Below are 127421 nucleotides of genomic sequence, written 5' to 3'. Positions count from 1 at the left end.
TTCCCAGTTGGTGGTCTGACAGTTTTATTAAGTCCACGCAGATCCGACAAATGGGCAAAAATGATGATGATAATGATGAGTTGCTGAAGTCAGCAGGGTGCGTGATGGAAACAGTTAGGCCTGCTGCTAACCATTGTAAAAAGGGGAAGCAATGAGCATGCTCTTGTATGCTTTTACTGCCATTAGGCGGTGTTATCAGTGAGGAGCAGATGTTGTGTCAGTCCCTCTGTGTGCATATGCTTTTACACACATGGAAATGTCCATGTGTGTGCCTGGACAGCATGCAAGCAGGCAAGCGCAGTAATATCAACCTGAGTTGTATAACAAATCAGAATAGAGTGTTCACATCTGATCATATCTTCTCCCTGCCTCTCCTTTCACTTTTCACCGCTCTTGTTGAGATGTTACTATGGTAACAGCAGGGAGCTCTCAGTATAGCGGCGTCCATTTCTTTTTCCATTGAACTATGGTTTTGCTGCCGAAATTGCCAATCAGCCTCTCAGATCCTGCTGGAGAAGAGGAGGACATTGTGTGAATATATTTAGATTAACAAAAATGGAAGAGCACTTTGGAGGGAGATGAAAGGGGGGGGGGGGGGGGGGGGGGGGGGTTAGTAAGTGAAAAGACTAAAGAAGAACATGTTTCACCAGACTGACGGCATACTGCCATTTTTTTCTTTTGTGTTTAAGTCTTAAAAGCACATTATTGTATACAAACAATAGGTCTCTAAATGAGCCCAGCAAGACTGGCTGTCTTTCGTGTTCCTGTCAACGATATTTAAAAATGTTTCATGTTTTTTCTCCCTTATTAAATCCCATTTGATTTTTATATGCATTGTTCTTATACGACCTTACCACATTGTGGCATTGTCAGTGAGAGTGGATATTTTGGATCCGCAGGACTATGATGCAACCATAAGGTAATTCTGATCGTAATATTCTGATCGATGGGTTAAACATTTATTTAGTTATTTGTTTGTTTTTGTCTACCACAAAGAAAAGAATTAGGAGATCATTTATCCTGGAGGAAAAAGAAAAGAGCGGAAAAATCCAGAGCATTGGTGATTTATATGGCCAAACTAAGTTCAGGAAACCTGTGGAGTTTTTCTCTTTTCATTTTGCCGTTTTTTTAAAGATGAATAAATAGGTTTATGTCCTAAATGCTTTCTGGCCTCAGTAAAAAATGGCGTTGTCCAAGGTTCTAAAAAACATTATGATTGTTTTCGGTCTTTTTTTGTATTATGTGAAATAATTGGTCAAACTCACAAATCAGACACTGGTGGAAAGCTGTCATGGTTTAGGTGGTATACCATAAAATCACAAAATAAACATGTTATCATAAGATATCACACACAGAGCTGACTTTTTGAAGCTTTAAGCATAAACACAACCATCGGGTATTCAGTCAGTGAAACTTAAATATGAACAATGCATGACTGACGAACTGTTTTGTATGTGTTTAAACTTGGGATGTGCTGTAAAATGTAAACAAAAGTAACATACAGTTATCTTTAAATCTCTAAAACCAAAATTTTACTCACAAGAATGCAGCTTAAAGGTGTGACACATGACTATAAAAAAATATTAGCTTAACTTGAATTTGCCAACATCACATCTAAATAAATAAGCAGGACAGGACCATGTTTACCACTGTGTAGCATCCCCTCTTCTCGAAAGAACAGTTGCTGGGCCTTTGGGATAATTGTGTCCCATTCTTGTCTGAAACAGGATTCTAGCTGCTCGACAGTCCTGAGACTTCTTTGTTTGTGTTTTGTTTCATGATGTTTCAAATGTATTCAGTTGGCGAAAGGTCTGGATTCCAGGAAGGCCAGTCCAGCGCCCGTCTGCATATAGCATCTACGACCAGCTCAATAACAGATGCAGTATGGGGTTTATTGCTGATTTGCTAAAATATGCAAGGCATTCCCTGAAATGTATGTCATCTGTAAGGGAGCATTCGATGCTCTGAAACCTCTACATACCTAGCAGCTTTTACGTCACCTTTACAGATGAGAAAGTTGCCAGAACAGTTTTCCACTTTGCCTCTGTCCATTTTCGATTAGCTTTGGCCCAAAGATGGCAGTGTTTCTGTGCTGTGTTCATATTTGGCTTCTTCTTTGAAAGATAGAGTTTTGTGGTCGGCACATTTGTGGACTGCATGGTGAACTGTGCTCACAGACAACGATTTCTGGAAGTGTTCCTCCTTTATGTGTTATTAATGTAGTGCCTCCTGAGAGCCTGAAGGTCCAGAATCCAGTACTGACTTTACTAACTTTGGTGTCCCTTGCAGACAGAGATGTCTCCAGATTCTTTGAATCTTGTACTGTGTTATGTGCAGTAGATGATGGTATATTTAAAGTCTTCCCAATTTTACAATGAGGACAATCATTCTGGAATTGCTCTACAATTTGTAGATACAGTTTTTTGCAGATTGCCGAACCTCTGCTAATCCTTACTTCTGAGAGTTTCTGGCTCTCTTAGGTACTCTTTCTTTCTGACCAATAATGTAACTGGCTTTTTGTCACTAACATAATTAGTTGCAACATCTTTCAATAACTGCCCTTTTGTTGATTAAACTTACAGAAAGTAAACACAATCCTTGCTGTTATTTCCACCTCAAATAGCTAAAGTAAGACTTAAATGCAAATGTATTAGTAATCACAAGCCGACAGGGGAAAAAACTTAAGTGATATCTATTGCAGGTGAAGAACATTCTGGGCATTCTTCGCTGATTTTTACATTACGTGAAGTGTTTTTTATTTCAATTATACACCTGTTTATGAATCATTCATCCAGTTTTTCACCATTCAATCTAAACAGCGCCTGTACATAATACAATTCAAAGACAGGACAACAAATTGATGTACATTTCCACAACTGTCACATTCTATCTTTCACATTTTAGATCCTCAGCTGTGTTTTCATATTCAATTGACTTGTCAAAGTCTAAAACTGTGAATATAAGCACCCACTACTGTAAATCCCATGTAGCTACATACACTGCATGCAACAGTGGTGTTCCTTTGCCTTATACATAGCAGCCAGGTGGCAGTAGAGTATTAAGGCATGAAAGAAAATCTCTGTACTGCCAGGCTTTAATGTACCTTTACAGACCGTAGGGGTCTCTGTGTCTCCACATAGAGGAACCACAAAGAGATTAGTGGTGTTCAGAAGGGGAAAGAGACAGAGAACATTTAAGCTTTGATTGGTTCTGACCAAATTCAGAACAGGACATTCCACAATTTTCATAACTCTACCCCCCTATGCCCCTCTTTGAACAGGAAAGGACTAAAGAGAGGAAAGAAGACAAGAGATTAATGCTCAAACTCAAGCAGAGCTATTCATATTCCAATTCAAATAGCATGTTATCTATTTTCTTACTGGCATTCATTTTTCTATTCTTGCAGAGAGGCATTCGAATCAAAGCAGGATTCCATGGGAATCAAATAGGACTTTCAAGGAACCGAACAATGGCAACAACATTTAGTACAACGGATAGCATTTCAACCTTGCACAGAATCCAGAGGAACAAACTGCACAATCACTCTCACATCAACTCCTCAATAACCATGTCAAATATGTACAGAGGGATGGGCCGAGGCTGCCGCTGAATCCTGTGTCATTGGAAAGTCATTCATCCGAGCTTAATCAATCTAGGTTGTTTGATTCAATTCAAACTGCCTCCCAGGCAGAAGAGGAGAGGAAAAGCAAAGCAGAAAATGAGGAGACTTGAGCTGATTCTTTCTAACTTTGACAAGGCCTCTCACCATCTTTTGTCCCTTTCAACCCCCCTTTTTTTCACTTTTTCTCTCATCCTGCTCCTAGAGGCAGGAATTATAGCTGCTCATTTCATGCTAAGGCATTGCTTGATTTTTTTTTTTCAGTCACCAGTATTTTTCAAAAAATTGTTATTACTGCTGTATGTCTTAAAGACCAGGTTAGGGTTATTAAATATGCCAAAGCGGATGGCATTTTCGCTCAAGTAAGCTCCTTGGAAATATTCCATCAGGGCACCCTTTTATTCTTTCCAAATGTAGTTATGAATTTTAAAGTAGACTTGTATTACTGGAGGAAAGAGGTGTGTGATCAGAATACTGAGCAAAGCCCGGATTGGACTTCCTTGTTCTTGGAGCATTGAAAAGAGACTGTGGCTGTCAACGGGAGAGGCTAAAAAAGAGGGAATGGAGTTTATGTTGGCTGACAAAAAGGACACTTACGCTTTTTTCCCCCATACAATTTACAACGATAAGATTTGGTTATATTGCCTTTGGAATGGAACACGATATCTGATAATGTGGCTACAGTAGCATGTTTGTTTTTTAACGCAACAACACATTTTTTCTAACATTAAAACACATTCACAGCGACATATATATCCACAATCAGAATCAACACCACCAGCCCTACACCCCACCATGCCTTCTTTTTATTTTTTGGTATTCATGAGCATATGTTCCTGTGTGAAGTCCCCTGTCAATAAATATGCAAAGTCTTAATTGTCTCCATCATAATTAGACTACTGTTCTGTTCTTTTTGGCTCAGGTGTGTGTTTAAGCTCTTTCTTTTGTCTGCGGTTTGGCACCTCTGATGATTTCCATGACAATCATTTGGGCGAGCAAGGGAGCGAGAAAGGGGGAAAGAGACAGAGAGAGGGACACAGAGACAGAGAGGAGGTGAGAAACAGTCGTTGGAATAAAGCCCTTTCTCAATCTGAATAGCTTATTAATAGAGCTGGTCCCTGGCAAACAGATGTCAGCTGCCAAAAACAAACACAGAAATCATAGAAATGAAAACCCTAATTCAATTAGGTGGGAAGTATTTCTCACTGCAGCAGTTATTGAGCAGTTTCCATTCATTTGATAATCCATTTTTCAGAAGAAATGTATGAAAAAGTACATTTTCCTGTAGGCTTTACTCTGTATGTCATCTGATGATGACAAACAGAGAAAGAGGAGGCCGCAAGCTGCATCTATGTGGTTGTGAGAAGAAAACATGATTTAAGTCATTACATGGCTCGTGGTTAACAAATGCAATTAAAGTTATTAATGAGGGATTAAATTGTAGTGTTTCTAATATGAATGAATGGTTTATATTAACACATTCCACCAGATTAGTGAGTTAAATCCTGGGCTGTTAACATGGTGCCATATAAATATTTTCATAGCTAAAACAGTAGAGGGCTATGAGAGAAAGAAGATAAAAATCAACGTGTTCTCGTTGGTGATGTCTGATGCTTATCAATCTCCTTAAATAACTATTGATGCGCTTATCATTTTTTCACACTAATGACAAAAGAAATGGCACTGGACTGTTACTCAGAGACTGTTACTCAGAGACTGTCCTCCCAGATACGCTTCCATGGGGTGTTTTTTCATGCAGACCAAACCATCTACAGTATAATCACCCACAAAAATTGGCCCCCATAAAGTTAACTGTTGTTAACTGGTATTTTAAAGCTCACCATGATATTTTCCGACCCTAACTATGCACTTTTGATTTGTAACCATAACCAAATGAAGTTAGTGCTTAAACCCAACCAAGAAGGCACAAAGTGGGTTGACCAATGCAAAGCTCCAAAAGCTTGAACAGTTTAGATACAAGCCAAACGAGCAAAAATTCCAACAATAAAGCTAATCTATATGAGTTGTGGCAGCAGAAGCCTTGTCTGTATGATGTGTCCTCCAACTTAGACCATGACCGTGCCAAGAAAGACACAGCATGAAAACAAACAGCGGAGGAATTTCAATCTCTGAGATAAGTGAAATGGTAAACCAGTGAACATATCAGTGGGTTCTACTTTACCACAGAGTGCAGTGGGTCTGCTCATAAAACCTAGTTTAAGGGAGATAAAAGCCCATTTTTTAAACAAACAGATACATTTTAAAAAACCCTGACAAACTGTTTCTCAAATAATTACCCCTTTGTGTCTGAAGTTCATGCACTAGTTGTCGGAACTAATCCCTCTTCGTGGCTCCACAGTCCAGTGTTGAACTTGACCATGTTGGTAAAACAGTTGCTGCCCATACACAGTCTATTGCTAATTCTTGTTGACGCATTGCCCTCGGATATAATCCATCCAGTGGGCTCTGATACCCTCCAAGGCTGTGAGTAGATGTTGGATTCCTGCTCCCCAGTGGAACTAACATAAAAAAGATTCCACATGAAGCAGGTTGAAAGTTAGCAGATGGGGCTCAGAGGTCCAGGCTTAACAGAGGAGGTGGAGTGAACTTGGTGAGTGATGTAGGTCTACACTGCAAATCTGAACAGCTCATAGAGTGAGATATTTCCAAACCTACGGGGTCCCAAAATAAAATGCCAGGGTTGTGTTTTTACATCCAGCATGATGTTTTAGCCAAGTTCATTAGTTGCTTGTTTCACAGCGTAGTTTTGTAGTGAACCTATAAAATGGCTAAAATTGCAGTGTGTTGTGTGTTGTGGCCTTTAACTGAACTAAAAGATGGGATGTTGTGCATGTCTGCAGGAATGTTGTGTGACAATTCCACCAGGACACACTTGGTGATTTGTTCATTCAAGAAGAAGGAGCCATAAAAGATTAACTTTGCTCGGAATTTTCCAGTGATTGTGGAAACAAATTTGCAGTTTTTCAAAAACCTGTCATCCTTATTATTGATGCAAATGGCCACAAAACCTGTATATTACTCAGGTGGTGCACTGCAGCTTCAATAGCTGGTGCCCACGTTGGCACGTTGATTTATGTATATTAAAACATTTTTAAATAAACTCTGTTTCAGCTTCACCAAAATTGAAAGCTCAGAATAAAAGTGTAATAGTTTAACAGTTTTAATATGTTCAACAGAGAACGTTTATTTGTAAAAATTTGACAGTTATCGGAAGCTTCATGAAGGTTTGTGTGGAGGCACTTGCAGCTCTCTGTGAATGATTTAACCCGGGATGATTTTTTTTTAACCAAATCCCGAGTTAGAATTCAAACCACATTTTTCACCCGCTCCGAGCCCTTGAAGTCAATTTCTTTAAAACCAGGGAGACTGATTGAAAACACTTTAGAATGATAGAAAGTATCATTACTTGGAAGAGACACAGAGAGGAATAAAACTAAAGCAAAGACAGGGAAAACACTCTTCTGTATTTGATTCTAATGAATGCAGAGGCATCTGACGAAAATAAACGTCCCTAGAGAGGGAAAAAGAAGTTTATCAGACAGACATAAATAGAAAGTGAGAGGGTTTAAAGATGGAGCAATTTATTGGATTTGAAATATGAAAATTACTATCATGCACAAAGCATTCAGGACTCAGGTACATAAACACTGTAATTGGTAAGAGAGGAAAACTATTTGAGCCTGACATCCTATGTGTCAGACGCAATGGAGCTTACAATGACTAAAAAGACAATCTAGTTTGTCTTCACTTTAACTCACTGTGAGCTCATGCTCAAATCAACAATGACAACATTTAAATGTGGCATGTGTTTCCAAGAATTGGAACAATTTTCTGAAATATGTCAAAGAAAATTTGATTCATGTTGATTAGACTTGTCTTGTTGGCTGTGTTATATAGTTCATTCTGCCTATTAGAGGGTGTAAAATCCTCTGTAGTAGAGCCATTTTCCATACCTTTGAGGTTACTGTATATAGAAAGTGATTTCCTACTGACTCATTTGGATAATTGAATGTACGGAGAGGTCAAGTGTTTAATACTGAGGGACAAATCTGGGAAGATTGTTGTCATCAACCAAGTTAAAAAGAAAAATGAAGCATTCAACATTGGCCAGCATCACAACAGCAGCTCAGTTTCACAGATATTTGCTCCAACCTCATGATTTAATTGACATTAAAGTCTAAAAAAAAGAAGTTATTGCTGTGTGTTTCATTTCTTTATGAATCCTGAGAGTATCTGCTCTGCTACAGAGTAGTTTTTGAAATTCTTGGAGATATATCATCAGCCATAAACTGTTTGTAGCCCTCACGTCTCCATCCCAACTCGTCCTCAGACTTATAGACAAGTTTGATTGCCAGTGACTGAAGAACAACACATGTGAGTGATGGCATCTTTGAAGTAGCATAAATAGTGACAGGGTTTTGGACATGTACAATGTGTTTGAATGTATGCAATGGGAAATGTATAGTTTTCTGCACACATGTTGTAAAAGCTCATCTTAGTCCTCGTTAAAAATCTTAGAGCATGTGGTCTTGAGTACAGTTTATAGAAAGCTTTCAACTAACAATTCAATGTTTTTTTTTCCCCAAAATATTTGTGAATTAATATAGCAGCACTGTTGTAAAGGGCGTCAACGAAATGTTTTGTGATGCTATGTTTTCTGTACATTGGCAAAAGTTTGTTCCACAGCTTGGTTGCTATGGTGCCGATTTTAAGAACAAGGACCTTTTTTTGCCAGCCAAATGTTATGACTGTCTATGCAACAACATGCCAACATGTTGAAATATACCCAGTTGAATCCTTTCCATATCTCATCTTCAGGCCTATTCAAACAGTCACATGCCATATGTAGGACAGTCCTGAATACCTGACTTCCCAAGTTAGTACATTCATCTCCTTATTCTCTCGCTAAATTCCCAGACACCTGGACCAGAAACTTATTACAATAACGTGACCGTTTCATTTCTAATACTCTCTCTAACACGCAGTTATCCGAGGATCTGAGGTGCAGCATGTGTGGGCGATATTGCTCAAACGGAGCAGCTGCGGTGTTTAACAAACATCTAAAATGACTGCGTGTGACTGTCCGTGTTTCTGTGGCTCCAGTGTGAGGTGATCCAGGGCACAAAGAGACCTGCTTTCACAGACAACTGCCGGGGTGATGAGAAAATGGTTATATGTGTGGTTTTCAATCTGACTCATTGCCACTTCAAGTCAAGACTTAAGAACTGCTGAGATGTGAGAAATGTGTGGCTTTATTATTTTACCTCTTAGTCAGTGAGCACTGTGGGCTCTCTGTAGCAATGAGGACTCCTGTTCCATACAGCCTCCAGACAAATGAGAGGGCTAAGGTGCGGAGGGGGGGCTTTACTTCTCATCAGCCAAGTCTATCTTCCTGCCACCACTGACTTAATGCTCTGAACCACAAATTTCACAGATCAATGAATATCAAAAGTACCTGTTTTTGCATAACTTTCTCCTCTCGACAGACAAGGGACTCAGTTGGACATGAACAACTTCTGAGAAATGCTTTACTGTTTCAGGCTACGGCTACACGAAAACGAAACGAGGTTTTTTTTGAAAACGGGTACGAAAATTCTTGCGACCACACGGAAACGCGCTGCTGTCCAAACGAGAACGGATGAAAACGATGAAACGATGCAATACACATGCCGCTGTGTCACGCCACGCTGTGAGACAATAGAGAAGTGTTAAAATTGGCTCACAGCGTCAACGTGTGACTGACGCAAAAACGTTTTCGCTGTAACAATGGAAACGAAACGAGGCCGTTTTCAAACTTTCCCACTCTGGAACCCGTTTTCAAAAACTATCGTTTTGGGGTAGTGGGAACGCCGGCTCCGTGTGGCCGCGACAGCGAAACGATAAGAAAAAGTATCGTTTACAGTGAAAAACGTTTCCGTGTAGCCGCAGCCTCAGTCAGAAATAGCTAAGCCTACAAAAGCTGTGCACTGTGCACGGCAAAGCAACATTAGCATAATCCGATGTCTTGATTTTACGCTTAAGCTGTCCACATGCCCAAAACATAGTAGTGACCCGAACAATAGTTAAAAATTGTGATGTGGTAACATATTACTGGGCTATTGCTTTGTAGAGTAGCGTAAACATTACATAATGAATATGTAAACCCATAAGTATTGAAATGCGTTACTTTGTGTTCTTTTCTCACCTTAACCGTGCATTTCTAATATCTAAACCTAGCCAGGTAAATTATTTCAGGGTCACAAAAGAGAGTGAAGTAGAGAATTAAGGAATAGTGAGTCACAAATCATGAATGCACAGTCTCTTGTATAAGAGTTAAGGCTGAGTTATACTTCTTTTAACTGCCCTTGCGCTTGCGTCTTGCGCATATGTTAATGGCTCGAGACGTTTATACTTCATTTTGCTTTGTCGGCGGTTGCGTGTGCTGCGTGGCGATTCACCGCCAGGACAGTAGGTGGAGTAGCGGGTTTTTTCAATGACAAGGCTACTACGATGAAAGGAAATTCACCGCCAGGAGCTCTTTGGCAAGTCTCTCTTCCATAGATTCATGCTTCTTCTTCTTCTTGTAAATAGCCGGTATTTTGTCAGATTTTCAACACCTTGGGGGTCTAAAGCCTGATTCTTACTCGGCGCAACCTCGCTTTGACCCATTCTTACTAGCTGGTCGCAAATGGCGCAAACGGTCACGTGACCCAAAATTCCGCCACGCCCCCCGTCGCAAGCTAAAAAATCCTTGCGCGTCGCAAGGGCGCGCACACAACTTTTTTTCTGACTTCGCCAGAGCTCAACCGGAAACAGCTGACCAAGAGAAAGGAAACATGAACACTGCAGAGACCGCGGTGACCGAGAGGGTGCGCCTCTACAAACATCTGTACGACACGTCTATGAAGTTACACTGAGACAACGTTGTCCCAAAGGACAACGTTTAACAAAGTTCGTCTTGTTGCAAAGGACGAACATTCCACCTTCTCTTCTGTTTTTGCCGCAGCCGCTTAGCTCTGAGATACATATACAGTTCTACACCCAGAGTAAATTCATTCCGCATCAGATGTGCCAGCCTCTGCTGACGTGACACCACAGGTGGCATTGTGTATGCTTTCTTCGTATGCTTTTCAGCTTGTTTCCTCAACAGTGACGCCCGCTGGTCTGGAGAGAACTGCAAATGTGACGCATACTCGGCGCAAACTGCGCTTATGAGCTGAAGGAACTGTGAAGGGGCTGGCGCTTTCGATGACGTCATTAATGGTTCTCGAGCCAGAACAGTTGCGCGGTTGCGCCGAGTAAGAATCAGGCTTAAACGACTACTTTCTCGCCTGAAAATGTTTCAAATGTTGCTAAAGTAATATATTTACAGAGTTTATAGCTTAAGGGAAATCAGCTTTTCAGGCCGGCTGATTTCGGCTCGGGCAGGAGTGAAGTGCACTGTGTGTAAACGCTCTGCATACTGTCAGATCGATCAAGTAGTAGGCGGTTTCGACCACGCTAGTGGCTTGCGCTTGCGTCTTGCGTGAAGTTTAGAAAATTGAGGTGACACACACAAGCACGCAAGGGGGGGCTTGCAACCGCGCAAGGGCTTGAGTTGCGTCTTGCGTTGCGTCTTGCGTCTTGCGTTGCGTCTTGCGTTACCGACTATAAACCAGGCTTAAAGCCTTAGTGTTGTCATGCCATCCACCGTCAGCTTATCAGGAGCGTAAGTGTGTGCACTTTCATGCAGCAAGACGTTCTAGGTTAAAGATGTTATCCTATCATCATTTGCACAAATGTAGGTAGACTTTAAAGATATATGTCATGATGTAAGCTGCTTGTCTGTGTAGATAAAGGGAAGTGTTGTCATGGTACAATTTTTGAGACATTTTTGTGAAACTACAACGTTTTACACTGTGAACAAATGTAGTTATTAAACATCCTGTCATGAAATGAGGTGGATGGCGCGGACTGCCAAGAAAGCTGGTATTCTGAACTGGAACAGTTACATTGCAGCTGAACAACAAAAGCAAGTAGCTGAAATGCACTTTAAAGCTCGGAAGAGGGAATGGTAAGTTAGTCTCTTTGGGTTTGTCATGAGATCTGTGAAAAAACACTCGCTTTGTTAAAATACAAATGAGAAAATAAGAAATCACGGCCAGGAAATTGTTATCTTGTTTAAGAATAGGATCACATGAATATTACAGTTTTCTAAATGGTCTCAAGAGGTGCAAGGCATGGTTGCCAAATTGATATTGAAACATTTAAATTTGGTTCAAGCTAGTCATAGAGAGAAATTCTCCTCCACCTGATGTTTCACAACAAGTCTGAGGGGAATTCTTAAGTAAAAAAAAAAGTAAGCCATGACTCTTTATAAGACACAGAAAACCATTTAAAGCATTCCATGACTTGTACCATCATAAAAACAGGAAATGGATCAAATTTAGCCACCACCAGCAGTAACTAATGATTGCCAAAGGTGACATAGCATATAGGACGGATTACGTAAATATCTCCAGGTGTGAAACCACAAGTGTGCTGTGTGCCTCATGCCGTACCCTATGTGACATATTTTTGCATCCTCTGTTTGCTTTGGGGTTTTTCTGCATGGATACGTAAACTGCAAAAGCCATATTAAACAATTCAAGTTTGATCCAAAATAGCCATATTCTCAACAAAACGTGCCTGTAATAAAACTTCAAGTAATTCATCAATCTTAAAAAGCAAATCCAATAACTAAAAACAAATTAAAGTAACAAATAGAAAAAACATTCAGTGTTGACTCTTACAGTGGAGAAATCTGCTGACAATTTTCGCTGTTCTGAATAAATTGATATCTCATGTGCACAACAGTCAGCATAAAAAGAAACCTTAACTGATTCTGAACACAAAGCAAAACTCATTTCTTGTCAAAACCACCCACATTTCCTGCCGTTTGTTTCTTCACCGCAGCACCAAAGTTGCAACTGAAAGGTTTTGGCTGAATGCTACAGCGGCTGGTCTTTGAGAGTTCACTGCATGTAGACGTCTTCAGTTTAACCATATGAGCACGGACCGTCTCACCTGTGTCAAACTGAAACTCAAAATCAAGTTCACTGCTTGTGGTCACTTTTGTTCATATTCAAACTCACATGAAAACCAGAGACAGTAAACTCTTAAACTGTAGACAAAGTATACACAAATCAACGCAAAATACACGCAGTACACATGTTTTTCCCCTCATGGTTGGCCATTGTTTGTCTAAGGTAGGGCCGTCACAATATGTGATATTCACTTCACAATTGTCACGGCCAAAAGAATTCATGATAACAATATAATTGCAACATAAATAGAAATTTAGAAAAAACATACTATCGCCCCGAGACAAATGGAGCTCTATCTTTTAGGGGTTATTTTTTGTCTCCCTTTTTTGGCAACTAAATTCTACTGTCAATAAACTTTAAAAAAATGTACCAGATTCAGTCCGCTTCCAGTAATGTTATGTTTTATCAAGTGAGAACACACGATACTATCTTATGTCAACACTCAATCAATATTCAATTATTTTACAATCACAATTATCGTCAGTACAATATATTGTGACACCCCTGATCTACAAATATACTGAACCTGTCATTTTGATAATTGCTTACATAACTGATGTGATAACTAATAACGATGAAGGATAGGCAGATCCAACACTGAAAAAAAATTTGCAAAGCCTAATATTTTTATTTATTTATTTTTTAACCCCTTGTCCTGTCCAGCATTATGGCAGCAGAATTGTAATCTGAATACCATTTAAGCCAAACACATTTGCTATGCCAAGGGAAGCTTTATGAATGTAAAGCTCCCCTTGATGCCCATCAACTCCTTATTTTTATTAATTTATTTTTGTTACAATACTTAACATGATGTGATAATGTGATAGTACCGAACCAGACCGGGGGACAGAGAGAGAGGGAGAGCGAAGAAAAAAGCCTAATATTTCTAACTTAGCATTTACTTAAACTGTGGAAGTTTTTGGAAGCTTGATACTTGCATCAGGATTTGAATGAACTAGATATCTGTATAATAATTAATTGATTAAATAATTGAAAAAGATTTGACTGTTTTTGTTGTTTCTTTCTAATCTTTGTTTAATCCACAAAACCTAACATGAACATTGCATGCACCTCTTCTCGGTGGCATCCTTCACCGTAAGTTGTTGCCTCTGACTCCAGTTGGCCTCCTGATTTTCTCTCTGGGTTGAAGGATGGGATTAAAGGCACTGACAGAACTGTCACAGTGATGGTGTCCCTTGCAGTATTTACTACAGTAATACTACGTACATTGGCTGTGGACGACAGAGTGAATATGTAGTAGTTTCTTTTTTTCTCTCTCTCTAAAGTGAGACAGACTTCATTGCTATCGAACTGCTTTTATATGCCTACAGGCAGGGAGGACCCAAAACAACACCCAAGCACAAAAATTCATAAGCAGGTATTCCTTCAAACGCGACTGCATGTACACAGAAGGCACACCGGCAAATCTGTGTGACTGCACCCAAACTCTCTTTCATCTGACACTGCATTAAGAATGTATGACTGTGATTTTCATATAATGTGTGTCATATCACAAAGTGGCAGGTTTTCCAATTGTCCAATAATGATCTATTTGCCAATTCAATACCACTGAAGAAGAGACGGCAGGCAGGCGTAAAATGAATAAAACATTGAATGAAGGGATTGTGACAGTTCCATTTCAATCTATCTTTCCTTCTCTCATGAAGTCTCTTAGAAGACTTTGTGTGCAATTGGGGTAAAATCAGCCCTTGGACGGTTGCCTGAGTTTGTATGCACATCTCATTTCTCTGTTCTCTTTATCTCACACTAGACGCCTACGATGCACTACTTTCACAAGCAAAGCTAACGTCTTCTCGCATCTGCTCTCCTGTTTGCTGAGATAGTTTACTGGCAATATCCATGCTGGCTGGTGCGCACTCTATCTATCCAGGCTTAATTAGCCGATGCCATCGGGGATAAATATAAATATAGGATACAAATGTGACCCTCTTAAGTGCAAATATAAAGTGCAGGAGATGGAGTTGAGGGTGTTTATGTATCTTTAAAATAACTATTATCATGTCTTTAATAAAAGGTGTGATCCTGTAATTAGAGTAGAGGACAGAAAGAGACAAGATGACTGCAGGGAAATGAAGAGACATTCGGCGAGTTCACTTTTAAACTTTTTTACTTTATTATGCAGGTTTGAAATTAAAGAAGCATTGTGACACAAACAGATGCTGCTGGAAAGGAAACAAAGAGGCAGCACCCAAAATATAAAAAAAAAAATACAGAAAAAAAAAAAATCATGTTGTGGTTGTCATCATTTTTATCAAACCAAAGCAAAGAAATATTAAAATAAGAATAAAAATACACCTCCATTGTAAGAAGCAAAAATGATCTCATCTCTTTCATAAATAAGACAGCCTGTCAAACAGCTGATGGGCAACTAGCAGAAAACAATGTATAACCATTTAAAATATTTATCATTACTGGCTTTACAAATAAAATTACTACACTTGGCAGTTTTTTTTTTTTTTTTTTTTTACACAACTTTCAATGTAATTGTCTTGCAGCAACTAAAACTGAAATTCTGCTACACGTAAGAGATAAAAACAAGATGTCTCTGTTAGCAAAATGCATTTCTGTTAATCACACAAAAGTTAAAAAACTGAGATCAACACAACCAAACACCAAGCAGAAACTTATAAAAATCACTGTAACGTGGATGCCATGTCTCGGTTCACATATTGCAGTTCTTCACCTCTGCATGTTGAGGAGACAACATTGACATGATGGTTGGACAAATGAAAAAAATAAGAAAAAACAAAAACAAAAGGGAAGGGCAGGCATTTTTAGGCAATATCTTCTTTTTTTTCTCTCTACCTGTGACATTACATCTCATTTTATCTCACAGCGTCTGTGTTTTTCTGTCTCTATGCTCTCTATCTCTCACCTGGCTCTTTCCATTTAATGATCTGCAGGACACATATTGTGTATTCAGTTTTAGATTGAACTTTATTGGAAAAAAACACACCAGTGAGCACAGATTTAATGCAAGAATGAAAGTGTGAAATACTCCTCTGAAATCCAGCTGCACAAGGCTGTTAAAATTCACGAGAAAGACTCAAACACTGAGGCACTCGCACACGCAAGTGTGTGCACGTGCACATACACACCTACATACATACTCAACTGCTCACGTCATGAATGTGGTACATTCTAACGTCCAGACATACTCACGCACACACATATACAGACACACAACAAGATACATGTAATATTAAAGAAGAAACAAATCAATCTGGACTTCTGATTTCCAATTTGATCCAATAAAAGTGATATTTACAATCACACTGTGACAGCTCGGTAGACCTCAACAGGTCTTTAATATTAAAAAAAGATTATTTTTGTTTTCTTTCTCTTCACCACCCAAGCTTTTTGTATTAATTTGCAGGCCCTTAAGCAAAGCTACCATAACACGAAGGCCTGTGCAGAACCTACTAGAAGTTAATATTTCTCTACAGTACAGGGCCCATCGCTTATTTGCAAAAAAAAAAGAAAAAAGAAATAAAAGAGGAACAATTTTGCAAGCCAGAAATAAATAAGACAGCAGCAGCAACAACAAAAAGGAAAATAAAGAAAAACAAAGTGATTAAAGAGGAGGAAGCGTATGTTTTATTTTTCTTCTCGTTCTAATTAAAGCTGGATGGGGTCCCTGAGGGGGACTTTGACGGTGACACACAAGAGGAGTGCTCCACAGCCCGACCTGCATCACAGAGGGCTTAGACACACCACTTAGGGCATGGAGGTTGGGGGCGCAGGGAGGAGGAAAGGGAGGCTTTATAAGTGCTTGGCAAATTCAAACAGCAAAAGGACTGCTAATACAATAAGTGGTACAGACAGTAGTCATCTAGTCAAAAAACTCTGGTCACAAATTCTAGAAACTGAGAGAAATAATAATTACACTGACAAAAAAAGGTGGTGGTGATGGTGTTTGAGAAGCTGAATGTGCATGTGTGTTCGTGTATGCGTGTAACTGTATGTTAAGTGTGTACTGGATGTAAATGTGTGCATCAGAAGGAAGGGGGGAGCAGGACGGGGGTGGGGTGGAGGGTGGGGAGGGGTGGGGTGGGGTGGGGTAGGGTGAGAGTAGACTCCTTGGTGTCATATTTGTCAGCAGAGTATGATCTTCAGTTTCAGGTGAGGTAGAGTGGCTTGTCCCTGCCAATCATGCTGCCACTGCAAAAAAAACAACAACAAAAACAGAGCCATAGATTAGACACAACAGAGGATACGACTGTAAAGAAAAAAATAGAACTAAAAAACAAGATCACAACAGGAGGTTTTTTTCCCTCTTGAACGCTGGTTATCACGATCTCATTTTACTTTCTCTCTTTGTTGCTCATATAATCTGAACAGGAACAGCACTGTAGGGTGAATATGTTCAGGACTTGCAGGACTGCACACACTGCGAAGGCATTTAGTATAATAAAACGGAAAACTTGTGTTAGGCACATCTGTTCTTTTTACTGCTGTCTGACTAACACATGACGGACCCTGTTATCTCAACATTACCTCTCCAGCTGTCTGCCTGTCTCTCTGGAATGGAACTGACAATTTTCAACGCTTACACTGTGAAAGCAGTGGTGGAAATATGTCATTACTATCTATTGTATAGTCATTTCAAATGGAGTTCTGGTCTAAGCCTGAAGCTGGACTGCATCTATCTGATTCCTGAAGGCTGGAAACCTTAGAGGAAAGAGATGAGTTGACTGAGTCAACACGTCAAGTGGCACAATGCGCCCATTTGGTTGAGCTGGATCAGTCTCTTTTCTAAATGCCACTACATGGTTTGACGAATCTGTACTACACTGACCTGCAGTGGTTGCCACACTCCCGATTGCAGTATTCACTGTCCCAGTCATGGGTCTGAGCCACTCCAGGGCCTGGACCAGGGCCAGGGGCTCCTGGAGACTGGGAACCCCCCATGCTCTTCTGGTACTCTGACTGGAGGTGGGAAAACCCCTAAAGGAAGAACACAAAGAAAGTTAGGCCAACATCTTCAGGTGTAAATAATTTCACATTAGTAAGTGTGTCTCAGTTAGTTTCTGTACCTGCTGCCCTGGGGGTGGGGAGTGAAGAGAGGGCTGAAGCCCCATCTGGTGAGAGATGATTGGCTGGGACTGAACCTGCTGCATGCGGATTGGCTGGTTGAGGAGCGAGCTCTGGTGCAGGGAGAGCTGCTGGTGGGGGTGAAGTGGTGGGCTGATCTGGAAGGAGGAAGGGGGAGAGGCACTAATGCTGGGCAGCATCTGTGATTGGCTGAGCGTCTGTGACAGAGTGTGGCGAGGGGCATGTCCTGCATAGCTCTGCAGGTCAGTGAGAGGGAAGGCCCCGGGCCCCAGGTATGGCGATGACGGCTGGGGGGGAGGGGGCACACTGTACAGGGGCGGGTTGGCTGGCATCATATGTGGAGAAGCCTGGCTCGTTTGGGCATTTTTTGTGTCCACAGGGTCATTATATGTCTAGAAGAAAGAGAAAACACATTAAAGGAGTTCTAATTAAACTGTAACACTCATTCTAACAACATCTTCCCCCTTTACAGTTTATAATATTTAACATACCGAAAATCCTTTTTTTCACGAACACATATTCTAGTTTTGTAATGGATTTTCATACAATTCAAATTGATTTGAAGTCCTGAAAAGTGATTTATATCTGCATAGTTTACAACCTGTCTGATTGAATAACCATTACTATTTCTTGCCCTGTCAGACTATTGGTTTACAATTCTCCCAGATCGCAGCAAGTTGAGTACAATACAGTTTTATCAAAACCACCAGAAATAACAGTGAAGGTTATAAAAGTAAGATTTACAGTGTAATAAATATAATTTATCTTTTAGAGCTCAGGTAGGTAGTCATTTTCTTGGTGTCACTGAGCAAATTTGAATTCAAACTGCCAGAGGGAAACACAGACTTGTGCATCCCCTCTTGTCTCTTTTCTCAGGTCTAAGATAACTTAGCCTGTGATGGACCTTGCTCAATCCCAGGTCTATATTTAAGGAGAGGACATCTCTCTTGGCTGTATTATAAAGAAATTAGCTTCAGAGGTTTTGCAGTACTCTTTCTATTATATATAGTACTCTCGCATGAAAACATAGTTTGTGCAGTTTTAGGATAAAAATATGGTTTGATACTGACATGAAAATGCATTATGGCATAGGAAAACACGCAATCTGTGATATACCACTGCTGAATACTGCAATGGCGATATGATTTACAATATATTTAAACATTCTCCTGCTAGTTTGTTGAAGGACATGCACAGAAGCACAACTCCCTCTAAATGAAATGCCGCAGTAAGTAACACTTCTACTTTCAAGTTAAAATGTATTTGTGATATTGATAATGTGCATGTTGATGTTGCGCTACATTTTCGATATATTGTGCAACCCGCATGCAACAGAGGATAAAGCCGACGGTCACTGCAGGATCCCGTCATTTCTGGCACCTCCTTATTCACACAGACACAACCAACAATAACCAGTCAATGAAAGAAAAGAAACAAAAAAGAAACAGCAGATATTTCGGGATCCTCATGAAATACATAAAAGGCAACAAAACTCCTTGTCTATGAATTTTATATTTGATGTATAAATGTGGCACACGTTCCATTCTACACGCTCAGTTGTACACTTATTCTGTAAAATAAATACACAAAATCAAATGTTTATAGCATGTTAGGCCATGGTGGGTTATTCTATTCAGGGTCACTGTTTTATTCCTTGTTATTAATTCACTCTTTATTAATTTTATAATGCCCCATCCAACTCCTGTACACTCTCGTGCACACATAAACATCTATTCTGCAGCTCTTTCTGTCTCTCTTCCACAGGGGAGAGTGTATGTGTATGTATGAAATACATCGAGTGTTTCTCATTAACTGTCAAACTGGTGGAGTGATGTGTGGCGGTCTGCTATTTAGTAATGACTCACATCCATCCAAGTAAATCCCTGAAATAATCAATGGAATGGCATGAAGGGATGGATAAAGCAGAGGGACAGAACATTTGCAGGGTCAAGTGGAAAATGAAATACTGAAGAAATGAGTTGAATGGAGAGGGGGAGAGAGACGATAGGCTTGATTTGTTGAAGCTTATTTTTACTTTAAGTGGATATTCAAAGATGGTGTTTCACAGTAGAGAGGGTTTGTATTTTCATATTTGTATCTATACTTAAAGACCATGGAATCATTTGAATTTATGACATACTTTTTCCTTTTAAACTTTTTAATCATATTTTGCACGCTGAGTTTTTGGATTCATGTAAACGCAAGATAAGGACATATAGCGGTTTGCATAGGAACTTCTGTTTTTTTTTTTCTTTCGCCTCTTTAACAAACTAACATGTGTCACATCACAAAAAACCAACAGGTGCAAACTGAGGATGTAAATCCTTAAAAAGATCCTCCAATTACCTCCAATTCCACCCACCCCAATTCATTCTGAAAAGACTCCTTTATTGGTAATTTAGAAAAAAAGAAAGTCATGGTAAATGATGAGATTCAGTCCTGCTTTCAGACTAGCTGTTCGTGAATGAGTGAAGAAGGTTTGCAGGTTTATTTTTGTCAGTTAGATTTTTGACTGGCAATCTACCAGCATATGGCATCAATCAGGCCTCTGTGTAGGGGCTTTGCCATCAATGTCTAATCGCACCAAAGACAAGAGATGAGAATAGTCTTTTTAGTTGAAAGTATGCTGCACTGAAGAGGCTGATGAATTAACTATTCATGCCTTAATCAAGGTGCTTGTTTTCGGCCCATGAGCATGAGAGGAAGTGTGGTGCTCTGCTCAGTGGAGGGGGGAGGGAGAGCGAGGAGGAGGAGCTTGGTATATGCTAATGCAATTTAGAGTTGAATTTGAAGAACAATGCAGGGAGACAGAAATGAAATGCAGCGGGCCGACAGATTGAAACAGCCCTGCAATGTTGTAACTAGTGTGGAAACCTTGCAGATGTGAGACATTTACAAAGAGGGCTTCTTTCTTTTTCCCTTTTCCTTTTTCTCTCTTTTCTTTTTTTTTTTACACAAACATGGAAAGAAATATGTTAATATTCTGGGCTAAACATCAAAGAGAGAACAGTGGGTGTGAGCAAACCTTAGCCAATACATTAGTAGCCCACCAGGGAGAACAGAAACTCCAGGAGGACAGCAAATGACAGGTAATGTCCACTCCTACTCTTCTATGTGCACACTGATGAGCACACACATACAGATGTGTGCTATTACTTTCCATTTCTCCCCAGGTTACAAATCGGGTGTGTTTGAGGCCTAATTTTCACTGTTCTCTTCAGAGCACACACACAGCCTTTCACTTTAAACACACACACATAAACACAAATATATATATGCACAAGCATACTAACCCTCGGTGCAGCTAGGGGACCGTTTGCTTGAAATGAGAGTGAGAGGAATTCTGTCTAATTTATCATCCCTTATATCGCTGCTGACCCATGTATATCAAAGATGTGACCCCCGCTGTTACCTTGGAAACCAGACTGGCTCTGTAGGCGGCCAGGGCTTTCAGGTACTCCTTCTTAGCAGCCTCTGTTTTCCTCTTGTAGCTCTGCAGGAGCAAACACAACAACAACAATGTTTGATTACAAGGCAAAGCCAAAGGCTAAAATGACCCTGTGTTCCACACTGACTGATGTGGAGGAAATTTTGGGCATCTTGATTGTGATGAAAAACATTTCAAATGCATCCGCTGCACAATTATCAGGTCAATGAGATTTGGCCATCTGCATGATGTTGATGCATTTGATTCATTTGTTTCTTGAAAACATCCAAAAATGAAATGTCTAGGAAGATTGTGCACAATAACATGAAAATAGAAATGCAGCTAAATGAGAAGAGCAATGCTGTTTGTCAATTTGTGTGCTGCTTTTTTTTCCAGTCTCCTCCTCTATTACTGCTGCTGCTTATCTCTTAATCAGAGCTGATGTCCCAGCAAATCATTCAGACGAGGAGGAAAAAAAGCAAAAAAACTCAAAACAACATTAGCAAAGAGGCAATCTGAAGCCTTCTGAATGAACCTCAAATGATGCGTTGAGACAGGGAATTCAAGCTAATGTCATCACATGTCACTCACAGGCTCTTTATAGCTGCCATTGCCTTTTTGATGCAGCTAAAGCAAGTCGCACAAAGTCCACCCTTAAATCGATGAAGAAGTCTCAGATCTCGGCTCGTCTCTGATGCATTTTAATATGATGGAAAGTGCGTGTTTGTGCGTGAATGAATGCAATGGGTAATTACTGATCCTCTGTTAGAGGCTGTCTGTGGCTACACATACAGGGTCATTTCTTTGAAAGAGGTTGGGTAGAATAACCATTAAGCATTCATGTGTTGCCAGATGCTCATAGGCTCTCAGCCACTAACATGCACAGTCAATAAACAAACAGACAAACACGTAGAAGAGCAAACAAACTGGGATGAAGGCGGATACAATCTCTTGCTCAAACAGCTGATGTTTATCCTCTCACTCATCCTTGTTTAATATATTATCATTATTTTCCTTTCCACGATATATGCTCAGATATATTGGATATAAGACAAGAATGAGGAACCAGGAACTCGAAAATACCAAAAGAAAAGTGAAGATTTCCACTATAAAAATTATTTGGAAAAAAAACCCCAAACAAACAAAAAGTAGCTCCACACCTCTCAGACAGTAACAGACTCATGTCTACTTGTACCCAAACTACTCCCGGCAGCTTTAATTCCAAATTAATTTAACACAGCTAATGATTTGCACAATGACAGATACTTTTAAATAAATTACCATGCCTAAGGATGTCTAATTATTCCAAAGTGAGTGGATTCATTAGCAATTTAAGCCGTCAAAGGCTGCAGGTCAGTATGAATTAAAAATAACAAAGCTGCAATGAGAGAGCATATGCCTCTATCGTAATCTCGACACAGAGGAGTCCCGCCTGAATTAGCCCCTAATTGTACCTTAATGAATTGTTCTTGTTTGATAACCACTTAATTACAGGAGACAATAACCCTGCACCCTTCTGACACTGAAGGGAGTGATTACCCTACAACCCAAAGACTGAGCAATTGGTGAGAGGAGAGGCAGGAGGAGGGTGAGGAGAGGAAACAAATGGGAAGTAGAGATGGAAGAGAAATGGGAATGAGTATTAAAAACAAACAAAAAATCCAAAATGAAGGACAAAAAAATAGATGATTATAGCTGAACTGGTGCTAAGACTAACCTTACATGAGGAGTTTTAATATCAAAAGACGCTGTTTAAAAATGAGTGATCTTTTCCTTCCATCTCTGACCTTTCACCAGTACACAAATCCAAAACACAGACTCAATTAAATAAAGCTAAGGTCTCTCCTCCCTCCTCCCCCAAAATCCATCATCACTGTTCCTCCCCACTGCTGTAAAAACTGAAAATTGATCTTAATCTCAAATAACAAAAAACAAGAGAAAAATGTTGTTCTGTGTTTCTGGGGTAGCTTTAACATGTAGTCACCTTGAGGAATAACAAAACCCAAATAAAGCATTGATCTCAAACTATAAAGCAAAGGCCTTTGGGAGTTAAAAAAAAAAAAGAAGCTGTATAGCTCAGAGAACATTCTAATAAAAAAAGAAAATATGAACATAAACATGAGTCTAAAAAACTACTTTGTTCTGGCAAGCTCAAGGACAGAGCAGAAGAAGACAGAAAAACAAACAAAACAGGGAAAAAGCACAATGAAGCTCGACAAAAGGAATGACACGAAGAACAGAAAACACAACAGTGAAGCTTTGGACCGTGTCTTCGCAAAAATGGAGAAAAGAAACAGTGCCTTCACGGCATTTATGTGAATTTTACTGCATGGTATGCTTGAGGAGTGCTATAGGTAATTGGAAACAGGAGCCATGATCTAGTTAAAACAAAGCTGTGTGTAGGGGAAGGGTTGTGTTTACATTCTGGTGCTCCAGTGAGGCTCCACAAGGTCTGACTGTAACATTATGGAACACACCTCATCGGCCCTGTAGAGATGACGCGACAGCCGATGTTGGAAGAAAAAGCACAACTGTGCGTATATAAACAGATCAAGAGGAGCTTGAAGTTTAGAGTTAAAGCCTTATATTGAAGATTTTAAAGGAATGAGAACTTGGCATGGAAAGTTTTCATAACAAAAGCATTTCACTCCAACATTACTGGTCGGTATATGTGCACAATAATGAGTTCATGGTATCGTGAAAAGCAATGACAGAAACATTAATGATTTTACTGACTATTAACATGCACTAACTGAATTGGTTCTGTTCTGTAAATACACTGTTATCAAGTTTATTCATTGGCTGCGCTGTAATAAATGACAGTGCTATTCTGTGAGAATAATTAGAGCAATCACAGGGTTATTGCCCAGACAGGGTGCTACATTTCATTCCATAATGACATCATTACCTCAAGTTAATTATGTGTCCTGCGAGGTGACACGTTTGATTAAACACATGAATGCACAAACAAATCAAAAAATTAGCTGCGAGTGCCACACTAAATGGAAGGATTTTTAATGGTAGAGCTGCTGTTTTGCTAGTTTCGCCTCTGTTCCCTGGTTCAACTGTGAAGGACAAATGCATTTACGACGAGAGATAGAGGGACGGTAACAGAATATCTAAGGTGAAAAAGAAGCCAGGACACGAAGGGGTTAAGAAGCCCAAACAATAACATTTCTGGAGCAGATGTCCTTGAGGCAAAACCAAGGACAAGGCAATTGCTAATCTTGTATTCCCAGCATGATCAAATCACCAGGCAACAGATATAAATAAAAAGACAGGAAATGAGGAATTCGCATTCAAGGGTGTCAGTGGCGAAATGAAGATTCATGGTGAAGAGCCCCGGTGAAGGCGGCAAAAATTAACTGCAAATAAAAGGGACAGACGGCCTCCAAAGTCCAGCTTATAAAGTAGGTTTGGTGGGAGAGAAAGACACACATGCCGGATAGGGTCTAGTAGATGTTGGCTGGGATGACGGCGAATGGGCTGCACTTTGTCATGGAGACAGGTGCTTTTATTTGACATCCAATAGGCTGCGCCCTGACTGGATATTCTAAAAATATGAGTCTGCGCATGATCATCAGACTGTCTCGTTTTCCGTTCATTTCACACCATCATTTGTTACCACAAACATACAGAAACCTCCTTGACTTTGTCTGTGGGCCTGAAATGTTCAAAATAAATTGAAACTGTGCTGCATGGGGGATGCTATAAACTGCAGTAAGTGTTAATGCAGTTTTATATGCAGAGGTCAGGTAATAATAAAACTGAATTGGGTAAATCAACGATGCTGATGGTGAAAAACAACTTTTCACTTCTCATGTCTCACGACAGAAAACTCTTCAGTTGATTATGTTCAGTTTGTGCAATCTAATCCATACAGGGACATATAAATATAAACATATAAATAAGTTGTAATTATATAACTGATTTTTTAAAATAGGTGTTATATGTCACATGCAAGGTGTAATCATGCAAAGTGGATAACAGCTATTTAGACACTGTTGCTGCTTTATTCCGCTTAATAAACATTTAGTATAGTTATTTGCTACTTGTTTTGTTTGTTTAGCTTAGGGGGCAGTACTTGGTGACTGTAATTCAGGAAAATTACACTTTGAAGTAATTTGTTATCACAGTGTCAATTTTAAAGCGAGCCATCATGTTTTCCTAACCTTCATCAAAAAACGGCTTATTTCTTCCTATGCAGTAATAATACAGTACGGCTTTGAGGGTAAAGATCAATTAAAACTGAACTCTTGATACACTGAGTGCAAAGCACAACATTAATGTACCTGTTTCTGCTCCTCTCCCAGTCCATCCCACATGGAGGCAACTATTTTGGATACGTCCCCAAAAGTGGCGTTGGGATTCTGTCCTTTGATGGCTGCCTGGGTGTCTCTGAAGAACAAGGCGTAGGCCGACACAGGCTTTGTAGGCTCATTGGGGTCCTTCTTCTTCTTCTTTTTTTGTGGTTTGGGCTTGGGCTTCATCATCTCTGAGGATGGTCGCTTCTCACCCGTTATCTGGAAGACCATCAGTGCACACAAAACAACAAAACAGCTTATTGACACTGAAACTGAGCCGACCAATTCCACATGTGCAGAGTGAATAATTGCACCTCTAATGAATGCTTATAACCCTGGGTCCAGGTGAAGCGTGCAAACTTCATTAGCTCCATTATTCGATTCCTCTGTTCAATAACCACTGTTTGAGTATTGCAGCAATGTTTCACCGGCAGTAACACAGCTTTTTTAGACTGCAGCTTTTTTTGCCTTACTTTGTCAAAAATAACATGCGCTAGTAGAATTTATCAAACCTTTTCAAATCTTTATTTTGCAGTTGCTCAGCAAGTCATAAATTCAGACTTTTCATGCTCGGGGTGAAAGGAATTTTAAATCGCCTGATGTATCTGCTCTGGCTTTGATGTGGTCTCAGAATGAATTGGAGAGAGCAAATGGAATTACTTACTGATAGGAAAGATGGTAATCATTTTTATTCACATACGCAGTGCGAAGCACAGCAGAGATGTATAGGCAGGGAAATGTATTTTTTTTAACTAAAGGACCCCACTCTTGTTATACTGTATCACTGTGAGCTAGCAGCTAAATACACAGATGAATCTGAAACACAGAGGAAGTGGCAGATTTAATTATACACTCATTTACATTCCCCTGATAGAAATGAGGCAAATCCATGGAGACATTGGGTTGTGGGCAATTTATGAAAGCGGTTATACAGATTTACATAAAACTAAACTAAACTAAACAAGAATCTGTCTCTCCTCATTTTAACAAATGAGTGATATAAATGAAGGAGTGGTAGCTCGAGAGCCAGACTGTCACTGAGTACACGGTGAAGCAGTGACAGACATGGGCAGGACTGGCAAGAAAATGAAATCAACCCTTTTAAAACATTTTTTGACATTTGTGAATAAGCTGAGGTTTGTTCAGAAAGAAAAAAGAAAAAGGTTTCATGTCAGTTTCTGTGTATTTAAGAGTTAGTCAACAAACATGCCATGAGGGGAATGGACTGCCAGCTATTCATGAATGTGTAAATGGAAAAGAAATTTGTCTGAAGGTAAAATTATCTTGCACAAAGAGAAGATTGTGTTCTTTATAAGCATGTAACAGAGGTTTAATTCCCTCTATATGTTGCTTTGTTGCTCTGAATAAAGAAAAGAGAAAAATAATAATGTATATGTTAAAAATCAAGCTGTTTTCTACTCTCCCATTAGAATAAAACTCAATATCTAAGACTTACTTCACATGTGACACCATGCTCTGCCATACAAACACACGCAAAAGAAAATAAATATACAGCTGACTCAAACTCCACTAAAAACATTTCTGAGTTTTCCAGGACACCAAATAAAAGATGCACAACCATAGCCATGCCTTGATTCCACTTAAAACCACTAAGAGATGCTAAGAGAAGCCTTCATCTCCACCACTACAAGCCAGAGAGGCCACATCAGTACCTTTGAGTGAGGATCAGTCTCCTCTTCCTGATTGGAGCTTGAAGGGGAGGGTGTGGCTGATTTACTTCCTGGAGGTGAGGGGGAACCATGAGGCAGCGAACTCCGGCTGACCTGAGGGTTTAGCTGGGACAGTGCGCTCATAGGGTTGGGCAGTATCGGAGGTGAGTTGTTTATCATGGGGTGGTTACGGGAGGGATCATAATGAGCGCCGTCTGGGTGCTGGTGATGGTGTTGCTGTTGGTGGTGGTGCAAAGCCATCTCCTGCATCTGGGGTGAGAGAAGAACACCAGCTTTACTATCTTCTCCTCCACTCAGAATGATAAAAGTGTGCTAATTAGCCAAATATGCAAATTTAAAGGTGGAGATGACATTTTTTTTTTCAAATTTGAGAGAAAATGTGTATGTGTGTGTGTGTGAATATGTGTTGGATAAATGAAAGTAATACAAAAAAACAAAAGTGCAATAAATTGTGTTAAGTTGCAGTGAAGGAATTGTTTGTTGGACGAAACAAGTCTGACCATAAAAAAAACCTGTCTCAGGTCTCACTGCTGACCTTCGGCTGGTGATAAGAAAACTTTCCCTTCTTCAGAACAGATGTTTGTTCACTATGTTTAATCTATCGCTTTGGGACAGGCACAAAACTTGTTCTGGCTTTTAAAAATGACTGTTGGTATTTACTATCCAAGTGCAGAGGTAATTTAACATCTGAAAGGATTGGTGATCTTCTCAGTTCTATATGTATTTACGTGATTTTCCTTTTCAGAATGCAACATTTGGCAAGGAAGGTATTTAAATCAATCTCAGAGTTAGGGCAATTGGCGGTCAATTCCGCCTTTGTTCAGCAGTGAAAAAACCTTTGTGCTTGACATGGCTTGTTGCTGCATGGAGGCCACAGAGGTGTTGCACAACACTAATGAGAGGAGAAAATGTGAGAGGGAGGAGAGTCTCCATTTTTGTAAAGTTATTTGGAATACCAGAAGAAAACGTTATCAGAATGCCTTTCAAGCCACGTTTAGCCTAAGAGATGTTCTGCAGTCTAACTAGAATGAGCCATGCAGTACCTGCTGCACCAAAACTTTGTTTTGTTCAAGTTTGTTGATTTGTTTTGTTTCAATGAAAAATAATTTCCATAGCTGGGATGTCATCTTTCTCATCTTCACCTTAACTTTCCCTGTGTGAAGAGGAATACTGGCTGGGCCATATTCACTTTCCTTCTTTTTCTGGAATAATAACTCCTTACTGTATCCCTTGGGTGGACTGAAGTCTGCTTTTATAGCTGGCTGTTAGGTAAATAAAATACTTTCTTTCTCATTGTTATTTAACAACATGTAAGGCTTTAATGGCTCCCTCATTTATGTGTGCTGTCCCCATAAGAAGACTATTTTTGATATGAACCAAAGAGCACTTCTTAGATATCTTAAATTAACAGTTTATCCTGTTTATGCTTGTTAGTCACGTGCTGTGGCAAAATAAATCAAGCTATGCCTGGGTCGTTGGTCAGTTACAAGCTACTGATTATTAACAAATCTGCTTGTTGGGGACTCTACGCTGATTTATTCTGCTTGTGACTGAAATCAGCTGGTTTATGCTTTTTTGTAGATTAGTGCTGTTTTAGGATGTCACTCCCAAACTTAGACACACCCATCTGTGCAATTTTTGATTTGCAACTATATGCAAATTTGAACAGTTGGGCCATTGTCTGAACCCAACGTCGACACTTGCCTACATAGGAAAAATGTAAAACCTGAGGTTCAGTATATAAGTAATAAGCTCAGTATCCAAACTCAAAGCAATCAAGGCAACTTGCTGAAACTTATGAAGGCACCATATGCCTTCGTTGCTCCCTAAATGCGCATAACTTCCACTCTAAGAGAGAGTGTAGGACCATAAATGCACCACCTGTGAAATCTACAACCAATTTGAAGTCTGGATATTTTCCGGTTTATTACCTTTTTTATCAGTTTGTGGAGACAAAGGTGCTTGGTAGAACCAGAATCACACAAAATACAAACTGTAATATCCTCTTCCAGGCTTTGTTTCACTCTATCAACTAATCTATGTCCTTCAAAATGATATATTTTTTCCTCTGAAAGTAATCCCCTTGTACCTATAGATGTCCCACATGCAACTCTACACCTTAACCTCATTTAGTATGTTAAAATCCAAAATTCCTGTTGACTTCTGATGAGTTCTATATGGAATGCAGTCACTCCAACCCTGAGACACAGTGGCATGGTTGGTGGTGAGAGAGGACTTTGGTCTCTGCTTCAGAAAATTAATACTTGTAAAGTCAGAGCTCTCTGCACCTGGTAAAGCAATCACAGAGTCAATGGTATTGATCTACAACCCCATCAACCCCCTGTAGATATATTATGCTCCCTGTGTGCTGCAAAGGAAAGAAATATTACTAAGTGCTAAGTTAAACAACACCTTTGGAAACACCTGCAAGTACAAATAGAATAAAAAATGGTGCTAACAGCTGGAGAATGGCCCCTACATAGAAAACACCCTTTAGTAATTACAGAGTTAGACTATGATAAAGTTCTGGTCTTCGACCATCTTCAATCAAAAGCATTTCTTCAAGATTCCTCTGGACACAGCAAGAGCACAGACCAAAGGATGCTTTTAATGCTGGCATAAATGGGAATGTTTGGCAATTTACAGATCAGAAAGTGATGATCTAGCATTTGTTAGCTCTTTTAAATATTTATGAGTTAAATAATACATTACACATTAGTGCAGTGCTAAAAAGATCAAATTGAAAGGGCCCAGGCATATGAGGTCTTGATAAACACGAGCAGAGGTTCAGAGATGAAGGCTTGGCTCTCTAATCATAATTGGTCCCAGTAGATTGCTAGAATAAAAATGCACTACAAAGTAATGTTGTGCACGACTCTGGCCTGCTTTGAAAACTCATAATATTCACACGACATTAGATGCTGTGTTTGCCTCTGCAGCTGCTCACAAAAGCCAGCCGTGAACAAAGACATTCCTTTTGCATTTCAAATAACCAAGCTGTAACCTCCCCCCATCCACGGAAATCTCCAACTTCCAATCATAATTCAAAACACAATTACTACCCTTCTTAAAACATGAGGAAATAGCTCCAGCAAAATAAGTGGTTTGACAAAAAAAAAAATGGATGAAGAAAGAAGAAGTAAGAAGAAGGCAATAGAAATCCATTTATTTCCCATTTTCATGGACTTGCTCTTTAAGGGTCCTCACGAACCAAGAAGCATTGAAAAACCAATTAATCAAACATGAATGGCCTATCATAGCTATAGCAGATGCATTTCCATAGCAACAACCTCCAGGCAAAATTGTCACCCTTTAATCGGAGTCACACCGTTTTTAATATAAACAAGAAGATGAAGAGCAAAGGAGTTCATGGAAGGGAATACACTGCTGCATTGTGGATACTTGGTGTCAACCTCACAAGAGTGAAGACAGAAAAGAAAAGAAAAGAAAAGACACTCAAGCTTAAAAGAAACACATAAATCTGCATAGAAATCCCCCCTTTGTGGAGACTGCAGTAGCAATTTTCACTACAGATATGATTTGTTACACATTTTTAGGGAAAATTTTGTTTATTCCATTTGTAGTTCTTCATGCTCACTGTCATATTTCGTAGCATTAGCTCCATTTTCATTAAAGCTGCATGTTCTGTCGTAACTAATGATGCAGTTATTCATTTGACTGTTGAAGCATAAATTATTCCATAAGTATGTAGCTAATTGCATACTTTCATATAAGTATAAAAAAAGCCCTATTCCTAAGTATGAGTAAAAAAGCTTTATACAATACAACGGAACTAATGCATATTACTGAAAACACTCCTACTGTGATAATGTACTTCTTTTACTCTATCATAAGTCCTTTTTGAAAATGTCTCTGAGAGGTTTTAATTGGTGCTTGCACCTGTGTGAAAAAGAAAAAGCATGAAGTTATCAGACGGCAGCATCAAGCCTGAGCTAAATAAAGCCAGCTGCAGACGGCTGCACAAATATTATGAAAGAATCTGACAGAGGTTGCCGGTTGCCATAGGTACTGTATGCTAATTCTTAATGGTGTCATCCAAATGGCTGTCCGAAAGAGGAGGGAGTGCAGAAAGGGCAACAGAATTTGATTGGTTATTGCTCCCTTTCTTGACGATATAACTAATACTGACTTTTTATGAGCTTGTGACATAAACAACAGGCCATTATTACTGATTTTAGCAGAGGATATTTGAATTTATCTGTAATGCAGCATAAAAATGATTATTACTCTACAGACGGTCTAGAAATGTGGATTCTGGACTAGAGATTGGGAGGTAAGAGGGAAGAACAGAGGCCAGTGGAATGGAGAAAGAGACAAGAAGAAAAATTGGGAAATAATACAGAAACTAGAGATGAGGAGAAACATGTAAGTAGTAAAATCCATATTTAAAAGTTAACGACAGGACATGTAGATATCGTTTTGGTGATGAGCAGCTTGAGCAGCTCGATAGATCTAAACTGTGATATAAAGACAGGAAACTCAGAGTGAGCGTGTTCCTCTGCCTTCGTCACGCCTGTCGTGTTTGTATTCACATCTTGTACATCATAGTAAAATGGGAGTCAAATAACAAAGGCTTTCCAATTATGTGTAGCACATTGTGTGAGAGATGGAATATCACAAAGCCATTGTCCCCCCTGCTCCTGGTGACCTTACCTTTGAAATGGTTTCACGGCCGCTCCAATTGCCTGCACCATTTGATTTAGCTAAGGGGATTTGACCACCAGCAAAGAAATGTGAGAAGAAACAGGAACGTTTCACACTAAAGTAGAGTAGGTAAAGCTAAACTCTGCAATGTGCTGATGATTATCATACCAAAGAGCCATCTGTTTCATCATTTAAATAAGGGAGTTGATTGTTATGCAGGTTTTATTGAACTGGCATCATAACAAAGCAGCTTCTTGATGGAATCAATAAATGTGGTCATGTTTCAACTTTTTAGCAACATCTACAATAAATCTGTTCTGTCACTTTTTAATAAAGTCCTTCTAAGATTTAGAGTCAATTCACCTTAACTTGTCTGTCTTCTAATTGTAAACGAAAACAGGAATCTAATTATTAAGAATAGAGCATTTTGTTGTTGCTGCATATCAGTCTAATTTGGATTTGGAAGATAAATCACCTCTTGATTATTCTAAAAGACTCTTTCTCAATCCCACCTTGCCCCGTTTGACTACGCTGTGCAGCGATCAATGCCTCTGTGACTCCTAAGACTTTTTATTTTTCCCCACTCACTGCTTGACTGGAGCCATCTTGTTTGGAGTGATGGCTCACTCACACAGGTTCACGGCTGCTATTGTAAAATCAGCCAGCGTTTAATTGAAACAAATGACTATAATAATAGAACATTATCCCTGCAGGCACCCGGCCATGACAGCTTTAATTAGAGGCGCGTTCGAGACTGATCCTTCAAAAGCACAGCCGCTGCGCAACAAGGTGGTAAACACGCCTTCAGGTTGGGAACAAACCCTGCATCTCACAGCCCTCAAAGCTACTTCTCATTCACCCCGAGGGCGAAGCACTAACAACTCTGTTTCTCAAAGAGCCTTCGAGCCTCCCACCTCTCCCTCCCTCCTCATCCTCCTCACTTCTTCCCTCTCTGTGTCTCCTTCTCTCTCCCTCCATGCGTGGCTTTGGTTTATCAAGCTTATAAATGCCCAGGAGGGTCATTTACACAAGCTGGGGAGAATTATTAAGAGAGTGGATTCATGAATCATATGCTACTTTAGTATAAAAGCAAAGGCAAAATGCTGTATCTTCTCTCTTGTGACATCAGACAGATGCTAAGTAAGGGTATATCATGAGCAGCAAATGCCCAATGTTTCACAGCTAAACACGAATGTTCAAAGAATTTCTCAAAGCTCAACTGGGTGTGTTTTGAAAGAAGTCAGAATGACTGTATTAAATATTAAACAACAAGGCAGGGTGACTTTGATTTAAATGTTATACGTTGCTGTGTTCCAGGAGTGCCAACCAATCTTGTTAAATCCTCACACCATTTATTAGCTTGGAGGTTGCTCCGTGTTGTTAAAACAAGATGCTTTAAGGTGACTTTTGATCATTCCTATTAAAATGTGTGTGCTAGTCTAAAGGAAAAATATAAAATATATGCCACTGCACCACCTGTGATGAATGCATGCCGTTAATCGGACAGGAACACACAAGTACCCTACAAATTAGCCGTGCACCGATTTAATGATTTCTTTATAAACTTTATGGGAGAAAAAAAAGGCAATTTGAAATGGAATTTGCCTTTTCATCTTTGAAAGCCAAAAACAGTCCATATCTAAAATTTTTATATTAAACACACATTAAATGCAGAAATGAAACAGTAAAAAGGTCATATTTTAGGATGGGGAATAATTCCACAAAAAGAAAACTGTAACCAGTCCAGATTTCATTTGAAAACTTGTGATTAGACTACAACTTTGTTGCCCTTGTTACGAGATTACATTTTGAATGTATAGAATACATTCTAATGTATTACAAAGGATGTTAATTCCCTTTAGTCGCCAGTTTTGTTAACCGGGACCAAACTGTTCCATATTTCCTGTTTTTTGTGATGATTTATGGAAAATCTGATTTTCAATTCTTTTAAATTAGATGAGATACATTTTTTAACATGTCTGAAAAAGAAAAATCGAAATGAAATGCGAGCAAAACAGTAAAGAAAAACAAAATATGGGTAAAAATGAAAAACTAAAGTTATACATATAAATTACTTGTAAAGAAGAAGTAAAAGAAAAAGAGAAAATGAATCAACAACAACAGCAATGGTAATACTAGTACTATTAATAATGCATTGATTAATAATAATACATTATAATAATAAGACGGAATATTTTGCAGAAAGAAGTGGTTTCTGTTTTTCTTATTGTATGGAAAAGATCTGTACCACCCTGAATGTTTCTCAGTGAATCTGTGGCACAATAAAGGCATTGGTTGATTTGCAGAAAGTAATGTCATGATGTCCCCCTCGGCACCATCCTCCATGTTCCTCATTACTGGTAATGTTAGATAGAGCCTCCTTTGCTTTTATGTGTCGTCCCCCCCCCATTTCTTTTCCCTGTTACTGTTTTATTTTTTTATTTTCCCTCTCTTGTTCTCTCTCACGGTGTCTTCCTCCCCCCTTTCTTGCTCCCTCTCAGCTCGGGTGTGTCACGGAGCTCACCTCACAAAGCACAGTGTCAGAGAATCAGAGCCTTGCCTGACATGACATGTAGGAGACGGTTGTGAGGTGCGGCAGGGACACACACTCTTGACAGCAGAAGGCAAGGCTCCACCGCCGCCACTAATGAGACTCCTGACTGCTGTGTCAAACACACTTTGTGTGTGTGTGTTTGCACTCATGCTCGCGTAGTAAAAAAAAAAAAAAAGTAGAAGTAATGAACACAAAAACAACAAAGGGCACACATATCTTGAAAAAGCACTATACTCTATATTTCACGCAAGTGGAGGTCACGTCAAAGAAATGTGTGTATGTAAAATCCTCACAGAGAATCTCATGTCTGATGAAGGCCATCTTCACATTATTCTCAAGCTTTGAACTATCACAGCAGCAAACTACCTAACAAATTAACCTCTCTTCATTGTGTGTGATGAAAATACCAAAGTAGTGGCTCATTCTTAACTTTTCTGGTGCAAAACCACACCGAACACCGAGGGTCTATGTTTGGAAAAGTGTTTTTGTGCCAAGACAGCTTGGAGTACACTTGTGGTAACATAGAAAGAAGATAAAAAAATTATAACTACAGCAGATTTATTACAAAGTCAGTCTTGTAAATCTTGTTAAAATTTAGATAAATTGAGACAAACTGGCATTTCTAAGGTCCTTGGTGACATTTCTGGCCCAGTATTTTACTCTCATCTGAAATCAAAATGCAAGTTATGACATCATCTAAGAGTTTTTGAAGACAGGATGGAGGACGCCTGTTACCTTTGAATGCAGCGTGCACACCCCAACCTGTGCTACGTGAATAAACCAAGTCTTTTTTAATCACCCTTGTGCTCTTTAGCAGGCCGAGTGGCAGCGTTGTGTTAAAGTGGTGGCTGGTGGCACAGCAGGGGACATGTCCCAGAGGGAGATGACATGGCTCTCCATTGCCACCATGGCTGAATATTTCTGGCGGTGAAAGCAGAACGAGCTGATGGATGGTTGAGATGGGGCTTGGTGCAATATGGACACGATTTCATGGCATGATAAATCTCAGCAGGAGTGCGTGGCTAAGTGTAATATGAAATCCCTTATCTTTGTATCTGCTTCATAACAGCAGATATCTGCCGCAGCTGAACCTGCATTTGTTTCTTTAGCTTCTGTTCTTTTCTTGAATGCCACTGTTGATCACATCTTCACTGTGGAGGAGGGTGATGACAACATGTGTGTGAAAACTCGTATTTTTCTGAGTTGTTTTTGAAATATGATGTGATGAATGACCTAAATTAGACATTGTCACAGTAGCGACAGATATCCTCTTCTATTACTAATGATCACAGCGAGCACTGTTAGAAGAGGCTTTGCATAGCACTCCATTGAGGCTGGTCCGTGTTTGTACAAAACAAGTGTAAATTACACCTGCAATATAAATGAAATGCAATTTGTTTCATATAGCTAATCCTTTTAAAGTTTGGTACCGGCGTTATTTAACACCATCTATTTAGAATTTTTTATTTAAAAGAAAGAAATTAAGTGAGTGCCTTATTCTCACATGAGCTTAATCCGGTAGGTTAATTGACTTTATCAGGACAGGGGAAACTGATGAGCTGCCATTCCAGCCTGCAATAAAAATCCCTCCAAAATGGTGAAATTGGAAAATAACCTATACTTCTCCTAAGATATTTCTTAATATACAACTACAGTTTCATATCACATTGCCAGAGAAATAAGGCACTTTCTCCCAGGAGATGAGAAAAGAATTGAATTTTTCCTTATCGGTCATCTATTTTTCCACAGAATGCTATTACTTGCTGCCTGCCGTTGCTAAGCAACAGGAAATATTAATAGGACCTTTTATTAGCTAGGCTTTACCAGTGGAGTACTAAAATGAGGAAGTGGAAAACATGAATGTGTTACATAAATCTTTGAACCTTTCACAGTTTGCACAAGTCTCTGTTTGTCCAGTGATTTATGGCTCTGATGGTTCATTTATGGGAGAGGGAGGTGTGAAATACCAAAATGGAACATTAGCCTAAGGGACAATTTGAAAATAAAGAATCTCAAAAAGTGGAGAAAGAAAGGGGGGGAGCAGTTTACAGAATAGCCAACCTTTTTCCTATAGATTTCAAGAGGCCATCAAAAAAAGCAAGTGATTTTTGTTCCACTGGAGGAAATTGATCATTCAAAATCATCTACGCCTGAATCAACATTGGAATAAGTAATACAAGTCCCAGTCTATCACTGGGCTTGTGGAACTGTGGCTAAAAAGCCACAGACATTTAATTATTTTCTGCAGAAGGTCTAATCCCTTTTTAAAAAACGTTTGAAAGTGAAGGTCTTTCAAAGGAGAAATAGGTTTTCATCATCTGAACAAAAAGTATAGATTAACCCTCAAAGAGCAGAAAGTCTTTAAGAGCAAAAGGTAAAACAAATTTAAAGTCCACAGTGGAAAAGTGTAAACACATTTAACTGCAAGACTTCTCAAGAACTAATTTGATAAAAGACTGAGGTTGATAAAATATTCCCACTTAGCTTCTTCTTTTTTTTTTTTCTTTGAAGGCATCATCAGATCTCTAAAGTGCCTTTTTCTGTTCCTGGTTCAATAACCAGCAGGTGTCCAGTCTGAGATAATACGTTTGCAGGGACCCTCCATCAGAGAGGGAAAACACATAAAAACGCACCTCTGCTCTCTTATCATTAATTCATCCCAGCTTGTCTGTGACAAGTTCAGTTGACATTGCAGCTCATATTTCATTCACACAGGTTTGGAAAGCGAGCACCTGCCAGGACCACTTAATACCCTGCAAGGAAAAATAAAGCAAGAGAGGAAAACACGGGCTTCCATCCAACTCAACATGACAATCTGGGTGGGATTAATACTTGATAATTAACCTCAACAACTGAGGATAAAGAGCTTGCGTGGAAATTCTTACATTGAAATGTTGTAACAAAAGAAATTAGAGAAAGAATTTGAATGTGAATACAGCTGGCAGCTCTTTAGGGTGCCACAACTGTCATTACAGATGAAGTGACCCTCATTCTGGCAGATTCACGTCTTGTATTCTGGAAAATAGCAAATGAGATAATACCTGGGTGTTTTATGTAGCTAACGCTTCTCCTGCATATAGCCCTGTCTGCTTATACACTGCTCTTATGCATAACATCCCCAAGCTGATTATACATTCATCATCTGTTACATATTCAAAACATCCCACTCGAGCCAGTTTGATGATGGCTAATACTGCACGCACCACTGACAAACACGAAAAAAAAGAAAAAAAAAGAAACAAATCAGAGATAATTTATTCCAGTTGCAGACACAGGTCTTACAAATTTGAGCGGCATTTAAAATACATCATAATTGAATATGGAGCTTTTCTGTTTAGATATATTTCAGGGGCAGTCATCACAGCACAGGGGTGAAGCTCATATAGATGTATTTATCCGGCCAATGATTAAACATTTTTGCTTTCAGCAAGGTTCTAGTGTAAATGATGGTGGATCTGACTACAATGAGGCCACTTTACTCCTGAGTCCAGAAATTATTCACCATTGGCAGCAGAGATGTGTATCTCTCTGGGCTAGATTGATAAGATCAATGCAACCTGAGCAAGGCTATTAAATGTCTAATGTGTTTTGGAACTTGTAGATGCTATGACAGTGGGGGCATTAACAGAGAGAAGCAAGGAGAGGCCCTGCCAAGTGCACCAGAGCATCATAGAAAAGGGCTCTCTGAAAGATATCAGGTTTGTCCAGGAGGGGCTTCAGACCACTACACAAAAACCTACAGGAGAAAAGAATTATGAATTGAAAATGGCCTCTTCAGAAATTTTGCACAAAAAAAGAGAAGCTCATTATGTCTTTCAGATTTTGAGAACCTACAGAAGAAAGATAAAAAAAAAGGAACTTCCATCAACTCCTCACACTAAATGAGGCCAATCATGCGGGCCACATTCTATATTCTCTTATAATTGAAAGCAATGCTGTAAGTAACACTCAATTAATTAGCAAGTAATGAATGAACAGAATAGCTTAATTGCACTGATATATTGTTTAGCCTGTGAAATGTAAAAAATAGTAAAAACAAAATCAATCTACACTTACATAGAAAACAACTAAAAGAGCAGTGTGCAGATGGGTAGCTGTGAGCTTGAAAGGTGAGGGATTTTTTTGAGGAGATAAAAATTCAGAGTGCAAGAAATTCAAAAATGTATTTTCAGACATGTAAAGACAGATTTAGTAAACAAGTCTAATTTGAATAACGCAGCATTCTACATTGTGTCAGTGTGTGAAAAAAAAGTCCACCCTTACTGGATAGTAACAGGAACTAAGAGGGAAAGTGGCAGTCAGGTGCTACTGATCAAATGTATGTGATTAATTGACCATCAGGAAGCGTAAGCACTTGTATGAAGGCAGAAATGTTGGCAGTTTCCTGGTCTGAAGCATCCAGGTTTATGTCAACATAATGCCAAGGAGGCAAGACATCAACCATTATCTTAAAGAATGAATTGTTGCTGCCTATCATTCAGGGAAGGGCTATAAAACCATTTTCAAACTATTTGCAGTCCACCAGCCTACAGTGAGAAAGACTTTTCACAAGAGAAAACATTCAAGATAATTGCCAAATTCCCCAAGAGAAGATGTCACTGCAATATCACCCCGAGACCAGACCATGCAATGCTCAGAGAAGTTGCCTAAAGCAACATCTCTACAGGTCTCAGGTTTCATGTTAAATGTTAAAGTGCATGACATTACAGTTAGAAAAAGTCTGAAGAAGTACAGTTTGTTTGACGACATTACTAGTAGAAACAGAGCATATCTGTATAGCATAGTATTTGGAGTCAAATGTGAGGCCATCTGTCTGATAGCTGAAGCTTGGCTGAAACTGGGTCATGCAACAGGACGATGATCCCAACAGGTCTACAACAGAGTGGACCAAAGTTCCTCCAAAAACAATGACTGATAACGTCATAGAGAAAACCATTACATCATGGTAATGCTGCTAAAGGCAGTTACTGCTAAAGTTACTGAAAAATTTGCTGTTTTTCAAGTTAGTTTTTGTCAAATAAATAACAACACAGTGTAATGTGTGTTGTTGACACACGGCATATGACATGTTTATGACTTGTCATTATGTCCTGATATACAAAACCTCAGAAGTAAAAGAGGATGTACTTAATTTTTCTTTTTTTTATACAGTTTTCTCTGCTGATAATCCATATACATTGCAAAAAGCAACTGACTTGGGGCCTTTCTGCTGGAAAAACTTTGTAATGAACTATTACGACATTACCTTAAGCATCTTTACCATAGCTTAGACTATGAACAGACACCAGAAACTTCTGGTTTCCAACAAACATGTGCCTTGTCAGCAGATTCTGCATATTCCCATGAAGACATCTGCTTATAAAAATGAGCTTTCTATCAAAAACATAAATGCATGTTGGAAAACTCTGATATAACTTCCTTCTTCACTGTTGACCAGGAACTGTTGAAAACAGACAAATAATTTGCCTCTCTGACACATGCTGCGTAAACCTCAGCTGTCTTGATTCCACTTGCAACAAATATGTCTTAATTTGCTTCTGAAATCCCCAACAAACACACAATTCTTTTCTTGATTAGATATTTAGTGAAAAACCCAACTGTGCCAAGCTGCATTAGAATCTCCCTTTGTGTTTGTTTAGTCTGCTTATTTGGTTTAACACTTTCAAAGATTTATGTCTTTAATAACAACTTAGCAGTATGGATGACAAAAGTATCAGGAGATGAACTGACCTAGAATTTGTTTGAGCAAATGTATGTGAGTCTTTAGAGTTTTGGCCAGTAGGATCTATTCCCATAATCCTTTGTTGAATCTATAGATTTTTGTTCAAACAAAATCTATACAGTTGCAACTGTAATGCTCCTCTGGTCTTAATCCTTGTTGTTTTATAATTGGCTTATTTATTATATGTATTAGGAATGCGCCTGCGTTCCAAGAACTTTCCAAATGGCCACATACTTGTATCAAATGCGCACAAGTTAAAAAAACAGAAGCTCTCAGCCTTTTGTTGACACAGAATAACCTTATTTCACTCAACTGAATTATTTCTAAAATATCTAATAATGAAACCCGTGGGGTACAGAAAGCTGGAGGTATATGCTCATTTTGAATAAGGGTTACCTTTTTTCCTCTTTACAATTTCTTCTTGCTTTCCTTGCCACAGCCCCTCTCCCCCAAGCCCCCTCCCCCCTCCATCCAACTCTATTGCACTCTTTTCATTGCCCAGCTCACGTATTGAATCTGCCTGATGAAAACAGATCTCACTGCAGCACCACAATAGAATGGCTGATGCAGGAAAGATGAACCCTAATGGATTTTTTTTTCAATGTGCTCAAGATTGAATATAAGGCCTGACCTCCAGATGTAGTGGATCCATTTCAACAGCAGCAATATTGTTTATAGTGAAGACCCAGAAATACATATACACACTTCGACACACACATAAAAAGTACAATGTCAACAAGAGCAGCAGCTGCACTGTACAGTGTACGCTTTAGCTACAAAAAAAATAGCATGAAATTAGAATTAACCCTCATTATTTATCCATCCATGTCAATTGAGGAATTCATAATGATACCATCTCATGTTTGAACTGCAGAGTTTGCTTAATTACTCTGCTCAACAGACTGTGTCAAGGTGAGGCACCAATTTAATAGACACTTGGTTCTCAGCACAAATGAACCTCTGCTACGGTTTGGTAGTTTTGCCAGGCAGACTATTTGATTTAGAGTGAGTTCGTTTTATATGCAGTGAAGTTTAAATAAAGCCCTGAAAAGATCTCTAACCATCTTTAGGAGGAAGTTAGAAAGAGCTCAACTTTTGGGGAAGATTGCTTTAAAAGTATCATCTGCAAATGATCTCAATCACCTCATCAAAAACAGTTTTAAATTCTGTGGTAGTAAATATTGAGTCCTGTAATTTCTTTTAAGTTACTTTATAATCTATGTGCAATGTGTCCACCCATCCATTTCCATTACCCAGATGGCATGGGGCAGGAGGTGGGGTTCATCCTGGACTGGTCAGGCTATCACCACGCTTTGTGTTTTATGTTCTAAACTTAATTCAAACAAAATAACATTTACAGCCTTGAGCTTAATTTCAAGACAGAATTTTTTTGTCACAAGCAAAGCCCTTTAAATAAACTGCGGGTAACAGAACAGCACTCAGCAGCAATCTCCAGCCTTTGTCCGCGCATGTGTTTTAAGTACACGCTCATCGTGCGTGATCCAAACATCTAGGATCTCATGCATTTTTATCACACAGCCTGCTATATTCAATCTATTAAAAACAGATTGTGGTACACTGGAGCAGAAACAAACACACTGACTGTGGACTGAAAGACTGGCCAATCAACCACTGTCTCCACAGTAAAGGTCATGACCAAAATGTGAAATGAATATGAAGATAAATGACACATGCATCTAATACCTCAGGGGGAATATTCCTGCATCATATATATAATGCATAGCATGTTTATATTTCAGATCTTTATCAAGACATATTTTGACTATACGCTGATGGTTGTTTACCTTTATCTCTTCTGTTTATGATGAACATTATATTATACATCATGCTTGACCTTGACACGCATCTGTATGTATCTAATAAATACTTTATATAACAGATACTCTCATATTTTTATCACCATATAAAAACAACCCACTGTTACTTGTGATGATACAGTTAAAGAACAGTGAGAAACAGAGAAAATCTCAACTGCTATTGGTAATTTATTAAATTACCAGACAGGCACAGCTGTCAAATACAACTATTTCTGTTGCTGTTTATAATATTTCAGTCAATATCAAGTAAATTATGAAAGTATGAAATTCTTGACCTTCAAACCCTGAACACAAAAGAATCTTATTTACGTTAACATTGTTTACCATATCTATTCTTTCAATGGGATCTCTGCGCTTCGGTCAATAAAAAACATCTATCAGTTCAGATTTCAAAGTGATGCTTTCAGATCTGACACAGTCTACATTAAAAACAATCCTTTTTTCTCTACAATTCTTACATTTTAGTAGCAAAGTAGAGAACAAAACATAATCTATGTAATTGAAACTTGAAGCCCAGCTCCAGATTCAGTGATATGCTACACTTTTAGGGCTATATATATACAAGACAGATTCTAAATAAAGATCGAAGCTTTCAACACACTTTCTATACATGAGCTTTACATAAATCATTTGTGTGTTGTTGTGTCAGAAACCTGCTTTTTCCAGCAGTTCTCATGAAAGTAATTATGGTTTGGAGATGCTAATTTGTGGAGGAGCTTTTCTTTGTTGAGCTGAGGGAGTAATCAGCACATATTCATGTTTGAAGGCCTGACAGATTGACCGATGCATGCTGTCGAGCCAGATATGATGCTGATGGATTTACCCACAATCCTTTTCTCCATGCATTAGAGCTGACAAGGCAACCGCTGAACAATCATTTGGTCCCCCCACTTAGTCCCAGCCTACTTAACTTGAAAATTACATCTACCTTTCAAGGGTCTAGTTTATTTCATATTAGAAATGGATAGTCTTTGGTTGATATATTTTCAAATGGCTCTATTGTGGATGCTTCGATCAATTAAATCATTTTGACAGCATTCACAGGTATTCCTTCATAATTCCTATTCTTAAGTGTAATATTATATCTGTCTTAGTATAGTTTATGTTTTGGTTTCGTTTGTTTTGACATTTAAAAGCAGGGTTTGGTTTAAAACAATTCCTCAGACACTATGAACAAGTTTTACAATAATTTGTGACCAGAAGTAAAAATTATTTCCGTTTTCAAACGTCAGCTCTGTGGTGCTAAAGTTCAGAGCCCCTGGCGGTTTCATCAGTTCAGGCGGTTCTACTCACCGACGGCATTTGGCTTGAGACAAGGTGGCTATCCTGTGCCAGCATGTTCGACATCATGAGTGTGGGCAGCTCTGGGTAGGAATACGGGTTGATGAGCCCATTGTGTTGCAGAGAGTGACAGAGGTAGCCTGCAGAGTCATGCTCCATCAGGTGAAGAAGAGGAGGCTCTGGGTGGTTAGGTGGAGTGATGGGGGGGATCTCATAGTCTTCATCCCCAGCTCCATTTCCACTGGAGGTCCCACCTCCTCCACCTCCTCCTCCGCCTCCGCCTGTCTGACCTGTGTAGGTCTGAGTGTAGAGACAGACACAGAAAAAAGAGAAAAACATCCCATTTAATGAAGTAAAAACAGATTTAAAAAAAAAAAGCAAAGTCTTTACAAGAAACTAATGCGACACATGCGGGTTATATGGGGCAGGTGGGCTTAGATGAAGATAAACTGATAAATTGAGTTTCTTCAGTGAAACAAAAGATGAGCAACTGCATTAGAAAAAAATTATTCCTTTAGGAAAACTTTAAAAAAAATAAGGCTGCAGCTCATAAACAGCACTTCTAAGAAAAAACATTTAATCACTAACTTAAAATTCAGTTGGGTACTCGTCTAACAGTAAACAGAATCTCGTGAAAAATTCCTTCAATATGTTTACTTTTCAATAAGTGGTGTGTTTTGGTTGAATGTGGCTTCTATGTAGGAATATCTTATTTGCAAGTGCAGCAACAAAATGCGCCGAATTTACACATCTAAGGGGATTCTTCTTTGTACCAACCATGGCTGAGGTTCATCTTGGAATTTGCAGCCGTTACAAGAGTGAATATGTTATACAATGTTAATCTTTGATTGTTTCACAGCAGTTACGTTCTAAGGCACGTAGAAATGTGTAAAATGTAAAATGAACAGATTTTAAGTTAATGCAGCTGACGCACACTCCTACAGTTCGCACCGTTGTGTACGCTGCTCTCTTAACAGAACTGCCAACGTGACACTGAGTGAGAATGTTGAATGCCACAACTGACTCATTTTCTTAACTTACCCAGTACTTTAGATGTTGGCGAAGATAAAAAAAAAAAAGAGCCAGGAATGAAATAATCTATTAGCTCCTTGAAAAAAGCTCCAGGTTGTTAATGTTCTTAGAATAGAATAGAATAGAATAGAATAGAATAGAATAGAAAAATACTTTATTTATTTGTTCTTGGTAATTTTGGTGGAAATATGTAAAGTTCTCTGTGTGCTTGAATAGTGTAGCTTGCAATGTGAAATTAGGCATTGGTCAATGTAATAAAAACATGAACTTTGGGTTGAACCTTGGTTTGTATTTTAAGGTGTAGAAAAATAACCCATAGAAACTAGGAGTTTTTTGCCTTCTAAATGTTTTAACCTGGAATAAAAATAACAGCCACTCATTCTTTACTGAAAACATTGAGTTGACACTCTTCATCTACAGCTGAACATTTAGCTGATGAGTTTGGAAAAAAAATAATCCTTCAAGTACAGCAGGAAAAGTGCTGTTCCCCACAAACAATTTTTTTAGGAATTGACCTGAATCTGAACAAATGTTTTTTGTTTTTTTCCACCCATGTGCCACATTTGCATCATATTCAAAGTATCTTGGCCCAGTGGCTTTTACATAATCTAGTTGGTATATTGACAAAGGCACAAAAATGAATTGGAGAGAAAAATGCACAGAAAAAGTAACAAATACTACTTTAAACCATCCTCAGATACACCAGCCACAGTATCAGTGCCTTGATCATGATCATACAGCTGAGGTGTAGTCAGTGATATTCAAGGAATCGCTATATTAGATTCATTGTCTCAAAGATAGTGTGTTTAAGGGGCAATACGGACAAAAGTAAAGATCGCTTTCAACTATACATTCCATTGAAATGCTTTGAAAGCTGCTTGAATTCTTCTCTGTATAATTTTGTTTCATACATCAAATGCCTCATTTTGGAACAAAAACTGATGCTAAACCATCAGTAATGAAAAAGACCAACGTGTATGTGTGTGCTGTTGCGCTAACGCAGCAAGTCCAATCAGATCGGAGCTCTGCACGGAAGAAAAAAGAAAAATAGCAGGGAAATTCAACGGGGAATGAAAAGCAATTTTGTCTGAGACGATCCAACTTGACTCCCATTGTAATGACTGAGTCAAATTAATCATCACAAATAATATTCTGGTGTCAGCCATTCAAGGGTTTTTTAATAGAATTTTTATGATTCATGTCTAGCAGTATACATCAAACAGTCAGTTCTGCAACATTTCTGAAATCAATTCAATATCATCTTTGTGTAGGCTGTCATCCTCGGCAGCAGAGTGGTCATTTATCTCTCAAACAGATACTTTTAGAAAATAAGGGGCTTGGAGAGATGGAGAGATGGAGAGAAGGAGAAAGGATACGGGGTACATTTTTTCACGTTACCCTCAACCCAGTTTAAGTTTAAAGGAGAGAGCAAAGGCCTATTTTGTCAGTCTTGGGCAAATAAATTACAGATTTGTTCAGTTATAAAAATAAGAGGTTGGTTCTATACAGCAAAAAAAATATTTTTAGCTGCTTGGCAATTAGAAAAAAAAGGATAATCTCACAGTGTACAAATGTCAAACAACATCTGAAAAGATTAACAATGCAAATTTGCCAATTAAATTGTCTAATGATGCTGTTAACTTTGAAGTGAAAGTAGCTTAAAATCTTCATTTTTCTTTCATTTTACACTTGGGTAGGCTTTTGTTTCCATTTATATCACACAATAAGCAGACGCTACTCCCTTTTCCACACCTTCTAGCAGGTTTAAAATGTATCCAATATCTCTTATACGAATACTCATCTGTGTACTCTCAAGGTCCGATGAGAAGAATTTCATGATGTCATCATACCTACCCTAAACAATAAAGCAGCCAACTTAACTGTACACCAATAAAGATGGGTAATTTCAACGCTAAAGAAAGACACAGTTTGATTCTTCTAAATGTTGAACAGCCTAAAAAAAGGAAAGAAAGTAAAATGAGGTTGGCTCAATTTGATTTACTTTGCCCTGACATAGCCTGCAAGCAAGCTGATATACATTTTCTGGACTGTCTTTTGAAGACAGATGTTTTTGTAAACCTTTGGGGATGCTGTTATTGTGTGGTCTAATGGACAAAAAAACTAACATTTCCTGAGATTCAATTCCCCTCATGATTGTTAGAAGGAAACTAAAATGTCTGCTGTAAACATTGGCGCCATTGTGTGAAGTGAGTCCCTTCACATGTCCCTTTGAGCCACCATGCGCTAGATAATCTTAACATTGTGGATCTTCTTCATCATATAGCAGGTTCATCAATCTGTTGTTTTCTCTTAGTATATCAATTAACATCTATGGTACAGAGACATTTTCCTGCTCCCACCCGGTGCATTTGATTGTGCTAAGGGACAAGGACTGAGGATGTGCCATGTGCTAGATTACCATGAATGGTTCATCCAGTGCCCTTGATGATAAAATGTAAATACCAAGGACATTCCCAGTTGGATTGTGGCAAGATAAATTATTCATATACCTCTATTCAGAATGAGATTGTAAGTACAGAACCACATGGACACTAATGTATATTCTCTTCTCCTTTAAAAGTAAAATCCAAACAAAGGCCACATACTTGATGGATTATGTAGACCAGCATATGTCGTGGCATGAACCGGGCTTTTCAAACAAAAGCTTGTGTTTTTCTTGTTTTCCCCCTTTTCCCTATGAGGTGCTTGTCCTTGCCCTACACTCAATCACCTCGTTCCAAAAGCCACTTCGCACAGAGTATGTTCCAATGCACAAACATCCTTTATCAACCTCATTTGCTCAATGCAGCCCACTATAGAGGACATTATTTTCAACACACTGTATGGTGTCTGCACTGCAAGCGAAACACAATCTGTAACATTTTAATTAAGAGACAGATCTCTCGTCTGTAAGTGTTACATACCAGCACACCTTTCATTTTGAGAGAAACAGATGAATAGACAGTTGGTCTGGGACTGGAAGGGAAAATAACATTGATTGGGGAGCTTTCCAGCTTGTCTTTTATTTGGCACAGATCTCTCCCTCCCTCTGTAACACTGTCTGAGTACTCAAGGCCTTCTGGAGATGATATTGACTGTGGCTAATGGCTCATTATCTGTATATTCTTCATCCTATTAGATTATTGTTGTGGTGCCTGTAGAAATCAGGATTTAGGACATCACCGAGTTCACATCAAATTGCATATCCATTTTAAAAATGCTCTGCTGTCAAATATAATTCATTTGCACGATAAAAAGCTGCATGCCTTTTAGTGTAAGTAAGAAACATGATCTTGGCATACTGTTGTATTTTGAGCTAAAACTATCAAGTGATTAAGCTGTTGCCTGATGAACAGAGATTGAATCTGCTACCTACATTGAAAACTGATATCAAAACCTCCAAATATTTTGTGGCTCCAGCTTCTCAAATCTAATGATTTGTGAACAAATCAACTGACAAATCAAGCAGTAGTAAGATGTTACGCTGACACACACTAGATTAATAACTGATCATAATAATGATCATAATGCAAATAATCGCACATCAAGGTGAGAGCCACACACTGAACATGTCAACGAAAGAGACTGGTCAACGGTTGTTACGGGGGGAGGGCGGAAGGAATGACTTGAAGACAGACGATGACATATCTGTCTTACCACTAATGTGCACTTATCTGCCTATTGGAGAGCCATGTCATAGTGGTGATTTATGCTTGAAATCCCCCACAGACCACCACCACTTCCATCAACTCCATCACTCCTCATTCCAACACCTTCTCGGATCCACCCTGCAGCACTCTGCACACAGAGTCAGACCTTGTTATCTCTCCTTTACATGCAGTCCAGTTTGTGAAGAAAACTGCTGATTTATCTTTGGGGTGATTTTAAGGGTGTTTTTTTTTTTTATTAATTCAGCCATCGTTCCTCTAGAGCAGGATATACTGTGTATTTATGAATGATTTTGTTTACTAGGCTGCACAACAGTTCTTGTTTTAATGTAACACAGCAGAGGTAAATAGTTCTTGTCTGGCCACAAAGATTTACTTACTTTCAAATGCCTAATCTAAACAGCATGAGCTCTTTGCAGGCTGTTTTTTTTTACTCTGTCTTTTTCATCTTCTCTCTTTATCTATCCATCTTCTCCCTCCGTCATCTCAGGCTTAATTAAAGCCATAGCTGTTCTTCTGCTACAATATCATGTCAGGGGGTATCAACACACCACACAGCCTTCTCTCTCTGAGCCTAAAGAGAGGGAGGGGTAGTACGCAGGGGATACAGTTACAGCCACCCTACACCTCCACTTTCCTCTTCCTCTCTTGGCTGGCCCAACACCGGTCGGCTCTGTCCCTGTAAAGCCAAAACATTTGTGGTCCCTGCTCAACAACCACGCCGACCCTGATCACTGCCCTAACTCATCTCTCTGTCATCACATCTCTCCCTCAAACAGCCAAGCTGCATTATTCATTGGTCACTATTTTACTATTTGGAAAGAGCAATAGGGATAGGGATGCTGAACCACCATGTACAGTTTCTATTCCGTGAATGAATGGGATCAAAAGGTGCATCAGGAGACATGAAGGTGGAAGACAAAAAGAGACTGGGGATGGTGGGACACACTCATTCAAAGAAATAAAACCCACAGGGAAAGAAAATATGGAGGGAGTGAAGAATGTAATTGCTGTCCAAAGATGCAAATGACCCCATTCACCCCAGACACTGAGCTGATTATTAACTAACCTCCCATTGACTTAACCCGCCTTTCTAATTGCATATACCTTTTACCCCTCTTTCCTTTCATGTTTCCTTCCCTTCTTATCCCCTGTGTATCCTGATCCTCGTGCTCGTCTCACTTGTCGGTCAGGGTCAGGAGGTCATCCTCATCTGATCGCGTGTCAGAACAGATTAGAATCAAAGCTTTTGTGCCATGTCATATTTTATTATGCATTTGACTCATCTCGCAGGTCTAAGGGTCAGTGTGATTTGATTGGATGACAGAAATGATATAATTTGTGTTTAACCCTAGGCTGTATGAGGCTCTGAGTGGTGTACTAATGCATTTTACAAAGACGGGGCAGGCCCTCTTCACAAGCGACTAATTTGAAGTGGCACACCGCAGAGTTGAAGGAGAGCCAGAGCTATTGCACAACAGGCTGAGGTTATAAGGGAGGTTTTATCAAATAATAAACACAACCTCCCTTGTGCCCCCCGTTTCAGTCTGCTTCTCACTCTTTCTCTTTATTCTGCAAACTGATGCGAGTGCCTTAACATTAGCTGCATTCTGTGACTGATCTGTTGCGTTTCCCCTTCGTTATCCTCTTTTTTTGGTTCGATTCACTCGAAATATGTAACAGACTGTTTTCTTTCTTGTCTTGTCTCTGAATTTTCTTGTCTTGCAAATCACAACTGATTTTGACCAGAGACAAGACCAAAGGATGAATGCTGTTTTGAAAAAACAAAAAATACCCCACATAATTATCCCTTTTTATCAAAAGAGTAGAATCTCTCACAAATCATTGTAAGTAAGAATAGAATAGAATAGAATAGAATAGAATAGAATAGAATAGAATAGAATAGAATAGAATATCTCAGGTTTATTCAGGTGGTGTGTGAACAGACTCTGACAGTCTTTGTTATAGTAATGATATGCAGATGCTGCAGTGTCAGTGAAAACTGTGATCTCCAGTAATGCGGTCAGAAAACAAACCATGGGGGCACGAGATAGCTCAGGTTTCCCAATAGTCATCTAAGGTGATCGTAATGCCGATGTTGATACTGCTTTGGGTGGTGGGGGAGGAGGGAGAATGGAGTGGAAAAAAGGAGGAAGGAGCAGGAAAAAAGGGGGGAGGGGAAAGAGATGAATTCAACATTTCAAATGAGGACCATAATCAAACTTATTGCCTGACAGGGTGAATCTACAATTACAATGTCGCTCTGGCAGAAATAGAGTATTATTTCCTCTCTGTCTCTTCCTGTTGGGAGCAGCCATGTCTACTGGAGGAGGAACCCTTTTTAACTTTGTTCACCAGGACACCGCCGCCTGTTCCTGCAATGCTCAACAACAGCCACTGTTATTTCTGAGTTATGACTACATTGAAACAGCCCAGATATTCAACAAAGCCAAAAAACAGCAACCAGTCAACTGTTCTTTAATTAATGATTCCACAGTTATCTTCTGTCCTTGCCCACTGTCAAAAATCATCATTAGCATGTGGACAATGGTGCTACTGTGTCTGAATGACAAAACTAATTATTGTCATAAGAACAAGTAAATGGACAAAAACAGCAGAATAAAGGGGTGGTTGATCTGTACTGACTGACTCTAACAATGTTCAAAATGACAAAGGGAGCGCTGATAGCGCAGTCATCCAAACAAATGTGCATTATTCTGAGAATTGTCAGGATCCTGTCACCCACAAATAACTGCTGCTAACTCTACACCAGGAGAAAGGGGGTGTAAAGAGCATATGGCTGGTGAGAGTGCACACACAGTGTGTGTCTATGTGTCCATATGTGCGTCACTTAATCTGTGCTGTGGATCTGTTTGTTTCTGTCTGAATAAAAACAGAGTGCAACAGCTCTTGAATGCTTTTGTGTATATTTTCTCTATATCACTTTATTTCAAAAAACAAAAATCTGCTGTAAAAGACTGCTTTGTGAGTGTGTGGTGTCCCTGGTTCAGAGTCAATGAGGCTGTGTATCGGAGGCTGGCACAGCTAGTGGGAGCAGGAGACAAACATCTGGACCCTCGTACTCTTGGTGCCATTGTTAATAAGAGGCTGGCTGTGAGTGGAGGGGAGTGGAGGAGACAGCTCTCCAGTGTCAATGAACCTCCCTGTCTCTCACTAGTTCTGTGCTGCAACTTGTACTTGATCGACGCAAAAGTGGACACAAAAGGGCCTTGATCAGCGAAGACTTAAATTCGAACAAGCACAGTCTGATAAGACTTTCAGTAGTTTTAAGCCAGGTTGCTATGGCTGTGTTGATTGGCCAGTCCATTTAGAATTTTATAATCTCCCCATTTCTCTTTTTAGTTTCTTCATGATTAAGAGGTTAGATTACATCAAGAGATATTCAAGTTCGTGAAGACATTCATGAAACCATCCGTCCATCCATTTTCTATAACCGCTTAATCCAACTCAGGGTAGCAGGGCGGGTGGAGCCTATCCCAGCTGTCATTGGGCAAGAGGCAGGGTACACCCTGGACAGGTCACCAGTCCATCACAGGGCCACACAGAGACAAACGAGACAAACAACCAGTCACTCTGAGGGTCAATTTAGAATCCCCAATTAACCTAACATGCATGTTTTTAGGTGGTGGGAGGAAGCCGGAGTACCCGGAGAGAACACACGAGGAGAACATGCCAACTCCACACAGAAAGGCCCCAGTCGGGATTCGAACCAGGAACTGTGAGGTGACGTGCCAACCACCCCAGCACCGTGCAGCCCCACTCATGAAACCCTGAAAAGTAACCCTGTGCAATTTGACGTGTATGGTTTATTGGATTAGGTTTGGCATTGCTAATACATATGTGATGCTGTATGAAAGACACATGGTGTCTGTTTTTATATCATTAGTAAACAATAATTTGACATGACTAAAACAATCCCATTCTCTATTGTGAGATTAATATGGCTTTTCATGTTGAATTCAACTGTAGTGTAAGTGGTATAGACATTACTCAAAATGTACACCAAGATCAGACGAGTGGGAAGGTGAGACCGGAGCAAAGTCAATAGTGTCTGTGCTGCAGTTGTCTATCAATGCTAACTGAATAGGAGAGTGTTGTGAGAGCTCCACCTTCTGTCATCTGCTGTTTTAGTTTAAGCATATTAGCAACACCAGTGGTTGGTCGCACAATGAATCCTGGAACTGTTAAGTTCAAGTACAAGACAATAATTTGGGATTCAAATGTGGCAGAGTTCTGTTTTGTTTGAACTTTTGTTTGTAATGAATTTCAGGTTTAAAAGGCTTGTTTAAAACCAATTCATAAAAATATCTTATGTGAAACATGTGTCTTTTAACTGGTTAAATGAGAGAAATTATATCACTGATTTCAAGAGAAAGAAGTCGCTATAGAACATTTTCTGCTCTTGGCTCTCTTTTTCACACCTTTAGGACATTGGTTCAATGATTAAAGAGTTGCTTTTTGCTGAGGAAATGTAGTTCAATTTAACATTATTTCTCTCTAATAGCCCATAGCTTTTTTCCACAGACATTAGAGCAAACTAATTCAAGTTCTGTCTCTAAAACAGACAAAAAACCTCAGCTGTTGCGAAATAAAATGGGACTATAAACAGTATATTCAATGTATTTTGGAGAACTCATGTGTGATTGAGCACAAGAGTGAGTGTTTGGTTTCTCATCATTTTATCCAATGGGGTGAAAGGCCTAGACAAACACATTAAGGTTGCCATTAGTTTCATCTGATCACCTAGGGCAACAGGGGGATGGACAGCTTGGAAGAGCCGTGGCCTAACACAAATATACAGCTATGCATTCATACACGGTGCCATGTTAGAGGAGTATTCCAAACAGAGGGCTTTTAAACGGGGCAAGAGAGTGAGGATGGTTGGAGGGGGGAGTTTCCAAATGACTGTAAAAAGGCCATGGGGAAAGAGCTTTCCATCTCTCTGCTGCTGCGACAAATATGCCTGCACATCTTTTTGCTTTGTCTCCGCTCCGTGCTTCGTCAGCGAACGGCTATAGAAATATTTTGGCAGGCTGCTCTTTGTTTTCATTTTCACAAAAGATGTAGTGAGGGAGTGAAAGAGGGAGAAAGAGAGTGGGAGAGAGCAGGAGGGAGGGCTGCCTGGTAGGAAAAGTGAAGGGACGTTACCAGAGGTTAGGGGAACATGCAAGAAAAAACAGATAAGGAGTAGAGTGGAGGGGTATAGGGTGGGGGAGACCAAAAGGTGATTCAGAAAAAAGAGGGAAGATGAGCATCAGAAATAGTAGAAAGTAGGATCTTGTGGGCTAAAGCAGGCGAGGTGGGACAGATGAGGGATTGGGAAGAGTGGGGTGAGAAGCTGTGTTTGAAGAATAGGAAGGTGTGTGTGTGTGTGTGTGTGTGTGTGTGTGTGAGAGAGGCGGGGGGGCAGGTGGAAGTGTAGAGGAGAGGTCTGCCACTCTGATACCCTGCTTAAATCTAAACAGCATGAGGAAGCTGTAAATCAGACTAATGTGACCAAGCTGTAATTCAGACCAGCAGGGCCAGAGCGCGAGTGTGGGGACCCTGAACGGCGGGAGTTTACAAAACGCCGCCGCAAGGCTTTAATCAGTGCAACGATCCGAAGATACTGTCTCCCCCAATCAGCAGGCTTCCTGTCAGTCACACACGACTGAACCTGACCAATCAGGCTCCACCGAGGTCCCAGACATGCTGGCTGGGCTTTGGGCTGCGGCCAAACAAGAGAATTACTCATCAAAACTGGAAAAGTGGAATGAGTCTTTAATTCAGAGCACAGAGGGAGGAGGTGATAGATTTGTCAAAGGTTGGACATAAAAGACATAAAAGGATCATGTTCTACAATAGCTCATCAGAAACATATGGGAGATGAGAGACACCTGGGAGCTTTAGAGGTGAACTTAATCGCATTCATAAGATGGGAGTTTCTGGAAGTTTAGGCACTTCAATATAGTGACTTCATAACTTTCCAATTTGATTAATAAGGGCCCCAACAACTCTTAATGTCTCATTAAAGCAAGATGAAAAAAACAGCACGCATTATGAGCTCAGTCAACTGCATCATCAATCTGATCTGATTGCATTTGTTTTCCTCCCTATTTAAAAAAAAAAGACTTTCTATCGATCTTCTCTGTTGACCACAAACCTGCTGTTGGCACTCAAACACCTCCTTTATTACAATTAAAACACCCATAGTGAGTGCAATAATCATTACCAGGAATTACTTACAAAATAATAATGACATGAAGTAGCACCAAACTTACTTTTAAAACATCATTTGATGACAAACACGCTGACAAACTTTCAAATCACTGGTTACCAGAAGCCACTTTTTCATACGTACACTTTATCATCTTATTCAATAGGGGAAGGAGGGCAATGCAATAATTTAAAAGTGAGCAGAAAATGCAAATGTAGTCTACTTTGACACCAGTCATTCAAACGGACCCTTTTAAAACTCAGCAATCCATAATATTTCAAATTTGATGATCAGGAAATGGCCACAGCTTGATGGTAGCTACCACAGAGCTGAATTCTGCTCTGGTGTTGTAGTAGTAAAACGGTAGTGTGAGTGGCTGGGCTGCACACACACACTGTGCATGTTAAAACCACATGCAGCGTCTTGGCAGCAAAGACGCTACAGCAGCAGCCAATCAATAAAACCTTGTTACGCTAATTGCAAGATCATAATCTCCGTTCCTACTTCTGCTGAATATCCAAACAGTCACTCCATTAGTTGAATTATTCCCCTGTGCAGTTTCTCCGTCTATACCCTCCCCCTCTCTTTTTCCTCCTTCTGTTCTCTTTACTGTGACATATTTCTCTCAAACAGCAGTTCCGCTAAATTAATTCATAAGTCAGGGAGAAAGACATCAAAAGAAAGCATTGTCAAGGTAAAGTGCTGATGAACCGAGCTGTTTCTTTCACTTTGCTGTGGAGCTATGAGAAGGCATCTCCACATTGCATTATGTTTGATGGTGTTGCTACACACTGTTCTCTTTAGAAATCTCACTTCAGGTGAAGGTCTACGACAGATGGAATTAAAAAAAAGAAGGCTCTTAAGTTGGACGGTGCTCTTCTATTTTCCATTGTGACCATTTCATCAGATCAAACTTTTGTCATGAGAAAGCTCCTTGTCGTTGGTTACTCTTTTCCACAATGTTGCCACGGCTGGTTAGTGGCCACAGAGGCAGACAAAGAGCTTGTTGATGCCAAGACCAGGGTCTGTGGCCTTGTCATTGAATCACTAACACTTTGTCACTCTGCTTAGGGGGGAAGAGAGAGGCTGGGAGAAACAATACAGAGAACTACACAGGGTCAGAAAACGATGCCCATGGGAACATTGATATGACAATGGCACTGACCCCGTTTCCTTGTTGCTCATCACAAGAACATACCCATATTTGCGCTATTTCATGTGGTTACTTTGCACTACAGAGTCAGGCATATGACCTATATGAATGTGCTCTATGTATACAAAGTGTGTTCATATAGGTGTGCCACATTAAAAGAGCAATTACATGAAGAAACTTAGTGGAAGACAGCCAAGCATGTTCATAGAGTTTCGAAGCAGAAGCGCTGACCCAAATACATTTAAATGCAATGGGAGGTAAGAGAGAGAAATAAAGAAACATTGAGAAAATGAGCAAAAGAGGGGGAGCAGGAGAGTAATGGTGAAAAAAAAAGATACAGTTGATAAGTAAAGTGAGATAATAAAGTAGCGAGGGGAAATAAGTCAGCTTACGGCAGTATGATTTGTTTTTGTTCGTGATTGAATAAATTAAGAATAATGTGGCAACTGTGCGTGCTGCACAGCACATTTCTTGAAGAAAAACTAGTTATAAATAAAAATTAAGCCTGCAGCTATTGTATATCTCTGTTACTTTCACCAAAAGTCTGTTTTATTTCAAAATCTGCAGAGAAAAAAATCTCATAAGTTAACTGATTTATACTCCCTTAATGTGTTTTTAACCTTATTTGAACCAAACTCCCAAACCAGTGAAACACACTTACTTGCTTACAAGATGAACCATAAGCTGTGATAGAATACTTTTCAGTACACTTAACAGATTTGTATTAACAGAAACATGCACTCATCATGTCATTCAAACTGCAGCTTTGTTCCAAATGTCGACTAGAGGTAAAGGGACACAAAACTCTCTCACATCGCTGTGCATAAAGAAAGTAGATCAGCAAATGAACTGTTGCTACAAAGGGACCAAGAAGAGAAAAACTAAAAGCGAAGATTTGGGGAAAACATTTTGCAGTCTTGTAGTGAAGTTTAACAGGTAAGTTGATTGCTGCTTTAGCTGGCTCTGTCAACGTTTTTTTACTGCCTGACTGTAATTGTTTGAGCTGATCATAATCATATTGCATAATTGGTTCTAATCATCTTGTAAAAGCAACTGCATGAGACAAACAGAAATGCCATACTCCCACGACTGTTTTCTCATTATTTGCCATTGTTTGTGCCCCTTCCTTTGATTGTCTGGTGGAATCAAGTTTGCATTTTGAGGTACTTCTCTTCTAATACTTGACACACACGTGTCTGGACATGATGTTATGGATTTTGTTGCAAAGAAGAACATTATAAATTGGCTGCGGGCACATTCTGATTCAGAGCCAAATGAAAAAGCACAGCCCAGTAATTTGAAGGGCTTTTGTCATGTCTGTAGCCAAAAAGGGCCAAAAAGACTACTATTACAAATCTAAAATGAATGGACGCATAAACTAAACATAAGATGACAATTAGATGGTTATCTTAATTCATTTTTTAGACAATTAATCAGTAAAAATAAATGTAATTCTTAATTTCAAACACAATGGTATATATTTTGTATATAGTGTGTAACGTGGATGTATGGCACTTGTTTGCCTTTTGAGTATATTGTTCCACTGTGAATGCAATAGTGTACTTAAAATCTGATTCAGAGTGTGATGCAGAATAACAACAAAGGAGGTGCCGATCAGTGATTTTTGTATTTTTTCCATCTCTATGTTTTGTTGTGTGTCCACCCCCAAGGCCTGCCTGATTCTAGCTGTCAGAGGGAAGGAGAGGCTAAACTTGGTGAAGCGGAGAATAGAGCAAGGCACATGTCAAATATGAGGGGATCTTGAGTAAACAAAGTATAACATGGAGCAAAGATAAATCGTCTCTCATCCCATCACAGTCTTTCACACGTTTTCTCGTTCTGTTTCTGTCTCTTCTGCTTCCCTATACCCTACCTCCCTTTCTCCCAACAGATTGCTGTGTCCATCTACTATGCCATATTTGCAATGTTTTATCTATCTCTCAGTAACTCATTAAAAAACAATGTGCTCATCTTCATGACTCACATTCAATCAGCACTCTTGAGACATGTTGAGTTGCTAAGTCAAAATGGTCGATAAAAGCTGCGGCTCTTTGATAGACAGCCACAAATATCTGCACGAAAATGCTGTCAGAAACATTTTACACTTGTAGAATAAGGAAACATTAGCAGCTCTGTGTCTCATACTGGGCTACGAGCCATACTCTAACAAACCAAGGCATTAAAAATTTTAGAAAAACAGCATGTGCAACAGAAATACAAATGTTGAAGCCTACGGATTGGTTTTAATAATTGCAATTGACAGGGACAAATTTCCTGCATCTCTCTGTATGTCAGATGGGCTTATTCCCAAACTCCACAAATCTCCCTGTCCAAATACAACCATATGGTCTCCCAGTTGTTCCCTCCCAGCTGTGCTACAGTATATCTGGCATGGTTGTCATGTACTGTAACACCCGCCTCTATTCAAATGTAATAAATCCTTTGCAATGAGGCCAAAATCTTTTCCATGTTGGCTTTTACCGAGATAAAAAAAAAAGGTCTGAGGATAACTGTGTAGCTGGTATAAAGTGAAATAAAATGTTCAAATGGGAGAGTTATCTTAATTGCTGATTCTCATAAAAAAAAAGTTCCCAGCCCCACTTTCTGTGTGGCATTTGGATACTTTGGCTGAATTAGAGTTTGTAGTTTCTATCGATTCAGCAAAAATTAAACTGTGACTGTTCAAAAACTAGTGATGGTCAAAAATCATAGTCTACCTTTTAAAGATTTCATTCTTCGAATATTCAATGTGTAACAAATTCAAAGTGTCAAATAAATGGAATGAAAACTGACTGCTACCTGCTCTGTCCTGTGATTTCCTGCCTGAAAAGATGGATGTGTGATGTGAGAGAGTGTGAAAAGTTGCAATTGCAAAATATGTGAGAACTGGCAACCTTGTAGCAAATGTTATCTTCACCTGTTTGTTCATGGCAGTTTCAAACTGAGGCGTCCTACATTTAAGACCATGACTAATTTCTGCATGATACGTTTTTAAAGAAAACCAGTTGTGTGGTTTGCATTTCTTCGGCATGCTGGTGATTTCCTCGTCTCTGCATTCTTTTACGCAGCTTTTCCATAATTGAACTCTCTGAAGATGGGGTGTCGAGACTTCGGACACCCACCTCCTGCTTGAGTTGCCCACACACAGACCATATATGGGTGAATATATCAGCAATTACCACTTATTAGACAGCTTCTAGTTGAACATTTTCCAACAAATTGACCTTAAAACCTTTAATGGCAGCATAATTACTAATAAACAAATCAAGTTAAAAACTGTTAAACTTTCATGGCAAAGTAGATGCACAGAAAGTATTATTTGAATGTTTTATAGTAATTATTCTATTTGTTTTTTATGCTACATGTTTGACAGTGATAATGGAATTGTTTTATAGCATTTACCATATGAAGTGTTTTGTTGATTTACTGTATATTTGAACTAATTATGAAATTATACTATGCCATTATATTTTGTGTATTTGAACTTAAAATCCTATTTAGGAGGCATAATTCTGATACTATTTGAAAGCTTTTCGATTCAGTGTTGAAGGAATAGAAAGGCTGAGTCCCTCTTTTTTTCACACTGTAGCCTCAACTACTCATTATAATATAATATGACAGTCCAACACAGAGTGCATAAAGCATGATTAATGTTATCTGCTGGAATAACATATGGAAAAACTAATTGGAGTAACTTTGAAAGATTTCAGGTCGTCTGCTTTGAGCTGGTGTCACATAATATTGTGGCTGCTATCAGGAACAACAACTTGACATCCATCCTAACAAGAATTAACTGCGGTGGAAAAAAAAAAAAGATTCTATAAACAATTCAGTACACAGTCACGAGGTGTGGCTTAAATGAGAAGGAAAGCAATTTGAACTCACCTGGTTTGGCGGGAGGAACTCGTGGTTGTTTTCATTCATATACATGTTGTCACCATCAAACTGAAAGAGGCAGAGAAATGTGGGAACAGTCAGGCAGAGGGTGACGACAGAAAATTCAGTGGAGATACAAAAACAGTGTAACACAGGAGTCTAATGACTGCAAGTCGTCGGCTTATAGACCTCGATGCTCTGGTGGATGTCAGTAATTACAGTTCATTAGAGACATGGATAATTAGGCCCTGTCAACGCTTGTGTAACTCAGACTCTTCTTCTCAGCTTGAGTGTGTATGTGTGCGTAAGTGTTCGCACACCTAACTGCTGCGATTTTGGGGTGTCACAAGGCGACAAAGGCACAACGAAGTGATAATCACAACACTGAGAGCTCAGCGTCCACTCCAACGGATGTCTAGTTACGTAAGTCAGCAAGTCCCTCGTTCTTGCACAGCAGATTCATGGATGGAAAAATTCAAGTGTGCATCATTCTGAGGGAAAGCTCTAACGTTGGTAATGTTGGACTGTCAGTTGATTACTTTTGTCCAGACTCCTTTTTTTTTTCTTTTATTCTTCTTTTATTTTTCTATTAGTCTTATTTACAGTAATTATATTAGGCTGAGTGGTACTTTGTGTTTTATGATAACCAGTCAATGTACAGGTGCTAACATGCTGAGCTAAGATGATAAACAAGGTAAAATTTCCTCTATATGAATATTCTTTCTTTATATCCTCATGTTCACATTGCCACTGTGGGCATGCTAACATGTACACATACAGAGTCTGTACACTCATATACAAACTTACAGGCAACACAGAGTAATGAAATGGTATATGACAGAAAGGTCAGCAGTCATGTTGACCCAGATACCGATCTGCTGTGCCATGCAGTTTACTTAAACAGCTACAGGAATTTCCGGGGACCTACTTTCCATCTAAGACAAGTATTCAAAATGGCATCTTTTAACTGTAGAAGGCTCACTTTTTGCTCTGATCTGGATAATTATTTCTGCAATTTTATCCATTTTCCTGAAAGAAAGCTGTGCATAGAAATATTCTCATGCCCAAACATATCATATCAGACAAAAATGATGCAAGACAAACAAACTAACGTGCACGGCTAAAAAATTCTAACGTTTAAGCTCACCCACCCAACTAACATGCATTAAGCCAATTATTGAAGCCAATCAGTAAAATGGCTCACAAATCACAAACCAACAATTTTACCAGCCCTCCCAACCAGCCACCCAGCTAGTGATAGACCTCACAGATTCAGAGAGGTGAGATCAGCCTTTAGCTCTTTTGCGCTTTGCCAGAGTAATGAGGACATGGCAGGACCTGCTATTTCAGAGTTCAGAAACACTAAGCTCAAGAAGCCTAAAGCAGAGGCAAAGGCTATACGAAAGGTGACAGTTTAAGGTTATAGTGAGAGGATGAGAAAGTTATGGTTGCATGCCTGAGCTAATGGTGAGGATAATAGTGATCGTGTGTAAGTGGGAGGTCAAGCAGGGAAGATACTGCAAGTATGGGGGGTTTGAGATAGAGAAATAATAACAGAGTTAGCACCGAGATCATGAATGAGAACGGTGTAGAAAAGGAGAGGAGAGCGGCTGTTGCAGCAGTAGTGATAGAGCCTGTGGTTGTTCTGGCTGCAGAGTGATTAACACTGGGGTCACAGCCAGAGGCTGCAGCTTGAAAGACATAGACATACACGTACACACACTCCCAGAGGCTTTCCCTGCCTCTCTGTCTGATACTATTTGGCACCAACCATTTATGAGAAAACAAAACGCACCTCAAGACAGCTTGTAGCTGCTGAGATGAATTACTGGTGCTACTGTAGGGTCAAACAATGGGATGGATATGTGCCTACAGTAAAATACTGAAGGTGATTCCCAAGCTGTGACTAGGGACTGTGTTTCATTGCATGAAATAGGCCACAGGTTCCAGCAATTAAATGTATTTTATTCAGTGAGAAAAATGTGTGATTAATTTCATTATCCTTTTCTTTTGTGAGACTTAGCTTGCCTTTTTGTTTCTTTCCTTGAACACGACACATTCTGAACACCAAACAAAATGGAAATTCCTTGCAAAATTATTTAGTTTGAAGCTAAACATTATCCTTCAGCCACTGATGGAACTGTTGGTTCTTGTGCAATGACTTCTGCTGGATAGCACTATTAGTTTGCTGGAGGAACAATCATTGTAGTCTGCAGTGAAAATAATTTCACTACCTGCCATAAACACACTTTCGAAGTTGTGGTGGTGTCTTGGAATAGATTATTTTCTCATCTATAAACCTTGATGAGAAAAACAGGGTAAGTACAAAACAATTACACAGAATATCAAAGAGCTAACTGTGGTCTCCTTTTGCTGCACAATGGGAGGGAAACAATGAGGACATACTTTTTGAAATAACAACTGGCATCTAAATTGGAAAGGTGAGAAATGTTATTATTTCTTGGCTCTTTGTGGTTAACAACTAGTTAAATAAGCCGTACTGAACACATGCTTTTACAAAGCTAGAAGAGGTAAATGCGGAAAACCTTGCATGAACTTAAGAAATTATAGTTTAGTTTGTATGTTGCTCTTGTTTTGGTTTTATTGAACTGAGTTTAACTGATTTATACTTTAGTGATCCCAAAAAGGGAAAACACATTGATTCTGTTTTTTCGCAGTCATACATCTAGGATGTCTTCTCTTCAATTTGTCTGGATTTGGGGTCTTATTTGAGGTATTTGTTTTGGTCACTGGAAAGCTCAATCAGCTGCTCCAACATGTAAACAACTTCCCTGGTTGGCATGGTTACACATTGTAAGATATGTTAAAAACTGTCAGCTTTACATGCAAAAGTCATGCCATCAAATCACCATAGAAAAATGTTTAATAAATCAGACAAAAGTTTATTAGAAAATCTCAAGATGATAAAAAGAAAGACACAATATGTCTGAAATAGGCTGTCACTAGTGTGGAAGCGTTCTAGATTCATTCATTCGGTCCTACCTAAAACCTGTCAGAGATGAAAGGGGATGGTTTAACTTTTTTTATATAAATACTTCAATAATTAATTTTATTGCCTCGAATTAGACGAGACAATCAATACCACTCTCATGTCTATACTTTAAATTTGAAAAATGTAAAAGTTGGTGAGTGATTAGCTTTGGCTGTTACTGAGGAGACTACAAGCAGGGGTGGAACAGCTCTTCTGACTGAAAGTTAAAATTAATACATCTAAATTGTCGCTTCTGTCTTGTTGTATTGAGGTAGAAAACTTGAAATTTTGATTGTATGATCATTAAAATCCTGTAAATATTTCCTGGTCAGTTACACTGACTTCCTGGCCTCAATGCAGGGCTGCTTCAAGTCACAAAGCCAAGTTAAGCAACTGCTGAATAGATAAATGTAGTCAGCAGATATTCTATTGTATAAATCTCAGCGAGAACATACCTATAACATACAGAAATTGTTTGTTCTATAGGCAGTCATTTTTCATACTTCTTATTCAACTTTATTTGAGCATGCATAGTAGTGAAGTGCCCTTCAAGACCCTGGAATTCTATGTATTTCTATGGACAGTATGACTAATGATGCTAACCTCTAATGAGGTCTTTAATTGGACCCTGGGGCTTACTTAGTCATTTTTTAGCAAATGCTTAAAGATGAGAGTAAACAATGCCAAAAACTGGATATGTGGTCCACTAATGTAAAGATTTGTGACAGAAATAGAATTCATGACCATTATCAGGAATAAAGAGTCAAATATAGGTGAAAAGTTAAAAAATTATATGCCAATAAAAGCTTGGTCTCAACATCTTATCTGGCTCATATTATTTAGATCTCTAACCGCAAGTCCTAATGTGTTCAATGTGAACATACAAGCTGCGGACATATGAAAGAAAGGGAGGTTTGTAAGAGAAGGGTGAGCGTGTCGTGTCTCTCTGTGTTTGCTTTCCTGAGGCTTTGAGGTCATTAATCATAGCGGTCAAATCTACAGCAAAACAATTGAGCAAAGGAAAACACAGACAAGGGAAGAGGGTGGGGTGTGGTGGGGGTGAGGTGAAGGTGAGAGGGGTGGAAAGTTACAGTGAAATGGAAAAGAAGGGAACAAGGGAGCGAAAGTGGGAATTTTTAAGATGGATTAAGGCCTGAAAAAGAAAAGGGGAAAGTAAGGCCCGAACAGCTGATGCACTTGATACCGGACTCTAGTTTACATGGCAAAAATGCAAGCAGACAACAAGGAGAGCGTTAAAAAGGGAGAAAAGAAAACGGGGAGGGAGAAAATATAGAGGGAGAGATGCTATAAATAACTTTGTGTTTGCGTACAGCCAAACCAATGTCAGTTTGATGCAGGAAGCGCACACAGTCATTGAGGTTATAGACCAGTTGACTGGAACACAGCATATCAAAACTAGGGTTTTCCATAGCCCTCAAACAGCAACGTTCAGCTTCAGTTTTGTCTAAATTTATCCTTTCACTAAATAAAATATTTTTGTAACTATGTATCATAGACATACTTAAAAAGTGAGGAAAATGGTGAGTAACTGAGTCAGTTTTACTACATTCAAGACAATCCACTGTAATGGATTCATCATTTTGCTCTCACAACTCTTTTACGTACAGTGCCACAGGGAAAATGAGTGAACCCATGGCATTTTAATTCTAAGCTATGTTTTAGTTTCATGCATAACATCTAAACTGTGCTCAGTGCTAAATATAGTACAGAACAGAACTTGAACACTTGTGAGATTTTCACACAAACGGTAGTGTGTGAAACAGAATTTCATTAAACAATTTGGACTTAAATGTTATACTTTCTATATTATTAGTTATATTGTCGAAAATGATCCCATATGACATATTTCTGAGTAATCAGTCCTGCATACAAACTTTTTTATCAATGATTGTGAACTGTGCTGGCCCAGATGCAGCAAAACAGGCCCAAACCATGATACTACCACCGCCATCTTTCACAGCTGGGAAAATTTTTTTTTTTCTGGAATGCAGTGTTTTCCTTTTTCTCACACATCATTTTATCATTTTAACCAGCAAGTTATATTTAGGTCTCATTCATCTACAAAACATTTTCCAAAATGTCGTCTGGTTTGTTCTGGTGATAAAAAACAAACAGCAAACAGGTAGCAATGTTCATTTTGGATAGTGGTGCAGCCCTGCCACGTGGACTTCTGTTCTCCTGATGCTGGCATTATAAACATTAACATCAACCCACGTGAGAGAGGTTTCAACGCTACCCTGGATTTCATTCAGACTATTGCATTCCTTGTACTTTAAGTAATCTTTTTCTGGTCGATCCCTCCTGGCGAATTTAGCGATGTTCTTTAGATTCCACCAAATGTTCACAATCTGACTGAAGGAGTCCAAATTCTTAAGAGATAACAATTGTTTTTATGTTAACAGTACACATCTCCACAATGATTTGGTGTGAGGCTCAGACTTTGACAGATCCCCATTATTTAGAGAATTCAGGCTTCCCATTTACATCTGTTAACTGCATATGTTGAACGTTGACATTACCACTCAGGGATATTTGATATTGGATAATTTTCCTTAGAAAATAAAAGATTAGTTTTAATACCTTTGTTCCTTTAGCCCCTGATCATCTACTGTTCGAACTGCTATATCAGGAAATCTGATTAAGTTAAAGGTCATATATATGAGCAACCTGGGTAATTCTAAAGGGCAGCAAAATTGTACACCTGCATTTACATACTTGGCATGTATGTTTTGGCCTTTTTATTGGATGCACAATGTATTTTTTGCAACTGTGCTCAACACAAACTGTGAATTGGAAGGATAGAGTTTGCCAAGTCAAAGATTAACCATATTCAGATAGGACGATTTGAAACCACAGACAAGAAAGTTTAGTGACGTGACGTCCTCCCTTGAAAAGTTTGGACCATGATCATGGTTTTAAGTACTTATCGATGTGTGCTGACTGAATTTCGTTGTACAAATATTATTCATAGCAAGAGTTTTAATTTGACCACATAACATTATGTTCTAAAATCTTTATCGCCATGATAAAGTTCCTTAACTGGGTACATGTTATAAACAAATTAAATCTAACCAATCCGTGGCAATCCATTTTTTGCTCCTCATGATCCAATAAGAAAAAGTACCCACCAATACTGAGTTCTAACTGGAGATCATTGCTCTCTTTAATATGTGGAATCTCAACTGAGTGGGATGAATAAGACATGTATTTAAAGTGAATCCTTTAGGTCTGGTCAATACATGATCGACTCAAAAAGGTATTCAGATCAGTTTTGTACCAACTCCACGTTCCTTGTACACATCAGCAGTTGCTGTGCATTCTGTGCTACAGCGCCGCAAACCAGCATTGATCTAGAAGAGAGGGTTTTCTCACATGGCCGCTGTGAATCCAGTTCACTGTATGAACTGACTACTGAATCACAAAGCCAGTATCTGCAGTCAGTGATGTTTCAGATTTAAAGAATGATAAAGCGGGAGGGATGTGAAGAGTAGGACTTAACCCACCTCCTGGAATCTTTTCATGGTAACAGCGTGCGCCTCCCTGTTTTTTTTCTGCCCCGCGTAACTAATCACATGTCAGTCAATGTGCCGATGAAAAGAGGCAGCAGTCAAAATACCTGTGTCAGGACTGTGGTCATTAGAGCATTCAATGACTCACTGGCAGGCACACAGACAGAAAGAGACAAACACACACAGAGAGAGCCAGAGCGTAGAAAATATGGGGGATGGTTTGCTATAAAGCAGATATGGATTGCATGGAAGGGATATATCTGCTGGCGCATGTGAATTTTGCCTTTATGTATTGCTAATATGCACGCATGTTTGCATACACAACATGAGTATGTGTGCACTATCTTTTAGGCTTTAGATATGTGCATATTGCATACTGGGCTGCATGTTTGTTTAATGTATCCTGTCCAATAACACACACATTGATCCCAGTGCGATAAAGATAACAAAGTTAGACCTTCCATAATATTTATTTTCCCATAACAGACCTGCTCTGCCACGCCCGGTCATATAACTCCATGCAGATGAAATATGGTCTTCATTACCTCTAAACCTCAGCACACAGAAACTAGCGAGGAGAAACAGAATTGCCCTTTTTTTCTCGACTGAAAGAGCACAAAATGAATTGGAGCAGCCGAGATTTTTTTTCTCTTTTTTTCTTCTTTTGCATTACCATGACAAATACAACAAAATGGAGAGGAGAAAGGAACCTGGAAAGATAGAGAGAGGGACACACACATGAGGACAGACAGAAAAGGGCAGATGACAAAACGACCAAACTGTGTGGAAAGAAGAAAACATATCTGCTCAATTTGTGCTTGGAAGCAGAGAGGAGAAATAAAGTAAGGCATTTAGCTGGGGATCATGTTAAACCATGCAAGTGAATGAGTCCCAAGGGAAGAGTGTTCCGTCTCCTGCTTATGATGGACTTAATTGCCTCTATCAGTGTTCAGATATAACATTCATCTTAGGTTTATTGCTCCGCTTTATGGTCTTGTCAATCATTCTGAGGGGCTTCAAGAGGCAGCCCCCTCTTCAAATGGCACCTTAAAATAATGCGTAACAGATTACAATAGCAACAAGGGAAAAAGAAAAAGAAATCTTCTTTTATATATTTAGAAAATGAGAGAATGCCACACTGACAGTGGATGAAGAGATCTGGTATGCGAGCGAGCAGGCGATGCAGAATTGTTTCGATGGCATGCTGGATGGATTACTCTTGGGTTTCTGGGTTTTTCAAAATGCATGGTTCATCGGGCTAAAGGCACACACATCTCCCCCACCTCTGACCCCCGAAAGCTCTGGGTAGGTGTAGGATTTCAGACGGCCACACAATCGTACCATTGTGCTCCTGTTAACACAATGAAAACAAAGCTTACACATCGCTGACATTCAGCTCCCCCCATTCTGCCTAACCTTGACTTCCAACACAATTCAGGTGGAAGACAGATATGGATAATCAGGCAATACATTATTTTGAATTAAGATAACAACGCATGACCTTAAAAGAATAAAAAATGGGCTAAATAATCAGTAATATCAACCATAGAATCAAAGTTTAAAAGGCTTCTGTAGCGGCGCAACTTTGACATATCATTTCATTTCTTAAAAATGTGGTACTGATCGCTTAAAACAGGCTGCTTCTCATCAAATTCTGGCATGAGAACTACGTCTGCTTGTTCCATTAAATCTATTAAATCCACTTGCATTATATCATAGTGCTTACCACACAATAGGAGCCTTTCAAGGGCAGTCCCAGAGGAAGCCAACAAAGGGCCCTCTCTTTCAGGGACAAGTCAAGTAATTCAGAAAAAGCCAAACACAATTTTTGTGTGTGAGGATCTTCTCCACCAGACTCACAAGCTGTAATTTCACCAAGTCAAGAAAATGACAGTCAGAAAAGAGGACAAGGCCAGAAAAGAGCAAAGAGATACCTGTTTTCACTGTACTCACAATTCCTTTACTGAAATTCACACAGGACCTGGTGGGGAACTGTTCTCCCTCAGAAAAACCCACCGAAATGAAAATAAATGTTACACAGCATCTGAGAGCAAATGTAGGTGGATTTAGGCTGGTGATGTTTCTGATTTGACCAGTATATACACCCTAAAGTACATAGAGAGGTTATTGTTCTAGTTCTGTTTATCTGTCTTACTAAAAGTACTGCAATACTATTAATACTGCAATAGAAGTCCATCAACATCTGACATCGAAATCATGAGATCTTAGGTATCATAGGATGTCCCCTGCTAGTGACATGTCTGTCGCTTGACTCATCACCACGGTAACCCAGTGTACTGTCTGCCATCTGTTCACAGTTGTCAAAACATGTGTTTTAACCCAAAGCAAGAGGTTTGACTACATCTAGAAAAGTTGTTTTGTTTTCTGAACCAAGCAAAACAGGCAATGTAAATGAAAGATTAACAGACTGCAATCTGGCCCAAATCTCCAGGGTATAAGCCCTATCTTTGCAGGCTGTTAAACATCATCCCCAAGAAAAAGGTAGATGTAAACCGCTAACTGCTGTTACGCCCCTCTGCATCCTCATTGGCCTTGCAGTGGAAGTGCAAGAGTCTTTGGGCGGTACATGAGCTTAATTGTTCAAATTGGCTTCAGTGGTTGCACCTGTGAAGGGGAGCATTACGCATGCCTGGTGTCACTGGCAGGGGCACACCAATCTTGCCACTTGATGTGGGTTGCTGAGAGTTGACTTTAAAAAAAAAAAACTTGTGTTCAGTCTCCATTTCATGTTGCAGCTCCAACAAGCGGGGTCCTAATATTGGTACATTAAAAAATGACATTAAAGGGGTTGCTAAAGTTAGGGGTGAAACATTGGTATCCGACATTCAATAAATGGGATTTTAATAGTGCAATATTTGAGAATACCAAAGCTAGTCTGTTGAGTTGAACAGCTACATTGTGCTGTAGATAACTTGTAGCGGTCATGCTGCCTTATGACTGATATATTAGATGACGTACATCAGAACAGACAATGGCATTTCATAGCTGAGACAAGTGTAGAGTTGAACATTTGATAATTAGCATACTTAGAATTTTTAGTAAGCCATTGTTGGATAAAGACTTCAAATGTCAGGGCATTTTCCACAAATATCTTAGCTGCCATTCCTTGGTCAGAACGTCTGATTAAAAAATTTCATGTTCCCAGGTTCAGTTAAATGACCAAATTCTGATGCTCTTATAATTTGCAGCCTTAGCAGAGGTTTGTAACCTCCAAGTATTTTCTCCTTAAGAGGTACAGGGAAAACTTTGATTAAAAACCTGCTCAATCCTTATCATTTGCAGGCAATGATATTTATGACTTTCTCCAGTCAAATCACAATTATTCTCTTGCTTCATTTTGAATAAGTGAAGCATAACTTTTGCTGCTCAAGAACTGTTTTCCCAAGAAAACCAACCTGGTAAGGAGTAATTTAAATACACACAATTTAGCACCAGTAGAAAAAAAAATCTTTCTGCATTTGGGAACTCACCATGTATTTAAATCTAAATGCAGCATCCAGCACTGTCTTCTTCTGTCAATAAGACTCAAAATAATTCACTGTTCTTTCATTCGCTGCCATGCTGACTCCACATCCAGCCTCTGCCAGTAGCATTCAGGCAGAATTTTCTATTACCAATCTAATTGCACATTCCACCCTGACAAGAGCTCATTAAACCTTAATTATACACATGTTGTTTTCTACAAACATCTCCATTTGGGTCTCTCTGCCTTGTAATTGTTCAGCAGGGACAAGCAGTTGAGATTTTGCAGACTGAGAGTGAATGAGAGAGCAAAAGAGGAAAAAAAAGAGGTAAAAAGAATGAGAGAAAGAAAGAAGAGAAAGAAAAAAATACCAGAGAGAAAGAGAGGAGTGTCTGGAAGTAGGTCATGCCTCTCCATAAACAAGGCATGGTTTCTAAAATAATATACCCATCCAGTGGAAGTAATGCCAAACAACTGAGCGAATGTGGGGCTCATGTAATATTTACAGAGCCCTAATACATAGATGGCAGGTCTTTTTCGCAGCGCCCCCTCCTTAAACCCTCTCCTTCCAAAGCCAGAGGTTTTTTTTTCTTCTTTTTTCATCTGCTTTTGCCATTTGAATTTCAGAGAAAGCCAACTACATTGATGCATCAGGCACAGAGGGGAATGCTGAGTGTTAAGATGTTGAGTTTCCCTAACTTTTTTTGCTTGTTTTCTGCCTCTCCTCCCCATCACCACTCTCCACATCATTCGCTGCACGCTGACTGCGGCTGTGATGTTTTTCACACTTTTGTTACATTTTACCAAGGGGAGAGTGGGCCTTAACCCAGGCTCTTTGAGGCTCGGACGATGATATTACTGCAGGGAATCTGTTTTTTAAAGACTTCTTTAAACTCCATCTGGTGCCTTAAGGTCACAAAGCACTTGTTCGACACTGAGCCCTGCATGATGCTTTTGGGTTTGCGACTAACTGGTTTAGCTTGTGACTCCAGGGTGGGCTTTCAGGCTTCTGATAGCACCTGGCTATGCTACTGCAAGTGGGTAGAGGCTGTCAGTGCCTCCTCAGCATGTTTACAAGTTAAAGTCCTACAAGTAAAACAATATCTGTACATTACTCAGGAAGTTTGCTGCACCTCATTTGGCAACTAAAGGACTGCGCATACTATGGATACATTCACTGGACAGATGACTGGTGCTTCACAGTGTCAACGTGTTACTAGCATGACTGATTAAGTTATCAGCAAGGCAAATACTTGCTGACACAAACTAATAATCACAATGTACCCATTGAAAATAATTCCTGAACACCTCTCTCCATTTTTCCCTTACTACTTCAGTATTTATTATAGCCATGGGTAACGTAGCCTAAACCGTTGCCTTCTAACACCACGTCGCAGACTAGTTTATTCAATGCAGTCTCAGTCTAGAGTATTCAATAGTTATGGTGGTCCACAGCACGGAATGTCACAATTTCATAATAAGACAGTCACGTTTCACTGCAGACAGACCAACTAGGTTTAAGCTATCAAACCCAATATTATCAAAGGACTTCTCTCTTTTTTTTGAGCTTCACTGCCACTTGCAGTGGGTTAGGGATAGAAATAAAAAAAAAAGTACATGGTTAGGGTTATATATGAAAAGAAATATGCTTAGGAGTAGGATTGAAGGGGACATAGTTTGGCTTAAATATTACACCAATCAAATGTCTTCCTGTGATGGTTTGGTTGGTTTATTTGCCCCAAGGTAATCGAGCCTTTTGTGCATTTTTATCAACACAATGTTTGAAAAGTTTGCTTCAACATTGCCTCACAGTTAAATAGAAACACAGTTACTGAGCGGAGGAGAAGACAGCAGGGATGTCACCAAAACTGACAGCATAGCAAGTCTCTGGCTGAGGCCCTATGGAAAAATACATAGGGACTAGACCTAAATATAGGGTAGTAAAATAACCAACAATTTACTGTGGTATCATGTTGGCTAATGTGTTCATGACATTCTTACAAAAATATGAGAGACAACGAGGAAACCATTTAAACCTCTGATGACATATTATTACACTGTAAAACAAGACATGATTTCATATGTACCAACAAAGAAACTTTCAATGTCTGGAAAAGAATACAATATCATTTTACAAATGTATATGATTATTTTAGTTTGAATACAGCATCAAGCAAGTTGTAATAAAGAATGAAAGAACTAAAGTCTAACCCTAGCCCTTAGTCACAAATGTATATTTAATGTTGTGACATGAGGTACATTTTCAGATTTCATTTTTCAGCTTGTTTTAGGTTCACAGCCCATATAAAACATTTTATTATTATGTAATATTTTCAAACTGTATAACATCCATGATGCCTTCAAATTTTATGTTTTTGTCAATCTGTGGTGGCATGAAATGAGATGTCCATCATATACCGCCACCTAACACCCAAAGAGCAATAAGTGTCCAATATGAGCGCCGCAGACATGGCTTGGGACCTTCTCGGCCTGTTGCTGTTGACACCTACTGCATGCATCATTGATACCCACCCGGCAGCAAGAAATAAATAGTCTGCCATTAGATCCTTCCTGCTTTGCTATATTACAATTATTCATTCAACTTTTAATACAGCAGGCACTTGTTTTCTCTGGGTTTTTTTCAGTGGGTTGATTAAAATATTCCATTCTTAGCACAATTACAGTGGGATATAACTGTACAGTGTGATGTGAGCCATGTCAAGATAAATAAACATGACATATAAAACAGTAAAATGAGTCATTCTTATTATCCCAACTAAAATAAATCAGGAAAACACTAATTACAACAACCTGCGCCTGATCCTGACTGATTCACCCCTGCGATCTGGCTTTCTGTTTATGCATGTGATGTTGCGGTGTGGGTGTGTGTGTGCATGTTTGTGCATGTGTCTGTCACATTCTTCTCCTGCTGCTGCCTTAATAGGCAGTCTCTTAGATATTCGCTACAGAATAGCACTCATGCAATATTAATATCACACCAAAATATGGAAGCCGGAGCCCCCACTCCATCGCTCACTCCCTACATAATTGACTATGCAAGGCTCCAAATCAGCTTGGAAAAAGAGGAAAAGACACAGAGACAAAGCAGCAGAGAGTGAGAGATGTAGATACGAGTCCTGAAACAATCCTGTCATCTCTGCGTTACAGCAGATTCTGAACCCTCACCTTCTGTATGTAAAACTGTCAAGGCAGCAGAGCTAAAACAACAACAACAACAACAACAACAACAGCTAGAAGAGTAGCTCAAACAGTTCTGCCTTCCGGAAAGAATCCAGCCTCAAGTAAAACAACAAAACTCGAGCAGATTTTACCGTTACTGTGCATCACTTTGAACACTCAGCGAATTAGGTTATTTCATGTTATTGTATAGTTGTTGTGACTTGACTTGGACTTAAGCAGATTAAACCAACTATGTAAAGATGCCATCTGGAGCCCCTGGCACTATGCATCAACATTTTATGAGTGACTCGTCATGCTGTCTGGTTTTGCGTACACCTGAACATATGCATCCACAAGCACAAGCTGCTGACGCAACACACATTCCTGCCAGGGGTTTCACTCTATTCAGCTCATCTATACGTGGTGGGACTGTGCCCTAATTTAGCGCAAAAGTGCTAGCAAATGCAGGCCAGTGAGCATAAAAGTAAACAATGCAGGTTTCAAAATCAATTAAAACTGAAGCTTTGCAAATGTTTTACAGTGAAAGAAATGCTTCCATCATTTACATTGTTTTTTGTACATTGTGGACACAAAAGGTTTCCAGGAGAAACACTAAAACAGATTTCTTTGATTGGATTGGACCTTTTTAATTTAGACTCCATATGTTGCATCCACGCTGGAGGCAACATATACGTGTTCCTCACTTTTAGACCTGGAATGATGCTTGTGTACTTTCAACTTTCCGGTTTGATTTGACCTAAATATCATCATTAAACCATCATTATCAAGACAAACTTTTTTTTGTATATCGATGAGAATAAGGGCAGTAATTCAACAGGAAAGCAGAAGGTTTAACACCTCTCTCTGTTTTTTTTTTCTTAGCTTCTTCAGATGCTGGGGAAAGGGTTTAGTGGATAAATCAATGCTTTTCATAAAACCTTCAGGTTTTAGGAAGCTGTCTTCAAAAAACACCTCGTTTAAGAATGCTTTTCTACAACACCTTATAGCTGAATTGGTTATGAGAAAATAGTCAAAAGAGCACAGTACCTGTACCAGTGTCGGTATTTTAGTCCAATGGAAAGAAAAAAAAGAAAAAAACTGTTTCAGGCATGTTTCAGTTACCTGATCTGGAGAAATTAAACTAGTGTTGCAAGAGTGTAACTGCATAGACTGCTAATTGCATGGTTGTATTAAACAGTAATGGTTGCCAGCTGAAAGTTAGGGAAGAACATACACACACACGAATAGTTGCCTGGGTAATATAAAAGAGAAAAATGGAAGAACTGAGGTGCTGCTGCCTTGTTTGATGCTAACATGGCTCATAGTGATGTCAATAGATTTGTTTTGTCCTTTACCAATCAGTGTAAATCTATTTTAGACACAGTGGCACCTCTGAAACAGAACATGGTGTAATGTAAAAAATTTTTGTCCATGAATAATTGAAAATATTCATAAGTTTAGGAGATATTGTCGCAAGTTTGAACGTTTGAGGTTCACAGGTCACATCTTAAAGAATCAATTCCTTCACTAAATGACATGTTGAAAAATGTCAGAACAAATATTTTGCAAATCTTATAGCTTCAAAAAAGAAAAATCCTAAAGTCGTCATTTATCCAATTAAGAATATCTTCTCTCCTGATATTCCTCATGCACCAGTGTGTACAAAGTCTGAGCGCAATGAGTTTTTGTACTGTTTTGTAAATAAGGTCGCTGCCATCAGCTCAAGTATTTCTCCATCATTATCTCAAAATCATGCTTGTAATTTGCTTACCTTTGATACTTGGTCCTCTTTTGCACCTGTTACCTTACAAGACATCAGTGCCCTGCTTGGTCGTACTGACTTCAAGCCCCCTTGATGTCCTTTCTGCTTCTTTTTTCATTAAGTGTCTTTGACTCTACTGGCCCCTGTATCGTAGAAATGATTAATACCTCTTCTCATACTGGCTTAGTTCCCAGCTTCTTTAAACAAGCTGTTGTTGAACCAATATTAAAGAAACCATATTTGGACCCATCTCTTCCAAACAGTTACAAGCCGATATCCAAATGACCTTTTGTGTCAAAGATTGTGGAAAAAAACAGTAAGAGTAACTTAACAATTTATTAGAGGAAAAAAAAAACATTGTAGATATTTTCCAGTCTGGTTTGTGCAAATTTCTCTCCACTGAAACTGCTTTTCAGTTTCTCGTGACATTTTTTATTGGAAGCAGACTCTGGACAGTACAAAGTTTTGGTTTTATTGGATCTCACTTCTGCCTTTCATACTGTTGATGACAGTTTCATGATTAATAGACTTAAGGACTTGTTTGGGATTACTGGTGCTGTTTTTAAATGGTTCATGCCATATCTATCTGAGAGATCTACTAATGTTTGCACAAATCAAGTGATGTCTGAAACAACAGTTCTGCCCTGTGGGGTACCTCAGGGATCTGTTTTGGGTCCGATTCTCTTTTTGCTTTACATATTCACTCTATGCTAAATTATTGGACGATACAACAATATTTCTTATTATCGCTATACTGATGACATTAATTTATATTCAGAACCTTTGAGTTTTATGAATTGTCTAGTTTAAGTAATTGCCTGAAAGAAATCAAGCAATAGTTAAATAACAACTTCTGTCAGTTAAATACAGATAAAAAAGAAACTTTGATTATTGCCTCTAACCATGTGATTCCAAAAATTAGTCGGCATATCAGCTTCTTAGGCTCTTCTATTCAATCAAGCCTCAGAAATTTGGGTGTCATTTTTGACAGTTCAATGTCCCTTAAGCATCACGCCAAACAGCTGGTTCGGAGCTGTTTTAAGACTTCTAACTGGCACCAACCGAAGATCACTCCAGTTTAGGCTCCTCTTCATTGGTTGCCAGTAAATTTTGGAATTGATTTTAAAATCTTAGTTTTAACTTTTAGGGCCCTACATAGTCAAGCTCCCCCAGTATATTTCTGACCGACTGAAACCTCATTCTTCTTCCCAGGCTCTTAGGTCATCAGGTTGCTCCAACCCCAATGCACACAGTTTAAAGCTCTAGTGGGGATTTGGCTTTTCCGATAGTGTCACCAAGGTTTGGAATTCTGTTCCACTATCTTTACGCTGTACAGACTCCACTGACTATTTCAGAAAGCAGCTGAGGACAATTTTATACAGGCAAGCTTTTAATTAACATGATGTTTATGTTGTATTCTGCTATGTTTTACATTGTTATGACTTACTTACTAAGATGGTCTTTAGTTGAGTGTGTTATGGTTAGTTTTTCATCCCAGTGAATAATGGAAGTATTGGCCATGTTTATTCTCCACAAGGGAAACAGATGATTGGTCATGTTTTTTTCGGTAATTTCATCAGTGATACTGATAAAATGTTTAAGTCAAAACTTATTTGTAATAGTTCTCCCTTCCAATCAAACTAATGCACATTCAATCTGTTTATTTCATAAAAGGCAAAACCATCTCAAGTAAGTGTAATAACTTTTCTGTGAAATTTACCAATGATTTACAAATTTTTCCATTTTAGCATAGAAAAAATAGCATTGATGGAAACATGCCGACCGACACCCACTTCACACTGTCAGCAGTCAGCAGTGCAAAGGTGAGAAAGGAACCAGGCATTGTACTTCTTTTTCTATCTATAATCCTCATTTTGTTGGACAGAATTTGTGACACTTTTAATGTAAATAACTAAGTAGAGATATTAACTGAAGATGTGTACGATCGTCCCAATTTTTAAACAGCAGAAATGTTGTTGGACAGAACACAAAACTCTGCTCCTCCCTCCCTCAGAAATTTAAGTTTTATTAAAGTAATTTGGTGGGTAATATGTTAAAAGGTTCCACTTCGCAGCCTTGTGCCTGCTCATATAAGCTGCCTGAGTGGACATTATGCATTTTATTTTGGTAGTTTAGGACAGATTCATGCACTCATCACAGCCGCTAATACACTACAATCTATGTACATGCTGGGATGACAAGATCACTGCAGAGCATTTCAGAAAATAAACTGTGCACATTTAGAGCAGTGATAGATGTTGAAAGAAAGAAAAAGAAAAGGTTGCGGGGGCAGAGCCAGTGGTTGGAGGGGGGGAGGTGGGCAGTGCACCTTGACAGGAAACATAGAGGTGAAAAGCAGGAGTTAGAGGTTAGTTTGACAGAGAGAAAAGAAGTGGTGTCGGTGGTGAGGGGGGGTGAGCTGCTGCGGAAGTGCCAAGCCCACTTTTAACTGAACTGAGCGTGGTGAATGGTGGAGGTGAGGTGTGTGTGTTGGGGGGGGCAGAGATAAAGATCAGGGGAAAATAAAAGGGGTATGCAGGGGAAGGAAGAGGGGAGGAAAGAGAGGATGGGTGAGAAGGGAAGGGGGGGGGGGGGGCAGGGCCCGACTGCACCTTGACACTTGCTCTCGCCGCAGCACCTGATAAGTGCAATGGAAAAATGTCTGGTTTCCTCCTGCATGTTAAGTGGTTTATATTCTCCTCCTCTCCATGCACCCTGTAGCTACAGTCTGCTACTGTACTGACTCCACACACAGGTAATAACAGACAAAAGGAAATGACAGAAAACCAAGAGTGGGTGTGAAGGGGAATAAATAGCACATATTGTCTTCTTTTACACTTATCTACACAAAAGATGTAATCTTTAAGTTGCTGCTGAACAGTAAAACAGGCGATTAAGACGTGTTTGTTGCCTTAAATTGATGTTTAACCATAACTACATTTTACAACTCCTACATGGAGATTTAGATGCAGAGTTTAATTTGTGCAACAGAGGATCAGATGAGAGTGGATATATATCTTTACTACCTCACGCATGTCCTGACAAGGAACTCATTCCCATGATTTGTACGTGGGTCTCTCCACTGAAAAGCATTTACAATATTCACTTTAGATAACATATGATTCCAGGCCCTGGGAGAGGGTGGCTTTCTTAGAAATGCTTTGTTAGCACTCTCCCCCTTGATAAATGATTTAGGACATGTGGCCAGAGACATCAATACAATCGCTGTTGTAATTAAAAAAAAGGTGTGCACCAACAATATTACACAGCTTTCGCTTGCCTCTCTGTCTCTCCCCTCCCCCTGACTCACCCACTCTTCTTCTCACTGAGCCCTGGAGCGCTGAAGAGATAATTCAAAAAGCACTTGCATGGAGTGAAACATGAAAAAGGGGGAAATTAAATTCTCTCTTTTCGCTCTATTGTTCTTTCATTTTCTCTTCTTTGTTACATAAATGTATAAAAGCAAGGCAAGCCAGATTCTAATTATGATTTTCACATTACTAAAAGATTTTTTTTTTTATATTAAAAAAAAAGAAATGAAAGAGCGGTTTCACAAACAAAGTAGACTGACTGCTCCAGCACTTTGTCAAAGTCAAAGTGCTGCAAGTGCTGCAACTTCAATAAACTTAATCTTTTTCTCCTTCTAAGCGTCCTAGTGAACACTTATATAATAAAATTACAGAAAAATTAGACTTTGATGTCCAAATACAGCCACTTTACCACAAAAGATATGGAAAAAAGGAGAAATCGTCCAAATATTTTAATTATTATACTTTATCAACATTCACCTATTCCCTTTTTTTTCAGCAAAAACAGGTCTGAAATAGCAGAACTTCCTCCAGAAAGCCACTGTATCCCTTTTGTTTTGCATGAATGCAGAAGGAGGCGGTTGGTTGGCCTATCACTTGCAGCAAACCGCTTCTTTGAGAAGCTGCCAGGGACATACCGCACAAACCACCAGGTCAGACGGGTGCTTCTTTGGCAGCCTAGCCGTGGTCAGAGATAGTTTGGTGACAGGCAACTGAGCAGGTCTATCAGAGAGAATGTAGGCGTAGTTATGGGGTTAGTGTGTGTTGGAGGGATGCGATGTGGAGTCACGGTACAAGGTGTATGTCGTGTTTGGAGCGAGGTTATGCTGTTTCTTGGCTGCGACTCAAGTTGTTTTGATGTAGACAGTTGCTATTACAGCATCAAGAATTGCCAATTAAAACTTTCAATCCATGAAGTACTTCTCAAACTCAGCACTCTTTCTGATAATGTTCGGTCAGCTTTGCTGTGCTAATGAGGAAATATCCTCCTAAGTGGCACAGTATGTGCATTAAATGTGGCATTTAGCAATTAGACCGTTGCGTGAGAGAACATGGGTGAGAGGGGGAGGTTGAGAGAGATGAGTCTTACCCCAGTAGAGGGCAGTCTCTTGCCGTCAGGGTTTGGGCGCATGGGCAGGGAACTGTAGAGTCTTACTCCTCGATCTGCAGCACCGTATCTGCTCTGTAAAGGCAGGAAGAGAAAGATTTTAAGTACATTTTCTTACTTTTACAGAAAACATCTCAAACACTGCAATACAATTGCAATAGCAACAGATTTGCATTAAATTTACTCAAAATTACTTAAGTTTAAAAGTTACTCAAAGTTTCATTCTCTCATACATAATGCAGAGTATCACGCAGTGTTCTTGCTTAAGTTGTTTTTATGGTCCTCGATTTGTTTACCTATGTTAGTTTCATAAATTTCCACCACGTCACAAAGCCTGCACATTGGCTGCCATGTTAAATCACATCAGCTCATGGTGATGTACCTCACATAATAACTGCATAAGATTGGCTCATGCAGCGGCACTAATGGCACTAAGCTCTTGTGTTTAGCCTGGGTTTCTGTGCACTGCTGCACTCTGCTAACTCCATCTTTCTATACATTACACAGCCGATAATTAGAGTGTAGTGGGTTCTAAGCCTCCCAGCTCCTCCCTGCACTTCCACATGTGGCTTTCAGCTGTAAAGCACAACCTAAAGAACTGGGGCAAAAGCCCTCAGTGGTTGGGAAGCTAATGATTGGGAAAAGATGGCCCCTGCCAGGAAAGACATGGTAGCTCAGCAGGGCAGACACTGTGGCCCACAGCCAGGATTCACTGCAAATCTCACCTTCTTTATCACTCTCTTTGTCTTTATCTCTCTCCACACTTCCCTACCTCTCTGCACCGCTGTAACTTCTAGATTTTCTGTTATTCTCACATAATCACTGCTCTTTGTTTGCATACAGTTTTAATGTATTTCTGTCAAATGATTTCCATGTGTTTCAATATTACATTGCGCATGTGTCAATTGATGAAATGAGCTGTATTTTTTGCTCAAATGTTTGAGTCTGTATTACCTTGTGTTTTCTCATAAATATAAAAAAAAAAGATGAATTTATATTTGGAATTGACTACAGTTGCCCTTTTCAAACAGTCTGCTAATGTTATATGTTGAAGTATGACATTATCTCTTACTTTCATGATACAATCTACATTTTTGTCTTTTCAACATTCACTGTAACCTAAAAAAAAAAAAACAGGCCCACATGACATGCAATCACACATTCGCAAACACATTAAAGGGGAGGGCTTCGGACTTCAGTGTTTAACTGTACTTAACAACTGAGTAAGAGAACATCCCTGATCTGACTGTAAATGGCCCTGCCTTTCATTTCTGATCAGTCACACAATGTAGGCAAACACACCTTCAGTGCACAAATGACGATAGCAGCCTGCAGCTTTTACAGTGGAATAACATATGCACAATTCTGCAGATTGTGTTTATGGGTCTAAATGCAGAGTGATTACCACAAAGTGAAACCCACACAGCGATGTATGCAAAGGCTTGTGTAACAAGCCATGCATAAAACTAATTTGAAAAATAGCAGACCCAAACAGCATGATTTATAACCTGTAAGTAACGTTCTTTATAAATCTGTTAGCAATATGCTGATGTATCATAGGGCAGGCTGTCCCACAAGGCAGAGTGAGTTCTTGCAGTGTGGGCTCTTGATCTTCTGTGCTTATTATAAAATGTAAAAACACATGAGTAGACGGCAGTGTCCATCCTATCGATATGGTTTGCATAAAGGTGATACAGTGATATGAAAGACAACACTGCACTTCCTTGACAACCATTAATGTAAATACCAGTAAAATGACCTGTCTGTGTTTCTAAACATATCTTAAAATTTGAACAAATGCTATTTTTGTAAATTACATCCATTTATGACTGAGGTCTATTTTGTTTGTATGTCTTGGTATAAAAAAAAATATTCTGATGTGTAACCTGATTTTTGGGTCTGAGACACTTCTAGACTGACATTTCTTTTTCAGCCGGTCTTGCAGAGGAGCTACTGTACACTAAATCCATCTCTCACTGGTGAGTTTTTTTCCTGTGAGGCTTGTTAGTTAGCCTGCCAGAATCGCAGCTAAATGAACGCCTCACAGAATAGCTGCTTCAACCAGCGAAGGAGCCACAGTAAGTGAATGTTTGATATTTCTCCAGTGTGCCAGGCTAATCTGGCCCGGTGGCATGCCATTACGGGGCTAATAACAGCTGTCTGCGGCCTGGAGGGGACACAAGCAGGACTGGTTGTGCTAACTGGCCCAGACAGACTCATTAGGAGTGCTGGCACCCAGAACAGCAACAGCCAAAGTCCTCACATTTCCTTGTTGGCTCACAACGGTTTGCAAGTGCAAGAAGCATTGTTCTCAACACTTGTTCTCTGACACCTTTCTTTTGTTTTCTTGTCCTCACATCAGAGCCTTTCACCTATGTCACCTCTCTTTCACTTTTTGGATGGCTGTGGGTTTTTTTGTGATATTTCTACCAAACCAGATGCTAACAGCAGTTCCTCTCAACTTCTTATCATGCTGAGTCTAACCTTGCTTTTTTTTTTTTTTTTAATCTTGCACAGGCTTACTCTGGTTCAAACCATAACAAAGCAGAGGGCAGAGTTCACTTATTTTTGCACACTATTGTGCTCCGAAAAGTAACAGGTAAAGCTAAATCAACATACTCATAAAATGATTAACTGATCCAGACTTTCTGACTAACTTTGGTGATCTGCAACAGGAAGATGCAGCACCACACCAGGAAGTGGCTGGCATCCTCTGAACTTTGTGTTAGTTACTGTATCTAGGCCTGTTTGAGATGAATAGGGACTTCCCCAAGCAGACAGCAAAAGCAAACAGTGTCCTGCTGTCTGGCAGGGCCAAGCCAATCAGTGCTTGCAGGGCGGACAGACAACATGTGCAAAGAACCAATGAGACTAGTCTGGATTTAGAGCCATTAACAATAGAGGGAGGGATTTACATTCTAGCTCAACTCCTGCATTGTAAAACCTTTTATGTCTCCATAGAGATTCACGTGATACTGATTATTCAAATGCACATCACAGTTACAGACTGTGAGAAGCACAAAGTCAGCAAAGCTAAAGCATGATGCAACAAATTACAAGGACTAAGTGAAGTCTGTTTGAACACATTATTTAATTAATCAATCAATCAATCAATCTTTATTTATATAGCGCATTTCATACCACAGGCAACTCAATGTGCTTTGCCAACGCCAAATGATTCATCAGTAGGCCGATGTTATTTATTATTTCTTAGTACCCTCACACATATATATATGTACATCTACATATATAGATATATAGTATTATATTAGTATTATTATTACATCAGTATTATTTCGAAGTATTTATTATTCATTTGGCAAGATCAAGTTTATAGTGATATAAACGAGCAGCTAAGAAAAAAGAAAATTGCAGCAGTTCACTGATTTTTTTCCACATTTTACTCAGATATTTCGCAGTTTTATGATAAAATACATGGGATTGACTTGTTTTTATTAATAGTTCAAACTTAGTCTTACAGTTAATAACGTATTAATGTTACTGTCATCAGTGGGGTTTATTGTTAAGCTGTGAAAACTCATTCTATAAAGTTAGCAAAGACTATGTTTTCATGCAAACACATACATACATAAAAAGAAAAGTGTGAGGGGAAAAAATGGCTAACAAGCTGTTATGAGATTTTTATTACTCTCAGTATCCAACAAAATCTAGGATCTTAGGCTCTATTCTCTTATAAACATTAATTATGTTAACAGTATATTTTCTACAAATCAGCAGCTTGCTACAAGCACAGCAGGCGCTGCAATACATTTTCTCATTAGTTATCAACATTGGAGTTCCCTTTTTATAGGCTGGGCACTGTAAAGCCAAAGGCACAGCTGTGGGGGTATAGTTACCTTCTGTAATGTTAGCTGTTGCATGTTATATTATTTACACAGATCTGGACTTAATGGAACACATGTGCGTCTGAAACCGACATTCTTCCCAGATTAGCTGAAAGGCTGCACACATCACACTATAGCGATGAGAGGAATGTAAGGCCAAGACAGGCTTATAGGGGAACACTATCACTCATCTAAAGTATACAGTACAGTGTTCTCAGTGTATGCACACACACACACACAAAAAACACAGTCATGCACGTACACAGTTTTTATTTAGATATTATGGGGACAGAGCTACATCCTGTCTCAGTGCTACAAACCAAACAATGCATGCATGCTGACATCAGAAAATTAGTATTACAAAACAGTACCCTTATTCCAAAGAGCTACTTTTGCAATGTTCACCCCTCTTAAAATTGTTGTTTCTGATATTTTACAAAAAAAACAACTAACACATGAACTCATATACACATACATAATATCAGTCGATTTTCAAGCCATGGTGGTCTAACAGTCAATAACAGACTATGAATCACTTTTTCGGTGGTTTATAGAGACTTTAGTCTGAGACAAACACAGCTGCACGCTGCAACATTGGTTTGCATATTGCATTGTGATGAATCACTTTCCTTTGCAATAGATGTAATATCTATCTAATCTGGTTAGAGATACTACAAAATATCTTAATATGTTTTACATCTGTGATTTTCACACTTAGTTTTGGCATTATATCATATAAATATATATATATATATATACACATATGTATAATATATATAATCCTACTAGAATTTCATGGCACCCTCTTCTGATTTTTAAACTCCTCAACTTTATGCAACTGATTGCAGGGACTGGGGAGGGATTACCTCACATCTTTTGATGATCATTTATCCACAGTATCTCAGCTACCATCTGTGTGTTCTAGCCAATAGACCTTGAAGACATTAACATGCTGTTTAATTCAAAGTGAGTTGCATATCAAACTATACCAGAAACTATATTACAATAAAGACGCACAAATTAATGAACGGCTTAGTAAACAAATGTGAAAAAAACATAATGATACTTTTAAGACGTCCCGTGTATTTCTTCACAACAGTTGTTTTCTAAGGTTTTTGTTGAGAATTAACATGATGAAAAACTAGTTGTACTCTGTTTGACCGTCTGTAAATACCTTTATGTATTTCAAAGAACTGACCTGAGAAAGAAGCAACTCTATGCATGTGAAAGAGAAGTCAACCATGGCCTAAGCAGCAGACCGTAACCCAGACAAGAGGTCAGGGACCACCTCTGTCAGTGACACTCAAACTACTGATCATGCTGCTGGGAATATCGGACCAACACCAGTATTTCAGCCGCAGCTATTTATAGCTGAGTGCCACTTTTCTGTCTATTTACTCCAAGTGCAAACATGTCAGTTTGTATGTGCATACATCCATAAGCCTGCATCTCTACGGTGAGTGATTATATAACAAAAATTTCGGTTAAAATTTAATTCAACACAGATTTCCTTTCATATCATATTCCCATCCTCTCTTGTCCTCTTCTGTTTGATTGTAATTTTGAATCTTCTGTACAGCTTCCACTCTTTCTCTTGTTGCTGTATCTTGTGTTTACATTTCTCCAATAGTTTCAGTTCCATAAGTCAACAGAGATCACAGTTTACACTGGGGCACAATAAATCAGCTGGAGACACTGGAGATACTCCACATTTCCCTCTTTCTATTTGTATATCTATCTGCTTATTCATCTCTCTTGTTATATGATAAATTTCCTAATTTCCACTTCATTTCCAGCTCAATCTTTATGCATCTTATGAAATAAACATGCTGTGTTAACCTGCATGAAAAGATGTCTATGAAAGTGATGAGGAGGTTGATTCGTCTGAAGACTCTGTTATTCTGAGTAAATTACCCTGAATTTTAACCAGAGTAACTTTTACCATGTTATATCACACAATGAGTGAAAATGTTGTGATTTTTATGTCAAATATCATTAAAAGGGAAAGTCTAGGTTCTGTGTGCAGCACAGTTAAGGTTTTTAGCGCTGTGGTGTTTTCTCAAACTTTTAAGAAATTGTTTTTGCTTTCGTTTCGGTCCTGCAATTCCTTCTTTTTCCTTTTGACTTGACTTTGTGTTCCCAGTCACGGAGAACTGTGGTACAAAGTATATGCTGTATCTACTAAACAACAACATAGAGCTTGGCTGCATGTTTTCAGGTGTGATAGGAAATTCAACAGCACAGATACTACATACAGTCAACTGCGTGGATTAGTGGGGGGATTACACTACCTCACCAAACAGGAATATGGAAGAAAAAGTTACAGATGTTAACAAAGATTTTAGCTTCAGTCAGAGTTTCAGGACAGTTTAATGACAATCAAAGTGTCAAAATTAAAAAGGAAAAAAATCAAATCCAAGTAAAGAGTAATCCAGCTGAATCTACATTAGAGTAAAGCTGAATTTAAGAGATGAGCTATCATTTATGAATTATGTCTCTTATTATATCAAAGGCAGTTTCAAAGTGGCCAAAATGACTTTTTTAACAATACAGCCCTTGGCAAGGATAACATGTACTGGAATAACTCCTGATGGGAGAAATGAGCTTGCTCTCTTTTCAGTCACCTTCTCTCTCACACTCACACACCTGCCCTTTGCATTACATCTGACACAAAAGCAAGGAAGATGGAGTGTATTAATAAAGTACAGGCGGTGCCCTTGCTCTCTCCGATACAGAAAGGAGGAAAAAAACTTTTCATTTTCTTTTAACTCTTTTTTTTCACTTAAAACCCCTCATCTTTATAAGGTTGTTTTCTGACAACAACACAACATGTTACCATAGTACAACTTACCACCAACAGCTGACGAGCAGAGACATCACCTCTGCTGTGCTCTGGACACATGTAGTGTGCTACAGGCAGAAAACAGATGGCTGGGAGAAGCTTTAGCTAATACAAAAATAGGGGATTTACTCTTGTTTTTTTTTATGAGCTGTACACGCAAAGGCAAAGATTACTTTAATGTAGAAAGAAGCTGGACAGAATAATTCTTTAACAGATTGGATTGCTGAGGAGAGCACAGACTCACAACTGTTGTATCAGTCATTCAGTAATAAAATCTGCAACTTCTCAAGGTTCAAATAACAGGACTGTGCCAAAATAATATCACAAGCTACAGACATGTGTCACTGCAGTAATAATCATGGTAAGTCTGGGAAAACGGTGCTGAAACGTTTGGCTGATTAAGCAATTAGACTGTAAAAGACATAATCCAAAACTATTTTGACCTAGAATGATAAATGCTGTGATGTGGGATTGACTCACGCTCTCAACTTTCTGCCTTTACATTTTATTTGAGAAAAAAAATCCAAACATTGAAACATTAAAATCAATTCAAATTAAAAATTAAAAAATCTATCAGTGTTCCTCAAAGTTTTTGCAATGATCACCCCTCCTCATTCAGTGAATGGGAATTTTAGCCTAGCAAGCCAGACCCGTACAGCAAATAGCTGTACAGGGGTCTAGTGACGCTGGATAGCAGTGTGGGCGGGATAAACGGCTGTCTGTCAAGTTCAACGCCACGCAATAGGATGGCGCAACAACCAATCAGAGCGATGAAGAAGTTTTATGTAGTCAACGCGACGTGGTTTGTAGTCTATGGCCTGAAAAGCTGATTTCTCTTAAGCTCTAAACTCTGTAAATATATAACTTTAGCAACATTTGAAACATTTTCAGGCGAGAAAGTAGTCGTTTAGACCCCCAAGGTGTTGAAAATCTGACAAAATACCGGCTATTTACAATTTTGTTCAGACGGATTCAGCGCTGCTAAAGCTAGCCGCAGTGAGTAACGCACTTCCGGTTTTGACTAGCCTGATTAACATAGACTTTCAAATCTCTTCGAGATTCTGGTCTGACCAAGACCATAACGAATACGATTCGAAATGGCCTGGTCAACCCGCCTCCCTCAGGTTGCTACTGGTTGTGGCCAGAAAAGGCTGTGCCTAAGCTTAAGCCAATCACACCACTCTTTCCTCTGACGTATGATTTAGCTACCAGCGGGGCTAACTGGTAGATTAAACTCTTACCAAAGCCAGTAGGGAGCAAGGCGAAAACGTCTTTCCTGTCAAGAAATGATTCAAGGGCTGTTCTTTGCTCGATTTTTAACGAGAATCTCCCGTCGAACACTTTCATTACAGCATCTACAGCAGTGTCAAAAGCTTGACGCTGCTCCATGTTGATATTGAATGAAGCGCTTCCGTGTACAATCCATGGGTTGAGTGGCAGTTCAACCACGTCACTACCTTGAACACGCCTCTACCCTGGGCCGTTGGCGCTGCTCAAAGTTGATTGCTTCCCGACAAAGTGGGTGGAGTTCCCATTTTTTCGGGAACTCGAATCCACCTGAATGAGCAGTTTGCCTGAGTAAGTGTAGCAGAGCCGAAGGTGTTGCGTCACTGCGAGGGCGGAGCCTGGGTAGGTTTTGACTGCTCTCGTCCCGTTAACGGAATTTGACGTTCAAATGCCTTACCGGAGAGTTTTGTCAGCTCTGAGACGAAGATCGGCCCGCCGTCTTCGCTACATCATGCTCGCAATCGACTGGGGAAAGCCTGTTCGCTGGGCGCAGCCATTGTTTACCTCTCTCTTGAACTTTTTATTTTTTTTTTATTTTTAACCTCTCTCTGAAACTACACACTGAAACGTCGCACCTCTGTCGTCACTAGGTAGCCCGGCCTCCGACCCCGCTCCTCACGATTTGATTGGCTCGATCAACTATTGATTTGGAACGTTGCAAAACGACCACAAGTGACTAGACTGGCCCCGGAGCAAATTCCATTTGCGGCCGCTAGGGGCGTCTAGATTTCTAGCCAATGGGAATTTATGAATATGCTAATCTAACTCAATCCATATCTCCTCCCACTATGAATTTAGAAGGGGCTAGCTGCTACTAGCAGTCATTCCTCCGGTCTGTCAAACAGGCACTAGTGGCTAACGGCTGGTTCTGAGTCCCAGCAGACAGTGACCAGAGCCGAACCACTTCGGCTCAGTCTGTCTTGGCCTGAGCAGTGGCTACAAGCCCCTGCAAGACCCTGCAACACCCAAGCTAACTTGTCCTTGTAGCTTATACTAGCTTCTCATTTCATCAATTACTCACAGCATGTGCAAAATAACCTGTCACTATGTGATATGAGTTTCTGCTTGATGTGAGATGCAGTTGTTAACATAATATTTGGGCAAGCGAACTAACTCTCATGCATTACATACCCAGCACAGCTATAGAAAACAGATAAAGAAAGGTTTTTCAGCTGCTGATGTGCGTTATTGCCATGCATCTGGTTTCCAAAATTGATTGTAAATCTCCTAATTCTTAACCAATTTTCATTAAATTGTGTTTTTAGAATAAATGTTATAAATTGGTGGTCATGCTCATTACTATTTTGTGCATATTGCATATTTACCTAGTAAATAGCCACAGCTTTGATTCATGTATTACCAACATTTATTCAGCATTTAAGCCTGTCGGAGTTCCTCCAAATATGTACTATGTGATTGCTTGATAATGTATCAATAGACTGACCTAATTTTGGTAAAGAGCCAATTAATCCAAACACCCCAATACATACATAATAAGCCCACTTCTCTAGGCTGAACAAATACCATCAGCTTTCAAAAACTGACCTCGCCTTTCTAAGGATGTAGGTGGAGCAGAAATCCCGAGCCGTCACCTTGATAACTGAAGCTCATGATAGTTCTTGTAACACGTTAAAAAAATCTTACGGACATGTCGGCAAGGTTTTAACCTTCATATAGGGAGACTTAAAATATCTTTTGATTTCCATCATAAGATTTCCATCACTTTGATATACCTCTTTTAAAATTTGACACCAGCATAAATGCCAAAACATTACTCATTACTAATGATACTGATTTTTTTTTCTAAACTTTCTTTGCATTACTATTTCTTCTTAATCACAGCACTAGCAACAACACCTTGTATTTACTCTGTAAACACTCGGTACAATGGAGCATTGAAGTTTAGCTTGAAACAGAAAAAGCATTGAGAGCCTCTGAAAAAGGTACTTTTAACCATCATCACAGTGCAGCAATTCTCTGTATAGATGCAACTCATCCTAAACTACAGTACCACCTTTATAAGATTTGAGCTGCAAATGTAGTTAGTATCTATGTTTGGCAATCATGTAAAACAATTCACCTTTAAAAAAGATACTAAGGAGGCAAATCACAGAGAAACAGATGGAGAGCAAGTGAGGGGTGGGGAAGATAGGAAAAGACATTTCTGCAAAAAGAGAGCACAGAATGTGAGTGCAACAGTAGTGGCCAGAAACAAGATAGAGGATAAATAAAAGGAGAGAGTTAGTTGAGAGTTGATATGCTGACTACAGGCAGTTGATTTGGTTTCAGAGAGCATTGTTACGGCTCTTTGAATTAATGCCTCCCAAAGAGTCCAATTGTGATTCTTGGGCTGTGCTGACAGAATATTTGACAGCCTAGGGTGAGCTGCTGATCTCAGCTGAATCCTCTGTTCTCGCTGTTCGCATTTGTGCGTATGTATGGTTCATAACCAACACATTCCCAAACCTACACATGTTGAGATATTTTTTAACAATAAAGAATTAACTAAGACATTTATTAAATCATAAATGATGGTGAACTATGGACTAACACACAGAGACGCAAACTATGCGGGTAGATTGAGCGTAATCAAGATGGAAAAGGGGTTTTTTTCTCTCTCTCTCTCTCCCTCCATCTTCTTTTCCCTGCAGGAAACATGATGTCCCTCTGGGTTGCTGAATAAATAAAAAACACAGACAAGCCCAATACTTCATTACAGCGATGGGAAGAATAAGAGACACTCCATCAAAATAAAGCCACTGCACGGTGCTGGTCCATTCTGACAGCAGCATAACATAAAGAAAAATCATTTGTGAAAATGGAATTCACAGACTTGCATATACTGCACTTACATTATTTGTAGTCATCATGTTAAGTCTCTAGAGACCTGAACTCTTTTAAACAATTTTATGAAATGTTTTTTCAGTAAAAGTGCTATGTGACATGTATTAAAGGCAATACAGGCAATTTTAAATGCCATTAATTGTACAAACCAAAGCTATTTTCATGCTGCCTGTTCAAAGTGGTAGTGATGCACCTTCAGTATGTTACAAAATACCATCCTTTATGTAAGGTACTGAGGTACCTGAGCTGAGGTAGTCACAGAGCTGAACTGATTATTGAACACACAGCTCAAACTAACTGCTCATCATCGGATCGCTAGTTGGCATCGTTTCTGGTCAGAACTAAAACAGTGTCTGACCGTCTTCGAACCTCCAACTTTCATTGTTGATGAATGAGGGATATTCTCTGTTGCCAGCACACCATTTTTAAGCACTCAGTGATACATTGCTATGCCAGCTCTGGTCATTTTGACCGAAGAAAGATGAACAATAGCGGCTTACTGTATCAAGTATGTCTTTTCGTAACTGCAATGTGAAAGGGGCTAATATTACCTATTATCAAATGATATCAAGTCATTCATTTAGGAAGTTACAAATTCCTCAAAGGAGATACCATGTGTGTGTGTGTTTGTGTGTTTTTTTTGGGGGGGTAGGCTGATGGGATGACGTGGTAACGAGCAGCGCTTTCAATCATTCGTGTGTTCCTGAAGCGAGTTAAAGACCAACGTATGACATCAGCTTTTTCACTTCTGATTTAGTTAATAACACAACAATACGTTACTAAAGCACTTTTATCACTTCCTGGTTGGGTTTAGGCAGTGATGTCACTTAGATAGGGTTAGAAATCCAAAACTACTTGTTGGGATTGGAAAACTATAATGATTAGGATTAAAATGCATTTTATTTTACAACACTATAGTTATCGTCATGGAGACCATTTTTACAATTCACATGTGGTTACTCTCACAACCAATAGAGGTAACATATTTTTCAAACACCATTAAAGGTCCTATCAGCCTACATGGACAAACATCTCAGAGGAAAGTCAGAAAAAAAGCTTCTGTTTCGCCACAAACCATGATGAACACACTTTTTCCAATCATTTATGTTGTATCAGAATGCTCCACATTCTTTCTTCCAGAAAGGACAAGGAATTATTAGTCAATCTGGCCCTACACGCCTGAGGAAAACAAACTGTTCTTCAAATTCTTTAGTTCCTTCTGCTTAATGCCCTCAGCATTTGTAATGAAGACCTTTAAATTGAAAGGGAGGTTTCAGCTAGGTAAAATAAATACATGAATCAATGAAGAATAAATTAAAAAATAGATAAATTAATAATTTAATGAACAACAAAAAGAAAGGGGCAATAAATCAAGAGAAAATTTATCAGCATTACGGTTAATATTAATGTTTTTTCCAGTTTTAATTGAAATTCTTTTTTTTTGGTGCATCTTCATGGATTTAAGGACTTGCTCCTTTTTATGTTTTTTATTAATGTAAAATATTATTCTTAAATGCAGTCCTATGTCACCTGCAGTGTCATTTTAATGGTCAACTTAATTCTAATATATGGTTTTAACTGGATTAGGCCTGAAACGCTTAACACTGAACCTGAGACTACATACATTGCATATATGACTTGCTACAAGGTATAAGACAACTGCGATGACATAAGTGGCAAATGAGTCATGAGTCAAAGGCAGATATTTATAGTTTACCTTGAGTACATACATTGAGTTACACACGTTTCTCCCCTGGTGAAACAGTCATTTTGCTCATTTAATCACCCCAGTGTCATAAAACATTTGAAACCTTTCTTGCAATCTTTTTCATATTCTTGTGAGTTTACTGAGTTTCTCCAGAGGGTTCCTAAAGTGATCTTTAAAGAAATCTAACCATGAGCATGTGAAACCTTTTATCGGGAATCCATATGCCAAAGGCAGATATTTATAGTTTACTCAGACTAAATTCAAATTAACTGTAAAAGGAGGAAGAAACATAGAGAAGAGAAGGAGGCAGAGACTCATAGCCAACTGAAAAGTATAACTGTAATGCAGGTGTTGATTTCATGGATGGATACTTTTTCCTAGCCACCTCTCTCTCCTCCTCTACCTCTCACTACCTCTCAGCTATCCATTCATGGCACCTCTCTACCTTACTGTCTCTCTCTGTCTTTACATCTTTCTCTCCATCTTGAGTGCTCTGCCTCACCCTAATTAGAAATTCCACCTGAAATTGAATTGCCCATCATTTGCATAATGATAGCTCACCGGGCTGACGGACGATTTACCATGAGATGAAATGTAGCAATCACTTAAGAGAGTGACCAAGAGGGAGTGCAGATAAGGGGGTGCATGAGGGGAAAAAGAGAAGAGTGAGAATGTGTGTTTGAAATGGGATCGCAAATACAGAGTGAGGCTAAGAAACAGGCGGAAATCTGACAGGTATTAAGGTTATTGTCTCATACACCAATCTTGCTGGAGGGAAAGCGGTGTCCTCAGTATGACAGTAACTGGACACAACAAGGACACACGAGGACACTTATGTAATAGCATTCCTTTTCTCAATGCAAACTGTCCTGTCTTTGAGCTTAATTATCACCGACCACTTTTTAGACAAAGCCACAATTCTGTTAAGAGTGCTGCAGAAATTGTGTATTTCCTTCCCCACTTACTGTATGCATCATTTCCAGTTGCCTTTTCTTTAGGGCCATTCAACACGTTTATACTGGCAAAACTGGGGCAAGAGTAAGCGATCTTTATTCATCATCCAGATGTTGCTCTTTTCAGTATTTTTCAGTCTCCAGTTGGCCTAACTGTCTTTTCTTTTTCTTACTAATAAAAAAACATGAACAAATATAAGTCCCTCAGCGATGAAACATTGATCACTGTCCGACAGAGTTAGAATTTTTAAGAGGAATAAAATACTTCAAACTAAATAATGAAAGTCAGTGACCTCAATTGTTGATGACAGTGCTGTGCACATAAGCTGTGCACTATTTTTAGTTTCTTGAGTAGATGTGACTTTGTTCTAGCACAGTTACAACATTGGGAACTCCTGAGTCGCCCACAGTTTATAAGAAGTGGCCACACAGTCAACCATAAATGCCCCAGCAGTTGAACCACACTGCCCCTCCTTGTACAAATTACTGTAATCAGGTATATGATAATCACCTTGTTGCCCCCCCCCCACACCCTCCAGGTCATCAATCTCACATTCCAAGGTATGCCTGAAAATTTGATTTGTAAAAAATCCTGATAAATCCTGTGTCAGTGATGTCACGTAACTATGAGCAAATCAAATAAAGCAGCCTGATCAGTGTGGTAAAGTGACAGTGAAGAAGCGCAGGGTCGAGACTAATGCACACAGCGAGCTAAAGTCTCCACACTGAAACAAAGTTGCCACTCAGGGTCCTTTTTTAATAAAATTTGCTTATTCGTGGGAGGGAGTGGGCTGAGGAGAGTGCTTCAGAGGTCATATTTGTTTCTAATAGTTGGAGTGATCAGGTTGGAAGCTCTGCCATGAGTCTGATAAGGCCACTGTTTATTGTCTAACTTCCACTCTCTAACCTGAGGAACCTCACATTCACACGCGGTACTTTCCACTCTTTAGCCATGTGTGTGTGTGTGCTAGCACGACTGTGTAGTTCTGTGACAGAGCCCTCATGTGTTTGCGCGATCTTTGGTTTTCATCACAAGTCTCGACCTAATTAAAATGTCCTGTCAATGCTTAATAACTGACAAGTCCTCCAAAAACACAAAAAGTACACACACTCACAGAAACACACAACAGCGCAGGCATCACTCTGCATTCAAATCACTCATTCAATTCCTCAATCTCCTCTTCCTCTGCCCATCTCTGCATAAGTGATCAGCGATCACATGTCGCATGTTGAAGTCGGTCGGCCCAGACAGGAGGGAGTTAAGTCTCTTATCTCTCCTCCACAGAAGAAATTCCTACTAGAGGCCTCGCTCGGCTGGTTTCCTGCCTTCTTGCCCAATGCCCTATTTTTACTCATCGGGGCTCTACAATACTAGGGGCAGCTTTTTCCTTGTCACTTACATATTTCCTGCCATTCTCACTCTGACATTTCTCCTCTCAGCCCGCTTCACTCAAATCATTCCCCCTCTTTATGGGTCATAACCTTTCAGTCAGGGCTGTTCATATTCAAATGTACCTGCCGACGCCAAAGCTGCTGCAAGCTCAGCCATCACTCTGGGTGGTGCTTTTTTTTTTCTGGTGTTCAATGTTTTTTAACATCAGCTTTCAGAAGGTGTTAATTTCATATCTTTCTGTGAGCTGCCAGAGACAATCAGTTCCAGTCGGTTCTTTGCTGTCAGGCTGACTGAAGCATATGATGGTTCATCTGCAAGTCCAAAAGCAGTTTGATGTTTCAGACTCTTGATATTATGGCGCTCCTCGCTTTGTGTTTTTGATCTAAAAAGATTAAACTACCTGATCTCTTCAACAATTTTGAGGGTGAGGGAGAAGACCTTGTTCATTATAACACTGACAAGCTACAACCCTTTTAGTATAATAGTGCTGTATTTAGATTTTCTTGACTTAAGTGAGGTGTTTCATAACCAACCTGAGGTACCAGGTGAACTAAGAAGGTCGACATCAGTCACTGATATAGAATTTGAAATGAAAGAATTCAAAGTACGAGCCCTCAAAAATAGGAATGAATGCCAGTTTAATAAATGCCCGGGGAGACGCGATATCTGTGACTGTTTCTTTTAGCAGCTTTCATCTTGTTCATACACCCAATGGTCAAAAGGCAGGTGGATCGATGCTGGTTAAAAACACTAATGGCACATAAAGGGATCACACTTAGCAGGCCTCAATAGAGACATCCAGCCAGCTACAGGTGAAAAAGGAGCATTGTCTAATTTTCAAGGCTGCTCCTCTACAAAACAGTGCCATTGACATTCTAGATGAAGAGAGTTTGGCTTCTCATTCATATCTGCTGTAATAAATGTGCTGATTTTCATTCTGTTGAGAGCAATATCATGAATACAAGACGATGGACACCTGTGCTCGCATCACACTTCCCATTGCATTGCTTATTTCTTCCCTCTCTGCTCGGTGCATTTGTGAATATCAATATTATTTTCCAGTAGGGGGTAAATTGCATTGAATGGTTGCCAGGCTGCATGAAGAGAGACTGCTCAGCTAACTAAAAGAACCATTCTCCATTTTATCTCTCAATCAGTGTATTTGTGCGTATGTGAGTGTGTGCCCGAATGCCTTCCCTCTGGTGTGTGTGTCTTTGTATGAGCAAATGAGGGTTTCATTTTGACGAAAAGCAGATCGAGCCAGAGATTGCTGCATGACCAGGCCATGTGAGAAAAAAGTTCACGTGATGCGGACCAATATAGCCAGACTTCAGCAGGATGGAGAGACTGTAATCAAACCATAAATCAGAAATCACTGGACTGCCATCCACCCAGCCCTCTCCCTTTTCCTTTCCTTCTCTTCTAGGTCCCTACCCAACTCCTCTCCACAGAGCTCCCTGTATGGCATGATGCATACACTCAGACATACAGCTCTGGAGGAGGTGAACAGCAGTTCAATAAATCTGCACAGTTGAAAAGTCATTGTTCAAGAAAAATCCAGAACATCTTTATCTGGCTTTCATAGTGAGCCACCTGGTGTACCATAATATCAGGAGAACAGTGGTGTCAGTGTGAAGGCGCAGTGTGATGTTGAGGAGACTGGCCCATTTAGAGCCCTGCTATAGAGTTGACAAGCCACTCATGAGTAGGACATCTGGAAGGCCAGAGACACTCAGATCAGGAGAGGACAGAAGCCATCTGACAGGGCCATGGACTTATCACACACTCACCTATAGTTCCTATTTAGAGAAGAGGGCTGTAAAGTGGCACTGATACGGCTGAGGATCTGTTACTGTACACAGTGAGAAATTTAGAAGCCATCCAAGCAATATCTAAACCTCTTCTGGTCATCTTGAAGATATTTTAGAGGCCTGAAATAATGGTGCAGCATAATGCAATCTGCAGAGATCAAGCGATTGAGTGGAAAAGATCCATCTCATTATTTAAATGAGAATTACTTTTTCAGTACCAGAAAAGCAATTAATTCCTGAGATGTTCTAAGAAAGCCTTGCATATTTTGCAAAATGACTGCAGCATGAGTAAACCAACTGCTTGAGGTAAAAGTAAAGAAAAAAGCAGGATTCAAAGGAAAAAATGTTGTGCATCGTTCACAATAGTGTCAAAAACAACTGAGATTTGCCCAACGTAGCTGCAGTGTTGCGCTTTATATAAACGAATACATGAATGCATAATGAGAGGCCAAAATGAGCCAAGGAAAGCACACTGAACAAATCCCCCATGGGAAAAGAAATTATTCAAAGTAGACGAGGACACAATTCATAATAATATTGGGAAGGGAAACTTTCTTCTCTCTTTATTTAAAACCCTTGCTTTAAATGTAAAACCAGAACTACCCTACATGAACTGGGTGTACTTCAGAGGCAAAATGAGGATTTTTCCTACTCAATTCAAAGTCTTGCTTTCATATCCTGGCAAGAGGTAATATAAAAGCAAGTCTGTCTGTCTGTTTGGTGTGCTTAGGGATGTTTTATGTCTTACATGTGTGCGCGGACCAAGACAAATTCCTGTAATGTGTGACCTATTCATCTGACATGCTGGATATGGCAGAGATGATATATAAAATCAACTAAAATATGTGACAGTCTAAATATAAGGATTTGTATTCAGTACAGCATGTACAATTCTTTGGTAATTCAGTCTGAAAGAATGCTACTTTTTGCAGCTCAAACAATGATTCAGTATCAGGAGGTTATTCATTTTTGTATGGAGAGGCATTTGGCTGCAAAGATTGAATCATCAGCCCTTGTTTAATTTTCCTTGTAATTAAATTAGCCATTTAAAAAACTATGTAAGCTGGCATGCGATTTAGGGGAAATTAGCATTTTTAATCACAGTACATTACTTTAATAACTCAATAAATCTGTGGCAGCTGGAGCATCCGAGAATGTTGTCACAGCTACTTAGTTCTACATTTGCAACTAATACAGGCTGATGAGAATTATCTTGAGAGAGAAAGAGAGACTAAATAGAGTTAGAGGAGAGAAAAGAAGAGGAGAGGAGAGAATACAGAGTGAGAGTGAAAGGACGAGAGTCTGGGAGGATGGAAACAAAAGCATGGCAGGTGAGAAACATTGGTGAACAGAGACTCGGAAAGAGAGACATATCATCACTGTGTATGGAACAAAATGGGGCTTGGCACTTGTCTCCCCTCTTCCAGCTATTAACAGCTAAACCCCAATTAACTCATCTGTCACCTTTGTCATGCAAGAGACCTGCTTACCCCTCATGTTGCTTTGTTACTTGGGTTTGTTTGTGCGGCTTAGCGATAGTAGTTGCCAAGGACAACAAACAAGGATGAATAACTATAGAAAATCTCATTTGATTATAGAAAGATTTCAATAAATGGAGCCTGTAAATGAAGAAAGCACACAATGAAGCCGCAAAAGTCACCATGAACTGGAGCTGATTCGAAAAGTCCTGACCCGCAGCAGAAACAGTGGTTTTCTCTCAGGGGCCTTACACAACATGCCAAAGAGAAAGTCTGTCTCTTGTATATTCAGTCTGTGCGCATTGTCGCCACTGTCGGAATCTGTTGACATCTTTTTTTCAGCTAATTCAAAATGCAAAATTGGCACAGCCTTTGTTGGTAAGAGCTCACTCGGATTTGCTGTCCAGCGAAGAGAATGAGTGAACGAGAAGGGAGGCGGCAATGACAGAAGTAGGCAAATGGCTAAATTAACATGTCACACAAAATCTCTTCTCGTTTGTGTTCAACATTTATCCAAAACGAGCAACACTTTCACAACAACACGGCCATGTGGAAAGAAGAAAATGAAGACCAACTCATAAGCGGGACTCAAGAGAAACCAGCTCTGCATCGTATTACTGAAAAACACAAAGCACATGCTCACCCAAAAGAAAATTCATGGAGGGACATATTTTATTGGCTAATTAGAAATATGCTTGTATTACATAAATGGATTGAGTTTAGTTTCTTAAGTGATTCATTCTTGTTGGTTTTAAGTAAATCAAGCACTTAATATGATGTTTTTTTTAATGAGTATATGGTTTTCTTTCAGCACTAAGCAATTCTGTTGAATCAATTGAACTGGTTCATTCAAACCAGTGCAGGTTTAAACAAAACAGTTCATTTGTAGCTAAAAGCTTTATTGGCGTTTATGGATATCAGTGTTTTGCTGAGGTGTTAAGTCAGACCTTGAAATTCCATCATATTTGACCGTCCTTTTCTTTGTTTCTAACCATTTTTCTGGATAACAACAAGATATCATATATGAGCAAATTTATACATTTTTGAGTAGTTTAATCCAGCAAAAGTTTGACTTTTTCTCCATCGGTTATTATCCATCGGTTTTCTATACCCGCCTCATCTTATTCAGGGTTGCGGGGGGCTATCCAGCTGCCATCAAACCAGAGGCAGTGTAGATCACGGACAGGTCCCCAGTCTATCATAGGACAAACACGGAGACAATTGAGATAAACAGCCATGCACACTCACACTTACGCTACATTTAGAAGTACTAATTAACCAAAGACGCATTCATTTGGACTGTGGGAGGAAGTCGGAGTACCCAAAAATACCCACAAATTCATTGGGAAAACATGCAAGCCCCACATAGAAATGCCCTCGTCCAGATTTGAACCAAGAACCTTTTTGATGTGAGGCCACAGTAAACCAACATTTTATTCAAAATAAAACATTGAAAACGTATCAACCACTGAGTAGCATCTCCCCTCAGTTGTTGGACCTATGAGGGAGGAATGCTGTCCCATTCTTGTCTGATATAAGATTCCAGCTACGCAACAGTCTTGGGTCTATTTTTCGTGATTTTTCATGATGCGCTAAATGTTTTAATTTGGTGAAACGTATGTACTTTCTCTAACAAATTACGTCTGGCTTCCCTCCCTTCAGTTGCACTTTTCTCTCCAATGAAGTAGCATGAGTTGAATGATACATTAATCCCAATAAAAGCTCAAATGGCTCGTTTTGAAGAGTCTTGACAAACAATCTACTCGTCTTTTTTTTTTTTTTTTTTTAAACCTGTTATTTACTGTGTGATCACACTGTGGTAGGAACATTTGGGTCGTTGTAGAACAACGTTTCCTTTACTGTAATGAAAATAACAGTGAGTGTCAGCAGGTGCATGAGCACAATTGAAAGTGAGAGCTGGTGTCATGTGAGCACGTGCATGCTTAGAAAAGACGACTTGGTTTATTTGCATGTGCAGTGTGCGGTAAACATCTACTTTATTCCACTCTTTTGTTTTACTTTTGAGTTTGCAGAATTGCTCAGTTGCTTTCCTTCTGTCTGCCAGATAAAGATCTATCACTCCATCTCTTCAACTCCTCTTCCTCTCGAGCTCTCTCTTGTTTCTTTTATCGTTGCTTGCACAATTAGAGACCTGCAGTAGAATCCTACATCATTTTACAGCCAAACAGTGAATCTCTAAGCATGAAAACTGTGGAAACATGGAAGACTACATTGAAAAAATTACAAACAAGATTCAAGTTTTCATTAAACAAAAGCAGGAGTGGCACATAAAAGCATTATGTCCCAGAGCAAATGCCTTCAACGTGTACTGGTATACATTTGTGCCCCTCCAGTGTTTCTTTGCAGTTCAGTTGAGGACACCGATGAGCCTTGTTTCAGCTGATTCACAGTCTTTTACCTCACTTAGCAGGCTTTGTCAAGTGCATGCAGGATTAAGCCTCTAAAAATCAACTGTGCAGCATGAGCACACACGTGCATACCACAGCAACCGCAAACCCACAAACAGCCATTAACACGCAGTTGTAGAGCTCACTAATTAGCTCATCAACTCAGCCCCTCTTTGCCTCACATCATGGATCTAGTTTCAAAGTACACTCTCCTGAATCGTCATAACACTGGCATTATGGCACTGGACAAGCAAGCACATTCCCTCTGGAGGACAAGCGGTAACACACAGAACTCATAGTTTCTCCTATCGATTGTGTGACTAACACTAAAATAGCACGCAAAGAGGCTAAGATGATTTGACAGGACACGTACAAGGAAAAGCTATTATAACGCCATGCCAGACTGATTCAGTAAGAATGGCTCCACCGGACAGCTCCATCCATTTGCAGATCAAGCAACAGTGGATCAGAGGCAGCTGGATTTTTATAATACTGGAAAAAAAGCCTCAACAGCTCACATTTACAGAGCCAAATTTATCTGCCGGTTCCTTTTGCTCTCTTATAGTACAGTTTTTAAGGCATTTACACACTGTTGTGACCAATTGGATATTGCTATTGTTATTCAGCCCGCTTGAAAGAGACACCACGAAAGTGCTTATCTGAAAGTAAACAGTATAATTTTAAAAATAGAAATTTGTCTTTTTCTTTTTGTGGTTCTTGTAGTGTTGTGGTCATTCAAAGAAGTTTAAAACCCCTTTGCGCTAAATGATTGCCAAAACAACCACAAATATCAAACATTGTTAATCTTGAAACATTTAAAAGAAAGTGATAGCAAAGTACTTCTTTCATTTTCTATCTATTTATCAGTGATTAAAAGTCAACTGAAATTCTTTTTTAAACGTAAACCTTGTTTTTCGGTAATTTGGTCTCATGTTTCCAATATGAACCTTGGCTGTAATTTCAGTGGCAACATTTGCTTTACATTACAAATTTCAACGCTTGGTAACATCTGTTAAATGTTCAAGTATAAACTGGTTACTGAGGGGAAACAGAGGAGGGTTTTTTTTAAGATCTGCACACTCTATATGGTTCGCAGCAGTGCTGTACAATTTAATATGTAGAAGGGAAGCAACAACTGGGTTTTACATGTGACTATATATAAACATTATTACAAAGTCTGTCTCTGCACCATGGCCTTGTGGTTTCTGATATGGCAAAGCCAGTGAAATGGTAGAGAAGCCAATCTACAGTTTATAACTCAACCACACATCAATAATAGAAAAAACAGATTACAGTAAATCCATGGTTCAAAAGCTGCATACCTTTGAAATGTCAAAGGGGAAACCACAAAGGATAACTCATCTCAAAACTCATTTCAACTGCACAATGCAAGCTGTATTACAAATATTCAACAGCCTACTGTTCCCTCCAGGTATTTTTCGGCAAAACACTCTATACATTCTCATTTGAGACGAGAAGAAAGAAATGTATTTTTTCACTGGCATGCAACCAAACCAATTTAATTACACTCCAAATGAGCACAATCTCCATTCAGCGAGTGGCTCGTGCTGTGTTTCTCAAACTTCAACAGCCTCCTTGACTTTCTCGTTGTAATTGGAATCTTCCACTCTTGTCGTTACGCAGAGCAGCAGAAAGCACAACAAACCAAACCAAAAGGAACGAGGCGATCTGGTGCCCAGAATGAGCCGTTTTAGCCAGTTTGTAACTTCATCAGCACGTTTTGATACAGTTTCTGTGAAGTCAATTAAAAGAATATTAGGTGGCGTATACCTGGATGGAGCTGAGGCTTTTCGTGCCAAAAAGCTGCTGATTATGCATGACTAGTGTCAGCAAAATCCTGTCAAAGAGTGATGAGAGGTTGAATTTATTCCTCTTGCCTCGAGCCATGTTTAAAAAAAAGAAAAAACCCCAAAACAATTCTTTTGAAGCGAGACTATTGGCTTATTACAAATAAGAATGCAATGTCTCTGCATCTGAAAGATATGAAACTTTGTAAACAACAGCTTGCGGTGGCAGGAGGTAATGTTTGGCTGCAAAAAAGCACTACTCAAGCAATTAAAAACACAACTCCGGATAACATGACCATTTAAAAGAAAGAAAAAAAAAACATAAGATGTTCTCTATTTTAAAACGTTTCCAACAATTTTTCTTTTCCGTTTCCATCACTGCAGCCATGTGATTACGTTTCCAATTAATATTCCACTCCGTGGTAGAAGATCAAAAGATGCTTTTAAAAGAGCTTGTTGGCAAATCGTTTAAAGTCTCTCAAGTTTTTTTTTTTTTTCTTTAACTGCAAAGAAAAACTATAATCTCAGAGGGTCCTCCCATTTACCCGGTGGGTAATTATGGGATGGCAGGAAAATAAATCATCCATCCAGACTGGCAGTATGTGGGGATGTCTGTGTACACTACAACCCAGAAAAAGGTCCTGAGGTGACCAAAGTTCCAGGCATGGTATCTGTCATTCGATGCCATGTTTGCTTCAGGAAGTCCTAATAACAGTCTGTGATGTTGCAAGGCCTGCAGACCCTCCGCCCCCTAAAAAAAGAAAAAAAAAAGGCAATGCCTCTGCCTTTATTTGACGATAATCAAAAAACAAATAAATGTAAATGCTTTCAAATATAAGTAATTATATCTCTGTTTATGTACTCTAACACACACTTCTCTCCCTTGCTCTGTTTCTGTGTCACTGAATCTGTCTGAGAGTCCTGCCACATGCCAGTGCCTTTGTGTGAAAGATTAAGTGAAACCAGGAGTGCCAAATGTTGTGTTTGCACAGTGAACACGCTCAAATTCAGCTGCAGCCACATATCACATACCAACAGACTAACGACGTAAAAGCAGCTACTGTAGTAAAATGTTGAATATTTTTAGTTAGTATCTAGTTCTTCTATGTATTAAACTTAAAACAAGAATAAATATCAAATCAAGTCAGTGTAAGCTGTGACATACAAAAACAAAGCAAAATGCAACATCTGCATTTAGGTGCTTTTTTTAAGACTGACTACTATTATACGTATTTTACTGGGCTGTCACTAAAAGTGAAGGCAAAGATTGACTATTGATACACTGAGAGTAAAATTCCTGGAAAGTAAAGCACGACTACAATGAAAATATCATGAACAAAGCCCAAAAGTGCCAGAGGTGGTTTACAATACTGAGACAGAGAGGGGCCTGAGGGGACTGTGGGTTTGTAGCGATAGGAGGGGGGAGACACACACACAGACTTGGCTCAGAGAGGCACAGACACAAACGGCACATGGCAGTGAACCAATTGTTGGTGGCCTAACCAGCTAACTAACTTCCTGTGCAAACCTGTAGATACTCAGCCATGATTTATGGACATAAAAAAAGTCATTTGAGAAACAACAACAAATACTGCTTCTTTCCGATCAGCATAACTAATGTGAATCGTAACCATAAATCTTTCCAAAGTAATAACTGTGATCACACGTTTGATCACAGCATTGAGTACTGAACATTCACACTATGAAGTACAGTAATCTGTGGGCTGCGCTGCTGCTGCACAACAACATGATAACAGCTCCGTGGTCTGTGTGCTCACATGTGTGCTTGTGTTTGTCAATGCTATGCCGGTGTGGACATGCTTGTTTCTGCATGCAAGAGAGAGTCTGTCAGTGTGTGTCTGTGTGTGTGTGTGTCTTCCTGTAAGAAAGCTCATGTCTCGAAGTGTGTGTACTCAGTGGGCCCGTGGTCTTTGAGTGTGGACCTGAACCAGGCGTCTCCAGTTCTGTTTGCACAGGACGTGCCTCAGGAAGCTAAGACAACTGTTCATGTTTGCCCAGGCTTGCGAGCCTTTCTTAATACACCCGGCAGCTGCATTCTTCGACAGCGCAGACACTGTTTTTATCACAGTTTTTATCCATGTATCCTATGGAATCAACTGAATTACGGCATCCTCTGTGACCTTTTCTCCTGAGAAGCGTCCATCAGCAGAAGTGTGAAGCAGTGGCTCTGTACTAAATCTGACAATGAAATTCTCTGTCAATAACATTATTGTACCTAGATCAGTTGTAAGTTTGTCATTGAACACAAAAACCATCCCTTCTATCCCTGTGACAAATGATCTGTCATGTTCTTAAGGTGTCAACAAACTGACCTGTCAAGATGCTCCAAAATTGCACTATGAACTCCTCTTCTTCCCTCCTTCATCTAATAGCTGTTTATTTTCTATCCACTGCCCTTATGTAAAGTCTTCACTGGAAATAAAGTCATGACTGCGCTAAAACATCAGCCACACCATTTCCAGAGAGATTAACTGAGAACAAAATTGTTGGATAAACTGTGAGCTCTTTGCAGAGAGGCAAATATGAAAGTGAGAGATGATGAGCTCCATCTGTGCTTATTTGAAATGTTGATATGTTTCTCTCGTGCAATGGTTACGCTAATTTATGTACCAAAGCCTGCTTTACACAAATCTGCCAAGGCCAATAACTGCACTCATAATCTCCAGCATCTAGAACAATCACTTTGTGGTCTATTTGTTTATGAATGACATGAAGCAATTATCCTAATGAAGATCAGCTTTCTTGCTGGGGGAATTGCAGCTTTCCAGCACAATGAAAATGTTTTGTCTTTGTTGCCTCCACGTTAGCTTAATCATAAAACAACAGGGGCAACAAAATGTTACTGTATAATGATTAGGAACACACAGTTCACAGTTGGGATTCTAAAACTGTTGCAAAAAAAAAACTAAAAAAGAAAAACTGAAAGAAAAAAAAAACAGTGAACTGCGCACTTCCTGACCTACAGACTAAACCGCACGCATGTGGATACAGCTAAATGTCAGCAACAAACAATAAGTTTAGATGTTGCCCCTGGTGAACTAAAGACATAAAGCTGTATAACAGAAGGTCAGAGCCGTTTGAATGTTAATATTGACTTTCACTTCTTGTAATAACAGAGCCTTTCATGCAGCAGCTCTGATATACTGACTTAATACAAACTATGTTTACCATAATTATCTTTAGTGAAGCATGCTAAGCTGCTCTTTTTTTTGTTTATATGCTTTACTGGAAAATGTAATCAGCATTCTGTAGATGACAAAGAGAAACATTACTTAATAGCCTTCAGTACAAAATGCAGTCAATCAAAGGGTGTGTTTTTTCATGTTGCAGTGCTGATGGAAAGCAGATGAAACTGCTCTGAAATGATACTGTAGCATAAAACAAAAAATGCTCTTTTACCTTTTCATCAGCAGACAGAGCAAAGAACGGCGCACAAGCAGATCTTTCTCTCTGCCACACACACACCAAACACACACATTCTTTAGTGAAATCCATCAATCAGCATTTCATGCAGTTTGGGTTTGAACCACACCAAATGCACTAAAACAATAAACGTCTGTCTTTCAAGTTGCTATCTGGACTGGAACACATCTGGTGGCAAGGCTCATTTTGGTTTCCACATCGTTGAATGACATTACAGACTCAATGGCGGGCTGAAAAATAAAGTACCCCTAAAATCTCTTTCCATTTTCCCTCCATCTTCTGCCCCTTCTCTTTCTCTCTTTCTATCTTTATGCACACACCAGATCTGCTTCCCCCTCCCTGCACTAACCAGCTAACCTCTCAAATGCTATTCCACCAGCCCATCCCCCAACCAATCAAGAAGTGAATATAAAACAGCACAAGGAAACTGGGCTGCATGAGGGAAGTGGTGGAGGGGGGCAGTCAGAGAGAAGATAGAAAGACAACCAGTCAAGACGATTGCTACCGAGGAACCAGTGGGCCTCCTGAGGTGAAGACAGTTTAAAAAGCCTTGGCATACTGGACTCAACTTCACACTAGCCACAAGTGTATGAAACACACACCCAACATCCAGCTGAGCAGCCAAGAGTCAAGCCCAACTCTAGTATTTGGATCTCAAGGAGCTGTGACGATAATTAGGGTTAATGTGATTTAATGAGGGGCACGAGCAGGGCCGGGGCTTAGACTCGCAATCAACGTCAAATCTGGAATTACTCTGACACCTTGTGATGTAGTGATGTTTCACAGTGGCTTACAGTTTGCCATGGATGCTGCCAAGCCTGCAAACCTGCTATCAGTCTTATCCTAAAAGCAGGCCGGTGATTTCTTTTAATAAACCTGTTGGGTGACAAATAACAGTGTGAAAACAGCACGGAAACTATTTGAACAGCAGCAGTTTGGCAAAAAAGTGTACTTGGACAAATTTTTCAAAATGCACAGTCATGATTCAATTCTTAGTAGTTAATACAATCAATCATCAACATAAATAGCCTGCTTCTATGGACCATGGTGATTAAGTACCAGGCAGGATAAACTACATAATCTATTTTCAGCCATTCATGACTTATGAACCTCTTAGCACCTCTTGTAGCTCTGAGTCATGTCTGGTCTAGATTATAAAGTACAGGGCAAAGTGAAGGGATTGCAGCAGACTCTGGTTTGTCACCTTCACTGTCCTGCAGGTTAAACTCAAGTCCACTGTGGTAAATCCTTGCTATGAACAGCTATATTGACTTCCTTGCTCTCTAAACAGACAATTGTCCTAAAATATCCCATGGAGTCCTACATGGGTGCAGCTGTACAATAGAAACTACAGTATCATTGATGTGGCAGCAATGGGGATTTTTCCTGTTTTGTAACAATACAGTTAATTTAGCTGAATAAACATAAACAGATTACAGAGTAGGTCAGGTCCTGATGACTCAAACATTGTCATCCAGCACAGCTGAAAAATGCAGTCAGCACTGCATCTCTCCTTGTGTCTCACTTGTATTTAAAAAATAAAATCCACATAAATAGTCCACTTTCCTCCTACTGTAATGGGCTACGTTGCACTCAACACAATCTAAGCACCACTGCTCCAGAGAATAGCATTGTATCTACTTATCATTAACTCAAAGACACAATAAGCCCCAGGCGTTCCAGCTTCCCTGCATAACCTTTTGACATTGCTGCTGGGAAGGTAAATGTGAGTAGAAGTTAGACACAGAGAGGGGGAGAAGAACAAAATATGAGAGACTAGACTATGAAAAGTGCCGGGAAGTGGGTAGACCAAAAAAAAACCATAACATCACAGAGCAGACTGTTTAATGATTTTATTTTTTTTAAATGGAAAAGAGAATGTGCACTTCATGTTATTTGTTCTCAGTTAACTGCCTGGAACTGGAATGAAATCGCCACTTTTGCGATTTCCTAGTACCAGCAACTTGCCTGCATTTGAGCCATGCATGGGTTAACATTTTCCCAGTGAGAATGGTTGGGGATATTGCAACCCGGTCTGACCAGTCAGCAGAATGTTATGAATGGGCACAATGAAAAACCCCAAGTCCATGCCGTGAACCCAAGAATGCTTGCCTCCGTGTAATTAACTTCTCTCTGTGTACAGAATGAGGTACCACTGGAATAACTCTTCTTTTTCTGTTTCTATTACGGTTGTGTTTCGAGGAGGAAAAAAGAAAAAATCTCATTCTGAGAATATGAGAATTCAACATGGAATTTTTTTTTTTTCTGCCTGTCCCCACTTTGAAGTATCCTGTGACTAATACAGGGATCCTTAATAGCATTTGAAAAGGAACGAACCACTTGAGAAAGGGTGGTACGTGCTCTGAAAAAACTGGCCTCATTGCTGTTTGAGTGGACATACGTCAGCTGCCTGTTACTTGTTCTCATATACTGAGGCACAATAAGGCATGAAAGAGCAAAAGGTGGGAATATCTGGATCGACGTACATATGAGGGTTGCCTTGTTAAAACATGCTTCATACATCTCGCCTCAAGGTACATGAACAGTTATGTATGCACTCCTCATAAATGCATAGCCCTTCACAAAATAGTCAAGTGTATATAAATAGCAAACAGTAAGTTGGAGCAGACTGCAACTATGTAAAGAATAACATCTGCAAACCATTGGATTATAAACCTACAAAATAACTACAGTATAATTACATGAGAGGCTCACTTGGGTACTGTGCAGTTAGAAGGGAGAGGGATAAGAAGAAAGTGGAACATCTACAGTAATCTATCCAACTTCATTTCACCGGAGTGATTCTGCCTGGGGGTATGCACAAGTCATAATGCATTTGACAAATAGTCTCCCACTAAAACAGGCATTTGCGAAGAAGTGGCCTTCAGCGCTGGTATACACAGCTGAGTGTACGCTGCGCAAACAAGCCTCCCACTCAGCCAGGAGAGATACAGAGAGGCTTCAAAAAGATTAGGAGAAATCTTGGGCGAAAAGTAAAGATGACTCACGGTGATTGTGCAAGCGCAGGACAATGCAAGTTGGATGGAGCTGGGAAGAGCACGAGAGCCGTGGGGTTCTCAGTACAACACAAATCGATGCTTTTCTCATGTGTTTGTCTTTGCACTATTCTGAAATGTGGATGCACAGGTTGTTTTATATGAAGCACTTTACAGAGGAGCACAAAGACGCTTCTTTCTTTAAAGATCTTTATAGTTTTACTGATTACATTTTGATTTGTAAAGACCAATTAAGGAGTCGCATTTTAGTTTTATAGCAGACAGTCAGTTGCCAGCTTATTAGGCACATCTTGTACTCTCTCATCCTCTCATCAAGGTAAGTGTTCAGTTTCGCATTTTTCAAAGCAAAATGAAGGACGCTTTGAATCCGGGATGTAATCTTTGGTGTTGAACTTTAATGTATTATACAAACAGGTGTTTTCAAATGTTTTGTTTGAATATTCTATTTGAAGGACAGACTCAAAAACAGAAAGAAAAAAAACACAAAAACTAAACAAAAATTTAACATTATAACTTTCATGGCTGTAAAATTTCTTGCAGCACTGCATTTGTTTTCGCAAGGCACACCGAATAAACAAGAAAATTTATTTTGTTGACTTCTTATGTCTAATTGCAAGCAAACTCTTCCTTAAATTCAAAGCACATTCATACATTTGTGGTGCTCAATCATTCTGTCAGAGTGATCCATATTCCTGCCGTGCATCAATCAACCATCAGTCTGAATGCGGTCAATCAGCCTGAACCAGTTTCAGCTTACACATTCTTTAAATTCCTTATATATTAACCTCTTCAGGTAGAAAGCAGAATGAGTACATTTCCAGTATATACACTTACATTTATGGTCATTCACACAAAGTTTAGTTGTCAACATGTCACTCTCAAAAATAGATGGCTTTGAGTTTACACCATTTGAACAGGAAGCAATGGGCTTTATATATGGATTGTCTCATTTTGTGTTATGCACACTTCCTGGTTGGCGACTTTGAAACTTTACTGTGAAATGCTGAAAAAATATTTTCATCTCCTTTGCAAACCTCACTCCATGCTCAGTGATACTCCAGGAGGTCAACTCCATCCTGCTTCTGATATTAAACTGCCATAAAGGTGAGCCAGCACCAAAACGTCATATAAAGCTCCTGTATCATTATTCAACATTTATGTGAACTAGCAGGAGTACAACACAGATAGTGTGTCACTTTACATCTCTTAGTCACAGCTGTTACTTTAGTAATGACAATGTTATACGATTCTGTCCTTGAAACCCAAACCTGTTCCTCAGCGGGCCAACAGCCTGTGTGCTCGCTGAATCATGATAACTAGCACATCTCATTGTGTTAATACTGTGATACCTGGAATATAGCCTCAGTCAGAAGACACTAGGTCCCACTGTCACTTTAAATATAGCCTTAATTTGCAGCTGAACTGTGAAAGCCTACTGATAGTTTATGTGTGTGCTAGACATACACACACACAAGCCTGAATGTTGCAGCTTAGTAATTAAGACAACTCTGTTATTTGGGTGCTATTTTTAGGTTTCATTATAATTGAGGACAAATGAAATGTTGCAGTTTAAAGACAGAAGATGAGGGCAGTGGACTGGGGGTTAAGGAGTGACTGTAGTTGATGTATAAATGTATGTAATGCGATTCTAACCTCTGTGCTGTGCGGTTGTGGGAGAGCGCTGCTAAATGCATGTGTTCTACACGTATACATACAGGTGACTGTATGTATGAACAGGGAGATTAACAATTCAAATAGTGCACGCTGCTGTAATGTTTCCCTTTGTCATCAGCAAATGTTAACTGCCTGCTGGCTTCTCTCCAGGTGCCAAGGCAAGCACGCTCCTTTGAATGGATACAGGTTAATGCCTTCCTTTCACTCTAACCAATGTAGTTACCGACAAATGTTTACACAAGTTTTAACCTGACCACAAGAAAAGTGCCGTGTAATCTTGGACTAGGTCAGTATGAACTTTTCTGTTTAGTCAGGCAAAGAGTCGGTACTAGTGTGCACCACATGGTTAAAGTCCACACAATAGGCCCATTCACGTTCAATAACTTAATTTAGGTAATATGAACGTATTTAAAAGTTGAAAAAGAACTGATGAAAACAGGTTTTTACTTTTGAGGCTTGTCAGTGATAAATAAATCAGGGCTCATGGTAGCACTTGTTATTCGGTGACAGAATATAAACAGAAAAGATTTCACTTGCAAGCCTCTTGACAGTGTTGTCAATGAAAACAAAAAAAGCTTACTTTTAAAAAAATCCATTTAATTCTTAAGAATTTCAAACCACCACAGATGTTTGTTTTTGTTTTTTGTTGATGTCACTGATGAATGATTATAAAAACAGAAAAGTTGTCATGTGCATAATGATGATCTTGGATTTTTTTTGAAAGCGTAGATAAAGAATATTGAGCATCCTCCATCGTAACAATTAAGACACCAAAACAAATTAAAATGCAAAGGAAATCTTGCTCAGATGCAAAACAACTGATATCACATGTCTAGGAAATGTTGATTGTTTAGTGGATTGATTGCGATTATGCACTGCCACGTGAGAACCTCTATGAAGTAGATTGCAACGTGTTTACGCAGTTAAATCGGACACGGTTGAAACATATAGGTTTAGTATACTGGTGTAAATATTATCAATTAAGACGCAATCTTGTACAAATTCAGTCTCTACAGTTCGGTCAGGGAAAGCAGCTCTTGCGCCTGAGAAAGCGGTGCGCTCCAAAGTCTGCTCACAGGACAGCCACGGAACCGTTTTTTCAGATTAACACATTAGGAAGCTGAAGCCGAAGGAATCTCCACGTGCACGAGCTCAAGGCAGTGTCACTGACAACAAATACGACGTGCTGCAAAGTTGAATGATAGCCTAACGCAGCCTGTAGATAAAAATGTTTCCCTATTTTCCCAAGGGAAGCAAAAGTGCAGCACTTGTCACTCGTCTCCACAGCGCACACAGCCACAGTGTATTTCTGCGCGCTTGCACTTGGAGCTGGCACATATCGCACACTTTAAGGCCAAAAAGTAGAGATAATTATTTACCTTGTTGGAGTGGTAATAGTCCAAACCGGAGTCAGTCGGTAACGTACACGAACCCACGCTTGAAGGGGGAGCTGGATAAAATCTGACGTCCATCTCAGAGTCCGCAAGACTGACGGCATGAAAGTAGCTCCAAAAAACCTGTGCGACTTCTCTCTCTCCTGCACACACTCACACACACACACACACACACACGGCCTCTCTTCTGTCTTGTGTGTCAAACCGAACCAAAAGTACTTGAAAAGGAAGAGGACCGAGTCTCTCCAGACGTTCAGTTTTTATATCCGTACTTCAGCACTATCTGGGCATTTGGTGATGCTGAGCAATAACTACCATCCCTGTAAAGTTCACAATGGGAGAGGGATAAGAGAGGGGAGCTTCCCGCTTCAGCAGTCTGGAAAACTGAGAAGCAATAGTGTCTGTGAAGTTGTCTGAGATCGAGCTGAGCCGGGAGTGCAGTAGGTAAAGATGCAGAAATGATCTTGTCGACGGTTGCTCCCAAAGCGGCGGGTCTCCGTTCCTCGCTTTCCAGACGCGCCGTAGCTTTGTCATGTGGGAGCGCTCTGTTACATCCATGCGCTCCCGTCCTCTCTGCCACTGCTCGGCTGCGACCTCTACCGCTCAGAGGGGGAGATTGACGGGAAAAGGATCCGAGTTGTTGGGAGGATTGACGGGATGTAGAAGAGAATGAATCTTATTGAAATGAGCTGAAGTGACTTCTGAGCTGTCAGGAAAGAGTAGCCTTGGCTCTGTCGTGAGACCATTATAAATCGAGTTCTAGCTCAAGTTAATCCAACAATGGCTTGAGTGGAAACAGTTTGATTTACAGACTAATTGTTTCATGCTTGTGTTCTGTCAGACAAACAATCAATCTGAAATAGTCTTATTGGCCATTAATCCCCGACAGGCTCTTATATACCTTCACTGAAATCTTTTATCAAAAATTGATTAATCCACTCCTTGCAGCTGAAAGAGTTACTGTATAGAGCTCATTCCGTCTTTTATTTTCTGAGATCATCATATAACTTGTAACTTGAGCTACCTGATCTTAGTGAATGATACAGTAGTTTCTTGGAAGTCCTCAAACTGAAGGCGACTGAACTTGTTTTGCCCTGCATTTAAGCTCTCCACAGTGCCATAAACTAAATGAGACTCTACAGCATGTTGTTCAATTTTAAAGGAAAGGATTGAGTATTAAGTATTAAGTTACCTCAAATATTACCTTAAGATTGTACAGTATTGGACATACTTCAGTAAATGCACTTATGTTGATTCCAAAACAGATCTAACATTTAGTGGGAATTGATTAACTATTCACATGGTAAAATAAATCGTAACTGTTCAAACATTTCAAAAGACAATGAAAACGGAAATTTGGGTGTATGTTGGATTTTGCAGAAATGTCTTTGGACATGAACAAATATGTACAAATATGGTTTAAACATAACTTCATATAGTTTGGATGTAGTCTGGACTCGAGATGTTAACAGTCCCATATGCTTTAGCATGACTAAAGTCTAACTATAGTTCTCATTTCAGAAATTTGTAGTTTCTGCAATTCTTCCATTTTTTATTTATTTCTTCATAATGTGGCTGGCTGTGCTGATATTCATACCTGTAAACACAGATAAAACAGTAAGAAATATTAAGAGTTATACAGAGAGTCACAGAAAAATAAGACTGCAGAAAGAAAGAAAGCCTCCATCCAAGGAGGAGCTGCTAAGACCTACAGACTGGGCCTTTCAGACGGGAGTCTTAAAGAGACAGGCGCTAAACTTGAGCATTTCAAATGGAGGGTAACAGGAGGTGCTTCAATAATAAGAACAATGAAAACAATTGTGTGATTTTTTTTTTTCACATGAAAGACTGTAAGCCTTTACTAGAAGGTCTCAGTTATAATATTTTGAATTTGTTCATCGGCTTGGTATGGGCTCTTTAAAGCAACACAAAAAGCTTTGATACATTTAAATTTGTTCAATCACTTTGATGCCTCTAATTGTCATGGATAACACTGGCATAATATAGATCATAAAGTTAATGCTTAGCTACGTTTGATAAACTGTTTAACTTACTTGAACCATTTTTGCCTACGGCTATGTTGTAAATATTCTGTATTCTTCCTTTGATGCATGCCTGCAGAACAGTAGGCAGCGGAATTCATGCTGAGAGTAGACAAGATAGCTTAGATGATACACATTAAAACTGTGCTCCACTTTTGACCCTTGCACACACAATCACACTGACTCACACCTGGAACAAGGGGACGCACACTCACGCAGCAGTCAGCACAACAGGATGTACATACAGAACAATGTCCAACCCGAGCCGCAGATAGGTACATAGAGGAAAAATAACATCGCTCACAGCCCAGTGTGTATCACACTGTTGGTAAGAATGGAATAAAGTGGCGTTATTTACTCAGTTATATGTGTAGTTACAATGTTTTTGCAAGGCAGAGCTACATGTTATTTATGCATTCCTGCCAAAGTGTGTGTTTATTTTATTTTCATCTTTTGGTGCATGTGTGGGAGTTTTTGTGGGAGAGTGTGTTAACCAAACTGCCATTGTCATCCCAGTGGGTGACTCTTTGGCCCCCTCAGGACTGTGCCTCTGTCTATGTAGCTATTACACGGCATGGTGGCTACGGCCCTGTGGTGTGAGCCTACTTTAATACCAGGCACAGATGGGTTGCACCATGGGCTTGCTGTTCCAGCCTGCCATCAGCTGCCAGCTCAGGCTGTCTTGACTCCAAGCTCATAAGGTTAACTGTGACAAGGATACTGATTCCTTCTCCTTCTGTACCTATGTGTTGATGTCTGTGGGATTCTTTTCTGCCTGTCTGTCACTTTTTCTCACACTTGCTCACTCAGTCTCTCTCTGTCGCCGAAACAGTTGAAGATACACAAGTACACAAGGGTATCTGGCAGTGGACTTGTGGCTTCATTGGAAAGAAATTTGTGTAGTTTTTCTGTAGTTTTGATCATTCGCCAGACATAGAAGAAACCATGCCATCGAGATAGAAAAAGGGAAATTGAGTGAATGGAGAAAAAAAGTGGGAAGCAAGATAAAGATGTAAGTAAAGACTGAGACGAAATGTAATTAGTGTAGACATGACAGGAAAGAGGCAAAATCATGTAAACTTCAGCGATTAAAAGCAAACTTTCCGAAGTAGGATGCAGATCATATAGCTTGGCATTCCATCATCAAATACATTCATCCATTCAGAGTAATTAGTGGAACACTTTTTATTGCCACCGTAAGAGCTCTTACTAGCATCAGTAAATGAGAGGGAAACATAAAACCATATTTTCCATTAACTGCTGTAAGCCTGCTGCTGCTTAGATGATGTCAGCAGTAACTGATTTTATAAAGTCCTCTGAACTTAAGTGATTTTACTGAAAATTGATTAATCAATTTTCCCATGTGTACAGGAATAATTGATAGAAGTGTTTTTTAAAAAAGGAAATTACTCCTCGTTTAGTTTTACTTTCAAATGAGCAATTCTTCAGCAGCTTTGGGGAAAATCACTTCTGTTTTGACATCAAAATATGATATTAACTCTTAAGTGGATGGCAAAAAAGACAAAAACTTCCTTTTACTTTCAGCCTGAGCTGTTAATTATTTCACTGATTTAGTCTTGCAACCTTTTTAAACAGGGTTAGAATAGTTCTGGTTCTTTTGCAAACAAAAAAAAGCATCACACAGGTATTGTTTTTTGTGCCATTCTATATGTATATCTGGTTGTTTGCTTGTGAAAAACACAAATAACTTTTGATGCATTTGTTGGCATCTATCATTACTGCTAATAATATGTCAGGGCACCAACACCAAAGAACCATCTATATTTCTTTTCTTACACACTAAGAAATCGAGGTGGAGGAATAGTAACAGAAAGATACATCTGCTTTGTCGCCCCAGCTATACTCTAGCATGATATGAGCACTGCACTTAGTAATTTAGTAAAAATATTTCCAATTCTTGTTTGTGTCTTTGAAGAACAACTTTGCAAGTCAATTAATAAAAATGTGTCTTAATGTTCTAGTATAAATGCGCATCCACTGCAAACAACCATGATATATACAGTAAATTTCTAATCACCAGTTCAAGCATAGTAAATAATCACTAATCACTTCAATTTATTCATTATGTGAGGAAATTATTCAGGAAAACACCATCATTTAGGTTAAGTCATTTCTCAGGGTCGACGTAACGCTCTCACAATGGTTTCGATAGTAAAAAAATGCAGTTACACTTATGGGGCTGCCTGTCACTGATAAGAGAAACAACACAATCAGTTTGAAACAAGATATAAAGTCTACAAAGTCCAGTGTTGTCCATTTAACCTTATTTTGTTAAGATGACTTATTAGCTGCTCTTTTCTCTTCCTTCATGATAACAGCAAACCTGAAGAGCCAGATGGTTTGATAGACCTAACTATCTGGTAACTTGTCTGTGGCAAGAAAGGCTAAATACTTTGGAAGATTGGAAGAACAATCTGTCTATCATCCTCTACCAGTTAAACTAAACTCCTGCTGAAGCCTGTCAGTAGAAGAACAAAAATACTCCTTCAATGGAGAAAAGCCCTCTGTGTGGCTCTTCTTTCAGTAAATAAACATTCTTTAGTATTGATAAAAGTGATGCTTTTATGCTCCAACAACGCCTATGCTCACCTATGTTGCTGCAGATCAAGGTAGTTTGGATCAGCTTATGACAGCGTCTCTCCCGCTGAATCCCTCTGGCTGACCTATTCAAGCATCAGCTATTGTTGACTGTTGTCACACCTAAAGCCCACCTAGCTGCCATTAAAGAATGCTGGCCGGTCCAACCTACTCTACCTTGGCCACACACGGGTTGGCTTGGAGCCTTGCATGATAGATTCTTTTGTGACTGCAGCCTCAAGAATCCTTACTTTGCTCTCAAAAGATAGGTTTGAGAATCATCACCATTGTATGTTCATATACATATATATAAATATATATATACATAAGACATATATTACTTCTTCCTCAATATAAGAGAGGCCACATTAGGCTACTCTCTCATCTGTAACAAATAAGCAGTTATGCAAGTGTTATTTAATGTCACTATAATAAGAGCATCAGTTCCCCACGAGTTATTGAAAGTGAAGATGTCAAGGTGCAGTTTCGTCAGACACCTACGAAACGTTTGTTGCTGATCATTTTGTATTAAGAATTAATACTCGTTCTCTTGTAAAAAAAAAAGTGTCTTTACAAACATCTGGCCACTACAAGGTCATTATTGTATTCTATCAAGTCGTATTTAGCCTTTAAGCAAAATTTGAAGACCTGCATTTTGCTCCTTTTCTCTCGGATCTGGTTTAGCACTCACAAAGATATCATAACAACAGAGCCTGGGTCCACTGACTGTAAATCCATATAAGGTTGTCCTGAGTACAGCAAACAGCAAAGTGATGGTAAACAGGAAATAGGTCAATAGGTCCATTAAGCAGAGAGATGACTCATTAATGACCTGAATTTTCACAGAAAACACTTTGCTTTTGCAGTAATAAACAGAAGCAGCTTGTTTTTGGAAAAAAAAAAAAAAATCCATGGAAACTGATAATGCTAAAAAAATAAAAGATTCACCTTTGCTTTAGTATGTGTCATTTGTGTTCAGCGAATCACTTTGTTAAAGAACAGCTTGTGAGTACATTTTGTAAATGCCTTCATAAATGACTTTCCCTTTGACGCTGCCTCTCATACAATGTATTTCGCTTTGTGCCAATTTGGGCTATATCAGACTCGTACCGAGGAGCTTAATTTTCCACTTTCACATATCTGCTCAACACGAGCAACATGAATAAAAAAAAAAAAACATTCAGGTCAGTACATTCGGTTGTTTTCCCGTAACCATGTCCGTAAAATGTTTTCTGTTTATGCGTTCAAAGCTACAATGGTATGATCACAAGTAGAGGATGTGCAAAAACAAATTTAGAAGGGACTCTAGGAAACTACTGTCAAGACAAACAATGGAAATGACGATATGAGAATGTTTGGTGGGTAACACGACACCACTATTGCTCCAGACACAACTGTTCTCGTCTCAGTATGTTTCAGTGCCGGCAGCTTTTCTCCATAAATACATTTCATTGACTCGGCTTTGAGATTATATTTCTGTATTTTCGTTTATAGAGAAAGACAAGTAAGGATGCACCGTGGATGTACATCGAGACATATGACTGAAAACTGCAGATGTCTCAAATGACAAAAAAAAAAAAAAATGCTATTCAGTTCCATTTCCTGGGGGAATATTAAGTGAATTATCTGTTAATTCAATTCATTTCAATTCAGTTTTAATCATATAGCGCCAAATTACAACGAATGTCATCTCAAGGCATTTCAAATAAATTATATTGAATCTCACTTCTAGAAAAGCATCAGTTCTGTGTCAAAGAATACTTTGCAGAATTTGCACTTCTCTTTACCAAAGCACAGTTGAGTTTTGTATCAAAAGCTTGCATGAATAAATTGTGTGTGAGGCCGTGGCAGGCGCACCACAAAGGCCTGTTCACTGGTGAACCTTTGCTAACCTTTTCTAGCCACTGACAGTCAATAATGAGACTATGTTGTCTCTTGTTCCTTTGGACAATCGTCCATTGAAACAACTGCCATTCACGGACTCTGCTCCACCCTCTGCCTGACCCTTTTTCATACTTGTAATTAGCTGCTGTTGCATTTTACCAGATGCAAAACAACCCCATCAATATATTTACTATTCATTTAGAGATACAAGATATCTAATTAGATTATATCATTTTTTTGCACTGTTGTCATGTTTAATACAAAACGAGTGTGTTTTAATGTGAATTTGGTTCAGAGACAAATAAATCCCCCAAAAATTAAACTAACTTCCTGACAGACATGAGGGCTAAATAACCACTGCACATTCTCTGCTTTTTGGTTGATGCAAAACAATGACATTTTTGTTCTTTTACCTTCTACATACAATTACAAAAATCATCTTCATTTTTACTCATGTTTTCACAGTTCCATCCTTCCCTCATCCCCCCATTCCACTCCTGAATAAACCCTTCTCTTCATCATACTCTCATTCCCCGACCTTCTACTTATGTTGCACATGAGAAATGAGAGGGGGATGGGAGGGAAGATGAATGAAACAGGGAGTGGGGAATGAAAGGGAGGGGGGGCAAAAGAGGAGAGCAAGATTGGGAAAAATGCCCTTTGACTGGATTTAAAAGTCTGTGGCATTTCATTTTCAGAGAGAGAGGAGCTTCATCTCCTTCAGATCCTTTAAGGGCCAACCTAATTGATTAATGTTTCCATCTCATTGAGGGGGGTGGGGTGGGGGGGCTTAACTGGAGTCTTTCACATTCTGAAGTCTTAAAACAGAACCAGCACAAAGAGAGATGATGACAGAATGAAAGACAAAGTGATGAAACAAAGTCTGAAATTCCAGTAGATGAGTAAAATATGTTGAAGGTCAAAATTGTTTCACCAGTCCCCTGAACGTGGAGGGAGAGTGCCATGTTTTACCCTCTATTTTAAGATCTTGCTGTAATGAAATAATGCGCATGGTTTAGGAATGAAGCAGTTAGTTTTCAAAGAGGCTGTTAAGGTTTCTGCACCTGTCACGAGGGGCTGGCATGCTGGCACTTTATGTGATTGCAAAATCTAATGTAAGGGAATCCATTGCCTTAGCCCTGCAGCTGAAAGGCAAAATGTGTATTCATATCTTGATAATTTAATACTCTGAGCAGTTGATGCTCTCCTCGATAACAAAGTATTTCATTTTCAGTTCGCGACACATGATACATGAAGTTTTACACTAATTTCAAGCTTCCCCTGCCCTGGACCTGAGGTCATAAGAACACAAAGCTGATCATGGCCGAATATAAGTAATGGAAATTATTGAGTGGACAAAGTCATAACATTATAGGCCTGTACACTAAGGTGTAAGTTGATCAGCCCGGTGTGGTCGGAAATCTCAGAAATCCCTGACTGAAAATTGTACCATGATTACTTGCCCTTTGCATGTTTTTGACAGCAACATGAAAATATTTATATATCCAGACTCTGTGGGCATTTCCAATCACAAAACAAAACCAGTGGAGAGAAGCCAAAACAGTATTGACCTTTACCCAACATGGTATATTAAATATGAAAGGTCAGATCGCACGATGGGGGAGGGTTGCGATGAAGTCGAGCACAGAGCAGACACAGACAAAATACTGTAATATCTATCAGCCAAATCCCGATGGTGCCTTCAGAGGTCATTTGAATGTGAAGGGTGTTGAGGCAAGAGAGAAGCAAAGACACAGAGTTCAGCAGGCCTTCTGCTCCTTTTGAATTTGAGACGTGTTCTGCAACACTGTACAGTACATTGGCCATTTTCATAAACCCTGTTAATCCCTCCACTCTTAAAGCAGATTCTAACATCTGTTCCACTTCCTGAGTCAAAAAGATGGTTATTTAATATAATTTGTGGTTATTTGTTAACTGAAAAATGCAAACTCCTCAATAACAGCCATAAAAACAATTTCTATTCACTGTAATTAATGCTCCGTTCAGTAATTCACATGTTCCCTAAAACCAGAGTCAACTATTTAGGTGCCAATCACTGCGCTCATCGCTGAAAGCGTGCAGTAATTATTGCCCTTTGTGAATGTGGCTGCTTTTCACTGAGAATAAATTACTGTACAATATTCTTAACAAGAGTGAGTCATCTGTAACTTCATTATAGTAGTATTTAACATAGATGATAGCACTGCCACTATATTTGAATTAAAATCAGTCAAGTTAGCTGTAATGTAACAGCATTTTCTAACATACAGTAACATGCGAGTGGTAAGATATATATTTCTGACACAGAGAAAGATGATCGCCTACCAGCTTGGATTTGTTGAATATCAGCCAGTTTTTACTTAATACATAAAAACAGCATAACCTTTCAATTCATTAGAGTTTGGAATTATCTGCGAAAACGTTGCTTTTATACCATGGATATAATCCAAATCCATTAAGTTTATTAAAATATTTACATGTTGAAGAGGAGAGAAATCACTCAGAAAAATGGCATGCTTGTAGAGATACTGGCACACTGTAAATCCCTCATTTCAAATGACAAAGTCAGGTTTCTTTACCTCTTTTGGAGAGTTGAATACAAAAGGATTTTCAGCCATCACTTCTCATGAATATCCCACTGACAAAACCATAATGTTATCGACAATGGTACAACAGTACTGACAACATAACGCAGGCTACTATTATTCACTACACATGCATGCTATTGACTATCCTTTTTTAATCCTGATGGCTTTATCTAGAAACATCATCAATGAGACATATAGCATTTAAAATTAGCTTTAATCGTGGATGCTGATCACCGTGTACCCTGCATTGCACAAACAGCTTTAGCAAAAGCCACAGCTACAAGAAAGATCAAAGCAATTCAGTTGCTCCCTAGAAACCCTTGAGCTGTGACCTAGTTTCTGAAGGTTAGATTAAACCTGCACCTTATCTCAAAATAATTTGTAAGCATCACAGAGCCCCAAACTGATTGCATTCAGGTTTTTCTTTTTTCCACTTCAAAAGTCCATTATTCTTCAGATTTTTGCTATTGCTTAAGACTTTTGACAAAGCATAAACAGTAAAGTGGGGCAAGTTTCAACAGTACCAAAGTTTACAGTGGAAATTATGATGCTTCTCAATAATACTATAAACAACTGCCAAATAATTCACCAGAAAACTTTAAACTGTACCTTCTATGTTGTAGATCATCATGTCTAAGATGCTTTCAAGAGCCATGGTGTTTATGCCTGGTTTTCATTATTTATAGCCTGCCACACTGTTTTCATTGGGTCTGTTCAAGTATTATAACAATTTGAACCAAAAATTACTTGTAAATACATGACAAGGATCATTTGAACATTCATTAAACCGATGACTGGTCCACTGTGGATTTTATGTGGTTAGTGAGGCCTGAAAAATTCCTTCTTCCAAATTTGTGCAACAGAAAGCTTTCTCAACCCATTATGATGTGTCTGGAAAACATCCTACTCACTTCTGTTGATAGTGATTGTTTTATGGTTTCCATCACAACAATTAGCAGCTTACAGGAAGCACAGAAGTTGATAGTCTCCTTTTGTATCTCTTGACCTTGATATGTAAGGCTTTTTTGAAGATATGATCATAAAAGTAACTTGAAAAGAGTATTAATGGGCTTTTTTCTTCAGTGAAAACCATCACTACCACAAACTGTTAACATTAATACAGGGCTCAGTAACTTGCATTCATAAACGGATTGACCATCTGGAGAGCCTGGAGTTTTCCTGGTGGCTAGTCGACCTACGGGTCAGGCAGCAAGCCAAGACAGTCTGATACAAAAAGAGTTTTAAAATGTCCCAGACTGCATCTGACAGCCAGAGAGGGATAGGCTGTCGAGGCTGAAATATGAGTAAAAACGAAATTCACACTGTAAAGAAAAACTGCAACAAAATAATGTATTTAGAGTACATGGTACAATACCCAGAACTGCCATTGGTGCAACAAGTGTTACTTCTGCTGACAGTATCTTAATATGGTGCACATTAACACTCAAATCTCACACATTACAGGGAGGGAGCACCTTTCCTGCTCGTGTGTAACTGTTGGAGGGCAGATACAATCTTCTACACAGGACTCATAGTACTTTGAGGCACAATGTCACACGCCAACAGGTCTTACTGGTGATAAAAAAAAAACTAGGTCAGTGTTGAAGTACAAAAGAAAAAAAAAGTGTCTGATGTCAAGAAGAGTAAGTAAGTAATTGTAAATGTGTATCAGCAGTAACACTTACTATTAAGTCATATTAAAGTTAATTAGCTGGCTTGTTGTGTGTTGCGTTTACGTTGTTGTGAGACTGCATGATCAGCAAGACTCCATGTTGCCAAACTACAAGTCTTTCCATTTCATGAAGGCCAAAACTACCTATAACTGATTTTGAAGAAAATGCAACATTTATTGGTCGTGAGTGTAACCGCATTTGAATAGCAAAAATTATGTCTACTAAGATCATGGTGGTGTTGTTAAAAGACTGTTTTTAGTTAATAATTCCTACTCTCTGGTTGTGGTTATAGTCACAATCCACTCCGAATGTCCCAAAGCTTCCTCATGGTGTGTTGTGTTTACATCTAACCAGTGCAATCAGCATAATGGCCTCCATGACAGTGAAGGTTGCATTGTAAAAATAATGTATTTCTGACTATAACCAATTAATGTTATTACCTAAACCCAATCAGGCAGTCATAGTGTTATTAACCAACATAACTCAGAGGGGAAAAAGCTTTTGTCAGGTTTTTGAGTCTAAATGGAATAAAAACATCCAATAACTGAGCTAGAAGCATGCTGGATAATAAAAACTGCATTTATAATGACCTTGCTCTGTAAAAAAAATGTTGTTTTGCTCCGTTTTGTTTTTTACCTAAAAGAATAATTTCTACACTTCTGCACTGCAAAGTTGTGGCTTCAGAATAATCCCCCCCCCCACCCGTCAATATCCCTTCCCATCATATTTATAGTTAATATCTTTTGATTATGTAAGGCCAAGGCAGAATTCCAACCAATCATCCACAAGAACTAATAACCTTTACAAAGTACAGGCTTAATGAACAGGATCATAGTTTTCTCCAAGTGAAGGTACTCCAAGTGTTTTTTCTTTAACAAGTTATTAGACCAAATTTAGGTCTCATTTAATCTCTCCTTGTAGTTCTGTTAGTGACAAATTAACAAGCCACTATCAAGTGCTGCAGTCATCAAAGAGCTTTAATTATTTTTGCAGTAACTTGAAAACATTAATCATGAATCATTATTATCATTATTATCATTTTCATCCTTCTACATCTCACTTGTGAGAGGAAATATTTGTGACTGCAGCACATCGCTTTAACTGTGAAAACACCAGCCCTTCAGCAAAGTTAATCTCATGCAGCATAATCAAGAGTGCTTTCTCACAGATTCTTCAAAAGCAATTTCCATCAGCACAAAAGATGTATCTTGTATTTTAGATAAGTGAAAAGAGGAGAGGACCTACAGATTTATACCATCTTGTAAAGTTACATAAGCCACTCTGGGCTCATGACATACTTAAATAAGCAAGGTTATGTAACAGCTCTATAACTGCACTTTACCATTGAGCAGCAAAGCAAATTAGGTATGAGCACAGGAATTTACAAGTGAAGCAAAACATTGTACCAGATTCCTGCTTTTGTTCTCTGTGGGCATGAAGCAGTGTTTTCACATAAAAATAAAGGCACAGTTATAAAGTGTTTCCCCCACTGTTGGTGACTCACAGGAAGTTAAAGGGAAAAGTGAAAAATAAGTCTAAGCTGCACCAACACAAAGCATGCACATGCATGAGCACGTGCACACACAATGTCCTGTGAGAGAAAAACACACAGACAGATACGAGTAGCTGTGCGCCCATATTTCAAAGAAAAAAAAAGAGATGGGTGTGGTTGAGAGAGCAAGAAGAAGTTATTAATCACTATTCTGTGTAACCGTAGCCGCTTATAAATTCAGAACAGCGGGTGCTATGAGTAAAGCCTTTCATGGAGTCATTAATATTTGACGTAAAACATGGCTTTTTTATCAGACGCGCAGTTTTACCGTTTCTTTTCTTCTGCTCTGATGTGAGCCTTGTGTCACAGTGTATTACAGGGTTTTGCTTTTATCTTGCTTGGTTCAGTCACATATCTCCATGGATCTCATTTTCTCCCTTCAAGATAGTGAATTCAAATTTCTACATGCGCAAAAAGACAAAGCATTTTGCACCTCTCATAAATGTTTTCTCGAGCTCTGTTATCACAAAAAACATCTGCTTCATTATCATTCATTTGCCATTGCAGTTATCTGTCTTTGTTTTTAGTTTTCCATTTTTACTTAATTAAAACAGATGCAATCAACAACATTGTTGAATGTCGCTTTAACATATAAACAGGCCGCTCCTTTTATATCCCTACAGGCAGAGTTTTATTTGGATTAATGGCCCGCACTCTGTAACAGATTGGAAACGATACACTGAAGAATCAGTCCACAGAATATAAAAGTTAATGGTAAATACCCACTCATTTGATGACTAAGGAGTGATTTATATATATATATATACAAAATTAATTAAAAAAGTCATTTTTTGGTGTCAGGATCTCAAGAATTTGAGCTCTTTCTTGTTGAATTTTTCAAATGTTGGACTTACACTTGTGTCTAAAAAAGGCACACCACCCCTAACAGTCGTAATTATTGTTCCGATAACCCATGTGGCAACATTTCCAAAGTATAGGTGATGATGTTATATAGCATTAACTGTTACCTTCAGTCATATAAGCATGCCCTTCAAGAACTGCAGTCATTACTTGCTACTGTCTGGATGTTGCCTGGTACATTTTTCCTGTTATTTTCCATTTAAAATGACAAACTGACAAAACTTGAGAGCTTGTGATAACATTTGTGTTCATTTTGAGAGCATCTGTCAAATTTTGGTAATCTTTTTCACAGCTTTTTTTACATTTGTTATGCTTGTCATTAATATAAGATACCATCACGGAACAAAACAGCTTAGAAATGTGAAATTCATGTCCAATTTACACCCTGTTCTTGTCGGGGACTGATGGGTGCACCTCACAGCAAGACTGATAGTTTAGCAAACTGTGATGAACCCAAAACCAGAATTCTATAAGTCATTAAAAGTTGCCTCTGTGAAGCTGGTAACTTCAACTTAAACTGAACACACAGTCTGCTCTGGAGTCATGGAGACTTTTCATTCAGTGACATTCATTTCATTTTTATTTGGCTGAAAGTAATGATATGGTGTCAGGCCTTCATGCACTTCTTCAGCTCCATGCAAGTTTAAATCTTAAGAGCTCTAATGTGAAGCTCCCATGTTAGAGGTATTATCTGCTTGACTGTACAAGTTTAATATAGTCGGGCAAACTCGGGAATTTCTCCAGTATCTCACAACTTGGTCACTCACCTTCAACTTTGAAAAACCTGTCAGTAATAGCCACTCGTTGCTTCGCTGGGTGTTGCCTTTTATTACAAAGCAAGATGTATCTGTAGTGTCATATATCTTGATGTCCTCGGTCAAAATCGTTAATCTGCTGAATTTCTGTCAACAGGTATATTGATATTTACTGATGTGATAAACGTTCAGCAGTCTGCATGGGGTGTTGTATTTAGAAAATGAAAGGCTTTTCTATGCTGTTCCTGTGTCTGAATCCTTGCCCGTCTCATGCACTTTGTGTAGCATGACACAGCCTCTGTCCAAAGAAGACCAGGTTTTCTGTTACATCTCTGAAACCTGGCGTTGTTTAGAGTGGCTGGCTGCAGCTAACGATGCTTGTAGGATCACAAAGATAATTCGACATAACTGCTTCTAGTGGCTTGGGCTTTGTTTCTTAATTTCCTTATTACTTGGGATTCTACTGTTCTAATGTGAGGGAGGTTTTTTAAAGGTCGTGACTCAGTTTGGACCTTTAATTCCATTCCTCTCCTTTAAAGAAAACTATCTTTTTTCAGAATTTAAGTGGTTGCTTACTCACCATTTTACATTTCAGTCGTGCAAGGATCCATAAGCAGCTTGTGATCTTTGTTTATGTTTAATAAAGGCCAGACGAATTATGACAGAGCAAAAGACAAAGTAAGGAGACTTTGTAATATCCAATGCAGCAAAACAAACAGTTATTCAACAAAAAAAAATTGAATACAAGCAGATAGATGTAAATTCAGTATTTATTTTGAGCAAACTAGCATGACTGTCAAAGTAATGTAGTTCAGAGGGAATCATCACCTGGTAATTTGGGAAAAAGACTGTTTTTACACCAGCAATGATATTTTTCTTACCATAACCATGTAGTTTCAAGCATAAACCCTACCAGACAGCAACTAAATAAAAATTACATTTCCCTCCATATGAATACTGCATTTTCCAACAGATCAAGAAAATTAACACCTCAACACGCATGGTGAGCGAAAAAGGTCAAAGTTCTTTTTCTCAAAAATTTTGCTGGCGCTTCTTTATAACGACAAAAGAAAACCATGACATACAGTACGTGACTCCCTCCAGACAAAATATTGAATGCACCATGAACAATAACACTACTGTATTCGTAAGTTCGACTAACATTTATTGTGAAATAGTTGTTTTGATAACTGAAAAACAGACCTAATGAAAAGCATTTTACTCCTCAGTCTTCTCAATCCTTAGTATTTATAAGTATCGTAAAGATGCATCAAGTATTTGCCACAAATTGCTGCATTAATTATAAAAATTAATGACTGGATGACTGCAATCCACCCAGAAAATTTATTGACAGAGCTGGCATAACATTGTTTTGTTTATAAATTGCAAGAACACTGTGGAAAGAACAGGGAAAAGCTCAAACTGAAATTGCATATGAATGGCTGTTTCTAACTGCATTTTGTATCGTTCTTAGTTAGTGCAGTCATCACCCAGGTTCGAGAACATAGTTCCAGTTATGATGTATCAGAAAGATAACAATCTATCATTTTAGTGTCAATATGACAAAAGCTAAACTTTAAAAAATCTAAATGAATGACAAATGAATGCAGACAAATGAATGCAGACAAACTCACTGAAGATTATAAACCGAAATACAAAAGATGTTTGGACATTTTTCCTCATCTCATTTAGTAAAATGACTACAAAAATAAGCCATTTGATATCTATCCATCAGTTTTGTTTATCAGCGAGTAGATCTTGCACGTTAGTATGTTAATGAATCATTTCTGGTGTCAGTGAGAAAAAAATGTACTCTCAGTGGTGAAGAAAAAAAAAAACTCTTTTGCACACCATCAAAAGGCTCACTGTAACAGTTGCTCTCAGCCCCTTATTTCCATCTATAATGTGCGCAGGTGCAGCTTAATTCAATTGGAAGATGTTATTGTGGCTATACACAAATAACGTGTTTCCATGTTACCAGTAAAGCTGTTGTCATGGAGATGATAAGGCTTACATAAGCTCAAATGTATTTTTGTTCAAAGCAAGTGTGTTTTCCTCTCTGTTCTCATTTCATTAGGATTTGTTTATACCCACTCATGTAATGATAAATTGATTCAACTGCTTCTGTTTTTTTTCCAGACAGACAAATTATAAAGCATTTCACATAAAAATACTCTTTTTTTTTTTTTTTATGGTCTGCTAGGTATAAAGGATCTTCTCTCCTGCAAAGACATTTCATGTCAACTGCAAAAATTGATAAGGGGCTTTGTGCTTTCTCCCGCACTATCACTTTCATCTGTATCACTGTCACTGGCAGAGCTAAAGCTTTGGCATTAAAAAAACAAATGTCTAGTTTAAGAAATAACAATAACATGATTAGAAACCTTACCTGTCAGCCAAATATGCACTACTGATGGAAAAAGCTTGTGGAGTGGGGTGGTGGCTGTCGTTCATCTCACCTTTAACCTGCTGCCTGTCCTAAGTTCCAGCACCTACCAGCTTTCAGCAGAGGACTAAACAGCTATTGACAGAGAAGTGATGTGATTGACAAGTGAGGGTTTCCTTCCTTGTCAGAAGGGCCCATGTGTCTGTCGAGCCCATTCCTTCCCAGAACTCACATTTCACATTCCACCGTGACTTGAACGACTTCAAAATTTCTCCACTGTGAAATACGAGAGAAATTTCCAAAGCCCTGCTATTTGCACTGCATGTCTACTTGTATTTGGAAGGAGGGGGGGGGGGGGGGGGGGGTTCTTGAATAAACTATCGATTAAGTGTAAAGTTCTTACTTTGCTGTTTGTGTGCCTTGAAGAGGGTTCTCTCACGGTGCCCATGTCCAGTGATTGTAAGTGCAGCAACACCAGCCTCCAGAAGTCACTCGTCTCGCATGAGGGAATTTTCAGCTTTTGTGAAACACGTGGGAGTATGTAGTAACTATATATTTAGGACTATGTCTTTATTTGAAGTGAGAGAAACTGCTGTTTGTGGTGGGTATCATCACATGTACCAA

At 39.2% G+C, this 127421-nt stretch overlaps 1 protein-coding gene across 2 annotated transcripts; it reads right to left on the bottom strand.

Moving 5' to 3' along the window:
* Positions 1-14794: 14794 nt before the first annotated feature.
* On the bottom strand, positions 14795-111002 carry tox2 (TOX high mobility group box family member 2). Of its 2 annotated transcripts, XM_075461506.1 has the most exons (10): positions 110444-111002; positions 78535-78627; positions 59198-59257; positions 43255-43542; positions 27165-27431; positions 25480-25710; positions 21173-21253; positions 17742-18152; positions 17504-17652; positions 14795-16866 (listed from the first exon to the last, which is right to left on the bottom strand). In XM_075461506.1, exons 1-10 carry the CDS (start codon positions 110534-110536, stop codon positions 16824-16826), a joined length of 1716 nt encoding a protein of 571 aa, XP_075317621.1. In that variant the 5' UTR covers positions 110537-111002; the 3' UTR covers positions 14795-16823. The 2 variants fall into 2 exon arrangements, with proteins under 2 accessions (XP_075317621.1, XP_075317622.1); XM_075461507.1 differs by lacking the exon at positions 27165-27431.
* Positions 111003-127421: the final 16419 nt, after the last annotated feature.

This window comes from Odontesthes bonariensis, chromosome 3, assembly GCF_027942865.1.
Source record: "Odontesthes bonariensis isolate fOdoBon6 chromosome 3, fOdoBon6.hap1, whole genome shotgun sequence".
Taxonomy (NCBI): domain Eukaryota; kingdom Metazoa; phylum Chordata; class Actinopteri; order Atheriniformes; family Atherinopsidae; genus Odontesthes; species Odontesthes bonariensis.
This window is presented reverse-complemented; position numbering and strand designations above follow the sequence as displayed.

What these genes read in the sequence shown, in the direction of transcription:
- tox2 (XM_075461506.1), bottom strand. Translation starts at nt 110,536, where the DNA reads ATGGACGTCAGATTTTATCCAGCTCCCCCTTCAAGCGTGGGTTCGTGT. An exon ending in ACTATTACCACTCCAACAAG is followed by an intron (nt 78,628 to 110,443) that starts GTAAATAATTAT and finishes CTGCCTTTACAG; the next exon opens with AGCAGATACGGTGCTGCAGA. An exon ending in AGTTCCTCCCGCCAAACCAG is followed by an intron (nt 43,543 to 59,197) that starts GTGAGTTCAAAT and finishes CTCTACACTCAG; the next exon opens with ACCTACACAGGTCAGACAGG.